Raw genomic sequence first — 115,172 nt, forward strand, 5'->3', positions numbered from 1 at the left:
TGTCTTTTTGTGGTAAATTAGATTTTCCTGAGTAGTCCAAGATCAAAGGCAAGACGAGGGATTAAGATTTATTTTCTTGTGTGAGTCATAGCCTGGATCACCAAACACAGAGTTCTCTAAATGTTTTCAGTGGTGATGACACTACTGAGACAAGATTATAGAGTTCTGTGTGATGTTTAATTAAAACTTTTCATCTGATCAAGGGCACTGTCACTGTTGGTGACAATGTAAATTACCCATCACCCAGCAATTCTGCTTCTGGGAATTTATCCTAAGGAACTAACAAAAAATGTGGGATAAGATTTTGCTACAAGGTTATTCACTAGGCTGCTCTTTAAAAGACCAAAAATTTAGAAATAACCTGAATTCCCAAAGGGGGGAGGGATTAGTTAAACAAAGATAATACCATCATGTAATGGAATACTATGTTCCATGCTGCCGTAAATATAAACACTATATATATGTATACACACACACATACACATACACATATTTATATTTTATGCTTTGACGCAAGGTAAAAGGAATCTGTGGTATCCCAGGGTTTGGGTAGATGCGATTACGAGTAATTTGTGTTCTTTTCGCTTGCTGTTTCCTTACGAGCATGAACTGCTTTTTGTTTTGTTTTGTTTTGTTTTGTGGCCGTACCACATGGCATGTGGGACCCTAGTTCCTCGACAAGGGATCGAACCCACAACCCCTGCATTGGAAGTTCAGAGTCTTAACCACTGGACATCCAGGGAAGTCCGAGCATGAACTGCTTTTATAGCATAGAAAAAATAATTAAAGAAACTTCACTGGAGGGAGTCCCATTGCTCATGCATAAGGTGGTCCTAATTTCCCTCTTTTTCGAGCTTCAGCTCATGGAGCAGTTTGGTCCAGTAGACACTTACCCAGCTTCAGTGGAATATGCCAAGCACTGCAAACTTCTGAGGACACAAAGATGAAGAGGGGCTATGGTCCCTGCCCTTGCAGGACTCCTCTCAAGTGGGGACACATACACCTCAACAGAAACTCATCAGCAATCTCAAGGAAGTCTAGGATTTGAAGCACAACTGGGCCTCCCGGAGACCAGATATTATGTTAAAGTGCTTTGAAAGGCAGCACTATAGTAATGTGGGCTCTCAAATACTTCCCATAAGCGGGACCAACTCACAAGAGAAGCTAACTGTCCTCAAGAGAACTGATACACAGGGCGTGTAGCATGTGAGGAAATGGTTGCACACCCTCTTTATGCAGGCACACATAGGTAGAATCTGAGTAATGCTGCAGCCATCCTTCCGGAAGCAACACCCCTCTGATATAATAATAATAACCTTTTCCTCCTATAGAAGAATACCATAAGATACTATATTAAAGGAAGACATTTCACTTTCCTTTGACACTAGACAGCTTAGGTCTTTTTATGGTCTGAGTTTCAAGTGTGATTTTTAACTGCAATTGCATGTCTCCCCCTAGTGTTCATCCACATTATTGCACCCTGTTGTAACGGTGAGGAAACGGTGAGGATAGGGTGGAGGTAGGTCTGGGTCCCTCAACTTCCCAGAAGGAAAAAATAAGTGTATCGGACGTGGGATAGAACCGTCAAAAGCACTCAAATAACCGCCACTTCAATTGCAAAACATAAGCCATGGCTCTATATTTTCTGTAACCACATAAAATTTGCTAGTTTTTGGTTGGGATAATAATAACAAATAATATTTATTGTACACTTCCCATGTGCGAGGCACAATGCTAAGTGCATTGCATATATTAACCCATTTAGTCCTCATAATAATCCTAAGGGCAAGAACAAGTTGTCACTCTGAGCTCGTGCAGTGTCTTGAATTCAAGGGAGGGGACGGACATAAGATGTCCCGTCAAAACAAAGCGAAGGGGCACATGATATACAGAGCAAGGACACTGGAGTGAAAAACCACATGCAGAAGGCGTGGTCAGCGCTCCATACTGTTGTTTAATTGTTAATAATGTCTGGGTGGTGTGCTTTCAGTTTACCCTCAAAAGTAAACCATCTTTTTTTCTTTTAGCAGCTTTATTGAGATATAATTCACATCCCATATAATTCTCCCACATAAAGGGTACAATTCAATGGCTTTTAGTAAGTTCACAGAGACGTGCAACACCATAATTAATTTTAGATCATTTCCATCACTCCTTAAAGAAACCACATACGCACAGGCAGTCACTCCCCATTTCCCCAAACCCTACTGATCCTAGACGACCACTGATCTACTAACGATCTCTATACATTTGTCTATTTAGCCTATGCTACATTTCATAAAGATGGAATCACACAACACATGGTCCTCTGTGACTGGCTTCTTTCACTGGGCATGTTTTCAAGGTTCATCCATGTTGTAGCATGTGTAAGTACTGTATTTCTTTATATTGCTGAATAATATTCCATTGTATAGATATGCCACATTTTAGTTACCCATTTATCAGTTTATGAACACTTAGGTTGTTTCCACTTTTTGACTATTATGAATAGTCAAAAATATATTATGAATAATGTTGATATGAACATTCATGTACAAGTTTTTATGTGAACATATGTTTTCATTTCTCTTGGGCATATACCTAGGAGTGGAATTTCTGGGTCATATGGTGACTCCGCGTTTAACATATCAAGGAACTGCCAGACTGCTTTCCAAAGTGGCCGCACCGTTTTTCATTCCCGTAAGTGCATCTGAGAGTTCGATTTCTGCGTATTCTTCCCAACACATGTCTTTTTTTTTTTTTTTTTTTTTTTTTTTTTTTAGCGGTATGCGGGCCTCTCACTGCTGTGGCCTCTCCCATTGCGGAGCACAGGCTCCGGACACGCAGGCTCAGCGGCCATGGCTCACGGGCCCGGCCGCTCCGCGGCATGTGGGATCTTCCCGGACCGGGGCACGAAGCCGTATCCCCTGCATCGGCAGGCGGACTCTCAACCACTGCGGCACCAGGGAAGCCCAAGAAGTCATTTTTTTTAAAGGGTTTTAAGTTGGGGAGCAGGTGCTAGAACTGGATAGGACAGGATTTCCAATGATGGCTCTGGCTGAAATTTGAAGAATGCAAAGAGGGGCTGTAAACAGACCTTTCAGGAAGCAATTTTGACTATTCCAGGCCAGAGAGAAAGGTAACTTAAGTCTAGGGCTGGAAACAGTAGAGAGACGTGAGAGATAATTAGGAGAAATGTTAAAGAAACTTGGTGAATAATTAGATGGGGGGGCTAGGAAGTGGAACAGTCAAGGATGACTCTGCAGTTGGATAGAAGATGGAGCCATAGACTTGATCATGGAAACCCCAGGGAGGGAGCAGGTTGGGGATGAGAAAGATCATGAGTTCATTGCTGAGAAGCTGAAGTTAGGTGCCCAGGAAACACCAGGTGGAGAGGTGATTAGGCAGTCTGCTATGATAAAGTTTAGAACTCAGAGGAAAGAGCCAAGCTAGAGGTACCCATGTGGGATACTCAGGGTGTTGATGGTAAATGTGGCCTTCAGTGGAGATGAGCTTTTTTTTTTTTTTTATAAATTTATTTACTTATTTATTTATTGGCTGCATTGGGTCTTCTTTGCTGCACGCGGGCTTTCTCTAGTTGCGACGAGCAGGGCTACTCTTCATTGCGGTGCACGGGCTTCTCATTGCGGTGGCTTCTCTTGTTGCGGAGCACGGGATCTAGATGTCCGAGCTTCAGTAGTTGTGACACTCGGGCTCAGTAGTTGCGGCTTGCAGGCTTAGGTGCTCCATGGCCTGTGGGATCTTCCCAGACCAGGGCTCGAACCCATGTCCTCTGCATTGGCAGGCAGATTCTTAACCACTATGCTACCAGGGAAGCCCAAGATGAGCTTTTTAAGGGTAAAGGTATAGAATTAGAAGAGAAGGGAGCCCAGGGATGAGGGAGCTCATGTATTACTGCAATATTTAAAGGTCATACAGGAAGAGGATTTGCCAGCAGAAGAGGGAGGCTGTGGAGAGAGTAAACCGGTAGGATGAGAAATGGGAAAGTTATTCAAGTCAAGAGATAAGACAGTTTCAAGGAGATAGTGATCAACAATATTGGAAACCACCGAGGTGTATAACATGACATGCATTGAATTTAGCTACAGAGGTCATTGCTGACCTCAGCAAGATCTAACATGGCTGGGCAGTAGGGGCTGAAGCCAGGCTGGAGTGAGGTGAGGGGTGTGTGGGAGGTGAGGAAACAGAGATGATGCAAGTAGGCAAATCCTTCAAGAACTATGGAGGTAAAGAGCAGAAGAGGGGGAGTAGCTGGAAGGAGATGTGAGGTCAAGGGAGAGTTGAATTTAAGATGGTAAGATGAGGCATATTTAAATGTGAACGAGAAGAATCCATCCTACTGGTAGAGATGGGAAGATGAAGATACAGAAAGGCAACAAAGCTGAGTGACAGCCCAAGTGGTCTGGCTTCTAGAGCTAGACCAATTGGGTTCAATCTGGCTTCTCCATTTGCTGCCTGTGTGGCTTGGATCAGGGTATTTGGCCTCTTTATGCCTCAGTTTTCTCATCTGTAAAATGGAGAGAAAATGGAACTTCCATTGGGAGTGTTAAATAAAAGCATATACGGGAAGAGCTGAGGTTTGGATTGAGTTACTTTGCCAATGCAGGATTCCAAAGCCACATTGACTCTTTTCACCCCTCACCTGAGCTTTGCCATTAGAGACACCCATTTGCTCCCTTTTAATTCTTCACAGCACCTACCATATAATTCCTGACTCAAAGAGGATGTTGGCGATGGTAAACTATTTCTACAATTAAAATAAAGTGCCTGGGACGTCCCTGGTGGTCCAATGGCTAAGACTCTGCTCTCCCAATGCAGTGGGCCCGGGTTCGATCCCTGCTCAGGGAACTAGATCCCACCTGCCGCAACGAAGATCCCACACGTGGCAATGAAGATCCTGCATGCCGCAACTAAGACCCGGTGCAGCCAAATAAATAAATAAATAAATATTTTTAAAAATAAATAAATAAAATGCCAAGGGAAGGGGGAAGGATAAATTGGGAGATTGGGATTGACATATACACATTACTATATATAAAATAGATAGCTAATAAGAAACCTGCTGTATAGCACAGGGAACTCTGCTCAATACTCTGTAATGACCTATATGTGAATAGAATCATAAAAAGAGTGGTGGACTTCCCTGGTGGTCCAGTGGATAATACTCCACATTGCCAATGCAGGGGGCCCGGGTTCGGCCCCTGGTCGGGGAACTAGATCCCGCATGCATGCCGCAACTAAGAGTCCACATGCCACAACTAAGAAGTCTGCCACAACTAAGAACCAGCACAGCCAAAATAAATAAATAATAACTATTTTTTAAAATTTAAAAAATAAATAAGAGTGGATATATGTATAACTGAATCACTTTGCTGTACAGCAGAAACTAACACAACATTGTAAATCAACTATACTCCAATAAAAGTTAATTTTAAAAAAAGTACCAACAGAATGTGAACGTGTGCTTACCAAAAGTCATAAACTAGAAAGTTCACAGCAGCGTGACTCATAATAGCCTCAAATTGGAAGGTACCTCAAAATCCATCCACAGAATAATCAGTAAACAAACTGGTATATGCAGACAAAGAATACTTACAGCAATGAGAATATACAATCCACAACTACACACAGTGATAAAAAGGAAAGGAGCCAGATACAAAAGAGTATATGTTATGTGATTCTACTTATATAAAGGACAAAACTAATCAATACTGTTAGATATCAAGACAGGGATTCCCCTTGGGGGTGAGTAGTGACTGGAAGTAGCGGAGGGCTGGACAAAAGGGGCGTTTCCTGGGGAGGTCACGAATATGTACTTTAATAATAATTTTTAAAAGAACATTCTATAAAGGACATATATATTTGGAAAAAATACTTCTTAATACTTCCCACAGCCATCTTTCAAGTTCAAGTTCCTTTATCAGGTTAGTGAAGTAAGTACATACATTCTGAGATGCAAAGCAGCAACAGGTTTTTGCATTGTTCCTACAAAGGCAATAACCCCAGACTCTAAGAAAGGTGTTTAAGAGGCACCGCTTTTCAGAGGAAAAGACTCTTGAGTCTTTTCAGGATTTGAGGTCTTCCATTCAGTTAAGACATTTGAATAGGTAGCTTTAAAGAAAGCACCTTCCTGATTCAGCCTGGGTATCCAAAAAACCTCAGCCCCAGGGAGAGTCACTTGGTCAGCCCAGGCAGTGTTTGAAACAGCATCTAACGGCCAAGAAACTGTTCTGACCTTCTCTACAATGTGCTCGCCCAGAAAACTAGTGGGTTGACAGTTACTTCTCCGCATGATATCTAAATGCCTGAATGTTTCAGATACACTGTTGGGTGGTGGCCATAGTCCTACCTGACCTCCTGCATAGGTCTCTTGACTTTTTCTCTCCATTCCGGGTTTTTGCCTGGATTTCTGACAGAATGACTGCAGTAATCTAGCTCTGAAACTAACATAAGGATCTTTACCAAATTTTCTTTCAAACTGTACCTCCAGCTTGTTTCCACCATATTAGATTTGCGAAAGTGAGAACTGCCCTGGGTGAGCCGCGTGCTGCTTGGGATTTGACCTGAATGGTGGCCTCCTCCCTGGCCTTGCTTCCCACACTTCTTATTCTCTTCATACTTGGGATCCTTCCCATTTTCCCAGTTGTGCCCCCTAATGTCCCGCTCAGGGTCAACTGTCATACTGCAGGGTTAAAGATCACCCTTCTCTCTTTTCCCCACCTGCGTGCTAAATGCCATTTGGAATTTGAAATAAAACCACCCAAAGCTCAGCCAAGTGGTGGAAATCAATAATAAAAAATGAAGCCGGTAAATAGATTCCATCCGTTCCATCCAGTCTTTGGTAATTTCCTCAGGAAACAATTATTTTCAAATTGATCTGTCCTTGTTTTCAATTCCATTTTTTTTTTTTTTTGGCCACGCTGCCAGGCCCGGCAGTGAAAGCGCTGAGTCCTAACCACTGGACTGCCAGGGAATTCCCTCAATTCCATTCTATAAATAGTATACAGAAACTCAGGTCCCTCCGTTAGTAAATAGAATCTTTCCTAATTTTTTTTAAAGAGGAGGAAGCAACTAAATAAATCACTCTGTGGCGACCTAGGTGGGTGGGATGGAGGGGGGGATGGGAGGGAGGTCCAAGAGGGAGGGGATACAGGTATACATATAGCTGATTGACTTCATTATACAGCAGAAGCTAACACAACATTGTAAAGCAACTTTATTCCAATAAAAAATAAATATATCATGTTTCATTTTGTCCTGAAGAACCGAGACCTATATTCATAAAATTCTCATTGAAATATAAATAAAAAGCTGCAAAAATAATATGCTGCACGTATCTTAGTGAAGTTAACACACAGTGAAATCTGCTTATCAGAGATGGTTCAAGTGAAGAGCTCTAAGTGGCTTTCCAGGATATTCTATTGGAATTAGCAGGGAGAGAGACTGGGAATTAGGAAGTCAAAAGTAAAATGGTTATGCTCGTCTATGTTAAGGAGTTTACCTAGTCTAGACTGAATAATCCCGTCCATAATACCATGGTGAAGGATTCCAGAACTTTACAACTGAAAACGTAGTGCTCAATTATATTATTACTGTTATACACACCCCTTTTTGTCAACTCTCAGAAACAAAGCCGGTCTAAGCTAGTCCTGCCCAAGATGCGGTGTTCTCAAAGTTTGATCCCTGGACCAGTACCATCAACATCAGATAATTGTTAGAAATGAAAATTCGCAGATCTACCCCAGACTCACAGAATCAAAACTCTGGGGAGGCACTAACAAGCAACCTATATTTTAAAAAGCCTTTTAGACAATTCTGACGCATGCTCAAATCTGACAACTGCCACTCGAATTCATCCTCCCTAACACACAGAGACATCAAGTGCCCTTAATTTTTTTTACTTTTTTAAATTTTTTGTGGTACGCGGGCCTCTCACTGTCATGGCCTCTCCCGTTGCGGAGCACAGGCTCCGGACGCGCAGGCTCAGTGGCCATGGCTCACGGGCCCAGCCACTCTGCGGCACGTGGGATCTTCCCGGACCGGGGCACGAACCTGTGTCCCCTGCATCGGTAGGCGGACCCTCAACCACTGCGCCACCAGGGAAGCCCAGGTGCCCTTATTTTTGTGTGAAGTCATACTGGTGTCTCTCCTCCTTGTCCCATTAGCCCATCCTGGGTATGAGATGTCATTCTTCCTCTCTTATCCAGGACCCATGACAGAGACTATGAATTGTTCAGGATCCATTCCACTCTTCTCTCTCCTACTAATACAAGTGGGAAACTACATATCTAACCCTCTCTTGACTCTAGATATGGCTCTGCAAATAATTAGTTTGGACCAAGAGTATATGAATGAAAGTGATGCATGCGACCTCCAGATTATATCTTTAAAAAACAAGCAAACCTGGTTGCCTTCCTCTTCTTTTTCCCCTCCTCCCCAACTGGAATGCTAATATGATATTTGGCTACGATGATGAGGACGACATTGCTTTGGGGCAGCAACAGGACAGACATAACCTGGGTCCTTAGATACTCCTCGATCAGAGCTGCCTCAAGAACCTAACCTACCTTCTTCTGAAGTATTATGGGAGAGAGAAATAAATGCAATGTGACATTGTTTGAACTACTGTATTTCTCTTTGTCATAACCTAGCCTGTACTTTCTTTAGAGGGCAGAGCTTCCTTCCTAGTTATAATCCTATTTCCTTTCCTAAGGCTGAGATTTCATGCATTTGTCCCCATAAACCCACCTTTTATATATGTTCCCATCCAAAACAAGTTGCCACTTTACATAAAGGACTTCTACTTCCACTACTGATGGGCTAGGTAATTTGGACCAACTTGCCCACTGAGGACCTCTACGAAAGCCAGGTGCAATTAATTTTAAAAATCTACTTACAGGCATTGAAGAGCTAGCAAGGCAGGTAAAATAAACTAAGAAAATGGAGAAGGGGGAAATCCAGAGATGCATTTGGACTTGCTACTTTCCTGGGTACTTGCCAATTCTAGATGAGGCAACTGAGAGGCCAAGCAAGATTTTTGACAGCCTTAAATGGGCTAAGGGAATTAAAAAAAAAAAAAAAAAGAGTCTAAGCCCACCAAGTCTGGGAGAGAGTGCAGGTAACCCCACACTTGAGACTGGGACACTGAAGGCTGCATTCTAAGCACAGGTTGAAGTGGAAATAGATTAACCCTTGTAGGGATGCAATCTAGCATTAAAGCATGGCAATCACTGAAATTGGATTAAGGTGATCCTGCATTACGAGCTCCTCTAGGTTCCTTCCTACAGCAAATGTAGGATTCTGGATATGGGAGCTCTCAGACATAGGCGCAAACATAACTATGCCTACAATGTTAAAGGAGACAAAAGACGGGCTTCCCTAGTGGCGCAGTTGTTGAGAGTCCGCCTGCCGATGCAGGGGACGTGGGTTCGTGTCCCGGTCCGGGAAGATCCCACATGCCGCGGAGCAGCTGGGCCTGTGAGCCATGGCCGCTGAGCCTGCGCATCCGGAGCCTGTGCTCCGCGAAGGAAGAGGCTGCAACAGTGAGAGGCCTGTGTACCGCAAAGAGACAAAAGACAAGTCTGAAAATTTCAATTCAAAAATATTAAAATATGAAGGACAGAGAAGATTTTTTAATGTATATTCTATATTCCATATAATTTCCCAGTTGAAATTCTAGAATTAGGAAACCATGTGCCAACCCCCGATTATGGCGAGAGGTTTTGAGAGACCCTCCTCATGGAAATCCCATGAAATGGGTTCTCCACAAGGAAGGAGTAGAGAGAAGAAATCTCACTGTCCACCAGAAGGCTTTATAACCAAAAGTACCAGATGGAGAGCAGACAGATCGTGAAATTAAACCAAGGGAAACGTGAAATTTCATAATGTTTCCATATCAAACTCATCCCTAGTATAAAACTTCAGCTATCAGATTTTCCTCTCTGCTCAAGCCATGTTCTTTTCCTATACAAACCCCTGCTTTTTCTTTTGTCTCCGGAAGCCCAGACACTGTCTGTTTGCAACTTTTCTGTTCTGCATTCGAAACCTAAGGTCCCACAACTTTTCTACTGCGCCATCCAGTGAGATTTGGAAGGAGCTTCTGGGTCAGCAAATGCGATGACGGGACAGACCAGAACAAGGCCCTAGGCACTGCCCTCAAAGACCTGAGGTTATTTCTTTGCATCTGGAAACAAGCAGAACACATTTCTGCTTCCTCCTCCATCCCCTTCTCCCCAACTTCTCTCTGCTGCCCACACCCACCGCTCACCCCGGCTTCCACCAGTGCCCACAGCAGGTGAAAGGGGAGCAGAGAGCTTCCCAGCTGCTGCGAGGCCTCCCATACTGAGCCATGTTTGGGCATGATTCCTCTCACCTCCTGAGGGAAAGGCAACCCCACAGGGCTATGGCTGAGAGGGAAGGGGACTTTAGTCCTCCAGGCCACAAGTTGGGGACATCATGAAAGCTCCTCAGCATGATCATGGGTATGTACTTACTTTTCAGAATAACTCGGGTAATACTGTAAATACACATGTGTTGCAAAATATCTATATACAGGTATACATAGAGCTGAAGTTAAAGGACTTCTTCACTCTCCCACCCCACCCCATTCATTCCTGCTTCTTAGAGGAATTTGTTTTTAACATTAAAACAAAAAGCCAGCCCTCTCCTGTATGTATGTGTATGCGTGTGTGTTTATCTCCATCTGTATCTAGGGTGCTGCCTGCCGTACCTGAGGGGCATCACACGTGTGTTTGTTCCTTTCTTTAGAGAAGTTTCAGCTACTGAACTCTCTAGGCTAGAAGAGAAAATCACTTTTAACTCCGTCATCTATCGCCATATAACAAACCATCCCCAAACGTAACGACTTTAAAAACAAACCAGGACACTCACCATTTTACTTCGTTTACAGTTCTGGAGTTCAGCTGTGCGGTCCTGACCTAGGCCAGCTGGTTCCTCCCTGTGGTCAGCTGGTGGGTAGGCTGGAATGCCCATTCACAGGCAGCTGGCTGGCCGGCTGACTGGTGGAGGCAGGGCCCACAGCTGCAATAGCTGGGCCGGGCCCCAGCAGCCTAGCCCAGGCTTCAGCATATGGAGATTTCCGGGTTCCCAGCAACAGAAACAGGCAAGCCTCCCAAGGCAGGAGTGCTTTTGTACTTCTGCTTACGTCACGTGTGCTAATGCTCCATTGGCCACAGCAAATCACATGACCAGAACCAACTTCAAAGAGTGGAGAAATGGACTCCACCTGTTGAGGGGAGAAGCCTCAAAGTTACAGCTACATTACAGAGGAGGGGAGGGAAGGAATTTGTAGCCACCTATTCAAGACCAGACTCCCTAAGGGCATATGTAGGGCAGCTGGGAATTCCTAGGGATGTCTCTCTGAGATGTTATTTCACCTGGTCAGAAGGGCAAGAAGTTCAGTGTCTAGGGGAAAGGCACACCTCCTTTTCAGATTCTTCGTGCTCTGAGTGTTTAAGGGAAAACTCCTCCCTCAAGGGCAGAACCTGGGAGAGAAGGCAGACAGTGGTTCTGGGTCTGAGAGGGGTGGGTACTGGGGCCTGGTCTGGGGCAGCTATGATGGGAACCGAATGCGATAAGAGCTGTAAGTTTGTGAACCCAAGCGAGGGGCACTCAGCAACCAGGATGTGGCTTATCCTCTCTGGAAAACTCAGGGCAGCAGCCTGCGTGGTTGAGATCGTGCCAGCCGGGCAGGTAAGGGCTTAAGTGATTAACTTGGAAAAGACAGTGAGTGTGATCGCTTTCACACCAAGTTTATGGAGAGGCTTATATTAATTATACATATTTTCGTTAACGTTTAGTCACTAAAACTTGTCCTAATGTGTTTACTTCACGAAATTTGTCAAGCTGTACACTTATAATTTATACACTTTTCTGCATGTGTATTTTATTTTTTCTTTCAATAATTTTATTTTTTTTTACATTTTTATTGGAGTACAGTTGCTTTACAAGGTTTTGTTAGTTTCTACAGTACAGCGAAGTGAAACAGCTATACGTATACATATATCCCCTCTTTTTTGGATTTCCTTCCCATTTAGGTCAACCCAGAACACTGCGCAGAGATCCCTGTGCTATACAGTAGGTTCTCATTAGTTATCTATTTTATACATAGTATCAATAGTGTTTATATGTCAATCCCAATATCCCAATTCGTCCCACCTCCCCCCTTTCCCCCTTGGTATCCATACGTTTGCTCTCTACGACTGTAGACTGCATGTGTATTTTAACTAAAAGTTTGCATTTTTAAAAATTGCCCCAGGTTGATCATAAAAGTGCCAAGGACATGAAGTTTTTCTGGTTTTGTGAAAATAGCATTGCCCTGGGAACCAGGTGACTTGAGTTTTAGTTCCCATGCAGCCACTAACTAGTTTTGGGCTAAGATAAACCATCAAGTATCTTTGAGTCAGAGTTGTTCACCTGTGAGGTTAGGGGTTATTTTAAATTATACCTAAAACCCATTTACTTTTATGTGATCCATCTACTTTTATTAAGTATCTACTAGGCCCTCTGAACACAGTGGAGGACAAAATAGATACATTTCCTGCCCTGGTGGGACTTAGAAACTAGTAAGTGCAAATAGACAAATACACAAGCAGAAATGCCTGTGATCTGTGCAATCTCTGAAGGGAGTAGCATCAGGGGCGATGGGGGAGGGGGGCACCTCCTGGAAACCCTGAAAGACGAGTAGGTGTTAGCCAGGTGAGGCAAGGGGAAGAGCACACAGGAGTAGAAACACATGCTGCAAGCCCTGAGGGGAGAGGCACACGGTGGATTCAAGGACTGCAAAGACATCAATAGGACCTGAACACAGGAGTGGGTAAGAGTTTAATGAGACATCACTGGAGAAATAGGGCCACAGCTTATTAAATCAGCCCCCAACCAAACCCTGGCTGCCCTGTTCACTGATACCATCATTGGTGGGACAAGGTGAACATAGAAACACGACCGAGACTCCTGAGACACCCTCAGAGGGCCTCTCCTGAACCAACAGGCTGTACACCTTACCCTCCTCATTAAAGCTGCACTAGGAAATAAAGCAAGATTTTTAACCCCATGGCCAGCTACTCTCGGATGTCCAAGGCCTGGTGGATTGTCAGCACTTACTGGAATGTAAGGATGAAAATAAAAACTATAATCCAGAAAATAGAGTAAAGAGCAAACCTGTGCATATCTCCCTGCTCACAGATGTTGCACCTCTACGCTCTTCCCACATGTAACATTCCTATAGGGTCAGCCATCATTTATTCAGTTACTCATTTGCTAAAAAATTCCAGACAGTAGGGAGCTAACGAGTGGAGGAGAATCCGATTTGGCAAGGAATTTCCAATCAATCTGCCGCTTCCTTCTCAGGCTATAAATACACTTGGGTATTTATCATCTATGCCTATTTAAATCTCTCTCTTCTTAACCTTCTCACTTATTTTTTGGATCCATGACAAGCTTTGAAAGGGGCCTCCACATGGCTGCCTCTGGCCACAAACTTTAATTTCATTCTCATTGCCAGACAATGAACACCCTAAAATGTGAATAGATAATGCAATATGTACAGTGTGCCAGGAGCTGTTCTAACTTATTATGTATATCAACTCATTGAACCCTCGTGAGCAGCCTATAAACCAGTTTCAAAGAATATTAGTGCCCACTTCATGCGCTTGTCAGGAAGATTAAAATATTATTTTCATTTTGCAGATGTGGAGACTGAGGCATTGAGAAGTCAGGTATCTTAGCCAGGTAGTGCAGCTGGTCAGTTTGGAGGCCAGGATTTAAACCCATGTCGTCTTGCTCCTCCAATCCATGTCCTTAATCATGTCACTGTTGTCCTTCTCAATAACACCACCTGCTAGGTGCTTGGATGCAGTGACAGAGTCCTCTGGGAAGACCACAGTTGAGTTCCAGGAGAGGAATCAGAGACTGCAAGGAGGAAGGTGGCTTTGAGCAGGTTGTGGCCGCCATGAAAATAAACACTTGTACCCTTGCTTTCTCCCAGCCCACATCCTGATTCCCATTCTGCTGAGTACTCTGGAAACAAACAAACTTGCCTCTCCTCAAACAAGCCACTTCCCTTAAGTAGAAGTGGCCAGCTGAGTTGCATGACTTTTAGGATCCCTTCCAGCATCAAAATGCTTTTATTGCCCAGAAAAGGGTTGGGTAATTTTTCAATCCATTTATCTTAATTGTATCTTGACATCTCCACCCATACTTCCCTGCGCTGGCCCCCTTTCCTACCCTGGGAGAGCTGGAATACTTTTGAATGGGTTTCACTCTCCTCTCCAAACACCCACATTTTCCCCTTCCTTCCAAAGCAGCTCAAATGTCCTCTCATCTGTGTTGACTGCTCCAATAGCCTGCAAGAGCTCTTCTTCCAACAATATTCTGTGTGTTTTCTCTGACTCCCTGAAGTGCACGGCAATTTTGTGCCTCTCACCTGCCGTGTTCTGTCCCAGTGCCTGAGAGCTTGCCGGACCCTTGCCCCATGCTCAGGTACTGCTGGCAGGTAGTGAGGGCAGGACACACTTCTCCTACTCACTCATGGCCCAGCACTCAGCAGAGAGCTGGCTCATAGTACTCAATAAATATTAGTTTGATCTGATAATCATAAAATATTGCTTAGTGATTCTCGACACTTAACTTTTCACTTTCTGCTTCTTTGAAAGCCCTATAATCGTCTCCACATACATCTTAGGGGTAAGTATTATTATTCCCAATTTACTCCCAGGGAAACTGAGGCTGGACAATGAAGGGTTATTTAGCAGAGATTATACAAGGGGACTTCTAGGCCTAACCCTGGTCACTTAATGTAAGGACCAATCCAGACCCTTTTCACAACATCCGGATGTCCTCAGCCACACAGAATCTCAGCTGGCATCCTTTACTTAGAGCTGAAGTCAAACAGCAAGAACAGAATCCCTCCCACCAGGAACCCTTCTCAGTCTTAACAGGCTTTTCAAAAGAAGCTGAACTGGACGGTGAAGTCATAGCTTCCAGTCTGAGTAGTAGGTAAACAGATGTCCATTATATTATTCTGTATACTTTTTTTGTGTGTATACAAATATCTTACACAAATTTTAGCAAGTATGAAGCCAAGCAGGATGCTGCGGGACCCTCCCAGGTACAAAAGTTCTTCCGTGTCCCCTGTTTCTTGTTTGTAGAAGAAGGCTTTAGTCTCCTAGGAGCCTCCCCTGAGTCACAAAAGCCTGGTTCAAGAATTAATGATTGAAAGGATGTAGACATGTAGTGACAAAAAGAGGAATTAGACCTAGAGAACTAGTGACAATTTAAACAGGAAATCGGGACTTCCCTGGTGGTGCAGTGGTTAAGAATCTGCCTGTCAATGCAGGGGACACAGATTTGATCCCTGGTCTGGGAAGATCCCACAAGCCATGGAGCAACTAAGCCCGTGCGCCACAACTACTGAGCCGGCGCTCTAGGGCCTGAGTGCCACAGCTACTGAGCCCTCATGCTGCAACTACTGAAGCCCACATGCCTAGAGCCTGTGCTCCTCAACAAGAGAAGCCACCACAATGAGAAGCCCGCGCACCGCAACGAAGAGTAGCCCCCGCTCGCCACAACTAGAGAAAGCCCGCGCGCAGCAACGAAGACCCAGCGCAGCCAAAATTAAATAAATAAATAAACAGGAACTCAGCCAAAGAGCAGTCACAGAATCTTTAGTTCTCCCTGAAGGACACAGATAACAATATCTGAGACACATTCCTGAGTTGTTTTGCATATACTATAACCACCAAAAGAGGGAAAAAGCTAACTGCATGATGACCAGACTGTAGTCATAATATAAGCTGCTCCGTTCTGAGCAGTACTGAACCTATGGCTAGCACCATTCCAGGGACTGGCCTCAAGAAAATGGCAACACACCGATCCTGGAGCTGAAGATTTACTGTGCCTAAAACAATCAAGATGACGCTGACCAGGCCACCGCATGGCCAGTTTCAAGGTGATGGTCAGAGCTGACTGCGCTGCCCTGCACATAGCCCCCGCCTGCACATCCTTGGAGCTTTCCTTTAAAGGCTCTTGCACTCTGATCTGGCCATTGGGGGATGGTTTGGGGGACACTAGTTCGCCACCTCCCCAGGTTGCCAGCTTCCTGAACAAAGCCCCTTTCTTTTTCCACCTACCCTTGCTTCTTGACCATTGACTTTTGAGCAATGAGCAGCCAAACCCGAGCTGGTTTCTGGCTCCGGGGGTAACAAGTACAATGAGCTGAAAACAAAGCCCCAGAAAGACGCAGGAGATGCCTTGGTGGCCAGATGCCTCAAGCTTTTTCCATCTCCTGGATGGATGGATGAAACAAGCATCAATCAGGCCCTGGACTAGAGCAAGGCACTCACCTCGGTCGCAAAATGTAAGTGGCATCAAAAATCTCACTAATCAAGATAAACAATACTTAAGGCAGTGTTTTAAAAAGCCAAGCCAACAAACTACGACCAAGGACCAGTGCCAGCTTTTGTAAATAAAGTTTCATCGTAAGCTCCAGCAAGCATCCAAACGCCGGCATCAGCACTACCAAGAGGCCTTACGGGTGCCCATAGCTAGTAGCCACGCCCCCTCCCCCAGTCCAAAAAAAAAAAGACTGGCTCCCCAATATTTTATAATAAAATTAAATGGAGTATGGTCTACAAAAATATTGAAATCATTATGTTGTACACTAGAAACTACTATAATATGTAAGTCGACCATACCTCCATTTTTTAAATTTTAAAAAATTTTGAAAGGGCTTCCCTGGTGGCGCAGCGGTTGGGAGTCCTGCCGATGCAGGGGACGAGGGTTCGTGCCCGGGTCCGGGAGGATCCCACATGCCGTGGAGCGGCTGGGCCCATAAGCCATGACCTCTGAGCCTGCGTGTCCGGAGCCTGTGCTCCGCAACGGGAGAGGCCGCGACAGTGAGAGGCCCGCGTACCGCAAAAAAAAAAAAAAAAAAAAAAAAATTTTGAAAGAATGGCTCCAAAGGAGCTGAGAGAGATTGGAAAGGAAGATCAGTTCACGGCAGGCCGCTAGGGTTCTCCGAGACTCCGGAGAGCAGGTGCGAAAGGAGCTTTCAGTGGTCCTAGTTCCCCATGGTCGCTCCGTGCCTCTCCGCCCATCCCCCCGCAGCGCCAGTCCTCCGGGCTGAAGGGTCCTGCGACTTTAATCTCCAGACTCGGGGGCCGCGCGGCCGGCCGTTGCCCAGGGAGACGGACGCACAGGAGGCCTCGCGCGCCCCAGGCCTGGACCCGCCGGTGTCCCCTGCGCTGGCCGCGATCCCGCTTCCCGCCCGCCGCGGCCAACATGCACTCGCATCACAGCTTCAGAAAGCCCGAGGAGGAGTACGAGGAGGACGCGGCGGCGGCGGACCAGGATGGGGGGTTCAGCGAGGAGTACTTATGGAAGCTTTTGGCCTTCGGAGATGGCAATGAGGAAGAATGGAAAGCCTTTCGTCCCCGCTTAGCCAGCGTAGTCAGCCCCAGCCTGAGCCCGACGCCGACGCTCAGCCGAACGCCGAGCCTGAAGTGGAGCCAGACGCCGGTGGCCAGCGAGAGTGCACCCTCCAGCACCTCCTTCTCAAAAAGTACCGCTCCCCGGCCCGCCCAACCCGTTCCTCGAAGGCTTCCCTGTCCCTAGGGGAGAGCAGGTCCAACTCCTCTAGAGCCTCTGTCTACCCGGCAGTCTGTTTCCAAATACACACAAGACTTCACACACACCCTTATCTCAGTCCCTCAAGACACTGAAATCTTGACTGAGCGGTTGTGATGGTCCACAGTTGAGCCTCGTCAAACTGGAAACAGACAGTGCTGTACGGAGTGCTCATTATATAACACTTGGTGCATTCAGTGACCGCGTCCTCTTACATTCATTCTCTCCCCCCGCCGCCCCCCTCAAACACGAGCGCGCGCGCGCGCGCACACACACACACACACACACATACACACACGCGCGCGCGCGCCCCACTCTTGAAGAAGAAGTAGTGCTTTAAGGGCGCTCTGCTACTGAAACAGCCCAGCCAAAAATAATTCACTTTTGTGCTTAACTTCCTGGACTGAAACCACTCAAGCCACTTCCTTAAAAAGAGAGGCACGGCAGTTACTTACAGTAGATTTGTCCATCTCCCAGCATTGACATTTTGGTCAGGATCATTCTTTGCTGGGGCCGCGTGGGTTGAGGGCAGTTGGATGGACTACACATTACAGGATGTTTAGCAGCATCCCTGGCCTCCACTTCTGACCATGCCAGTTAGCCCCTACCGGGCTTTGTGACAATCAAAAATGTCTTTAAACGTTGCTAAATGTTTCCTGGGGGGCAAAATTGTCCTTTTGAGAGCCACTGATTTAAAGGGAATGGCTAAATCGTTTAATGTTTCATTCAACAGGTTTTCCTAAAATACTTCAGACATTTAAAAAAGACGTGTCTGAAACGAATTTAGATAGGTAAGAAATTGTTTTCAGTGTTCTATATTATTATTTTTTGAAGCTGATTTTGTTTACTTTTGGAATAAACATGTCAGGAAGTAGAGTAAAATCATCCAGGGCATTTACAACCAATTTATTCAAAAAGGTGTTTTTTAATCTACACTGTTAGACACTTTGGAGGAGATAGATAGGGTCCCTGCCCATCACCGGCTTATTATCTACCTGTAGAGATGACATGTCTACTTACTAATATAGCATGAAATCATAAATGTCATGTGCACAACAGTAAGTGCTATGAGGCTTTAGGACATAAGTCTCTATTGGCTAAATTTAGGAGTGATCAGGGACACCTGTGGTGGAGAGTGGAAAGTACGGTTTCTTTTTCTTGTTGTTATTGCTATTAGCCTCCAAGCACTTCTAACTATAATAGGAAGACACCAGAGAAACACATTTGGAACATCTTTATCAGTCTCCCCTGAAACCTCACACCAAACATGGGTCCACAATCTCACATTACTGTTCACCTAAGTTTTGCTTTTATAAGCAAATTTCCATTTTTAAGCAGAAAGAGAATTGTTCTGCCCCATTAATATGTTTTTATTTATCCAAGTCAACATTTTAATAAAAGATAATATATGTACATGGTTAAAACATTAAAGTAGACGAAGCTATAAAATTTTCAATTTCTGTACCCTTCTCTGCTCCCACTTCCACTCCCCGGAGTTAACATATTGTTAACAGTTTGTTTTGTTTCCAGTATAATTTAAATAGCATATGTTCATTCCTTGATTTATTAAGTTTTGACATAGCTACTGACTTCCCACCATGAAAGCTGAGGAACGTAACACACTGCTTCCCTCCTCTCCATTTTCAGTAGTTAGATTATTTTTATATTTTCTAACCTTTAGGACTTTAAAGTATTTAAACCTCTACTTCTTGATTTATCAATTTCAGTAACTATTAACTCTATTTTGAAAAATTAATACCTTAATGCACTTCTACTTCCTTCTCTCTCTCCTCTCACCCTTTTCTCTCCCAGTTAACAAATTATGTAACAGATTTTATTAAAATATATAATATATAGTCCTATAAAGTCATATTACTTTACCAAGTTTTATAGTGTTTGCATATTTTGTAATTATAATTAGCTCTTAGTGCTTTGGGTACAAGTTGATTCTAAAAATTGAAGACCAATAACCAATACTCACAATTTCCTGCTAAGAACCCAATGATGTGACTGCATTCATGCACAAGAAAATGAAATCCTATGTCTGTAAAACTTGGCTCCTAAAAGAAGAACTTCTCAACTCTCAGTTGTTTTTAGTTGTCTTCAATTTTTCTGAGTTGGGCTCAACGGCCATACTTTCTTGTTTTCCATATTGTTTTCTTTCTTTTATTCCTTTTCTTTTTGCTGGAGAAACTCCCCAGGTAATTATTTCATATTGATCTCATGCACAGTCAAATTTCTGAGTTCTCGCCTGTCTTGAAATTTCTTCCTTTTGCCCTCATACTTTATTAATAATATAACCTGGAATAAAAGAATAGGTTTAAAACCATTTCCCCTCAGAGCTCCGAAGACATTGCTTCATTGCCTTCTAGTATCCAGTATTGCTCATCAGTCTGACTTTCAAACCCTTCTAATATTTATTTCCTCCCCTTCATTTTCTCTATTCTTTCCTTTGGAACTGCTATTAGCTGGCTGTTGGACTTCTTGGATATCTTCAAGATTCTTGGTGTTTACATGCTACAATGCAGCCTTTGTACAGAATTTTTTATTGGGGGATTCATATAATTTCCAAGAACCGATTCTTACTCTCTGAAGAGGTGTGTGTGTGTGTGTGTGTGTGTGTGTGTGTGTGTGTGTGTGTGTTTAAATCTCTTTGAGGGTACTGTTATAAAATACTAAAGTTCTCCTTTGTTCTTTGTATTTCTTCTTTTTTCTTTCAAGATCACTTGTTCTGTTTGTTTTTCTTGGTCCTTCTATCCCATGCTATGGATTGTCCTTAAGTGACTGGTAATCCTTGGTTATCCAATTGTATTTATCAATGAATGACTGATAGGTAGCTGAAACTAGGATAGGAGTCCTGCAGCCAAGTAGTTCTGTTTCCTGACTGGGCTGGCAGGGGAAGGTTGACTGTGAGTCCTGCGTGGGTGGGTAGGGCAGTCACAGCCAGCTTCCTGTGGGGTGTCGGCAGGGAGCAGGCAAGGTGGGTAAGCCCACTATTACTAGTTATGATAAGGACACTTTACTGTGTGGCTGGAGTTCCTCATGCATTTCTTTCATGGGACTCTCCCTTCCTCCTCTTTCACCCAAGCCTGTTGGGTAGGTCCTGAGTAACTCATCTTGCACTCTGCTTCTCTTTCAGACCTAAAACTTCCCCAGGCAGGCTTTTTAGAAACCAGTTCTTTGGGCTTCATCTGGAAATGAACACAACTGCTGCCAACTGCCCTGTGTAAGAGGAGAGGAAGGGGTCTGACTGGCCAGCTGTTCCATGTTCACTCCTTGAACTACCCTGATGGCCATCTCCAGCCCCCTCCCCTGTGCATTTGGTCGAGTCTGGGCTAGGAGCTTCTCAGGAGTTCCCTTTGGAAGAACTTTACTTATGTCTCTTATCTTGAGCTGTGGCGGTCTCTGCTCTAGTTTTCCATCAACCTGAGGCCATTTATTTTCTTCCTTTCAAGGACTTCTTCAATATTACTTGGCTACTGATGACACCGCTCTTGCTTGTTTTCCAGGGCTATTGCTTGTTTGTGGGTTTGAAGTGTTTGTTAGTTCAATAAGATCTTGGAAGGAAGGGGAGAATTGCGTGTTCAGGTGCCATCTTGACCTGGACTTTCTATCATATGGGAACTTATCTTTCCTAAATCAAATTCTTAATTTCTCCTCATAAATCTTCCTAAGAAGATGCTTCTTCTGTACTTCAAAGCATTCTCTGGTGAATTTGGTGAGATTGTGTTTTTAAGGAAATCTGTCCTTAAAAGAAACAGAAATGCAACCAATATTGGCTCAGTTTCTACTTTTAATTGCCCTATTACTATTCTGGGGCAAACTTTAGGAGGCAGATGAATCTGGAGAAACACAGGTTTTGGAGCCAAATAGGTCTGGGCCCCATCTGCCTCGGCCATGTTTGATTTTGAGAGGGCCCCACAGAGCCTCGATTTCCTTGCCTATAGAAAAGGAATACTACCTGCTGTATAGCACAGGGGACTCTACTCAATACTCTGTAATGGCCTATATGGGGAAAGAATCTAAAAAAAAAAAAGTGGAAATATGTATATATATAACTGATTGACTTTGTTGTACACCTGAAACTAACACAACATTGTAGATCAACTATACTCCAATAAAAATTTTTTAAAAAAAGGACAGGGTATACCAATTCCTACCTTGATTGGTTTTTGTAAAGATAAATGAAGTAATGTAAGTAAAGCAACTACTATGTATCTACTACAACACAGTAAGTTCTCAGGAAATGTTAATTTTGTTCTTATCCTCCAATGTCTGCCATCTTTACACAGAATTTCAGAAACAATCTTTCATGTTGGTTCAAGGGAGGCAGAGACCTAGATGAGTTATGTATTGATTTTGTTAACTACTGTATTGGGAAAACACTGAAATGTAAAATGTTGTCTAGGGATTGCTCGTCAATGTTCCTTTACTCTTGGTCCCATAACTTTTTTCCATGGGAACTTAGACAATCAGGACTCCCCCAGACACTTGTTCAGGTGGCTTCTGCAGAGGAGTTCTCAACACACAATGTTTCAAGGAACAAAGCACCAAAAAAGGAAGGTGGAGACATAAGAGAACTGAGAAAGGTGAAAAAGTGACAATCCTAAAGTTGACTAAATTATTTGGGAAATTTTGTTTGATAATTTTAGAAGAGCCAGCAAATTATGGCAAAAAAAATTGAAATTCAAAGAGGCAAAGGAACTTGAAAAGCAATAGGTATTATTTACTTGTTACCAGTAACAGTCATTTTAGCTAGTAAAAGTCAGTAAATTCCTGCTTCCTATCATGTAACTAACTAACTGGTTAAACTGCTCGTGGAAAGAATACAGATTGCTTAATTACAACGCATTTAACTTCAGCCCTTTAAAAAGAGCTTGGATTATTTTAAGGCTATTTTTAAATGAACAACACGTTCTAATTTAAATTCAAGTAAATGTTTAAACACACATACCATCATCGCCGCCACCACCACCAACACACAGCACAGATAGAGGGGTAGTAATTTACTCCGTGAGAGAAATAATACGGTATTGGGAGCCTCCAGGATTGAGAGAGGAGTGCTTTGCAAAGAACAGATATGATGCAAGCACACTGTGCCTGACTTTACTGAAGACATAAGAACGGAAGAAAATATTTCAAAGGAAAAAGAAATCAGGATCTTCTAAGAACATCTGTTATTTGATTGTTAAATGTACTAGATTTAGAAGGACTGCTAACAACTCTATAGGTATACTGAAAACTAACATTTTGTCTAAATTTCAGGGCTGTCTATCACAACCTGTATGCAAGAATTTCAACATCAGTACAAACAGAAGAAAGTTGGCTTCAAGAATTGTCAGGCATGCAGCAGCCGAGTGAGTAGTTTGGTTTTTTAGCTTTTGCTGGGAGATGGGATTGTACACTGGAAAGGGCACTGGTGTAGATGGCCAGGAGAGCTAGGATTGAATCCCAGCCCCAAAACAAACTAACACCATGACAACTGGGCAAGTCACTTAACCTCATTGACTCTGTTTCTTTCTCTGTTGGCCTTAATAATCCTTCTGTAACAGGACTGTTATGAAGATCAAAATGAAACTCAACATTTAAACTCCTTGGCACTGAGCCTTTAATAAATGGTAGCACCTGTGTTCACATCAAGAAATAATCTGCCATCATACTTTGAAACACATCTTTATTTTTTATTATAGAAGTAACATGCGTGCCGTTTTTAAAACATCAAACCATTAAGAAAAATATAATGTAAACATTAAGTTTTTAACTTATCCCAGTATATTCCTCAGAAGTGATCGTTATGAATAGCCTTTCCTTTCAATTTTATTGTTTTATGTTATATCACTTATTCATGAGATGTTTATTGAGCACACACCAAGCGCCTGTCATAGGTCAGTTTCCTGTTCTAAGGTAACAGCAATGAATAAAGCAGACAAACCCCCTGTCTCAATGGTCTTCTATTAAAGTGTGGGAGGTGGAAGTAATAATGAGATAAATGATACACAAAGTAAGTAAATACACAATATCTTACATAATGTAAGTGCTAAGGAGGAAAATAAAGCAGGGAGAGGGATGGGAAATGTTGGGTAGATGGGTACAAGCTTACCCAGGATGCTTCTCGTCACTGAGAAGCTGAAATATTTGAGTAAAGACCTCAAGGAGGAGAGAGAGTGATAATGATCTCTGGGGGAAGAGTGTTCCAGGCACAGGGAAGAACAAGTGCTTCCTTCTAGAACAAGGAGGCAGCCAGCTTGGCTGCAGTGGGGTAAGTAAGGAGGTGAGCCCTACGGGATAAAATCAGAGAGACAATGAGGACCAAATCTTACTCAATGAGAATGAAGTGGGAAGTCACTGGAGGGTCTGCACAGAGGAGTGACACAATCTAACATAAAAATTAAAAATTTGGGCTTCCCTGGTGGCACAGTGGTTGAGAATCTGCCTGCCAACGCAGGGGACACGGGTTCGAGCCCTGGTCTGGGAAGATCCCACATGCCACGGAGCAACTAGGCCCGTGAGCCACAACTACTGAGCCTGCGCGTCTGGAGCCTGTGCTCCGCAACAAGAGAGGTGGCGATAGTGAGAGGCCCGCGTACCGCGATGAAGAGTGGCCCCCGCTCGCCGCAACTAGAGAAAGCCCTCACACAGAAACGATGACCCAACACAGCCAAAAATAAATAAATAAATAAATAATTTTAAAAATTAAAAATTAGATGTATAATTAATATTAAATATTAATATAATATTAAACCTAATATTAAAAACACGTTAATTATTCCCAAATTAATCTATATATTCAATGTAATTGTGATGAAGTTTTTCAATGGAGTTTGACAAGTTGATTCTTTGGTCTTGCTCTGCAGCGTTCAAAGATAAGTTGAGGCATTTTCCAATTTTTAAGAGTTTATTTGAGCAGATGTGGATTGGAAACAGGCAGCGCCAAAGCAGAAGTGGTTATGTCCACAGACAAGAGCTAAGGAGAGGTTTTTATAGAGAAGTCGTGGGAGCAAAGCAAGGAAATCATTTGACTAGCTATTGCTCAAGGTTGCATTACAGTAGGTCACCTACATACGAACGAGTTCCATTCCGACAGCATGTTCGTAAGTCCAATTTGTTCGAAGTCCAACGAAGTTAGCCTAGGTACCCAACTAGCACAATCAGCTATATAGTACTGTACTGTAATGGGTTTATAATACTTTTCACACAAATAATACATGAAAAACAAACAAAAAAATAAAGAAAACATTTTTAATCTCACAGCACAGTACCTTGAAAAGTACGGTAGTGCAGTACAACAGCTGGCATCCAGGGGCTGGCATCGAGTGAACAGGCAAGAAGAGTTACTGACTGGAGGAGGGAGACGAGGTGGGAGATGGTAGAGCTGAAGGATCGTCAGCGATAGGAGACGGAAAGCAAGCTACAATTTCACTCATGCCAGACATGGATGGCACAGGTTCTGGTTCCTTGCCAGATTCAGTTCTATCTACCCTCTTGAAAAAAGGATCCAGCGATGTCTGGGTAGTAGCTCTTTTTTTCTTGTCATAGATGACATGGTAGCACTGGATTGCATTCTGAACGGCTGCTGCAACCTTCGTGTACCATCCTATGCCTCAAAAGCTAACAGCGCCTCCTCAAATAAAGAAAATCCCCTTGCCATCTCCTGCGTCGTGAATCTCTTCGGTTCTTCAGTTACTTCTCCTTCCTCTTGTCTCTCTTCGTCCTTTCTCTGGGCCTCCAATTCCATCAGGTCTTCATTAGTCAGCTCCCCGTGTTGCACAGCCAACAGTACTGTACAGTAAAGTAGACAAAAGCACAACCACTTGTAGAGGATGCATGCACGTGACAATGTACGCCAGACACGTGAACTAATTTATGTGATTGGACGTGGGAACGCACGTTCATATCTTTGAAAGTTCGCAGTTTGAAGGTTCGTGTGTAGAGGACTTAACTGTATTTGGAAAAGCCCGGTTGGCTGTTTGCTATGAGCTGTTCTTAACCTTGAGGCATTAACCTTGAGGAATTGACTCTGGCTTAGGTTTCACTTTGCTTACGATTGGCTACCAAGGCATTAGAGACCCCTCATCTAATGGCTTCCTTGTTTGATTACTTTAACAGCAGGAACCTAATGTACCTTTTCAATTTTTTCATATTTTTTTGTAGGTTTTTTTAATAGAGAACTGATATGCACCTCTTATTAGTTTATTCCTAGGTGTTTTACAGTTGTCTTTTATTGATGTAATAATTGGAATCTTTTTTTTCCTATTATATTTTCTAATTGGTTATTGTCAATGTATAGGAAAACTATTGATTTCAATGCATTAATCTTGTATCTGATTCCCTTGCTGAACTTTCTTATTCTAATATTTTATCCGTTAAAAGTCCACTAGACAATTACATTTCCTGTGAATAACAGCAGTTTTATCTCTAACTTTTTTTACTTAGCAGTGTATCAGGGACATCTTTCCATGTCAGGAAATACTGATCTAATTCCTTGAAATGACTATGTAGTATTGCCTTATACACCTACAGTTACGTGACTTATGTAATACATCTGATTGTTAGATGTTGCAGGGTTGTTTGGTTTGGTTTGGTTTTGTGTTTTGACCTCTTCCCTATGACAAATAATGCCTTAATGAAAGTCTTGTTCATTCGTTTGTTTGTTTTTTAATACCTGTGCTGGTATTCCTGTTGGGCAAAATGCCCAAAACATATTCTTAAATTGTTCAGGTACTCAACATATGAAGTATGTCATTTTCTGAAGCCCATCTCTTTCTCCAGCACCAGTCCCGGCTGTACAGGGAAAATGGGTCTGCCCTCTCCCTTCACCTCTGTCTCACTGTAGGTTGTTCTGATTGGTTTTTCATCATCCCAGTCCTGTCTGCTTACCTTTCCAGATATTTACCCCAAGAGGCTCGTGTGTTGATAGATGGCTGTCTTCCCCATTTCCAGTGTCGCCCTGGAATCTGCAGAGGGAATTATTCTGGTGGTTTAGTTCACTGTCTTGAACTCGGAACCGCCCTCTCACCCCACGCCAGCACTCTTCTCCCTGAAAAATCTTTTGCAGGATAACAGTCATAAATTAGACAGAATAGTAATTTTAAAAGGCAGAACACAAAAGGGTCTGCAAACCATGATTATAATCAAATAAAATATGCATTCGTGTAACATTCTAAGACTAAAAAGAAGCAAGGAAGCATTTTTTAATGTGATTCATTAGCGGTGAGTCTTCTCTGTTTGTTACTTACTGTTGACAAAATGTTATTTGGGAAAAAAATGAAAAATAAAACACAAAAGGGCACTTATTTTTCCAAGAGGCATATTTTCTTTTCTATTAGACTTCTTTCATCCTTTGTCAGGATTGATGACAAATGTACACTCTTTTTACAGAGAAGGAAGTGCCCTCTGTAAAGAAGGAAGATGAACCTGAAAATCTAGCTTCTAAATTAAGAGGTAACTGGATGTTTGGCGTCATCCCCTCTGCTGGCAAAGGCAAACTGCCCTTAGGGAACCAGCCTTAACTTGGATGGTGTCCAACCCCTTTACAAAAGAGCTCCCCTAAGAGTATATGCAAGAAGGTGGTGAAGGTAGGGTTTCAGGGCATTTAGACAGCATGTGTGTGCGTGTGTGTGTATGTGAGTGTGTGTCATGGGCTAGGATCCTCAAACTAGAGAAAATGGAATACACTGCACAAAGTTTTCAAACATTCCTTCTAAATCTGTCTTTTTGTCTTCAGCAAAATGGGTAATTAATCCAGAAGAGCCAAAACTAAATATTTTATGTGAGCTGGAGGTAAGAAATGTTTATCAGTCCAACTAGTACACTGAACTCATGGTAAAAATCACTTATTCAATCTTCAATTTTTTTCTTTCTCCCTCTTTTTAAAATTTAGTTTGAGGAAGACTTCATAACACTTTTTGAGCCCTCTCTGAGAACACTACCCAGCATCGGGCCACCATCTATCCTCACATTCAAACAAGAGAGTTCCAATTTAGGCATTGAGTTCAAGGTAATTTTCATTTATATTTCTTTTTGCTTTTACTGTAATAAGTGGTATAAAAAGCCACATGATGATCTGCACAAAAGACAGTGAACATACTTCTACAAAAAAAAGGCAAGGAGCTCATTTACTTGGAATAGCACTTAGGGTGGCTGTATTCGTTTCCTAGGGCTGCTGGAACAAAATACCAGAAACTAGGTGGCTTACAGCGACAGAAAAGTATTGTTTCAGAGTTCTGAAGGCTGGAAGTCCAAAATCAAGGTGTCAGCAAGTCTAACCTGGAGGGGAGAGTCCCTCCTTGCCTCTTCTGAGCTTCTGGTGGTGGCCGTCATTCCTTGGCATTCCTTGGCTTGTGGCTGCATCACTCCAATCTCTGCCTTGGTTGTTCCAGCACGCTCTGTGTGTCTCTGTCCAAATGTCCCTCTTCTCCAAGGACACCAGTCATATTGGATTAGCGCCCACCCTAATGACCTCATCTTAACTTGATTACATCTGCAGAGACCCCGTTTCTAAGTCAGGCCACATTCACACGTACCAGGGGTTAGAAATTCAACAGAGCCTTTGGGGGAGCACAACTCAACCTATAACAGTGGTCATAAGGCCTGGCAGTACAGGTGAACGTTTAGCTGTATTTGATCACATTAAGTGACCAATTAATGTCTGCATTCAATGGGCAAGGGAGAGGTCACCTTAGTAATTCCAACAGGATACAAACCACCCTGCTTTGCCACAGAGGTAAGGGACTGACCGGTGGTATGATTATTTCCAAACTTGCATGGCATGGCCATGTGGAGAGAGCTGCACACTCCCCAGACTGGAATCTCCTTGATTACTTCTTTTGGGGTACACTAAAGGTACAGGCTTATTCACTGAAATAAGAGATACCAATCATGTGAGGCAGGACGGCACAGATGTGTGTGCAGGACTCGACGGGAATGCCGTGTGGATGCACCAATGTGGTTGGTGTTCATTGTCATTTTATGCAGCACGTTGAACTATGCGATTCTAATGCCTGGTAATACATTAAATACGTCACGTAACGTAATATGAGTCAACATTTACTGTTTATATTTGCCCAGGTTTCTAAATTTTATGGTCACCTTATAGACTCTCCAGGCTGAAATTCTTTCTTCAAACGTAGCACCTTCCTTTTTCTGAAGCACAAAGGCTTGTATCCAGGAAGTTCCTTGAGCTCTCTTCCCCTGACACCCAGAGATGCGCCTGAACATGAGGAAGGCCTTGGGGACTTCCTTCCACAGAGCTGTCCCTACACCGGCCCCTGGACAGGGCTGGCTCCCCCTGCATCCCTGGGCCAACCTTTCAGGTCTTCTGAGATGGGCCTGGACACTGGTCTAGTTCAGGGGCAGCAGCAGCTGGTTGGCCAGCTCTCCTCTTCAGCCACACCCTCTTGAGGTGGAAATTCCAACCCCACTCATGTCTTTTGAAGCATCTTTACTTACTTCGCCCCCAGGTGAAGGGGTGAAGGGGTGAAGGGGCCATGGGCAGAGGAGTTCACTACCGAGATGCTGGTGGCACAGTCTGTAGCTGGCCTGGCGTTGCCAAGCTCTTCCTGCCCATTCCATCATTTGGTAGCTGTCCTGGATTCGTCATCACCATCTCTCTCTTACAAGGCTTTCCTCCCTGAGTGTTCTGTTTCAGCGATGTGCAGTACTTATTATCGGGTACTTTCCATGGCCTAATTATACTGGACTGTACTCTAGGGTCCCTGGCTGCACCGGCCATCTCAGTCACCCTTTGGCCCCATGGCGGTCATTTTGCCAGGCTCGGAGAATGGTTTCCATGGCAACTACAGGTGCCCTGGTGGTTTCATGACATGCAAGTCATGATCTGGGTCTTTTCCTGGAGGCCTGTGCCGAGGCTTGGCTGCTCACATGCCAGGAGGAGCCTCTGTAGTCACAGCCATGACCTCAGATCACTAAGAGGGCCAGAGTGCATCCACCCCTCACTGAGTCACCTGCGCCCGTAACTCCCAGCCTCCTCTTGTGTTCCCTAGCCTCCCCTCCCCTCCTGGATTACTTTCACAGCACAGACAGGAGAATGTGGTGCCCCAACTGGGGCTTCCCTTCAGAAAGGACTCTAATTTATTTTAGAAAGTTGAGCATTGTAAACAGTGGCCTACACAGTAATGTCAAGACTTTTTCTTAGCTGACACTTCTTTTTAAATTTTTATTTATTTATTTATCTTTGCGGTACGCGGGCCTCTCACTGCTGTGGCCTCTCCCATTGCGGAGCACAGGTTCCGGACGCGCAGGCTCAGCGGCCATGGCTCACGGGCCCAGCCGCTCCGCGGCATGTGGGATCTTCCCGGACTGGGGCACGAACCCGTGTCCCCTGCATCAGCAGGCGGACTCTCAACCACTGTGCCACCAGGGAAGCCCTTAGCTGACACTTCTTGAAAGAGTTTATGGTATTTAAACACCTTAGACCATTTACACAAAATCAAATATGTGTTATCCTTTGTGTCCCACCATCTAGTCACACACTGTACATCCCCCTGCTCGACAAGGGACACTGATGTCAACAGTAAAATCATTTCTGCAACTTTCTTCTTACACTGAGGAGGCATCCCAAGGACCCACAGAGCTCCTGATGGGCTCAGCTGCACCCCAACGAACTGCACCAGACAGAGGCCTCCAAAACACCACTTCAGCCTCCCCAGCCCTTAAGGGCCCTTGAATAGAAATGATGTCTCATTTCTGGAATATACAGATCCTGCTGGCTTGGTGCCTTCTGATATAGGATATCAGACCCCTGAAAGTTCCCTACTAACCATCACTGGGAGCCCTCATGTTGTCTGACAGGAGTTCTCAAGCAGGTTTGTACATCCCTCATCAACCCTGTTGTCTGACTGGACATTCGCTGGCCCTGTCCAGGGCTCTGGCTCCACCTGCTCTCAGAGGCTCTGGGCCTCCTTGTGGGCATGTCTTCATTTTTTTTTTCTCCTCTCTGAAGAGAGAAGAGGAGGAGGTATCACCCACGTGTGAATTCTGTGGGAGCGATCTAAGAACATTTCTCTCCAATGTGGATCTTTCCTGTGACTACAATAGCTCTGAACTAGTAGAACATGTAAGTTCTAAAGCAGGTTCACGGAGGAAATAGTGTTACTTATAGAAACTAATTTAAGCATAAGTAGTATTTTCTCCTGCATCTTTCCAATGCATTGCCTTTCTTTTTCTTTTTTTTTTTTTTTTGGCTGCACTGCGTGGCTTGTGGGATCGTAGTTCGCTCACCAGGGATCGAACCTGGGACCCTGGCAGTGAAAGCCCAGAATCCTAACCACTGCACTGCCAGAGGATTCCCTGCATTGCCATTCTTAAGAGAGTGATGTGTTAGCCGTCAGGGCAATGCAAATCATAACCACAATGGGATACAATTTCACACCCACTAGGATGGCTATAACCCAAAAGACAGATAATAACAAGGATGTAGAGACACTGGAACCCTCATACACTGCTGAAGGGGAATAGAAAACGATGCAGCCGCTTTGGAAAACAGTCGGGCAATCCCTCAAAAAGTTAAACATACAGATACCATATAACCCGACAAACAATTCCATTCCTAAATATATACCCAAGAAAATTAACAACATACGTCCACCCAGAAACGTGTATACAAATGTTCACAGCAGCATGATTCATAACAGCCAAAAAGTGAAAATAACCCAGACATTTATCAACTGATGAAAGGGTAAATAAATGTGGGGTATCCATACAATGAAATATTATGCAGCCATAACAAGAAATGAAGTACTTATACATGCTACGACATAAATGAAAATATTATGCTAAGTGAAAGAAGCAAGTCACAAAGTACCACATGTTGTATGATTCCATTTATATGAATGGGTACAGGTTTCAGTTTCTAAAATTGATTGTTGTGATGGTTGCAAAATTCTGTGACTATATTGGGTTGGCCAAAAAGTTCATTCGGGTTTTTCCTACAATGTTATGGAAAAACCTGAGCGAATGTTTTGGCCAACCCAACACTAAAAACCATTGACTTGTACACTTTAAATGGGTGAATTGTACGATATGTGAATTATATCTCAATAAAACTGTTACCAAAAAAATGTTATGATAGATTGTTATCCAAAACCCCATTACCATTTTTTTGGGTTTTTTCCCTCCTGTAATTATCATCTAGGACTGATGAGATGAACATGAACTCTGTTTTTCAGACCTCCTGTTGTAGTTATTTCCAAAACCTGATTGACTACATCTATGAGGGAAAACAAAAAATCCAGAGCTCTAAAGCTGAATTAATCTGTATTGACCCTCATGCCGCCCACGGCAGTGAAGTCGACAGACTCAAAGCAAAGGAAAAAGCTTTGCGGAGGTAACAGTGAGCCTTTGATATTGAAACTCAGATAGGCCCACTTAGTTAGAGAGTTTTTTGTAAAATGAACCTCATTTTCTCAAAATAGATAATTTTGAAGATGCATTCCCAGTGAAGAAACAAAAATTGGCCAAAGCAAACCTATTGCAATTCCTGGTGGACACTGTAAGGGTCAGAAGATTTCAGAAACTCAGTGAACTCACTGACTTAGAGTAGAAATTTGCCAATCCCAAATTCTCAGGGCAATTCAGAATTCCTATATTGGAGAAATCTGTCCACTAAATATAGTAGAAACACACGCACACTGATTAAATGACTTGATTCACAAGTCATAACAGATAAAAATAACAAGGAATAGCGTTTAAACAGTAAAAATTTATAGTATACTGTTTTAAACTTCCAACATGTTTCAGACTTATGCATCATATTTTTTGATTTTGTAGAAAACAGGAGCGACGAATGGCCAAACACTATGCAATATTAACAAAAGAACAGACTACTTTCTCTGAAGAAGGTAAGTTCCTTAACACTGATGTTATAGATCAGAAAGCTCATATGTTTGACCAAGAGCAAAAATTGACGTATTCTAAAAATAACATTTAAATTTTCCATTTTGGTCAATACATCAGTCAAAATGGCTCAGAAAATCCCGCTTTTCCGTCATCTGGCTTTTGAAGTTTTTAGTCTTCAGCTCACTGTTGTTATTGATTGAAATAAATTAGCAACATCTATAGAGCACTTTACAGATAGCTAGAAAGAGCTTTTGAGTTCATTGTCTCTCATTTTATCAAACATACATTCCATTTTGTTTCAAGCTAGGATATGGAAAATCTGTCAAAAATAAATCAGATTCCTTTCTTATAGGCAGGCCCCATCGGTCAGCTGGCCAGTATAGCTGTAGTACTGGTACGACTGAAGGGGCACCGATTTTAGAATCAGAAGTTCTGGATTTATGTCCTTGCTTTTCTCCTCATAGGCTGCCCAATTGGGGATAAATTATTTAATATTTCTGAGCATCAGGCTCCTCCTCTATGACTCAGAGCCATTGAAAAGATACTTAGAGAAGATTTTTTTTTTCAACGAAACCCCTAGTATAAAATTCCTTGGTATTCAACTGTTTTCTACTAAACCTAAGGCCAGAAAATTCCACGTAATGAAAATCATCATTATTTTTCTTTCAACCAAATGAGAATTTCTCATTTTTTTAAACAAAAGAAGGAGGTCCTCATTTTTCTTCCATTAAAAAAATGTCCAATGAATCAATGCATCCGTAACAGAGTTTGCAATTTCATTTTAGAAGAGAGGTTTTGGAAAGTTTTAAACATCATATATGTATTTCATGTGATTCTTTTCCCATTAGATGCAAAGCAATTTAAAACAATTTCTTATCAACTTTCCATGGATATTCCAGAAGTAGAGTCAGCTAAGGAAGAACTAACTGATTATCAACTAGACAAAAGAAATATATCCATTGTTTGTTGTGATTCTAGGATAGCATGTGGAAAGGTAATTAGCTTGTAATTTTTTTTATTTGCTACTCTTTAAAAATCAGTTTTACCTAAAATTATAAAAGCTGTCATGATGAATATGGCAGCGTGGCTACATGACACATTTAACTATTTGTCAAAAAGAATTGGTATGGACTTGGCCTTTTAACTTATACTAGACTTTATAACAATGCTTTACATATGTTTTATGAGGGGGTATTTTGGTTAAAGCCTTTTTACTTTAAAATGTGATCAGTGTATAGTAAGGAACATTTGGAACCCTTTAGAAAACTAAAAAGAATGGGAGAAAATCATCAGAAGTCTCACGCACATCCCCCAAACCATTATTAATATTTCAATATTATCTAGATCTGCACTGCCCAATACGGTAACAAATACTCCACATGGATATCCAAATTTAAAATAATTAAAATTAAATAACTTATTTAAAATAATTTAAATTAAATAAGTAAATAAAATGTAATTCTTCAGTCATGCTAGCCACATTTCAAGTGTTAAATAGCTGTGTGTGACTAAAGGCAACCATATTGCAGGGCAGATATAGAAAACTTTTATGGTCACTACAAGTTCTATTAGACAGCACTGTTCTAGAGTTTTTAAGCATAAGTTTCTGTTAAAACACTTGTAATTATATTACACATGTAATTTTTATCCTTTTAACTTAATTATCAACAATTTTTCCATGATATTACGTAGCTTACATTAACATCATTTTAATATCTATGTGCCTTTTCATATAGTTTAACCATTGCTTTCAATATCTTTGTGTATAAATTTACACTATACTAAATATAGTTCCCCAGAATAGATCCCTAGAAATTAAACTCCTGAGACCAGTTTTGTTTCTCCTGGGTGACATAGAATTTAAGGCATGGCAGTGAACTGAGGTTCTGACAGAATCAAATCCAAATCCTGTCTGAAGGAAGGTCGCTTATCTAGCCCTGAAATCACTCCTACAAATTATCTTTCAAGTTCAATTACCAGCACACAGTGAAAAATAATTAAGAACACAAGGAAACTCAACACCACAATTGAAAACTCAGAGGATTAGTATCAATAAGAGAAGATCTACAAAGACTTCGAAAACTGAAGTAATCTAACTATGTTTATGAAAACAAAAGATCAGCTTGAAGATATATGGAGGGAACAGAAAACTATACAATTGAAAAGAAAAAAATGAACTTTAGAAATGAAAAATACAAAAACTGAAATTAAAAACTTAAAAGATGAGAGTTAAATGCAGGTTAGACCCAACTAAAGAAAGAACTAATGACCTGAAAGAAAGGTTAAAAGAAAACTATCAAAATTTACCCCAAAATTTACATGGGGGCAAAAAAAGGTAAGGAATACAGAAAAGTGTGTATAATATGAAAATAGAATGAAGGGTCTAAAATGTATTTGTTCAGAATCCCAGAAGGAGAGGAAAAAGATAATCAGGCAGAGGCAGTATCTGAAGAGAGAATGGATAATTTTCCAAAACTGATAAAAGAGACCTATTCACAGATTTAAGAATCCCAAGCAGGATGAATTAAAAAAATAAAATAAAGTAAAATAAAAATAAATCCTAGACACAGTATAGTGAAACTGCACAAAGACAAAAAGAAAATCTAAAGATTAGCAGAGAAAAAGAAGTCTGTTTACATTTAAAAGAGAACAGTTAGAAATCAGATAAACTCCCAACAGCAACAATGGAAGCCAGTATAATGTCTTCTGTGTGCTGAAAGAAAATAACAGTCAGTCTAGAAGCCTATACCCAGTTAAAATATCTTTCATTAAAATATGCCCCCAAAAGACATGGTCTGGCAAAACAGAGTTTGTCACTAGTAGCCTCTGACTAAAAGGAATTCTAAAGAATGTTCTTTGTGTAGTTGGATAGTATGAGATTCAAGAAAGATGAAGAGCAAAGAAAAGCGTTCATGGGATATATGTATAAAACTAAAAGTTGACTGATAAAACAATAATAATAATAATGGCTCAAGGACTTTCAAGAAACAGTATAGAGTAAAAATACTTGAAAAAATAGTACATGATTTGGCAAGAAAGCTAAATGCAATTATAGTGTTATAAAAGTCCTTGGTTTGGGAGAAGGGCAAACATAGTTTAAACTCAGACTTTGATAAATTAAGTTTGCTTGCTGAAATTTCTGGGGTAGCCAGAAAAATAACAAGTAGAGAGTATAACTTCCAAGCTATCAGAGGCGGAGCAAAAAAATTAGAATAATTCACTTTAAGTGCCCCCCAAAAGATAAGAAAGGATAAGGGAAAAGAAAAACACATAACAGAGGACAAATAGAACACGTCAAGGAATGTCAGTGGTTATATGTAAATAGAGTAAATGCTTCAGTTAATAAACAAAGAGTGTCTGACAACTTTTTAAAGGAAAAATTCCAACCATATACTGATTACAAGAGACTATATCTAAAATATAAGGATAGGGGCTTCCCTGGTGGCACAGTGGTTGAGAATCCACCTGCCAGCACAGGGAACACGGGTTTGATCCCTGGTCTGGGAAGATCCCACATGACGTGGAGCAACTAAGCCCATGCACCACAATTACTGAGCCTGTGCTCTAGAGCCCACGAGGCACAACTACTGAGCCCGTGTGCTGCAACTACTGAAGCCTGTGCGCCTAAAGCCCGTGCTCCACAAGAGAAGCCGCCGCAATGAGAAGCCCACGCACCGCAACGAAGAGTAGCCCCTGCTCGCTGAAACTAGAGAAAGCCTGTGAGCAGCAACAAAGACCCAACACAGCCAAAAGTAAAATAAATAAAATAAAAGGATACAAAAAGATTAAATATAAATAAACAAAAATGATGTATCATGAAAATATTAAAGAACATCAGTGAGATAGAGGACCACTTCACAGTGACAGAAGTTTTAATCCACCAGGAAGGTATAATGTTACAAAATATGTTTCCCCTATTAACATAGCCTCAAAAAATATAAAGCAAAATTTCACGGAAGTAAAAGGGAAAAAATTTTAATCCATAATCATAATGGGATACTTTAGCCTGCTTCTCTCAATAATTGAGAGGACTATTAGACCAAAAAAAAAAAAAGCAGTAATAAGATAGAATATTTGAACAACCCATTTAACAAATTTGACCTAATATTCATGGATTGGAAGAGTATTTAAAATATGACATTCTTCCCAAATTGATCTATAGATCCAATGCAACTGTAATTCAAATTCTAACAAGGTTGTATATTTGCATGTGCAGGGGGAAGGAAGGTCTTGACAAGTTGATGCTAAGATTTACATGGAAATATAAAGAACCTAGAAGAGCCAAGACTTTCTTGAAGAAGAAGTCTGGGAGGGAGGGGAACACGCTCTATCAGATACTGAGATCTATTACAAAATATAGTAATTAAGACAGTGTAGTGTTGGGGCAGGATAAACAAATAAATCTATGATACAGAATAGTTCAGAATCGGATTTATGCACACACAGACTTCTGATCTATGCCAGCAGTGGCACTGCACAGTAATGGAGAAAGGAAAATCTTTCCAATACATACTGCTGGGACAATTGGATATCCATATTTTTTTATGAAATTGGAATCATATCTCACATCATATAAAAATCAGTTCCAGTGGATTAAAGACCTAAATGTGAAATGCAAAACTACAATGATTTTTTTTTTTAACAGGAGACTAGCTTTATTACTTAAGGTTAGGGAAAGATTTACTAACCAATTTTAAAAAAGCAGTATCCATAAAGTAGTTGATAAATTAAACTTAAAATTTGGGGGACTTCCCTGGTGGCGCAGTGGTTAAGACTCTGCGCTCCCAATGCACGGGGCCCGGATTCGATCCCAGGTCAGGGAACTAGATCCCACATGCACACCACAACTAAGAGTTTGCATGCCACAACTAAGGAGCCAGTGAGCTGCAACTAAGGAGCAGGTGAGCCAGAACTAAGGAGCCCACCGGCTGCAACTAAGACCTGGTGCAACCAAATAAATAAATAAAATATTTTAAAAAATTAAAATTTGGAAGACAAGCCAAGAAGGGAGATATTTTGCAGCACATATGATATACAAAGGGCTTTTATCCTAAATGTATAAAGAACTTCTATAAATCCACATGAAAAAAAAGTCTACCTAATAGAAAAATGAACTTAAAAAACTTGACCACTTCTCCAAGGAGAAAATTCAAATAATCAATAAACATATGAAAAGGTGTTCAACCTCATTAGTAACCTGGGAGAGGAAAATTGAAACCACAATTAGAGATCAGTACATACGTATAATATTGGCCAAAAAAAAAAATTTGTGAAGTCTGATACTACTGAGTGTTGGAAAGGATATAGAGTAACAGTCCCTATTATTTGCCTCTAGTGTGAATGCAAATTGGTACAACTTGAAAATCATTTTGTCAGTACCTTGTAAAGTGGGAGACAGGCATATCTTGGGGTTCAGCAATTCTACCTCTGGGTATAAGATCTGAGAGTAACTGGGTACCAGCATACATGCAAAAGACGGTTCAGAGTATCATTGTTTATGAGCCAAAAACTGGAAACAACCGAGATATCCATTAACAATAGAATGGATAAGTAAATAATGATGAAGTCATACAATACAATCCTACACACAAATGGAAGTAATTGGACTACAATTACACACTGGGAAGTGTATGAATCTTACAAACATAATGTTGACTAAAAGAAACAAAGTATTAAAAATTCATAATGTTCGATTCCATTTATGTAAAATTCAAAATGGGAAAAATTAAACTATATTGTTTAGAGATTACAGAACACTGACTTTGGGGTAGCACAGAGGGAACTTCCAGAGTATCGGCATTGTTCTATATCTTGACCCAGATGGTGATAACATGGGTGTTCACATTATAATTACTCATTAACAAAATAGCATATTTTAGTGCTTATCTGAATGTATTTTATATTTCATAAAAGTGAAAAGTGTATTATCTTTCAAAATAAATGGCAACATTTACATGAAAATTTAGATTGTTTAGCCCTAGGAATTCTTGTATGCATTTTATTACAATTCAAGATTAGGAAGAAACAGAATTCAACTGAAGCTTTAGTTCATTTTAAAACATTGTTGGGGGCTTCCCTGGTGGCACACTGGTTAAGAATCCGCCTGCCAATGCAGGGGACACGGGTTCGAGCCCTGGTTCGGGAAGATCCCACATGCCACGTAGCAACTAAGCCTGTGCGCCACAACTACTATACCTGCGCTCTAGAGTCCGCGAGCCACAACTACTGAAGCCCACGTGCCTAGAGCCCGTGCTCCGCAACAAGAGAAGCCACTGCAATGAGAAGCACACGCACTGCAACGAAGAGTAACCCCCGCTCGCCACAACTAGAGAAAGCCCGCCCGCAGCAATGAAGACCCAATGCAGCCAAAATAAGTTAATTTTTTAAAAAAGACATGTCTATAAAAAATAAAAAAATAAAACATTGTTGGCTACAAATTCATTCCCCTATTGAGTATTACATAGAAAGTAAAATAGTTAAGCTTAGAGGTACAACAAGGAATATCTCTTTGTATTTCTTTCTTCATCTTCCCATATTCCACTAGTGTTTTTCTCAAATGAACTTCAAGAGCAACCTTGAAAAGACACCAGATGCTGCAGCTTACACTGGAGTGTAAAGTCAGTTTATTGAAGTATAATTTATTGTAAAACTCACCTTCTTATATGTACAGCTCCATTAATTTTGACAGTTATGTAATCACCACTACAACCAGGACACAGAATATCTCCACTGTGCTAGGGCTGGGTTGTTTTTTTTTTAATCTTCTTTTGTTTTTATAACAATATGCATATAAAGTAAAAGTAGATAAATAAAAAATAAACCTGATTGAAAAATTGGCATAAGACCTGAATAGGCATTCTTTTAAAGAAGACATACAGATGGCCAATATCATTAATCATCAGGGAAATGCAAATTAAAACCACAATGAGAGATCACCTCACACCTGTCAGAATGGCTGTCATCCAAAAGAACACAAATAACAAATGTTGACAAGGATGTGGAGAAAAGGGAACCCTTGTGCACCGTTAGTGGGAATGTACATTGGTGTAGCCACTGTAGAAAACAGTATGGAGGTTCCTAAAAAACTAAAAATAGAACTACTGTATGACCCAGCAATTCCACTCTTGGGTGTATAACTGAAAAAAAATGAAAACACTAATTCGAAAAGATACACGCACTCCAATGTTCATAGCAGCATTTTTTACAGTAGCCAAGATATGGAAGCAACCTAAGTGTCCATCAACAGATAGATAAAGAAGATGTGGTGTGTGTGTGTGTATATATATATATATATATATATATATATATATACACACATATATAACACACATACACACATATGTATATGGGAATACTACTCAGCCATAAAAAAGAATGAAATTTTGCCATTTGCAACAACATGGATGGAGGGTATTTGGCTAAGTGAAATAAGTCGGAGAAAGACAAATACTGCATTATATCATTTATATGTAGAATCTAAAAGAAAACAAACTAATGAATATAACAAAAAAGAAAACAGACCCACAGACATGGAGAACAAACTACTATTTTCTAGTGGGGAGAGGGAAGTGGGGAGGGGCAAGATAGGGGTAGGGGTTTAAGAGGTACAAACTGCTATGTATAAGATAGATAAGCTACAAGGATATATTGTACAGCACAGAGAATATAGCCAATATTTTATAATAACTATAAATGAAGTATAACCTTTAAAAATTGTGACTCACTATGTTGTTCGCCTGAAACTTACATAACATTGCACATCAACTATACTTCAATTAAAAAAATACCTACCATATAAGTTCTTTTAAAGTGTTTGCTGTTATGATGATGACGATTACTTAAAATATCATTCTGACTGAAGCCTGAGCACTCTCTTCTATCTTGTTCTATTGAATAAAAATTGTTTTTAATTTTTTAAAAAAGACAAAAAACAGAAAACACTCTTCAGATAAGTAATGTCAGATTCCTGCCAGAAAGGTTTAATCAGGTTATGTGCAGGGGTTAGGGACAATCTTTAATGATTCCTAAGGATTGTTCCCTGTTGCTGATTCAGGATCAAAAATTTAAGTTAAGAAATGGTTTGTGTGAGTGTCTAGCAAGCAAAGAATGTCTGTTATCATCATGTAACTGTGCTTTTGTTTTCTACGGTGTATAGATCATGACAAATGAGCTCTTTGAAAAGCACTACAAACATGGGAGCAAGTTTCTGACTTCATTTCCAGACGGGACAACACAAATATTGTATCCTTTCTTTCAACAACTTATTTTCGTTAGCTTTATTTCTTCACAAAAAGAAAAAGAAAAAATGATTGAAAAATATGAAGAAAAAATAGTTATTACCAAATTCTACCATCCAGAGCAAAGCTGTTAACATCTTTTTATACATCTTGCCTTACTTTTTTCCTATGAGTAATTATATAATTCTTTAAAAATTAATTCTTCAACTATTTATATTTTGTAACTTGCACCCTTTACATAATATTATACAATAAATATTATACAATAAATACTCATAAATGTTATGAGTATATAATATGCAATAAATATAGAGATACAACACCATCTTTATAAGCACATGGCATTGCATCACAGTGATGTACTGTAATTCCTTTCATCTATCCCCTATCACTAATCAAAGGTGTTTTTACAATTTTTGGCTGTTTTATACAACAGCTACATGAACAGCTTTGTGCATACCTCGCTGCACACTTATCACTTACTTCCTTGAATTAAATACCTAGGGATAGAAATTCTGGGTAAGAAATTATGGGCATTTTAAAGGTTTAATAGATTTTGCCCCCCAGAAAATGTGTACCAGTTTACACATCCATGAGCAGCATGTTATTTTTTAATACAAAAATTCAATATCCATTTTATGGAACACTCAGTTATTGAGTGTTCAAGTTATTGATCACTTGAATTCTGCCTGATGATCAGACCATTTGCTATTTTGACGCAAAGGCCATTTAATATCTCAAGGAAAGTAAAACGAAACTATGAAATGAGAAGGACCTTTTGGTGAACTAAGGGCCTCATTTTGTAGGAGAAAGTCATTTTTAGTCATAGTTGCCTAAATGTTTAGTCAAACCCCACTAAGAAACCAGAAAAATGGCTTTCATGGCATAGGAAGTGTGATGAAGTTTTAGTTCCCTAGGCCCTTTGAGAAAGAGTGTAGGTTTTTTGTTTTAATTATATCAAAAAATTTTAAATAACTTCCCCAGCTTGTATCATTCGTTATCATTTCCTGCCCTGGCTTTAATTCGTTTTCACTCCTTTGAAGGCTATGGCTGATTTTCAAAATGATTCAGAATCAATTTTGTGTTTAATTCACCTCTGGACTTCCGATCAGCTGAGATAGGACTGAATATTAACAGTTAGTGAATTATCCTCAGTATATTTTATACTTTTTGATGCTATTGTAAGTGGAATTATTTTAATTTCATTTTCAAAATGTTCACTGCTAGTGTATAGAAATACAACTTATTTTTATATATTGATCTTTTAGCCTACAACCCTACTGAACTCTTTTGTTAGTTGTAACATTATTTTGTGGATTCCTTAGGATTTTCTATATACAAGAACATGTTATCTGCAAATAGAGATAGTTTTACTTCTTCCATTTCCAATCTGAATGTCTTCATTTCTTTTTCTTTCACAAAATTTTCCTGACTGGAACCTCCAGCGTGAGGTTGAACAGCAGTGGAAAGAGTGAACATTTTTGTTTAGTTCCTGATCTTAGGGGGAAAACACCTAGTCTTTAATCATTAAGTATGATGTTAGCTCTGGGGTTTTGTTAGATATTCTTTGTCAGGTTGAGGAGGCTCCCTTCTATTCCTAGTTCATTGAATCATTTACCATGAAAGGTATTGGATTTTGTCAGATGCTTTTTCTTCATCTATTGAGATGATCATCTGTTTTTTGCTCTTTATTCTATCAATATAGTATGTTTCATTAATTTATTTTAGATGGTAAACCAACCTTGCATTCCTGGGATAAACTCCACTTTGTCGTGGTACATAATCCTTTTAATATGTTGCTAGATTCCATTTGCTGGTATTTTTTGTTGAGGATTTTTGTGTCTCATAAATATATTTTGATCCACATAAAAAGCATGAAATTATCTTGTAATAACCCTCCCATTTTCAGAATGCTTTATAGTTTCAAAGGGCTCTCTTATAAATTGAATTTATTCCCAGTATGAAGACCATTAGCATAACTCAAATGACCTTATCCGATCTCAGCTACCCATCTGGAAACCTAGCCATCATCCGAGTGCCCAATAAGATAAATGGCTTCACTTGCATAGTCCAAGAAGACATGCCCACTAACCCTGCAATCCTGGCAGTGCTAGATTCTTCGGGTCGAAGTTCCTGCTATCATCCCAACGGAAATGTCTGGTAGGCTTCTATGTTCCTCCTGCTGTCATTTTGTTTCTCAGGTTTTGTGAAATTTTATTTTTCCTTTTATTTTTTCAACTTTATTGAGATATAATTGACATATACTGTGTAAGTTAAAAGTGTACAGCGTGTCGATTTGATACACTTATATGGTGCAAAATGATTACCTCTATAGCATTAGCTAACACAGGCAACATGTCACATAATTACCATTTATTTTTTGTGTTGAGAACATTTAAGATATACTCTCTTAGCAACTTTCAAGTTTATAATACAGTGTTAACTATGATCACTATGCTATACATTAGATCCCCAGATCTTATTCATCTTATAACTAGAAGGACAAAAATAGCTTTAAGAAGATTTATTTATATTAGTGGTCTTTAGACAGTAATGTTCAACTCAGATAAATTTTTGATTTATGTCATTCCATATGCTGCTTAGTGGAAAAATCCCAGGCAACTACATAAAACAAAGCTCATCATATTTTTTTCTATAAACAGAAAGAAAATATAAACTATACAATTTTAATATTAGAAAAACATCTCTAAATAAATTGTATGGCCATCCTAGGGATCTGAGATATGAACCCAGGCAGTCTCTCTAGATGCTATGCCCTGATAATGTTATCCTGGCTTCATCTATGGAAATAATTCGCAATGGACAGCTGCCATACTGTGTTGTTACTGTTTGAGATATATCCCTAACAAGTAGGCTTCCCATAGCCACAACCAACAATAATATACAAACAAAATCTCTAGAGAAATGAAGGTCCTAATGCCTTCGATCTACTAACTTACACACTCTGTGATTTCATATTATTTCATTTAGTCTGAGAAAGTGAAATTTGGGTTCTAACTTCAAATACAATTTAATCTTTTGAAGCTTTTCAGAAAGAGATATTCTCTCCCTTTAACTTATTTACAGGTATAACAATCTTATCTTGAGACACTCTGCCAATAATTGACAGAAATTTGAACACTCTGCCAGTACTTGAGAAAGTTAGGACACAGGGAGATATTTGTACTTTTAGTTCAAAGCAGTAGTCAATCCATTACCTCCAAGTCTATTGGAGACTTTCTGCTTATCCTTCGGGGTTCAGTAGCAGCTCTGCATCACATCTGGTGGGGCACTATATCAACTGTCACCAGATATTCACTGGCTTCTAGGATTTCTCCCTTTACCAGTAAAGACCTCCCAGCCACCGACTGAACTCCTGGGCCCACTGACATGACTCCTTGACACTCTCATAGCCCCTCTCGCTGCTTCTTGTGTAGCAAGCCCACCTCCCCTGCGGGACTGAAGTCCCTTGAAGGCACACCCTGCACCTTTGCCACTACATAACATTTATCTGTACATGGCATAGACTCAAAGAAAGTTTATTAAATAAACAATTTATCTAGATAATTTTAGCCAAATGTTATTTTCACCCACGTACCAAGATAAAACTAAATCTCCCTCCTCCCAGATACAAAGATAATCACCTCAATTTCTCAGTTGTACTTTTGTTATCAGATTACTGCCACTCATCAAAGCTGGGAAAATACAATGTGAGTTATCTTACTCTAGGGAGCCCTCCTGGCCAATTCATCTGGTTTAAAAAAAATAATTTATTATCAAATTAAGCCAGCTAAGTACCCAGAACTCTACCTATCCTCTCTCCTGGAGAAAGAGATGGTGACCCCAGATGGAAGAAAGTGAGAGGGTATGCAAAGGAGCTCATAGAGTAGGACGGCAGTCACTAGTGCCACTAGATCTCAGGTTGTGCAGGGCTACATCTGTAGGTAATGTGGTAAAATGTGGCATTAACAACTCTAAGAGATTGGGGAGGCCCTGCTGGCCTCAGTTCCCCCTTCTGCTCCATTACCAAACTCTTCTAAACCACAGTGATCTCAGAGATGATCCCTGAGCCTCTCCTGCCCACACTGGCCCTGATGAGAGGCCTCCTAGAAGGACTCCTGGCCCCAGTTGCTGGGCACTGTTAGGAAACAGGTCTCTGTACTGAGGCCAATTTGGCCTTTCCCAGAACTTACACTCACTGATCTTCATTTTGACACAGGGAAAATCTAAGTACGAGTCTTCTCCCCTCTTCCATGTAGAGCCTGCTCTCCTGTATTTCTTCTTATCCAAACTAACCTTCTGTGCTCCCTCTTCATCCTCCCCAGCACATCATTTTCCAGATCCCTTTACCATCCCGGTTCCAGCCTTTGGACCCATTTTGGTTTATTACTACATCTTAAACCATACCCAGTACTTCAAACTAGTATAGAATTCGGTCACAGTATTATTGCTCCTAAGATTACCTGAGGTTTTCCACTATTCATATGCTATTGGCTAGTATAAACTGCTATTCCCTTTGGTTAGCAAGTGAGCAGGCTAATTCAAGGTTGAATTATAATGTAACTGTTTATTTTTAATTTCCTTTCTGCCCAGGGTATACATCAATATCTTGGGCGGTCAATGTTCAGATCAAGCTGGCAACAGAGTAAGGGCTTGGAATTGGTCAAGTTCCGTCACTTCCTCACCCTTCGTTTCATTTAAACCTGTCTTTCTGGCTTTGAACCGTTATGTTGGAATCCGCATCTTAGAACAAGACAAGATTTCAATCACTTTTCTAGCAATGGGCCAACAGGCAAGAATCAGTGTTGGAACCAAAGTGAAGGTAGGTACATTTTTATAAACAGTTGAAAGCATTTAGAATAATAAGAGTAAAGCAATGTTTGTTAGTGTTATTACTGATAGATTATAGTTGTGTGTAATCCACTGTGCACTACTGTGAATTCTGGAGTTCAATGAAAAAACATATAGTGAAAGTTTCGTATGGAATTGAGACAACCTTACTGTTTTTTCTTCCTCAGAAATTCCTTTTAGTTCAGACTTGATTCCAAATAACATTTACTGAGTGTTTACTCTCTGACTGAGGTAGTGCAGCTTTGGGGGTTTGGTTTTGGGACTTTGTATTGGGTTTGCTTTTCTCTGTGCTCTAGCAGAAAGCACCTGGCTGAGTCAGGAGACCTGGGTTCTGACCATGTTCAAGACCCAGCACGAGCCCCATCTCCTTGGAAACACTTCCCAGATCTCCTAGCCCTTTGTCCAATCAGGGTCGAAAATGTCCTTCTCTGGGTTGTCCGTGTACTCACCTCTGTCCCTGCACTTGCTGAACCATGTGCCTTACTTGCCTTCATGGCTGTCTTTCCTACTGGATGGTGAGCTCCTGCAGGACAGAATCTGTCTTACTGATTCCTTTATCCTGCCCGGGGCATGGCCCAGAGTACACTCTCAGTGACCAGAAATGCTGCACAACGGTTAAGAACACAGACTTCGGGTTACAGAGACGTAGTTTCAAACCTCAGCTCTGCCACTTAGCTAAGTGGCTGAACTTGAATTTCAGTTCCCTCCTCTACAAAATGGGGATAATGATTCCTCTCTTACAGATTGCTGTGAAGATTCAATGAGAATGCAAAGTACTTAGCATGGTGCTTGGAACTGACTAAGTACTTAGCAAATGATAGCTCAGTAGAGATGTAGAGTTTGTCAGTTATACCTCAGTAAAGCTGAAATATATATAGGCATGTAGAGAAAGATATAAATAGAGATCTATGTCACATATAGAGCATATATAGTATGTGACTTTGAATAAGTCCCCTAAACTCTGAGGACCTTGTTTCATCAATTATTCAAGGAAGAGATTGTTCCAAACTTCAAAGATATCTTCATCTTCTAAAAAGTCTATACGTTTAATCGAGTGGAAATATGACTACAGGATTCCACACAGGCAGGGATATTTCATAAACACCAAACAAAAAGGAGACTTCAGATTCAGCCAACATGGAGCAAGGGTCTACAATGTGCTAAGCACTATTTGAGCTACTTCCAGTCAGTCTAGCTACTGCAGTCAGCTGTCAGGCTGCAAACAAGCTTCTTCCTTGGTTAGAAATTTACAAGACAGTCTTTTTTTGGTTCATTACATTCATGGTAAATATGCATTTTTACCAAAAATGTCAAAAATGCTCTCTCTCTTTCTCCTCACCTCCCTCCTTCGAAATGAATTTTAATCAGAAAAGAGAGTTGGTGCAAAAGAAAGAATTTGATGTTAAAAATGACTGCTTTTCTCATCATCCTCATGAACACCCTTTCATTTTTTTAAAATTCCAAAAGTGATATGTGGATACATTCTCATATTTGAAGATTCAAATAATATAGAAATATAGAGAGTAAAAAAATGAGATACCCCCCTTCATCCTTTCTTCTATTCTAATTCTCTTCCCAAAGGTAATCACCACTGAAAATTTGGTGTGTACTTCTCTTTCCTATGTACTTATAAATTATTCACATACATCTTTTTAAAATAAAAATTGGATCAGACTACACTGATTGTATTATTAGGCTTGCTCTATTTGTTTTTGTTTTCCATTTAACATGTGTTACAGATCCTTTCATGTCTACATATCCAAGCATATTTGTCTATTCTGTTGCTACGTAATATTTCATATGTACTATAGTTAATTTATGTTGAATCTAATGTCTTCTCAGTGGCATTGGGCACAGTTGCTCACTTCCTCCTCCTAGAAGAATTTCCTCCCTTGCTTCCAGGACCTACTCTCCCTTGATTTTACTTCTACCTCAAGGGCTACTCCTCATTTTTCTTTGCCTATTTTCTTCACCCCCGCCTTTTTCTAAATATTGAGGGGCTCCAGGGCTTGTCGTTGGGCTCATCTTTTCTCTAGCTATACTCACTCCCTAGGTGATCCCATCAGTTTTCTGTCCTGAAATACCATCTGCTTGCTGATGACCCCTCCATTTATCTCCACGTGGATCTCCCAGGAACTCTAAACTTGCAGATCTGATTCCAACCCTCCATCTCCATCTGGTGTCTAAAGGGCATTAGAAACTTCACAGAGCAAAATGACATTTGAAAGCGTGCTCTACCTTGGGTCTTCTCCATCTTAGGAAATGGCAACTGCTTTCTTTCAGTTGCTCAGACCCAAAACTTCGGGGTTGCTACCCTCCTCTCTGTTTCACAACCCCACACCTTTCATCTGCAAGTCCTATAAACTCTACCGCCAACATATCTCCAGACTCTAACACTCCTGGCATCCTTCAAGACTACCACCCTCATCTGCCTCATGTACCTAATCCATCTCTTGTTTAAATTATTACAGTAGCCTCCTCCTAAGTCTCCCTGCTTCCGGTCTTCCCAAAGTCAATTCTGCCATGATAGTGGAGGTGATATTTTGAAAACAAAAGTCTGGTCAAAACTGGAGACTTCTAACCTTACTCAGAGTAAAAGCCAAGATCCTATAACTGCAATACTGTATGTGATCTGGACTTCCTTCTATTAACATTCCCTCTGTAGTCCTCTTTTCCTACCCACTCTGTTTCAGCCACCCTGGCCTTTTTGCTGTTGCTAGACAATAGTGGAGGTGATATTTTGAAAACAAAAGTCTGGTCAAAACTGGAGACCTCTAACCTTACTCAGAGTAAAAGCCAAGATCCTATAACTGCAATACTGTATGTGATCTGGACTTCCTTCTATTAACATTCCCTCTGTAGTCCTCTTTTCCTACCCACTCTGTTTCAGCCACCCTGGCCTTTTTGCTGTTGCTAGACAATAGTGGAGGTGATATTTTGAAAACAAAAGTCTGGTCAAAACTGGAGACCTCTAACCTTACTCAGAGTAAAAGCCAAGATCCTATAACTGCAATACTGTATGTGATCTGGACTTCCTTCTATTAACATTCCCTCTGTAGTCCTCTTTTCCTACCCACTCTGTTTCAGCCACCCTGGCCTTTTTGCTATTGCTAGACAATACCAGGCATGTCGCTGCCACAGGGCTTTTGCACTCGCTATTCACTCAACTTAAAATATTCCTCCCCCATTTAGCACATAGCTGCTGCACTTCCCTCAGGTTTCTGCTCTCGGAGTCCTTTCCTGACCACCCCGTGTAAACTCGCACGACCCCCACCCCTACCCTGGCCCTCTGAGTGCCCCTTTGGGCATATATATATGCCACAGGTTCTAATATGTAGGGCTCCCATTTTCTTTCACCTCTTTCACCTTTATGATTTGTATTCTGATTTCCTCAACTCAGTAGTTATTGAATTTTCAAATAGAGTTCTTAAATTTGCTATCTTTTTCTTATTAACTTCTAAAATGGTCAAGGAATATGGCTTGCATTTTTTCCCTGCTGTTTAAAATGTACTGATATTTTCTTGGTGGTTGATGACATAACTTAGGACTGTTCCATGTATATTTGACCCCCCCAAAAGGTTTACTAGCACAAAACTGTGTATGTCTAAATGTTCTATTTACACTTCTCTCTATATCCTTTTCTTTTTATTATGGTTCATTTATTTCTGAGAGATGTATGAATGTCTCCCAATATGACTGAATTAGTACATTTTTCCTACAATTTCTATCAGGTTTTGCTTTATCTGTCTTGAAGCTCTATGGTTAGGAAATTAAAGGTGTTGACAGTCTTCATGGTGAGTTATACTTTTCACCCCTGGGCCACCTCACTTATTTGCCTTTCATCTGTACCCATTACATGACTCAGCATATCACTGAGGGTTTTTGTTTCTATTTTGACAAAAAATTTTAATGTCATCAATATGTATTATTCCCAGTTTCCCTCTTAATGGTCTTTGCCTTAAATGCTACTTCATATGATGTTAAATTGCTACACCTGCTTTCTTTTAGTTTGCACCGGCTTCATACATCTTTTTTTCATCCTTTGATTTGCAACCTTTTTATGTAGTTTTGAGTTAGATGTGTCCCTGCAAACACATCTAACTTTTGTTGCTTTCCTCAACCTAACAGACTTGATCTTTTAATACGTTATATTTTAATGGTTATTCTAAAATTAACGTATCTTTTTTTCTATATGCATAGAACTAAGTTCCAAATCCTCTAGTTATTTTCCTTGACAATTCTCCCAAATCCCTCAGAAAATATTAACTATACACACACACACACACACACACACACACACATATATATGTATATATATATTCTAAGGTCTGTTTCCCTGAATATTAGCATCTCTGACAGGTAAATCTGGTGTCTCTCATTGAGAAGCCCTGTTTTCCTGCATGTTCTCCTTACCGAAGTGTCCTTCTGCTAACTGTGGAGGAGTGGCATGTGCTGCTGAGGGGTGGAAGGCGAGCTCCAGCGCCAGGCTTCCAGCCTCAGCCTGTGGGCACCGCGGCTCAACACAAAGGGGAGGCCAGGGGACCATGGCAATATTTACCTCAAGGCCTCTCCTCCTCCCATTGCTGTTGACTTTGACCTCAGAACGTGTGTGTTTGGGATTAGTGGTTCCATCTGGTCATTTATCTCTCTACGGATGTGGTCCCAGCTGCTTCTTGATTTTCAGGAATTCCTTAAGATTATTCCTGCTGATAAAAAAAATTTTCCTATTTCCTATTGATTTACTCTCTGAAAATGTTTTCTGCCATTTTATGGGATTTGGGATCGAAGGAAAACTAAAAATGGAGATCCATCCTCATTACTCAGGCATCTCATCCTCCTTCCCCCCTCCCTCCCTCCTTCTTCCCTTCCTCCTTCCTCCCTTCCAAAGGGGGGAGGGATAAAAATGCAGGAAGATGCTGCCAGTTCTCACGTCTCTAGCAGGTAAGAGGTCACTCAGCTTTGCAGGAGGTAGTAGGTGGGCTTGCATTTAGCCCCGCCCCGCCCCGCCCCGCCGAGGCTATGCAGCCCTCCTGCGCTGCCTCAGAAGCCGCAGCTGGGAAACACCTCAGGCGAGGCTGCCCTAACAGACACTTGACCTTCCCGCAGCTGCGAGGAGACAGCATCAGCCTGAATCACTCAAGGCCGTAAGGAAGTGGGGAGGGTGGAGGGCAAGGAGGGTCGTGTGGAAGGGCCTCCTGGAGATTGGGGCGCGCTTTAGAAGGAAAGGTGCCTTAGTCATCCCGGCTCCTTCTGGAAAGCCCAGCTCAGGGCTTTCCCAGCCTCTAGGCCCGCACCCACCACGCTCTCCGCACTGGGCGTGTCCCAGGGACGGGGTGCCTGCAGCATCTCTGTGCTTCCCCCAGCAGATGCCGGTAAATGACTTGAATACATTGTAAGCATTTGAAAGAAAGTATCCCATTTCTATGTGGTCTGGCCTGCTGTAGTCTCTCATATCTCCAGAGCACCTCAACTCATTCCTGTTCGGACTAGAATTAACACCACTGCCCCTATTTATAGATAATTAGACTCAAGAGGGAATCCAGCCCCAGATTAGTGTCACCTCTCGCCTCCTCCCACCTCCTGCTTCAGCAGTCACCATTTCCACCCTGGACTCTGAGCTTCCCTTCTCTCTTTCCTGAAAAGCTACCAAACCCTAAAGAGATTCCAGCACTCCGACACCTGAACGGGGACGACCTTCTTCTGCTGGCCAGTTTAATAAAGATCCGACGCCTGTTTCATAAACTGGAAGGATGTGTGAATTTCCCCTCCAGCCAGGTTTGGGAAAAATTAAAGCAACCTTCCTACCTTTCTTCACTTTCTCTAAAACTAATTGCCCTTTGTCACAATTCTGGTATGAAGCAAGATACAATAACAACAATAGCAGCTTTGATAAATGAAAAGATTTAACGACAGTGATGGTGCTTTCCTTTGTTTTCTTGAGTTTCTCCGGAAGGGGGTGTCGGAGATTTCAAGAAGTGTATAAAACGACTAGGAAATACCAAGGAATGTGCTTTATTACAAATTTAGAGCACATCCAGAGTCATCACTGGTTTGCATTCTTGGTGGGAAAACTAACAACTCACTCTGAGGACAGCAGAGAACAAGCAAGTCTGCCAAAGTGCCCCTATCAGCCAGAGTTCCATCAGGAAAACCGAAAGCAGGGAGGGAGCAGGTGCTTCCACAACCTTCCCCTTCCTAAAGGCTGGGAAAGTGAAGGTCAAGGAACTGCCCTTAGGTCTCTGGGGAAATGAGGTAATCTCAGGAAGCCAAGAAGCCAACAGCACCAAGGAAGAGCTGCAGCCTCACATCCCCGCCGGTGCAAGACAAACAGCTACCCCCCTCCCCAAGTCCACCCTCCTGCCAGAGGTGAAGGATGGCTGCTGCTTCTCTCCCGCCTCCCACACCTCAGGCAGCTGCTTCCCCCTGGGGAAACATAATGGTTCCCACCGGCAAAGGGTTATGGAACAGTATGTATCTCCCCTTCTGAGGGGAGGGAGGAGAGATGTTGCTGGATCTGCAATGATGGCCCAGCACAGCATCCTCTGCTCAGTGATGAAGATGCTTCAGAGCAGAAAGCAGAGTTTAGAGTCGGATGTGGAGAACCCTAAAGACTGGACCGCCCAACCCTGCCCTCTCCTGAACTTCTGTGACTTCTCAGTTCCCTATTCTTTGGGAGAGGGAGGAATGTAGTTGGAGGGGCCATTCCTTATAGTGAATAACGCATTTGGTGCTAAGGTGTAGCAAGAGAGATTAAGCCTATCCACCGGTGATTGATCAGTTAGCGTGAGGTACTAAATCATACTGTTTTCCTACTAAAAGCCCGCTGAGGAAGCATGGGGAGGAGAAGGAAGGGACAGGAAGAGTGGAAGGATGCTGTGTCCCAGGGAGGGCTGAGTGCTGGGCAGCACGAAGCAGGTGAGCTACTGGGAGACTAGGGGCTGGTCTTGGTATTAATCCATTCACCACCTTTTTGTTTAAAGCTGCCTTTAACAAATTTACGGTTACCAAAGGGGGAAGCGGGTGGGGGAGGGATGAATTAGGAGTTTGGAATTAGTAGATACAAACTACTATGTACAAAACAGATAAACAACAGGGCCCCACTGTATAGCACAGGGAACTATATTCAATATCCTGTAATAAACCATAATGGAAAATATGAAAAAGAAAATATGTATGTATAACCGAATCACTTTGCTATACACCAGAAACTAACACAACATTGTGAATCAACTATACTTCAATTTAAAATAAAAATTTTTTTAAAGCTGCCTTTAGGGGACTTGTCTGGTGTCACAGGGTTAAGAATCTGCCTTCCAATGCAGGGGACACGGGTTCGATCCCTGGTCAGGAACTAGATTCCACATGCATGCCACAACTAAGGGACCCACAGGCCGCAACTAAGGAGCACGTGCCACCAACTAAAGGAGCCAGAGAGCCACAACTAAGGAGCCCACCTGCTGCAACTAAGACCAGGCGCAACCAAAATTTAAAAATTAAAATAGAAAAAAAAAATTTTTAAAGCTGCCTTTGGGCTTCCCTGGTGGTGCAGTGGTTGGGAGTCCGCCTGCCAATGCAGGGGACACGGGTTGGAGCCCTGGTCCGGGAGGATCCCACATGCCGCGGAGCAACTAAGCCCGCGTGCCACAACTATTGAAGCCTGTGCGCCTGGAGCCCGTGCTCCGCAACAGGAGAGGCCACCGCCATGAGAGGCCCATGCACCACGGTGAAGAGTGGCCCACGCTCGCCCCAACCAGAGAAAGCCCGTGCACAGCAATGAAGACCCAGTGCAGCCAAAAATAAAATAATTTTTTTTTAAAAAGCTGCTTTTAATTATCTTACTTTTTAGGAACTGTGTCAACACTGAGAATTCAATTTTCTTATTTTTTCATTTCCATTCTTGCTAATCTCCACTGCTTTCTGAAAAAGAGGTTCCGAGGCTTACGTCTTGATCAATGCTAAATGTCTCTTTCTCTTTCTTATTTTTGCCTTTTGCCTCTTCCTTTTCACTGATAAGTGAAATTTTATTTTCTATAAAGTGAGACAGAAATATTGAGCTAATATGTTTCAATATAGCTCTGAAAAATAGCATATAACAGTATAACATGTAACAATCACAACAAAGCCTTAACTGGATCTGTTTTTGTACATCATTAAACACTATTTTTGGGTGTGCTGAGCCCTAGTGGATACTGAATAAGGCCTTGATTAACTGGAGATTGGCAGGATAATGAGACAACATCTTTCAACAATTTTGCTTCATGTTTAATAATAAAATGTTATTTAATTATTTAAAATAATGTATGTGTAATAAAGCAATTTATGCTGCTTCTTTAAAATGTATTAAAAATGAAAATGTTTACATCTACTCCTAGCTATCTTTCACGGTCATATTTCAAGGCAACTGTATTTACTGAAGGGACTGAGTTGTTAAAAATAACAATAATGATAAATTTTATTTTGAGTATCTATGTATACCAAAAGTGCATTGGGATATGCCACAGATTTTATTTATCATTGTCCATTTTTCCACTTCTCTGTTTCAGGTAATCTTGGTTTTGAATAATCTATTCTGTTAATTCATGGGGTGTTTTTTTTTTTTCTCATTTTTCACAATAAAAACCTCTTCAAAAAATTAATCTCGTCTAGGAAACCATAAACAAAACAAAAAGACAACCTACTGACTGGGAGAAAATATTTGCAAATGATGTGCCTAACAAGTGCTTAATTTCCAAAATATACAAACAGCTCATGCAGTTCAATATCAAAAAAACAAACAACCCAATCAAAAAATGGGCAGAAGACCTAAAGAGACATTTCTCCAAAGATGATATACATTGCCAACAAACACATGAAAGGATGCTCAACATCATTAATCATTAGAGAAATGCAAATCAAAACTACAATGAGGTGTCACCTCACACGGGTCACAAATAGTAAGTCCACAAATAATAAATGCTGCTGAAGAGGGTGTGGCGAAAAGGGAACCCTCTTACACTGTTGGTGGGAATGCAAATTGGTGCAGCCACTATGGAGGACAGTATGGAGGTTCTTTAAAAAACGAAAAATAGAGTTACCATATGATCCAACAATCCCACTCCTGGGCATGTATCTGCAAAAGACAAAAACTCTAACTTGAAAAGATAAATGCACCTCAGTGTTCACAGCAGCACTATTTACAATAGCCCAAGACATGGAAGCAACCTAAGTGTCCATCAACAGGTGAATGGATAAAGAGGATGTGGTACACATATACAATGGAATATTACTCGTCCATAAAAAAGAATGAAGTAATGCCATTTGCAGCAATGTGTATGGACCTAGAGATTATCATACTAAGTAAAGTAAGTCAGACAGAGAAAGACAAATATCATATGGTATCACTTATATGTGGGATCTAAAAAATAGTACAAATGAGCTTATTTACAAAACAGAAACAAACTCACAGACATAGAAAATAAACTTATGATTACCAAAGGGAAAGGGGATGGAGGGATTAACAGAAACACACTACCATATAAAAAAATAAACAAGGATTTACTGAATAGCACAAGGAACTATATTCAGTATCTTGTAATAACCTATAATGGAAAAGAATTTTTAAAAAGTATACACTTAAATATATAGATATGTATAACCGAATCACTTTGTACCTGAAACTTAACACAATATTGTAAATCAACTATACTTCAATGAAAGAAAAATTAAACTCTTCTAGCCATACACCTGAAAACTAACACAATACACCTGCAATTAACACAATATTGTAAATCAACTATATTTCAATAAAAGAAAAAAAATTAAACTCTTCTAGCCATAAAGTTGTCATATAGTAATATTGCATAAATTGAGGGAGAAGAAAACACTCTAAATGTGTAGGTTTTTCCAGATGTAAATTTCAAAAGAATTATTGATATACTTAAAGCTTAAAGTAGGACTACAAATCCTTGTCTCCATTTATTCCTGATCTCAGGATTTTCACTTTTTTATTTTGTTCATGCATATTTTACATTTTATGTGTACCATTTTGAACAGATAAAATGATCATCTTTGAGAAGATACATATATGCACTTCAATGTAACTGATAAGAAATGAAAACTTTCTGCTTCAGGTAAAGCTGGCAGCAAAGCATGTCAGCAAAGCCTTGGAGAACTGAGACGTAAGAGCACATCCAGTGTATGGGCCTCTGCGCAGTTCTAATAGTGTGTGAGCAATATACACCAAAGTGAGTTTCATTGGTAGCTATTCCTGCTAATAAAAGTCATACCAGGGAATTCCCTGGAGGTCCAGTGGTTGCAACTCCACGCTTTCACTGCCTAGAGGTCTGATAATAAATAAAATTAATTTTAAAAAATAGATTATAGACATAGGTCACATAGACTAAAAATTAACAGGAACTGGAGGCTGATATCAGAGTGAATGATTTAATTATTGCTATGACATAAGCTATATTGATAAGTACTGACAACAGCAAAAGTATCTTTGTACTATACAGACATATTTGTCTTTCACGGACAGAGAATGGATAGAAAATGCCGTGCACATACAAAACACATCCACGTAATTTCCATAAGCACACTTTTTTTTTTGCAGAGTTTATTAGTTATCAGTCCTAATACAGATGAAGTTGTGAAGTATGAATCAACTTCTGCTTCATTAAACTACAAAGAAAAGGTTTAAAATAAATTACCTTCTAGTGAATGGTCCTTGGCCCTCCAGAAGGAAACGAAGCAATCCATCTAGAGCAGTGATCTTCACTTTTCCCTTCTCAAGCCCTTAAAAAAATTTTTTTAATGCATGTTCTCCCTTGTACATTTTTCAGTTGACATCTATAATGATTCATCACAAGTTTAAGCAATTGCAAAGAATCTAATTTCCAATGTATTATAAATCTTAACATTTTGAAATAAAACATTACTTTCTGAAATGAATCCAGTGGAATCTAAATACCATAGCAATATGATACCCGTCATTATCCATTAAAAATATATGATTTTTTAAAATTTTTATTTATTTTTTTGGCTGCATTGGGTCTTCGTTGCTGCGTGCAGGCTTTCTCTAGTTGCGGCAAGCAGAGGCTACTCTTCGTTGCGATGCACGGGCTTCTCATTGAGGTGGCCTCTCTTGTTGCACAGCACAGGCTCTAGGCGTGTGGGCTTCAGTAGTTGTGGCAGGTGGGCTCGGTAGTTGTGGCTCGGGGGGCTCTAGAACGCAGGCTCAGTAGTTGTGGCGCTCGGGCTTAGTTGCTCCGCAGCATGTGGAATCTTCCTGGACCAGGGCTCAAACCCGTGTCCCCTGCATTGGCAGGCTAATTCTTAACCACTGCGCCACCAGGGAAGTCCCTGAACTAACTCTTCTTAACATCATGCTTTTTTTTTTCTTTTTGAACTTACACTTTCACCCTACTTCCTTCAAAGAAGTTTATTGGACTGTGATATATTTTTATGCTTGAAGATCTACTACTGATCATCTGCTCATACTTCTTGACTACAAAAGTATTTTATTTTATTTTAAAAAATTTTAAACTTCACTTCTTATGATCTTAAGGCTGTGTTCAAAAAAATTATTTTGATTGAGTTAACATTACCATTACTGGTAGCACATAATTGATCAAAACAACATGACAAATTTTAATTGAAAGTAAAATTTTAGTGGAAATTTATGACTCACCCTTTTAAAATTTGATTTAAAGCAAAGAACTGCAAACCCCTTGACAGTGATCTTCAAACTGGCGGCTGTCAATTAATACACAGGCCCCAACCACTAGGACCTAAGGTGACAAAAGAAAATTCTTCCTCCCAACAGTGTTTGTGCGTTTATGTGTAGTAGTATCTGTTTCGTGACCAAGAACCATCTCCATTTTGCACCTCATATGGTGGGGAAACTGGACAAAGCATATTTGGGGTGTCAATTCTACCCTGGATATTCAGCTAAAGCTGATCCCCTGGGGAATCCTTCACCCCTGGGTGTCCTCATATCCCCAGTTTAAAGATCACTATTCTCACCATTTCAGTATATATTTAAAACTTTTCACGTAAGTGGAAAAACCACAACATACATATAAAATATACATATATTTTATATTTATATATACACATACACATATTTTATATTTATACACACACAGACACACACACACCTCAGATGGCTGGCTCCACCATCTGATTCTAAATTTAAGTTGGTCTAGGATGGAGATGGGCTTCAGTAGTTTTTTAAAGCTCCCCAGCTGATTCTAAAGTGCAGCTGAGGCTGATAATGACTGGATTAGGGCTAAAAGAAGGAGGAAAAAAAATTCCCTAAAAGCATCATAATCAGTGCAGACTCCTGCCTGCACTCAGCAGGGCCTGCTTTTTTTTTGTTTGTTTTTTCCTTTTGTACTGGAAGGAAAAACCATCACCTCCACCATGAAGAACTCTGGGACACGGTATTGTCTGGGAACTCGGGGACAGGGAAAGGGTTCTTCCCTGTAAAGCATACTGTCTCATGCAGAGATCAAACTGACAGTATTCAGACTCAAAGGAAACGTGTTTTTTTTTAAAACCAAATTTTTACAAGAAATTCAATGCATCCATTTTAAGTGTAGTGTCCTTATCTTCTGTATGGAGGGCTTCCTCTTCCTCTATAGGCAATGTGTCTTGTTTTCCTCCGGCTGCTTTATAAGGTTTTTCTCTTTATTATTGGTTTTCAGCAGATAGGAAAACAACAGAAAAAAAATCAATAAACCAAAAGTTTTTTCTTTGAAAATATCAACAAAATTGACAAGCCTTTAGACCGGCCAAGGGAAAAAAGAGAAAAGACTCAAATTACCTAAAACAGGAACAAAAGAGGAGACATGAAACTTACAGATATGAAAAGGATTATAAGCGAATACTATGGACTATACTAACAAAATAAATAAAATGCACAAATTCCCAGGAATACACAAAATACTGAAACTGATATAAGAAGAAATGGAAAATATGACTTGGCCTATAAGATATAAAATTAGTAATTTTTAAATTTCCACAAAGAAAAGCTGAGGCCCAGATGGCTTCACTAGTGAATTTTACCAAACATCCAGAAAAGAAATGATATAAATTCTTCACAAATTGTTCTGAAAAACAGAAGAGGAGCAGACACCTCCCAACACATTCTATGAGGCCAGTATTACCCTGATACCAAATCAAAGATAGCACAAGAAAAGAAACTAAAGATCTATATTGCTTATGAATATTGATGCAAAAACTCTCAATAAATACTAGCAAACCAAATCTAGTAACATATAAATAAGATTATATACACCACACCACGGCCACATGAAATTTATCCCAGGAATATGAGGTTGGTTTAACATCTGGAAATCAGACGGCTTGAAGATGGCGGAAGAGTAAGACGCGGAGATCGCCTTCCTCCCCACGGATACACCAGAAATACATGTACACGTGGAACAACTCCTACAGAACACCTACTGAAGGCTAGCAGAAGATCTCAGACCTCCCAAAAGGCAAGAAACTCCCCACGTACCTGGGTAGGGCAAAAGAAAAAAAGAAAAAACAGAGACAAAAGAATAAGGACGGCACCTGCACCAGTGGGAGGGAGCTGTGAAGGAGGAAAAGTTTCCACACACTAGGAAGCCCCTTCGCGGGCGGAGACTGCGGGAGGCGGAGGGGGGAGCTTCGGAACCGTGGAGGAGTGCACAGCGACAGGTGCGGAGGGCAAAGCGGGGAGATTCCCGCACAGAGGATCGGTGCCGACCGGCACTCACCAGCCCGGGAGGCTTGTCTGCTCACCCGCCGGGGCGGGCGGGGCTGCGAGCTGAGACTCGGGTTTCGGTTTTGGACAGAGCGCAGGGAGAGGACTGGGGTTGGCGGCGTGAACATAGCCTGAAGGGATTAGTGCACCACGGCTAGCCGGCAGAGAGTCCGGGGAAAAGTCTGCACCTGCCGAAGAGGCAAGAGACTTTTTCTTCCCTCTGTTTCCTGGTGCGCGAGAAGAGGGGTTTAAGAGCGCTGCTTAAAGGAACTCCAGAGACGGGTGCGAGCCGCGGCTAAAAGCGCGAACCCCAGAGACGGGCGCGAGCCGCGGCTAAAAGCGCGGACCCCAGAGACGGGCGCGAGCCGCGGCTAAAAGCACGGACCCCAGAGACGGGCGCGAGCCGCGGCTAAAAGCGCGGACCCCAGAGACGGGCGGGAGACGCTAAGGCTGCTGCTGCCGCCACCAAGGGGCCTGTGTGCGAGCACAGGTCACTCTCCACACCCCTCTTCCACGGAGCCTGTGCAGCCCGCCACTGCCAAGTTCCCGGGATCCAGGGACAACTTCCCCGGGAGAACGCGCGGCGGGCCTCAGGCTGGAGCAACGTCACGCCGCCTCTGACGCCGCAGGCCCGCCCCGCACGCAGTGCCCCTCCCCCCCCCCCCCCCCCCCCGGCCTGAGTGAGCCGGAGCCCCCGAATCAGCGGCTCCTTTAACCCCGTCCTGTCTGAGCAAAGGGCAGACGCCCTCCAGCGACCTACACGCAGAGGCAGGGCCAAGTCCAAAGCTGAGCTCCTGTGAGCTGTGATAACAGGGAGGAGAGGGGGAAATTTCTCCCAGCAGCCTCAGAAGCGGCGGATTAAAGCTCCACAATCAACTTGATATACCCTGCATCTGTGGAATACCTGAATAGACAAGGAATGATCCCAAATTGAAGAGGTGGACTTTAGGAGCGAGATCTATGATTTTTTTCCCTTTTCCTCTTTTTGTGAATGTGTACGTGTATGCTTCTGTGTGAGATCTTGTCTGTATACTCTTGCTTCCACCATTTGTCCTAGGGCTCTATCCGACCATGGTTTTTTTAAAAATTTTTTTCTTAATACTTTTAATTGTAATAGCTTTATTATACTTTACCTTCGTTCTTTCTTTCTTTCCTTCCTTCCTTCCCTCCTTTAGACAACGAATCACCCCAAATTGAGGAGGTGGCCTCTGAGAGTAAGATTTATGATTTTTCCCCCTTTACCTCTTTTTGTGAGGGTGTATGTGTATGCTTCTGTGTAAGATTTTCTCTGTATAGCTTTGCTTCCAACATTCGTCCTAAGGTTCTATCCGTCTTTTTTTTTTAATATTTTTTAATTCAATAACTATATTATACTTTATTTTATTTTTACTGTATCTTCTTTCTTTCTGTCTTTTATCCTTCTTTCCCTCCTTCCTTCCTTCCTCCCTCCCTCCCTCCTTTCTTTCCTTCTTTGCTTCTTTCTTCCTTCCTTCCTTTCCTCCTTTCCTTCTTTCTTTCCTCATACTTCTACTAATTCTCTCTACTTTTTCTCCCTTTTACTCTGAGCCGTGTGGATGAAAGGCTCTTGGTGCTCCAGCCAGGAGTCAGGGCTCTGCCTCAGGTAGGAGAGCCAACTTCAGGTCACTGGTCAACAAGAGACCTCCCAGCTCCACATAATCTTAAACAGCGGAAATCTCCCAGAGACCTCCATCTTAACACCAGCACCCAGCTTCACTCAACGACCAGCAAGCCACAGTGCTGGACAACCTATGCCAAACAACTAGCAAAACAGGAACACAACCCCACCCATTAGCAGAGAGGCGGCCTAAAATCATAATAAGGAAACAGACACCCCAAAACACACCACCAGACGTGAACCTGCCCACCAGAGAGACAAGATCCAGCCTCATCCACCACAACACAGGCACTAGTCCCCTCCACCAGGAAGCCTACACAACCCACTAAAACAACCTGAGCCACTGGAGACAGACATCAAAAACAACGGAAACTACGAACTGCAGCCTGCAAAAAGGAGACACCAAACACAGTAAGATAAGCAAAATGAGAAGACAGAAAAACACACAGCAGATGAAGGAGCAAGATAAAAATGCACCAGACCTAACAAATGAAGAGGAAATAGGCAGACTACCTGAAAAAGAATTCAGAATAATGATAGTAAGGATGATCCGAAATCTTGGAAATAGAATGGACAAAATGCAAGAAACAGTTAACAAGGACCTAGATGAAACAAGCAACGATGAACAACACAATAAATGAAATTAAAAATACTCTAAAAAAAAAAATACTCTAGAAGGGATCAATAGCAGAATAACTGAGGCAGAAGAACGGATACGTGACCTGGAAGATAAAATAGTGGAAATAACTACTGCAGAGCAGAATAAAGAAAAAAGAATGAAAAGAACTGAGGACAGTCTCAGAGACCTCTGGGACAACATTAAACGCACCAACATTCGAATTATAGGGGTTCCAGAAGAAGAAGAGAAAAAGAAAGGGACTGAGAAAATATTTGAAGAGATTATAGTTGAAAACTTCCCTAATATGGGAAAGGAAATAGTTAATCAAGTCCAGGAAGCACAGAGAGTCCCATACAGTATAAATCCAAGGAGAAATACACCAAGACACATATTAATCAAACTGTCAAAAATTAAATACACAGAAAGCATATTAAAAGCAGCAAGGGAAAAACAACAAATAACACACAAGGGAATCCCCATAAGGTTAACAGCTGATCTCTCAGCAGAAACCCTACAAGCCAGAAGGGAGTGGCAGGACATACTGAAAGTGATGAAGGAGAAAAACCTGCAACCAAGACTACTCTACCCAGCAAGGATCTCATTCAGATTTGATGGAGAAATTAAAACCTTTACAGACAAGCAAAAGCTGAGAGAGTTCAGCACCACCAAACCAGCTTTACAACAAATGCTAAAGGAACTTCTCTAGACAAGAAAGACAAGAGAAGGAAAAGACCTATAATAACGAACCCAAAACAATTTAGAAAATAGGAATAGGAACATACATATCGATAATTACCTTAAATGTAAATGGACTAAATGCTCCCACCAAAAGACACAGATTGGCTGAATGGATACAAAAACAAGACCCTTATATATGCTGTCTACAAGAGACCCACTTCAGACCTAGAGACACATACAGACTGAAAGTAAGGGGATGGAAAAAGATGTTCCATGCAAATGGAAACCAAAAGAAAGCTGGAGTAGCAATTCTCATATCAGACAAAATAGACTTTAAAATAAGGACTATTAAAAGAGACAAAGAAGGACACTACATAATGATCAAGGGATCGATCCAAGAAGAAGATATAACAATTGTAAATATTTATGCACCCAGCATAGGAGCACCTCAATACATAAGGCAAATACTAACAGCCATAAAAGGGGAGATTGACAGTAACACATTCATAGTAGGGGACTTTAACATCCCACTTTCACCCATGGACAGATCATCCAAAATGAAAATAAATAAGGAAACACAAGCTTTAAATGATACATTAAACAAGATGGACTTAATTGATATTTATAGGACACTCCATCCAAAAACAACAGAATACACATTTTTCTCAAGTGCTCATGGAACATTCTCCAGGATAGATCATATCTTGGGTCACAAATCAAGCCTTGGTAAATTTAAGAAAATTGAAATTGTATCAAGTATCTTTTCTGACCACAACACCATGAGACTAGATATCAATTACAGGAAAAGATCTGTAAAAAATACAAACACATGGATGCTAAACAATACACTACTTAAGAATGAAGTGATCACTGAAGAAATCAAAGAGGAAATAAAAAAATACCTAGAAACGAATGACAGTGGAGACACAACGACCCAAAACCTATGGGATGCAGCAAAAGCAGCTCTAAGAGGGAAGTTTATAGCAATACAACCCCACGTTAAGAAGCAGGAAACATCTCGAATAAACAACCTAACCTTGCACCTCAAGCAATTAGAGAAAGAAGAACAAAAAAAAACCCCAAAGCTAGCAGAAGGAAAGAAATCATAAAAATCAGATCAGAAATAAATGAAAAAGAAATGAAGGAAACGATAGCAAAGATCAATAAAACTAAAAGCTGGTTCTTTGAGAAGTTAAACAAAATAGATAAACCACTAGCCAGACTCATCAAGAAAAAAAGGGAGAAGACTCAAATCAATAGAACTAGAAATGAAAAAGGAGAAGTAACAACTGACACTGCAGAAATAAAAAAATCATGAGAGATTACTACAAGCAACTCTATGCCAATAAAATGGACAATCTGGAAGAAATGGACAAATTCTTAGAAATGCACAACCTGCCAAGACTGAATCAGGAAGAAATAGAAAATATGAACAGACCAATCACAAGCACTGAAATTGAAACTGTGATTAAAAATCTTCCAACAAACAAAAGCCCAGGACCAGATGGCTTCACAGGTGAATTCTATCAAACGTTTAGAGAAGAGCTACCACCTGTCCCTCTCAAACTCTTCCAAAATATAGCAGATGGAGGAACACTCCCAAATTCCTTCTACGAGGCCACCATCACCTTGATACCAAAACCAGACAAGGATGTCACAAAGAAAGAAAACTACAGGCCAATATCACTGATGAACACAGATGCAAAAATCCTCAACAAAATACTAGCAAACAGAATCATCAATGGATCATCATTAAAAGGATCATTAAAAGGATCATCATCATCATCATTAAAAGGATCATACACCATGATCAAGTGGGGTTTATTCCAGGAATGCAAGGATTCTTCAATATACGCAAATCTATCAATGTGATAAACCATATTAACAAATTGAAGGAGAAAAACCATATGATCATCTCAATAGATGCAGAGAAAGCTTTCGACAAAATTCAACACCCATTTATGATAAAAACCCTGCAGAAAGTAGGCATAGAGGGAACTTTCCTCAACATAATAAAGGCCATATATGACAAGCCCACAGCAAACATCATCCTCAATGGTGAAAAACTGAAAGCATTTCCACTAAGATCAGGAACAAGACAAGGTTGCCCACTCTCACCACTCTTATTCAACATAGTTTTGGAAGTTTTAGCCACAGCAATCAGAGAAGAAAAGGAAATAAAAGGAATCCAAATCGGAAAAGAAGAAGTAAAGCTGTCACTGCTTGCAGATGACATGATACTATACATAGAGAATCCTAAAGATGCTACCAGAAAACTACTAGAGCTAATCAATGAATTTGGTAAAGTAGCAGGATACAAAATTAATGCACAGAAATCTCTGGCATTCCTATATACTAATGATGAAAAATCTGAAAGTGAAATCAAGAAAACACTCCCATTTACCATTGCAACGAAAAGAATAAAATATCTAGGAATAAACCTACCTAAGGAGACAAAAGACCTGTATGCAGAAAATTATAAGACACTGATGAAAGAAATTAAAGATGATACAAATAGATGGAGAGATATACCATGTTCTTGGATGGGAAGAATCAACATTGTGAAAATGACTCTACTACCCAAAGCAATCTACAGATTCAATGCAATCCCTATCAAACTACCACTGGCATTTTTCACAGAACTAGAACAAAAAATTTCGCAATTTGTATGGAAACACAAAAGACCCCGAATAGCCAAAGCAATCTTGAGAACGAAAAAAGGAGCTGGAGGAATCAGGCTCCCTGACTTCAGACTATACTACAAAGCTACAGTAATCAAGACAGTATGGTACTGGCACAAAAACAGAAATATAGATCAATGGAACAGGATAGAAAGCCCAGAGATAAACCCACGCACATATGGACACCTTATCTTTGATAAAGGTGACAGGAATGTACAGTGGAGAAAGGACAGCCTCTTCAATAAATGGTGCTGGGAAAACTGGACAGGTACATGTAAAAGTATGAGATTAGATCACTCCCTAACACCACACACAAAAATAAGCTCAAAATGGATTAAAGACCTAAATGTAAGGCCAGAGACTATCAAACCCTTAGAGGAAAACATAGGCAGAACACTCTATGACATAAATCACAGCAAGATCCTTTCTGACCCACCTCCTAGAGTAATGGAAATAAAAACAAAAATAAACAAATGGGACCTAATGAAACTTCAAAGCTTTTGCGCAGCAAAGGAAACCATAAACAAGACCAAAAGACAACCCTCAGAATGGGAGAAAATATTTGCAAATGAAGCAACTGACAAAGGATTAATCTCCAAAATTTACAAGCAGCTCATGCAGCTCAATAAAAAAAACAAACAACCCAATCCAAAAATGGGCAGAAGACCTAAATAGACATTTCTCCAAAGAACATATACAGAATGCCAACAAACACATGAAAGAATGCTCAACATCATTAATCATTAGAGAAATGCAAATCAAAACTACAATGAGATATCATCTCACACCAGTCAGAATGGCCATCATCAAAAAATCTAGAAACAATAAATGCTGGAGAGGGTGTGGAGAAAAGGGAACACTCTTGCACTGCTGGTGGGAATGTGAATTGGTTCAGCCACTATGGAGAACAGTATGGAGGTTCCTTAAAAAACTACAAATAGAATTACCATATGACCCAGCAATCCCACTACTGGGCATATACCCTGAGAAAACCAAAATTCAAAAAGAGTCATGTACCAAAATGTTCATTGCAGCTCTATTTACAATAGCCTGGAGATGGAAACAACCTAAATGCCCATCATCGGATGAATGGATAAAGATGTGGCACATATATACAATGGAATATTACTCAGCCTTAAAAAGAAACGAAATTGAGCTATTTGTAATGAGATGGATAGACCGAGAGTCTGTCATACAGAGTGAAGTAAGTCAGAAAGAAAAAGACAAATACCATATGCTAACACATATATATGGAATTTAAGAAAAAAAAATGTCATGAAGAACCTAGGGGTAAGACAGGAATAAAGACGTAGACCTACTGGAGAACGGACTTGAGGATATGGGGAGGGGAAAGGGTGGGCTTTGACAGGGCGAGAGAGAGTCATGGACATATACACACTAACAAACGTAGTAAGGTAGATAGCTAGTGGGAAGCAGCCGCATGGCACAGGGATATTAGCTCGGTGCTTTGTGACAGCCTGGAGGGGTGGGATAGGGAGAGTGGGAGGGAGGGAGACGCAAGAGGGGAGACATATGGGAACATATGTATATGTATAACTGATTCACTTTGTTATAAAGCAGAAACTAACGCACCATTGTAAAGCAATTATACCCCAATAAAGATGTTAAAAAAAAAATCTGGAAATCAATTAATATAATAGACAATAGTGTAGAATAAGGGGGGAGGGAGTGACATGATTAAATAAATGCAGAAAAAGCAGGGAACTTCCTCACCCTGATAAAGGACATCTATAAAAACTTCACAGCTTTAAGTAACATCATACTTAATGGTGAAAGACTGGATGCTTTCCACCAAAATCAAGAACATGCAAGATGTCTGCTCTGGCCACTCCTGCTTATCACTGTACGAGAGGTTCTCATCAGGACAAGAGAAAGAAATAAAAGGCATCCAGATCTGAAAGAAAAGAAGTAAAACTATCTCTATTTGCAGATGGAATGATTTTATACATAGAAAACCCTAAGTAATCCACACACACACGCAAATATTAGAACCAATAAACGAGTTCAACAAAGCTACAGAATACAGGATTAATGTACAAAAATAAATTGTATTTCTACACACTAGCAATGAGCATTCTAAGAATGAAATTAAGAAAACAATTCCATTTATGATACCATCAATAAAATATCTGGGTACAATTTTAACAAAAGAATTCAAGACCTGTACACTGAAAACTACAGAAACATTGTTGAAAAAAGTTAAAGACCTAAATAAATGGAATGACACCCATGTTCTCAGATCAGAAGACTTGATATTGTTAAGATGACAATACTCTTCAAACTGATTTAACATAATCTACAGATTAACAATCTCTATCAGAATCCTTGCTAGTTTCTTTGCAGAAACTGACAAGTTGATCCTAAAGCTCATATGGAAATGCCAAGGGACCCAGAATAGCCCAAACATCTTGAAAAGGAAGAACAAAGTTGGAAGACTCCTCAAACCCTATTTCAAAACATACTATAAAGCTACAGTAATCAAGATAGTGCCCTAATGGTATAAGGCTAGACAATGGAATAGAATTGAGAATGGTCAATGGATTTTGACAAGGTGACAACACAATTCAATGAGGAACAATAGTCTTTTCAGCAAATGTATTCCACATGCAAAAACTGAACTTGGAACCCTCCTTAAACCCTATACAAAAATAATGCAAAATGGATCAAAGACCCAACTGTAAGAACTAAAACTATAAAACTCTTACAAAAAAAATAGGCATAAATCTTGATGACCTTGAAGTAGGCAATGGTTTTTCAGATATGATGCCAAAAGCAAAAGTAACAACAAAAAAAGATAAATTGAACTTCACCAATATTAAAAATTTTTGTGCTTCGAAGGACACCATTAAGTAAGAAAGACAACCCAAGAAAAAAAGAAAAGCTGCAAATCATATATCTGATAGAAGTCTAGCATGCAGAATATATAAACAACTCATAACTTAATGAGTAACAACCCAATTAAAAATGGGCAAAAGATGTGAATAGACATTTCTTCAAGTAAGATATACAATGGCCAATAAGCACATGAAAATATGCTCAACATCATTAGTTATCAAAATTTCAGATAAAACCACAATGAAATACCACTTCAGACACTAGGATGGCTATAATCAAAAAGATAAAATAACAAGTGTTGGTGAAGATGTAGATAGATTGGAACACTGCTGGTGAGAATGTAAACTGGTGTAGCCACTTTGGATTTTTCTCTTTCTTCAGTTTACTTTCTTTTGCTATGTCTTCAAGTTCATTGATCTTTTTCATCAGTGTCTAATCTTCTTTTAAGCCCCTCCAGGGAATTATTCATTTAAGATATTGTATGGTTTCATTGCTAGAAGTTCCATTTGGTCCCATTTCTGTATCTCCAATTCCTCTTATCATTGTATTCATGTTTCTCTTTAAATATCTGAGCATATGTATAAAACCTATTTTAAAATCTTTGTCTGCTAATCCTATCGTTAGTCATTTCTGGGTGCTTTCTATTTATTGGTTTTTCTGCTGACTATGGTTCACATTTTCCAGCTTCTTTCTATGTACAGTAAATTTTTAATGGATTAACACTGCAAATTCTGCATTAGGGAGTGTTGAATTTTGTGAAATCCTTCAAAAGGTGTTAAGACTGTTCAGTGAGGCAGCTTGGTTACTTTTGGATCATGCTGAACCTTTCAAGGCTTGTTATTAAATTCATGATTGTGAGTTTAAGATAATCTTTACTCTGGGCAGTTTAGCCCTACTGCCAAGATGTGACCCTTCTGAGGTCTCTACTGAATGCCCTAAATGTACAACTCTCCATTCTAGCAGCTCAGAACATGAATGTTTCCCAGCCTTTTTGAGCTCAGGTAATTGTTCAGCTTGCCAACTCCCCATTCTTTGCCCAGCCTTATGAAGTTTCAGCAATACACTCAATGAAACTCCTATGGAGACTTTTGTGGCCGTTTCCTTTTTTTTTTTTTTTTTTTGGTGGTACGCGGGCCTCTCACTGCTGTGGCCTCCCCCATTGCGGAGCACAGGCTCCAGACGCGCAGGCTCAGCAGCCATGGCTCACGGGCCCAGCCGCTCCGCAGCATGTGGGATCTTCCCAGACCGGGGCACGAACCCGTGTCCCCTGCATCGGCAGGCGGACTCTCAACCACTGCGCCACCAGGGAAGCCCTTGTGGCCGTTTCTTTGCATAGCTCCTTCTTCTATGGCTGTCTGCCCTACAAATTCTAGCCCCCTCCATGAATTCCAATCTGCCTCAACTTAGTAACATGACTGTGCTTTGATGAGGATCCCCCTTCTCTGCATCTTAGCCTGGAAAGTGCCTTTGTTATGAACTGAATTGTCTTCCCCCAAAATTCATATGTTGAAGCCCTAATGCTCACTGTGACTATACATCAGAGATAGGGCTTTCAGGGAGGGTAAAGTTAAAGAAACTCATAAATGTAGAGGCCCAATCCTATAGGCTTGGTGTCCTTATAATAGACAACAGATCTCTCTCTCCACTATGTCTTGAGGACATAGTGAGAAGACAGCTACCTACAAGCCTCACCAGAAACCAACCCTGATAGCACCTTGTTTATTTCTTTCTCGTCTCCAGAACTGTGAGAACATAAATTCCTGTTGCTCAAGCCACCCAGTCTGTGGGATTTGGTTATGGCAGCCCGAGCTAAGATAGCCTCCCAAGCGAAAACCTGAAAGTGGTGGTTGTATGTGGTTCATTGCTATTTTCCTTTCTCTTGAGGATCAGAGTCCTGCACTGCCTGGTGTCCAATTTCTGAAAGTAGTTGTTTCACAAATTTCATCTACTTCTAGTTATCTATTCAGGAAGGTTAGTTAGGTCTCAGTTACTCCATCAGGGCCAGAAGCACGAATGCCCTTGCAACATGTTTATCTGTTAACTCAATGATTTTCAGAAATTTCAAGATGGAGAGGTACAACCCCATCATGAGTGACCCTTGAGAAATCTTCAGTCACTGCCCACTATTCTCCAGAGAAAAACAAGTGTATTATGCCATCGTGACTGCTGAGGGAGTGGGGATCCTATATATATCTGGCAGCTCAGTATAGGCTAACCAAGATTTCAGCAAGACAAGACTTTTAGGTCCTACTCATATTTGTAGTAACATGGAGTTCTCATTCAGTCCAAGAAAATAATCAGTTTAATATCCATCATACAGCTTTCCTTACAGTAAGAAAAATTAATCCCCTACAGAAATATCTACCTGTGTCCTTCCTGAAATCAATATTCACAAGACATACAGAGTACTTCCCCTGGAGACTGAAGCCAAGATTATGCCCTGGACTGGATCACAAAGGGCAAAGATGGACTCTCAAAAAAACACAATAGGGTTGTTTGGCCTGAGGTGACCCAGTACTGGAGGCTACAGGCTCCTTGGTGCGGCTAATGGCGGACTCCGGGAGGGCTCATGCCAAGGAGTACTTCCCAGAACTGCTATCAGTGTCCTTGTCCTCACCGTGAGGCACAGCCAACTCCCGCCTCTTCAGGAGGCCCTGCAACACTAGCAGATCACTGGTTCTCAAACTCTGTCTAGCGTGCATCAGAAACCCCAGGAGGACATGTGAAAACATAGATGACTGGGTTCCAGCCCCAGAGTTCCTGATTCAGAAAAGAGTTTGAGACCATGTAAAAATCCTCTTCCCCCAGAGACGGGCATGAGACGATAAGGGTGCTGCTGCCACCACCAAGAAGCCTGTGTGCGAGCACAGCTCACTATCCACACCTACGCTCCGGGGAGCCCGGTGCAGCCCACCACCGCCAGGGTCCCGTGACCTAGGGACAACTTCCCCGGGAGAACGCACGGTGCGCCTCAGGCTGGTTCAACGTCACGCCGCCTCTGACGCCACAGGCTCGCCCCGCACTCCGTGGCCCTCCCGCCGCCACCACCACCGTCCCCCCGCCGGCCTCAGTGAGCCACAGCCCCTGAGTCAGCTGCTCCTTTAACCCCGTACTGTCTGAACGAAGAACAGACGCCCTCAGGCTACCTACACGCAGAGGCGGGGCCAAATCCAAAGCTGAGCCCGGGGAGCTGTGCGAACAAAGAAGAGAAAGGGAAATTTCTCCCAGCAGCCTCAGGAGCAGCGGATGAAATCTCCACAATCAACTTGATGTACCCTCCATCAACTTGATGTACACCCTCCAACTTGATGTACCCTCCATCTGAATAGACAATGAAATCATCCCAAATTGAGGAGGTGGACGTTGGGAGCAAGATATATTATTTTTTCCCCTTTTCCTCTTTTTGTGAGTGTTTATGTGTATGCTTCTCCGTGAGATTTTGTCTGTATAGCTTTGCTTTCACCATTTGTCCTAGGGTTCTAACCCCCCGGGTTTTTTTTCTTTTACTTAAAAAAATTTTTTTTTCTTAATAATTATTTCTTACTTTTTATTGTAATAACTTTATCTTACTTAATTTTATTTTATCCTCTTTCTTTCTATTTTATCTCCCTTTTATTCTGAGCCGTGTGGAGGACAGGCTCTTGGTGCTCCAGCCAGGAGTCACTGCTGTGCCTCTGAGGTGGGAGAGCCAATTTCAGGACACTGTCCACAAGACACCTCCGAGCTCCAAGTAATATCAAACGGCCCAGAGATCTCCATCTCAACGCCAAGACCCAGCTTCACTCAACGACCACCAAGCTACACTGCTGGACACTCTATGCCAAAGAACTAGCAAGACAGGAACACAGCCCCATCCATTAGCAGAGAGGCTGCCTAAAATCATAACAAGACTACAGACACCCCAAAACACACCACCAGTCATGGACCTGCCCACCAGAAAGACAAGGTCCAGCCTCATCCACCTGAACACAGGCACTAGTCCCCTCCACCAGGAAACCTACACAACCCACCGAACCAACCTTAGCCACTGAGGACAGACACCAAAAACAATGGGAACTACGAACCTGCAGCCTGCAAAAAGGAGACCCCAAACACAGTAAGATAAGCAAAATGAGAAGACAGAAAAACACACAGCAGATGAAGGAGCAAGATAAAAATGCACCAGACCTAACAAATGAAGAGGAAATAGGCAGTCTACCTGAAAAAGAATTCAGAATAATGAAAGTAAAGATGATCCAAAATCTTGGAAACAGAATAGACAAAATGCAAGAAACATTTAACAAGGACCTAGAAGAACTAAAGAGGAAACAAACAATGATGAACAACACAATAAATGAAATTAAAAATGCTCTAGAAGGGATCAATAGCAGAATAACTGAGGCAGAAGAACGGATAAGTGACCTGGAAGATAAAATAGTGGAAATAACTACTGCAGAGCAGAATAAAGAAAAAAGAATGAAAAGAACTGAGGACAGTCTCAGAGACCTCTGGGACAACATTAAATGCACCAACATGCGAATTATAGGGGTCCCAGAAGAAGAAGAGAAAAAGAAAGGGACTGAGAAAATATTTGAAGAGATTATAGTTGAAACTTCCCTAATATGGGAAAGGAAATAGTTAATCAAGTCCAGGAAGCACAGAGAGTCCCATACAGGATAAATACAAGGAGAAACACGCCAAGACATGTATTAATCAAACTATCAAAAATTAAATACAAAGAAAACATATTAAAAGCAGCAAGGGAAAAACAACAAATAACACACAAGGGAATCCCCATAAGGTTAACAGCTGATCTTTCAGCACAAACTCTGCAAGCCAGAAGGGAGTGGCAGGACATATTTAAAGTGATGAAGGAGAAAAACCTGCAACCAAGATTACTCTACCCAGCAAAGATCTCATTCAGATTTGATGGAGAAATTTAAACCTTTACAGACAAGCAAAAGCTGAGAGAGTTCAGCACCACCAAACCAGCTTTACAACAAATGCTAGAGGAACTTCTCTAGGCAAGAAACACAAGAGAAGGAAAAGACCTACAATAACAAACCCAAAACAATTAAGAAAATGGTAAAGGGAACATACATATCGATAACTACCTTAAATGTAAATGGATAAATGCTCCCACCAAAAGACACAGACTGGCTGAATGGATACAAAAACAAGACCCGGGGCTTCCCTGGTGACCCAGGGGTTGAGAGTCTGCCTGCTGATGCAGGGGACATGGGTTCGTGCTCCAGTCCAGGAAGATCCCAACATGCCGTGGAGTGGCTGGGCCCGTGAGCCATGGCCAGTGAGCCGGCGCCTCCAGAGCCTGTGCTCCTCAACGGGAGAGGCCAGAACAGTGAGAGGCCCACGTATCGCAAAAAAAAAAAAAAAAAACAGACCCGTATATATGCTGTCTACAAGAGACCCACGTCAGACCTAGGGACACATATAGACTGAAAGTGAGAGGAAGGAAAAAGATATTCCGTGCAAACGGACATCAAAAGAAAGCTGGAGTAGCAATTCTCATATCAGACAAAATAGACTTTACAATAAAGACTATTACAAGAGACAAAGAAGGACACTACATAATGATCAAGGGATTGATTCAAGAATAAGAAATAACAATTGTTAATATTTATGCAACCCACATAAGAGCACCTCAATACATAAGGCAAATACTAACAGCCATAAAAGGGGAAATCGACAGTAACACGATCATAGTAGGGGACTTTAACATCCCACTTTCACCAATGGACAGATCATCCAGAATGAAAATCAATAAGGAAACACAAGCTTTAAATGATACATTAAACAAGATGGACTTAATTGATATTTATAGGACATTCCATCCAAAAACAACAGAATACACATTTTTCTCAAGTGCTCATGGAACGCTCTCCAGGATAGATCATATCTTGGGTCACAAATCTAGACTTGGTAAATTTAAGAAAATTGAAATCGTATGAAGTATGTCTTCCAACCACAAAGCTATGAGACTAGATATCAATTACAGGAAAAGATCTGTAAGAAACACAATCACATGGAGGCTAAACAATACAGTACTTAGTAACGAAGTGATCACTGAAGAAATCAAAGAAGAAATCAGAAAATACCTAGAAACAAATGACAATGGAGACACGACGACCCAAAAACCTATGGGATGCAGCAAAAGCAGTTCTAAGACGGAAGTTTATAGCAATACAATCCTACCTTAAGAAACAGGAAACATCTCAAATAAACAACTTAACCTTGCACCTAAAGCAATTAGAGAAAGAACAAAAAAACTCAAATTTAGCAGAAGGAAAGAAATCATAAAGATCAGATCAGAAATAAATGAAAAGGAAACGATAGCAAAGATCAATAAAACTAAAAGCTGGTTCTTTGAGAAGATAAACAAAATTGATAAACCATTAGCCAGACTCATCAAGAAAAAAAGGAAGAAGACTCAAATCAATAGAATTAGAAATGAAAAAGGGGAAACTGACACTGCAGAAATACAAAAGATCATGAGAGATTACTACAAGCAACTCTATGCCAATAAAATGGACAATCTGGAAGAAATGGATAAATTCTCAGAAATGCACAACTGCTGAGACTGAACCAGGAAAAAACAGAAAATATGAACAGACCAATCACAAGCACTGAAATTGAAACTGTGATTAAAAATCTTCCAACAAACAAAAGCCCAGGACCAGATGGCTTCACAGGCGAATTCTATCAAACATTTAGAGAAGAGCTAACACCTATCATTCTCAAACTCTTCCAAAATACAGCAGAGGGAGGAACACTCCCAAACTCATTCTACAAGGCCACCATCACCCTGATACCAAAACCAGACAAAGATGTCACAAAGAAAGAAAACTACAGGCCATCTATGATGAACATAGATGCAAAACTCCTCAACAAAATACTAGCAAACAGAAGCCAACAGCACATTAAAAGGATCATACACCATGATCAAGTGGGATTTATTCCAGGAATGCAAGGATTCTTCAATATATGCAAATCAATCAACATGATACACCATATTAACAAACTGAAGGAGAAAAAACATATGATCATCTCAATAGATGCAGAGAAAGCTTGACAAAATTCAACACCCATTTATGATAAAAGCCCTGCAGAAAGTAGGCACAGAGGGAACTTTCGTCAACATAATAAAGGCCATATATGACAAACCCACAGCGAACATCGTCCTCAATGGTGAAAAACTGAAACCATTTCTACTAAGATCAGGAACAAGACAAGGTTGCCCACCCTCACCACTCTTATTCAACATAGTTTTGGAAGTTCTAGCCACAGCAATCAGAGAAGAAAAAGAAATAAAAGGAATCCAAATCAGAAAAGAACAAGTAAAGCTGTCGCTGTTTGCAGATGACATGATACTACTCATAGAGAATCCTAAAAATGTTACCAGAAAACTACTAGAGCTAATCAATGAATTTGGTAAAGGATACAAAATTAATGCACAGAAATCTCCGGCATTCTTATACACTAATGATGAAAAATCTGAAAGTGAAATTAAGAAAACACTCCCATTTACCGCTGCAAGAAAAAGAATAAAATATCTAGGAATAAACCAACCTAAGGAGACAAAAGACCTGTATGCAGAAAATTATAAGACACTGATGAGAGAAATTAAAGATGATACAAATAGACTGAGAGATATACCATGTTCTTGGATTGGAAGAATCAACATTGTGAAAATGACTCTACTACCCAAAGCAATCTACAGATTCAATGCAATCCCTATCAAACTACCACTGGCATTTTTCACAGAAACAGAACAAAAAATTTCACAATTTGTATGGAAACACAAAAGACCCCGAATAGCCAAAGCAATCTTGAGAACAAAAAAATGGAGCTGGAGGAATCAGGCTCCCTGACTTCAGACTATACTACAAAGCTACAGTAATCAAGACAGTATGGTACTGGCACAAAAAAAGAAATATAGATCAATGGAACAGGATAGAAAGCCCAGAGATAAACCCACGCACATATGGACACCTTATCTTTGATAAAGGTGGCAGGAATGTACAGTGGAGAAAGGACAGCCTCTTCAATAAATGGTGCTGGGAAAACTGGACAGGTACATGTAAAAGTATGAGATTAGATCACTCCCTAACACCATACACAAAAATAAGCTCAAAATGGATTAAAGACCTAAATGTAAGGCCAGAAACTATCAAACTCTTAGAGGAAAACATAGGCAGAACACTCTATGACATAAATCACAGCAAGATCCTTTCTGACCCACCTCCTAGAGTAATGGAAATAAAAACAAAAATAAACAAATGGGACCTAATGAAACTTCAAAGCTTTTGCACAGCAAAGGAAACCATAAACAAGACCAAAAGACAACCCTCAGAATGGGAGAAAATATTTGCAAATGAAGCAACTGACAAAGGATTAATCTCCAAAATTTACAAGCAGCTCATGCAGCTCAATAACAAAAAAACAAACAACGCAATCCAAAAATGGGCAGAAGACCTAAATAGACATTTCTCCAAAGAAGATATACAGAATGCCAACAAACCCATGAAAGAATGCTCAACATCATTAATCATTAGAGAAATGCAAATCAAAACTACAATGAGATATCATCTCACACCAGTCAGAATGGCCATCATCAAAAAATCTAAAAACAATAAATGCTGGAGAGGGTGTGGAGAAAAGGGAACACTCTTGCACTGCTGGTGGGAATGTGAATTGGTTCAGCCACTATGGAGAACAGTATGGAGGTTCCTTAAAAAACTACAAATAGAATTACCATATGACCCAGCAATCCCACTACTGAGCATATACCCTGAGAAAACCAAAATTCAAAAAGAGTCATGTACCAAAATGTTCATTGCAGCTCTATTTACAATAGCCCGGAGATGGAAACAACCTAAGTGCCCATCATCGGATGAATGGATAAAGAAGATGTGGCACATATATACAATGCAATATTACTCAGTCTTAAAAAGAAACGAAATTGAGTTATTTGTAATGAGATGGATAGACCTAGAGTCTGTCATACAGAGTGAAGTAAGTCAGAAAGAAAAAGACAAATACCGTATGCTAACACATATATATGGAATTTAAGAAAAAAAAAATGTCATGAAGAACCTAGGGGTAAGACAGGAATAAAGACGCAGACCTACTGGAGAACGGACTTGAGGATATGGGGAGGGGGAAGGGTGAGCTTTGACAGGGCAAGAGAGAGTCATGGACATACACACACTAACAAACGTAGTAAGGTAGATAGCTAGTGGGAAGCAGCCGCATGGCACAGGGGTATTAGCTCGGTGCTTTGTGACAGCCTGGAGGGGTGGGATAGGGAGAGTGGGAGGGAGGGAGACGCAAGAGAGAGGACATATGGGAACATATGTATATATGTAACTGATTCACTTTGTTATAGAGCAGAAACTAACACACCATTGTAAAGCAATTGTACCCCAATAAAGATGTTAAAAACAAAAAAAGTCTTTTATGTTTTTTTTAGATGTTGGGGGTAGGAGTTTATTAATTTATTTATTTTTGCTGTGTTGGGTCTTCGTTTCTGTGCGAGGGCTTTCTCTAGTTGCGGCAAGCAGGGGCCACTCTTCATCTCAGTGCACGGGCCTCTCACTGTCGCAGCCTCTCTTGTTGCGGAGCACAGGCTCCAGACGCGCAGGCTCAGTAGTTGTGGCTCACGGGCCCAGTTGCTCCGCGGCATGTGGGATCCTCCCAGACCAGGGCTCGAATCCGTGTCCCCTGCATTAGCAGGCAGATTCTCAACCACTGCGCCACCAGGGAAGCCCCACTAGACACTTTAATTACAGTGAATTTCATGCTCTCAGGACAAAAAGGGAGGCTCCTTAGTCAATAAGCAGAAAATAGATACAAAGAGATATTTAAATGATACCCAAGAGTTAAAAGTTAAATTTTAAACATGAGTCTTTAGATTTAAGGAGGGTAATTCTAAGGGAATGTAAATTTTATCATGAACCCAAACCTTAAAGTAAAAGAAAACTCCCGAATATAAAGGGACTATGACCACAGAAGCTGACACTTATTTTTAATTGAATAAATCAGTGTGTGTGTGTGTGTGTGTGTGTGCGCGCGAGGATGCCAGAATAATATTTTTGTTACAGCCTCTGCCTCCCCTCCACTCCAGCCCTCCATATCCTCTCTACAGCCAAATTACCTCAAAACCCAGATCTGATCCTACTACTCATGTACACAAAAACCCTCCCCGGCTATCATCCATAGAATGCAGCCCAATTCCTCAGCTCTCAGTGCCCTCAATCATCTTTCCCCAACCTACCTTTCCAGCCTATTTCCCACCTCATCACCCACCCCTCTTTCACCCACCCCCTCCGAGACACTTCTCCTCTATGGTCCTTCCCTTACAGGAATTATCACAAAGACCCTGTGCCTCTGTGCTCTTTTCCATCTCTAAAATGCTCTTTGTTCCTCTGTGCCTTCCCAACCCCCCTCCCCCATCTATCAAAAATTCTATATTTAAGGGCTTAGAGCCACTGCCCCACCCTCTGCTTCTGTAGCCCGCTTTGTTAGGCTTCTTTTACGAGGTCTTATTATGTTGTGCTGTGTTTAACTAAACTATAAGCTTGAATGCAGCAATTGTATTAGACGTCTTCACAACTGTTATCCTCCACATTACCTTGCACAAAGAAACCCCTCAAAACATGCAGAGCTTCCCTGGTGGCGCAGTGGTTAAGAATCACCTGCCAATGCAGGGCACACGGGTTCGAGCCCTGGTCCGGGAAGATCCCACATGCCGCAGAGCAACTAAGCCCGTGCACCGCAACAACTGAGCCTGCACTCTAGAGCCCGCGAGACACAACTGCTGGAGCCCATGTGCCACAACTACTGAAGCCCGCACCCCTGAGCCTGTGCTCTGCCACGAGAAGCCACTGCAGTGAGAAGCCCACGCACCGCAAGGAAGAGTAGCCCCCACTCACAACTGGAGAAAGCCCACACACAGCAACGAAGACCCAACGCAGCCATAAATAAATAAATAAATTTATATATATATATATATATATATATAAAAACATGCTTGTAAGAAGCTAAATGGAAACATTATTCTGAAGTTGGAATATTCCAAGAACACGACTGACTTTCAAGTTGTGGATCTGCTTGTCCCTCGGTACAGACTCCAAAGCTATTTTTCCCCCTCAGTCAGCCTAAGGATAGGTGGAAGCCTGGAGAATTTAAACATAGGTTATTTTAATCGTTGGAAGCCACTGCTGGACTCTACCAGTCTGGAATGTTAATCATCTTTTACCATCCAACTCATTAATACAAATGTCTCAAGGGGAAAAAATATTCCTACACCAATGCCACTTTTTTTAAGTTATTTATTTCAAAGTTGCTTCTGATCATGTAGCTTCACTTTCCCACACAAGTTCCAAGAAAATAGGAACTTCCCTAGGAAACACTGTGAAGTCTCTTCTTTATGCACCCTTCTGTGCCCTGCTCTGACCCACTACCAACCTCAAGCCCTCAAAGTTCTTCTCTCCATTCCCTAATCAAAAACAGGATTTAATAAGAGCCATTTCTCTTTGTTGGCCTGTTACATTTGACGGTTCTTTCCCACAAAAATATGTCACCTTCAATTTAGCTTTTTATTTCATTACTGGAATGAAAGGCTTCCTCTGTTGAAGTAATTTGAAATTTAAATATGGAAAAACTACTCAGGGGGGCAAAGGAGACCCTTTGAAACCACATCAGGCCTCCTTAATAGCAAATCCTTTCAGGCCTGGCTAGAAAAGAGCTGCCCTCTCCCACCCCCGCCCCCGGAGGCTGATGAGTTTTTCCACCCTCCTTCCCCTCCAGGTCCCAGCTAAAGGCTATGTATGGTTCCCAGGCTCCATTCCAGGACCCTCTCTGCATGAGCATGTGTTGGTCCACTGGTCTCTGTCTCTCAGTCTTTTTCTTCTCCTTTCCCACCACCCTCCTCCAACTCTCCTAACCCAGAGTTCTCAACAGCTGCCCTACTAACATTTTGGACCAGATTATCCTTTGTTGTAGCAAGCTGTCTTGGACACTGTGGGATGTTTCACAACATCTCTGGCTCTACCAGCTACATGCCAGGAGCAACACACCCTACGCTCCCAGGAGTAACAGTCAAAAATGTCTCATCACCACGTAGAGAATGGACTTGAGGACACGGGGAGTAAGAAGGGTAAACCGGGACGAAGTGAGAGAGTAACACTGACATATATACACTACCGAATGTAAAATAGCTAGCTAGTGGGAAGCAGCTGCATAGCACAGGGTGATCAGCTCGGTGCTTTGCGACCACCTAGGAGGGTGGGATAGGGAGGGTGGGAGGGGAGACACAAGAGGGAGGGGATATGGGGATATATGTATATGTATAGCTGAATCACTTTGTTATACAGCAGAAACTAACCCACCATCATAAAACAATTATACTCCAATAAAGATGTTTAAAAAAAAATAATAAAGCAAATAAAACAGAGGCTTAAAAAAAAAAAAGTCTCATCACCAGTGTCCACTAGAGGGTAAAACCCCCAGCTGCGAACCACTGCCTTAACCAAATCCATTCATTCATCCATCCATCCACTCATTCATAGGTAACATTTATAAAAGCACCATTTTAGCCTTCCTCAAGACTTCCAGAGGCTTATGTTATCAGCATGTCTGTCATTACTTTACTCTAGACAGTATTTAGTTTTTTGGTATTGTAACTCTATTTAACACTTTAAAACTCACAGTTATGCTTCTCACATTATCTTCCCACATGCATCTTCTGGATACAAATTTCCTGGAACACATCCTCTTCAGTTATTGTAATAAGTCCTAAGTGCAAAGCTTTAGTGCAGATTATATATAAACTTTATGTACATTTAAAGAAAATGACTATAATGTAGATCACTCCATGTTTCTTAAGATGGTGTGTACAAACATGCACACTCACACACCCACACCAAGAAAAATAAGCAATGGAGCAGGGATTACACAGTCTCAGGAGAAACGGTTTCCTGGAATATGAATTTTGCTTGAAGATTTAGGGAGTTATTAATACAATAAAACAAAATTTTTATGTTAAAAGCAACATGAACAATTTGGAGCGAATTTCTTGCATGAATTTTAAAATAAGTATTTGGCAAAATTGTATTTTGCAAAGGATCACATCAAGCCGTAGCCCCAGGCAGACCTGTGCTTCAGCAAAAAAGTTGAGAAGCCCTACTTTAGTGGAACTTGCCTTCTCTTCTTCTGGGGTACCCTGCACTGTGTCGTCTTTTATTTTCAGTTTAGTTGAAGTGAAAAATTCCACACCATAGCTAAAGTAAAAGTAAATAAACAGTTGTGAAGTGAAACTGAGATTAAATTTTTAAGTTTGCTTTGTTACTGGTCTCTTCTCTTCCCACCAGGAGTAATTTCTGACGAAGCTCTCTCTGCTTTTCTACTCCTTCCCCAAGCCCCACCAACAGTATAGGGTTTTGTTTTCCTTTCATTTTAGCATTGCCACAAGCTATAGAAATCAGGGCAAGATACTTAACTCCTAGTCTTTTCTTTAGAATTCTGAAGTAAATCTCAAAATCTTTTGTAACACTAAATTTCCATGGCTCTGAATAATATAGAATTTTACTAGCAGAATCACACTGATTAACTTACCTATTGTTTAAATACATTATATATTTTAATACCTTTAAAATAGTCTCATCATGAGAGCCTATGGACTATTAAAAGATGAAATGCAGCCGCATTTTCTAATACATTAAAAAATATATATTTAGAAGGAAATGTCATCAGTACACTTCCCTGCAAACAGACCTGCTCTTAGCAACTCAAGAATAAACAAGAACAGTAATTGTCTTTTCCTCTAGTAAGAGTTGCTAGTACACAGTCATGAGTATAGCCAGTGGCCCCAGGGAGTACTGGTAGCAACCTGCCTGCCAGGTTCTAACACTTTACTAACCAAGCCAAGCGACCCAGTGCTGGCTCCTGATAATTCCCAGATAGCTAAGCACTTGGTCTCAGCAGCTTATAACCACAAAGCCATAAACTTGTCTTAAACAGTTATGATCCTGAATAGGAAGGAGGTTGGGTAGAGGGAGTAAAGTCAATAATTAGAGAAAAGGAAGAACTAACATGACAAAATTATTCGTGGATATCAAGTGAGGAACAGAATCCAAAGATACGAATGTAACCCCAAGTTACACCAAAGTGCTTTCTAGGACTTTATCAATGTTCTCATTCCTCTCCCATCCTCCCCAGCCCCCCACAATCCTCTCCCCAATTATGGTGGAGGCTCATGGAGAAATGAGGCCAACTTAACCTTGGATTTTTCAGTTAAGTGAAAGTAAATCCTTTATTTTTGGGGGGCTTAATTAAGTTCAGATTGGATTTCCCCAGTGATATAAAGAATTCTATTATGGTTACTAAAATAAAACTAAAAGTATGCATTTTCCCTACTGAGAACAGTAAAAATTTAAATAATTTGTTTGACGTGAAAATCAAGATCAGTTGTCATTATAAAGATTAATGCAGGCATGTTGCCCACTTTGAGAAAACCTGGCAATTCAAATCAGTTATTTTATACTCAAAGATTTAACATTTCCTTTTAAAATACCCACTCCAAAAGTTTTAACATACTAACCCAACAAAGGATAACAAATATGTTGCACTGATACAACAGATTAATTGGGACAATTAAGTCCTCAATTTGTTTGCTTGGAAACAATCTCCCTCTCATCTCATTCTGTTTCTTCTTTTGGGTTCTCATTTTACTGAATTTCTTGTTGTTAAGTCATTCCATAAATGTGAAGCAAATATGCAAAATTTTCTTCTATTCCACGACCTGTATTTCCTTCCAGAGTGTCCTGGGTCTTTTGCACTCTGACCTGTGATGGTGCAGTGCTCCTCAGTGTGGACCTCAAACTGACAGCATCAGCATTATCTGGAAGCTGGGCTAAAGTGCAAATTATACGGACCCCTCTCAGACCAAATGAATCAGAATCTCCAGGGATGGGATCCAGTAGTTTATCCTAATGATTCTTAGGCACACTAAACTTTTAAAACCACTACTGTTACACGTTTGCCTAGATATCATGTTGTTTCTTTTTATTTTGCTCATGCTTAACAAAGGCAACAGAAGACATTCTACAAGCCTTGACAAAGAATGGGTGACTTAACACTCTTCCCACTGTACATGAGACCAATTTCAATTTTTCTTCAAGATACAGTTCAGATCTGGGTCTGCTTCTATTTGCTTTTTTAAGCCTAGGGAAAAGGAGCCTGGGACTGTGAGGGAAAAGGCTCAGCTGGATTTAAGAAAAATATCTGAACTTTTGCTTTCTCTTCTGAGATTGTTAAACTGTCTATATCAGTCAAGAGAAGTCCTCATCTTATTTCTATCCAGATTTTGGGAGGCTAGTATGACTTTTCTCAGGGATTCTGGAGGTTGGGGGTAAAGGAGATCAGTAATGTAAACTGCTCCTCTTTGCTCCACCCCAGCACAGAACACACCACAGAACTGTTGAAATTTCAGGTAACAATGAAGCACACAAAACTGGACCATAAGGCTCAAGAAGTAGTTTAAGGTCCCAGAGTGGTAATACTGGGAGTGCCAGACTGGGAGGGGGAGAGGGGGGTGGAGCACTGGTTGGGTTAAGAAACCATTAGAAAACATTACTTGATGACAACAATTTTTACAACATAAAATTTCCTAAATACAGTTATCATATAAAGTGCTCTAGCACAGATTCAGTTCCAGAAAGGAGGGGTTCCTTTCATATCAGCTTAATAAAAGTTTATTTTCACAATGCTTTAAAGCCCCCAGACTCTGCAATTCCTGTTTCTCTCAAAAAAGATTTTTTAAAGTCTTAGTATGAAATATTAAATCATGCTTTAAAATTCTGTAGGCTATTTCTTTTTCATCTAAATTAGTTAAAATCATGACAATAAAATGCCAACCAATCAAGGTCCCCAGCTAATGACATTCAAAATAAGAATCATCATTAGGATCCTGTTATGTTTTGATAGTGGTAAAGGGTGATCAACTGCCGCCATTGATCTTAGTGCCGTTAAGTTAATAACGCATTTATATTCTGAAAGCATATGTGTCTTGCACATTTTGATGCTGAGGTATAAAGCCATGTTTTGCCAACATTTTTATATTAATCTAACATGTAATCTCTTCCACAATAGCAACTATGGTAAAAACCCCAATAACAGTAGCCAACCTGCTGTCATGTTCTATGGTCTTGCAATTAACAGAGTACATAAACATTTATAAACTACACAACCACACCAATTTGTAAGCAACTATGTAATAAATTTTGAAATGTTAGGAATATAATAAAGCCACATTCTAAATAGCTTTCTAACTTTCCGTTTTTTCATGTTTTTTTTTACATTCACACTTCCCACTAATTTTTTCACTAGACTACATTAAATCTTAGATTTAAATATGGCCAAACATAAAATAATATTGAAATGGGTGTGAACAAAATAGTTGAGTTTTATCAATGACCTAGCCACTTAAAGCTATTCTCCAAAGGATAAGTTATTCACCCAAGGCAAACATGGAAAAAATTAGAATTAAATCTTAAATTCTTCATGGTTGGCCTGTCAGATACATGGGAATATCCAAGACAAGTTTGGAAGGTCTAAATGTCAAAAGGTTAACTGTCACTGGTGGAATGTCTGTCACTGAAGAAAGACCCTACACACACTCAGCAGTGTGTTCAACTTGCAGAAGGAAGTTTGGGCTGGTACAAATCAAGTTAACAAAGTTTTAAGCCCTAGTCAAAGATAACAAAATGTTATTACACCTGAATAACAATCTCTAAGTAACCTCTAGCTTAAATTGTATAGACTCTTGCTACTGTACGATCTTAGGTTAACAGTTCTGCAGCCTTAATTAAAAGGATAAGGCATTTAATCAATTTTCTGCAGTGAATTATTAGGCTAACTTCTTTTCAGCTAGAGACTACAGTATGTTCCACCTTGAGGCTGTCACAATCATGATAATTACCAGACATGCATTTCAACAAATATTCACTGACAAATGAAGTATAAGATTGTGCTAAGTGTTTGGTGGACTCAACATTGAATTATCTCATTACTTTTCCATAAATCCCTTTACTTCCACTAACAAATCTAGACCTACCACTTTTATTCCTACAGGGAAAATGAAGTATGTTATGACTGTTGCTATATGACTATTTTTCTATATTATGGTCCTATTTCTGCTAAATTACTCTTATAGTCTTTATCAATTTAAGCTTTAAAAAAAAAACTACCTTTTAGAACTCTGGAAAGGTATTAAATTCACTGAATAAAAAACCTTTCAATTTTGTCCCTCAAATATAATAAAATTCTGATATGATGTTAGACAAGTAAAATTATTAGACAAGTGATCTCCATTTACCTAATATTAATGTTGTAAAGAGGTTCAACCAACCTTTCTTTAGTGAGGCAAGTTTCAATTATCCTAAAAATGGTAAATGACCTATTATTTGTGTGTGAATCTAAAGTGTGTCCCATAGGAAATTCTCTGTGAGTCAAAAACAAAACTTTGCAGACAACTGTTAAATATAATGTTAACAGGTACGCTGGGCAATAAACTCAAGTTTTTTATTTAACTTACATCTGCTTAGTTTTTTATTGAGTTAAGTATAAAGGCCCAGTTAATCAACTCATTAAATTGGTCAAGGCAGGACACTTGAACTACATTAACAGGATTTAAAAAGTGGTTGGTCTTTTAGTAGTTCTCTGGTAATCACACACACACACACACACATACACAAATTGGTAGAGTACTCTGGATATAGGATTTCCCCCCATAATCTTATATAATGTGCTGTTCACAATCCGCAGTATTTTGAAAACTATATAAATTGGACATGACCAAATTAGAGATGTCTGATAAACTCTTATAAAGTATTTGGGAACTACAGCTCTAGTCCCAAAAGGATCAATTTTAAACTATAAAAAAGGAAAATTCATATAAAATCACAACAGACTTAACAGACATCTTTGAAAAAAAAAATCAAATTGCAACTCAATTTTCTACTTTTTCAAATATGACCGAAAAAAAAGAAGTGCAAGTAGTAACGTCTGCATTTTTTTAAAAAACTATTAACCGAGTGGACTTGGGGAAGAAAAAAAAAACTATACAGTATTATTGCACTCCACGAATGTGCAGAATTCCAAAATGTGCCAGCACTGAAAAACTGCCTTGCATTGAGGTTTTCCAAGAGGTACAACGAGCCTGCCAAGAAAGCATCTGGTCTGTACTAACAGCTTGCTGTCTTCAGTACAGGCCTTCATAATGTCAGTCACGCTGCTCTTGCAAAACTCCCTTAATGTCTGAAAGACACACAGAAAAAATATTTTGTTTCAAAATTCACTCTGTAAAATCCACTCACTGATCAGAAAAGAACTGAGTACATCTCTGTTAAACAAAATTAACTAACTTTCACCTCTCTATGTTCACCCACATTTGCTTATAAATTTTCTATCTTGAGCATGTGAAAAGAATTTGCATAGTTTTAGGAACTAGTTATTTGAAGGTAAGGGGAGGGTATATATGTACAATGTATGTACAGTATATGAATTCTGGCCATTAGAAGTTCACAAGTCTAAAAAAAGATGTTACAGGCCCAATTACTAAGCCTTAAACATAAAATTAATAGTACAACCTTACTTTATTTTAGCAGATCCAAACTCTCTTGGTCATTTATAAATTTTAATGAAGAAGACAACCATCTGTTAAACCTTAAGTTGGAAACTCAATTGACAATATATGCAATATCTAATATTATATATATCTATATATATTATGCTAATATATGAAATATCTTGCTGATTCATGACAATTAACTGATACCTATACATAGTTACTGTATTTTTAAACTACTTACAGAAGAGTTTTCAGTGCTGATAGGTGGGGCTATGATCGATGGTGTGGGATTGAATCCATATGCACATTGAGCTTCATTTCATTGTCAAGAATTTGAACAAGCTGTTGCATGGATGGAAGGTGACCAGATTCCAGCTTAGACCACACAGGTACATCTATAAAAATAAATGGTACCACCCCTTCCACATTAAAGATGATTCTATAATAGACATTCATTCTATAAACATGTATTGTCTAAGCACACAGCTGGAGATAGAATTCAGCTTCTTGCTTTCATGGAGTTTACATTCTAGTAGGGGAAATATAAAAAGAACTATATAAATAGCTACAAAATCACATTTGTATACTAAAAATCAAAACTAGAAGATGCTATGAGAGGGATATATGAGAAGCTGGGAAGGAGCCTTTGTACTTACTATCATTAAAAGAGAGAGATTATTAAAATTGGGAGATATTATTAAACGTGAAAGCTGAAATATAGAAGAGTGGTACAAGGGAGGCTGGAAAGGTTGGCAGGGATTAGATCAGGGATCAAGAAACTATAAAGTAAGCATTTTCAGCTCAAGAAGATGCATAGTCTGTCCCAGCTACGTAACATTCATTGTAGCCTGAAAGCAGATAAATGAATGGGCATGGCTGTGTTCCAATAAAACTTTATTTACCAAGCAGGTAGCAGAGGACATGGTCCACAGGGCTATGGTTTGCCCATGCCCAGGCTACATCATTCAGGGCCTTTTGTCCATGTTAAATGTTCTGGTCTTTATCTTGAGAACAAAATAAGGCCATTTAATAAACTTGAGGGAGTGAAGCAAGAAGATGAAATGTGCATTAAAAAAATTTTCTTTTAAATGACTCAAGTGTTGGAGCAGGTGTCAGCAAATTTTTCTGTAAGAAGCCAGATAGTATATATTTTAGGCTTTACATACCGAGAGGCAAAATCAAGGATACCATATAGGTACTTATAAAACCAGGGAGATATATTTCCACAAATTTTTCAATGATGAAACTCAAAACTCTAGGTATGAATACTGAAGTCTGAATGTCATATAATTTCCACATCACAAAGTATTTTTAATTTTTTTAGCCATTAAAAAATATAAGAGGGAATTCCCTGGCGGTCCAGTGGTTAGGACTTGGTGCTTTCACTGCTGGAGCCCAGGTTCAATCCCTGGTCGGGGAACTAAGATCAAGAAAGCTGCGTGGCTTGGCCAAAAAAAAAAAGTAAGAGCCACCAAGCAAGATGGATGTACCTAGAGATTATCGTACTAAGTGAAGTAAGCCAGACAGAGAAAGACAAATATCATATGATATCGCTTATATGTGGAATCTTAAAAAATAAAGACACAAATGAACTTATTTCCAAAACAGAAAGAGACTCACAGACACAGAAAACAAACTTATGGTTACCAAAGGGGAAAGGGGGGTGGGAAGAAGAATAAATTAGGAGGCTGAGATTAACATATACATACTGCTTTCTATAAAATAAATAACCAACAAGGACCTACTATATACAGCACAGGGAACTATACTCAATATTATGTAATAACCTATAAGGGAAAAGAACCTGAAAAGAATGTGAATCACTGTGCTGTATACCTGAAACCTACATGATATTATAAATAAACTATACTTGAATTAAAAAAAATTAATATAAAGAAATTTTAAAATTGTAAAGCCACTGTTAGCTCATAGGCCATATTTGCCAACCTCTGGTTTAGAGAATATGTTAGAGGATAGCAAGATAATTGTGGCTTGGATTAGGGTGGTTATCAATGAAGATAAATAGAAGATTTTTGAAAACTGTAAAAAGTAGAATTGAGAAAAATTGGTAATCCATTAGATATGGAGAGTAAGGGAGAAACCTAGGATGTTATCCTAGGTTTCTGACATGGGCAACTGGGTAGAATGATAATGGTGCCCTTAAATAAGTGAGAAATGTCAGGGAAGGAGCAAACTGGAGTATAAAAGAATTGCAGGAGCTGAGGTAATCAACAGTTTGGGAGTAGGTAATGTTCAGGATTCCTGGCTATAACACCTAGAAGAGAGGTCTAGAGCTCTCCAGAGCTATACATTTAAGGGTCATCATACAGATGTTATTCTAAAGCCATGGGAGTAGGTGAGGACCATGTAAAGAGATAATTTAGCATATTATGAAAAATGGAAAAGCCTGATGCTTATTATAAATCATTTAACATTTATCACAGAATGCAAACTATTCAGAACCTACCATTCAAAGTTATCTCAAATGCACCTGTTGACATACACTGGTTCTCAATCATGTTGCTCAAGAAAAAGACCATCATACATGCATAGACCTAAAAGAAAATACAATTAAGTACAATAGGTAAACTCATTTTCAAATCAAAACAACATCACAAATTAAGTAAGCTTTTAAATCGTCTCATTTTTATTTGGTAATTGCTCTTTTTAAATCTACTTTAAGTTTCTATACAAATTATTACTGCTACTCCATATATTCAGATAGTGTACACAGAAAATTGCAACATTAATTCACAGCTCTATACATTCTGAAGAAATTACGTTATTCCTAATGTAAAGATAAAACTTCTAGAAATCTCATAATGGCCTTAATAAGTTAAACAAAAGACTACCAGCATAAGAAGGGTTCATTTTAGAATTTTTATAATATAATGTATGAACTCACAAAAGACTAGTGATGCAACTAGTCAGCAACTCCCTGTATTCAACACAACCTGTCCGTGTTCCAAACAAATCATTTTAAGTCAAACTAAAAAAAAGTTGGTTAGAAAGCACTAGCATATTAAGTTACATTCATTCACCTTTTGAAGGCAAATCTATACTGTCCCAAAAGATCAGAGGCTCCTGTTGAACAGAAAAGTTTCAATTTAACAAAATCACCTAAAAGCAGGATGTAGTGAGGATGTCAATTCACAGCCAGCTGTTTCAGAAAAATAAATCAAAATGCCTATAGCAGATGAGAAGGAGATTTCCCCTAACCCCACTTGAGCTAGGTGGGCTTTGATTTCACAGAAGTTATCCTAGCATTTGGGCACAAAGTCTACTTTCATGAGAACAATACACAAGTCAAGTGTCACGAAAGCTACAGCCTTCAAGTATCCTCTTCCACAGTAGATTGACAATGTTATAAGCCTAAAGAAGTAAAATGCACTAAAGACAATTTAGAATCAACAGAATGAACAAATATAGCACGAAACATTATCAGTAAGTACTTAATTTCTAATTCTTAATCCTATGTAAATCAATATTTTGTTAATAACAGAGTAGAGACACATCTGAATTAGAGGTAGCACCTAAGGATGTTTATGTTAAGAAGCCTTGCCTGTGACTGGAAATAAGTGATTCCCTAAGAAAAAGAAGTACAGCTATGTTAGGAGTTGGCTAAAGGTAGTCTCAGCCTAGAACTAAAGGATAAGACCAGAGGACTCCAAAAGAGAATACTTATTAGAAGGAAACCTAAGTAATCTCATTCAAGAGAGAAATTATTCCCATTTCTCACAGCAGAAAGGTACACCCTCCAGAAAAGATGGTTTTAAGTAAAACAGATGAGAGATCTGGAAAGAGTATATGATGCAGCAAGACCCTACCAAAGAATAAAATAAACAGCACAAGATTCTTATGTATATTTATATTAATTGTTTCAGGTAATCTGCTTTAGGTTACCCATGAACAGAAAAGTCAAAGAACAAATAATAAAAACAGAGAATTCTGATAAGAATAAATTGGTGGAAATCTCATTTTTAACATGAATAAACCTATTAATACCCATATTAGTTGGTATAAAAGGCCTACATCATGTATATATTATGTTTTGCTGTATGATTTGGCCCAACTTATATAATCAAAATCAAAAGCAGGTATTAAATTATTTTGTGCCCAGGTTCTACTAAAGTAACACCTCTCTGTCCTTCAAATAATAAAAAGGTAAGACCTAATCATTCTTAATGTATAAATATGGAGACTAAGGCTAAAGGAGGTTAAGTGCTTTGCCCAGAAATAAAAAGTGGTTTAAGTTGAAATAGCAAAAAGTACTTAAAAAAAAAAAAAAGAAAGAAAGAAAGAAGAAGAAGAATCCATTAAAATATCTCACTGACAACTAAGAACCTACAGCTACCAAAGCTATTACATTACATACCTTGTTTTCTTGGCCCCACTGCCAGATGCTAGGCGCTTGCATGCCAAAGAAAGCAAAAGGATCCTTGCCAACAATTATTAAGCCTATTAACACTAGCTTGAAGACTGACAGGAAAGATGCTATGTGTCTATTAAAAGAAAAGAAGGAAATTCATCAGAAGCTGCAATTTCGCATCTACTTCAAAATTTCTTTAACTCAAGTCTATGTGTATAGACATTTTCTAAACACCAAATCTAAATTGCCAGTTACACTAGGAAAAAACTAGTAACTAAATTTTATTGTGCAGTTTTAAAACAAAAATGTTTAACATCTTTTGAATCAATCAAAAAGTAATTTATAAAACTATAGAGCACTGGCCTTTAAAAATACTATTTTAACAGTACAGAATTTTGTACCACTGACTTTCTATAAAAATGTAGGAGTTCTTGGGCTCCCCTGGTGGCGCAGTGGTTGAGAGTCTGCCTGCCGACGCAGGGGACACGGGTTCGTGCCCTGGTCTGGGAAGATCCCACATGCCGCGGAGCGGCTGGGCCCGTGAGCCATGGCCATTGAGCCTGCGCATCCGGAGCCTGTGCTCCGCAACGGGAGAGGCCACAACAGTGAGAGGCCCACATACTGCAAAAAAAAAAAAAAAAAAAAAATTGTAGGAGTTCTTGATCTATGGCCACAATAAAAATTACATAAGAAAACACATCTTTAGAAGGGTTGCCATCTCTGAAATGATCTTCCTCTATTCCTTGTTACAGAAAAATTCTTCCATATTTGGATCAAATAAACTTGCCATTTATAAAACTGTTCTCTGTAAATTATAACCAACTAAGAAATTATAATAACCAAGGAAAGTTAATTGAACCAATTCACAAAAGTTTATTTACAAATGTGAAAGAATTCACTTAAAAAACTCGTTTATAAACTACAGAAATTTACTTACCTATATATTGGTTGAGGGAGGTAATTCTCTCCTTCAATGCGGATGTCCGGGTACCGCTGGCTAATAACCCGCATGTACTCCTCAAACACCCGCCTATAACCTCAGGAAACACTGCAGAAAAATGAAAGTGCTTCCAATTAGGTCGTTTAGAATATGACTAGATTTATTTTGTAGTTATACAAAGCCTAAAAATTATTACCAAGATTAAATATGTTTCTCAAGAACAGTCACAAACTAATAATGATTGATGCTGGATACATGAACTTTTTTCATAGATTTCACATATTTAAGTTATCTTCCCTTCAAGTAAATCCTTCTATTAGAACATTAAACTTTATAGATCTGGGTTACTGTTGGAGAGGAACAAATACCTATTCAGAGAATCCACCATATTCTGAGCTCTCAAATCATTTTGCCTTTTTTTCTGTTGTTGTTGTTGGTATCAACAACTGTATAAACACTGAAATGAAAACAACTCTTATTTATCTGAAATAGGGACTTTCAAAATTTGGGCACAGGAAGCTTAAAAAAATACCAAGGCACGAGACATGACACCCTGTTTCTTATTCCCACTCTACCCTTAACTAGGCAAACATGCCTGCTCAATCACAATAAAAGAAACTTGAAAAATTCTTAGAAAAAAAAAATTCTTAGATCCTTTCTGACTCTAAGATTTGATTCTATTTTGCAAAGGAAAACAAAGATTGGGAAGATACTTTTCAGCAATATGACAGTAATCTATGTCATTACTCCAGAAATTAAGTCAACAGCATCCCATCACCTTCATTAAAATCTCTGAAAAACTAGGCTATGGATATATGATATTTGTTGCCCCAGCAAGAAAAGGGAGATATGCCACCAGAATGAATATACAGGGGGAAAAAAGTACACTGAAAACTTTAGTAAGACATTAATGAAAGAAACTGAAGACACAAATAAATGAAAACATATCTCATGTTCGTGAATCAGAAGAATTTATATTTTTAAAATGTCTATACTACCCAAAGCAATTTACAGATTCAATGCAATCCATATCAAAATTGCAATGACATTATTCACAGAAATAGAACAAACAACCTAAAATGTGTATAAAACCAGAAAAGACCCCAAACAGCCAAAGCAATCTTGAGAAAGAACAAAGCTGGAGGCACCATGCTTCCTTATTTCAAACTATATTACAAAGTTACAGTAATCAAAACAGTATGTATGGTAGTTGCATAAAGACAGAAACACAGATCAATTAGACAGAAACCAGAAATAAACCCACACATACATGGTCAATTAATTTTTAACAAAGAAGCCAAGAATATACAATGGGAAAAGGATAGTCTCTTTAATAAATGGTGTTGGGAAAAGTGGACATGCAAAGAATGAAACTGGACCACTATCTTACACCACACACAAAAATCAACCCAAAACAGTTTAAACATTTGAACAGAAGACCTGAAACCATAAAACTCCTAGAAGAAAACATAGGGAGTAAGCTCCTTGACACTGGTCCTGACAATGATTTTTTTTTGGCCTTGACACCACAAGCAAAGGCATCAAAAGCAAAAAATAAACAAGTGGGACTATGACAAACTAAAAAGCTTCTGCACATCAAAGGAAACCATCAACAAAATGAAATGAAGGGCAACCTACACAATGAGAGAAAATACTTGCAAATATAACCTCTGATAAGGGGTTACTATCTAAAACATATAAGAAACTCATACAACTCAATAGCCAAAAAATTAATAACCTAATTAAAAAATGGGAAAAGGCGGGGCTTCCCTGGTGGCGCAGTGGTTGAGAGTCCGCCTGCCGATGCAGGGGACACGGGTTCGTGCCCCGGTCCGGAAAGATCCCACATGCCGCGGAGCGGTTGGGCCCGTGAGCCATGGCCGCTGAGCCTGTGCGTCCAGAGCCTGTGCTCTGCAACGGGAGAGGCCACAACAGTGAGAGGCCCGCGTACCGCAAAAAAAAAAAAAAAAAAAAAAAAAGGGAAAAGGGGGGGAATTCCCTGGTGGTGCAATGGTTAGGACTCAGTGCTTTCAACTGCAGGGGCCTGGGTACAATCCCTGGTTGGGGAACTAAGATCCTGCAAGCTGGGTGCATCCAAAAAAAAATAAAGGCAAGGAAAGCTGAATAGACATTTTCACAAAGATGACATACAAATGGCCAACAGGTAGATGAAAAGGTGCTCAACATCCCTAATCAACAGTGAAATGCGAATCAAAACCACAATGAATTATCATCTCATACCTGTTACGATGTCTATCATTAAAAACACAATATAAAGCAATGAAGGTACCACTTGGTAGGAGGGAGCAGAATCAGTAAGATAGTAGGGTGAAACCCGAGATGCCAACTTTGTCAATCATACGATCATCAAGGAAAAAAATACCACAATCATTAAGGAAAAAAATATCGACCACCACCACGACCAACTCAAGGGATCAGCAACAAGTTTAAATCTGATAGGGAGAACCAGTCCAAATATTAGTAGATCTCAATGTAAGAAAACTCACTTTTCAAAAAAAAAAAAGAGAGAAATTCACCACTCTTTCTTTACAAGTAATACTTCTTTTACATTTAGAATGAAAATTTCACACAAGATTAAGTCCCTAAAAAGTATGAAATTTTTGCAAAGGGAGACAAGTCTCTATTAACTAAATACTTAAAATAACTTAATCTCCAGACACCTTATCTTTCCTAAACATTCACCTTATCCAACATTTTATTATTACTGTTGTCAGATTCACAACTGCTTTCTATATAAGAAAATTTTAATGTTGCTTTTGTTTTGAAGATACTACCAAAAAAAATGTAAAGCACTTATATGCCTAACTACCTTGAAACCAAGAAATGCCACCTGATTTCAATGCCTAAGTTTGCATCGGTGTTTACAATGGAGTTGATGATCTAAAATGACAGTAGATAACTTTTAATGCATTAATTGAGAGCTGGAGACTTACTTGAGTTGAAATTTCCTTTTTTATAGATGAAGGGGAAAAAATTGAAACCCAGAGAGATCAAGTGACTTCAGATATGGTCCCTGCCCTTAGTCAGGGCTGAGACCAGAACACAGACTTTGTGATTTGAGATCCTAGGCCCTTTCCATTAAACCTCAATAAAAGTTAGATGATGTAAGAGCTAACCTTCCCTGTGTCCACAAAGCCACAATCAAGTACCCATAAAATAGCAGATATCTCTTGAGGTTCTTCCATGATGAAGATATAGATTCTCCCTCTGGGTGAACTAAGCCTGTGGACCCCAACAGTCCTCACATTTGCTCTGGGACTTCCAACCCTTCGTAAAGGAAAGTATAGTCTATATGCAGGCCACACTTTAGGTCAGAGTCCTCCTAGTCACCCAGTTTTCTGGCTATTATGCTCAGAAGCCTAACTCTATCCTTGGTTCTTCAGGTCTCAACTCCTCAGTTAAGTCACAAATCTTTGTACCAAATTTCAAACAGAATCAATCCATAATCTTGAAATATAAAAAGGACTTTAAACCTTGTAACTTTCTTCAAATTTCCAGTTATAAAATGATAAAGTCGTGGGGATATATAATGTACAGCATGGTGACTGTAATTAATAATACTGTATTTCATATTTGAAAGTAGCTAGGAGAGCAGATCTTGAAAGTTCTCATCACAAGAAAAAAATTAATGTAACTGTATGGTGATGGACATTAACTGGACTTATCGTGGTGATCGTTTTGCAATATATACAAATATCAAGTCACTACATTGTACACCTGAAACTAATGTGTTATACCTCAAAACAAACTGTACATTTCTTATTTCTGAAAAATGAAGTAGTTTACAAGACTGACACAACCTATTTTTAGGCAAGTTTACTTATGCATTAGTAAACTTTCCTCCCTATATTTGCTTTGAGACTTGTGAAGAAAAAACAAGTAACTTTTTCCCTATGTAATAATTTTCCCCAGATGTTCAAATTGTTTTGAAATAGCCATCTCTACTGCTGACAGATGTTTTCCAAAATAAAACATACCTACTGTTTAACAAGGTGGGCAAAATGTTAAATTAAAGGCACACATGGTAAGGAGCCAGTAATCATTCCACCTCTACCACCACACCCAGTTCTTTCAACTTTTCACTCTTTCTGGGTCAGTGAGTAAAACTATACAACTCAGAGTATACCTTCAACGAATAAATATGTAAACATGCTAAAAATATGTTGTAGCTGCTGCCTATTTCTTCTGCCCCTGGACCAAAGGCCCTTAAGTAAATTAAACTGTGAAAAGAAATCTTAATTTAAGTCCTAATCACCTTGCAAATCTCCTTCTTGCAATACAAAAATATCTTACTATATGGAGTCAACTTTTGCAGTTGTTTAATTTAAAATATTTTACACAATACTTTTCTAAGATTAATTTTCTAAAAGAAAGAACTTGCATACAAATTAGATCATCTTTCTGTTATGAACAGAAAGGAAATTTAAGCAATTTGTCCATGTTATTTCAAATAGATTCTGTGCTTTTTTAAGTCCATCAAGTTTCAGTCTCCTAATCCATGGTGCCAACCATCCCACTTTTCCTTTTCTATACTAACATCTGCCCCTAACTGTAGTCAAATGCCTACTTATATCAACTTGAGTCTGTCACAAACCCCAACCTCTCCTATCTCCTTATTAAAGGAAAACGGGGCAAAATCTCAGATATTTACTGTTATGAAGTAAATACTTGTGATTTCTATTTTTCGCATCTCTTGAACTCACCTTCCCCTTTTATTTACGATAACCTCCCCTCCAATTATCCTCCCACCCACACATAGGATTGGATCATGTTTATACAATAACACCCAACCCCTTGCCAATATCTAATGTTCCAGAAATGCAAGCCTGTCATGAAGGCTTGAGTTTCCTCCCTAAAAATGAAGAACTGGAATTTTAAAAAGTAACTATCTCCAGACAGGTAAACATTTAATCAGAGCTGTTGTAGGGTAGAGGAGAGTGGTAGTCTTTCAAAAGTACTGAGGAGGACTTCCCTGGTGGCACAGTGGTGGAGAACCCGCCTGCCAATGCAGGGGACACAGGTTCTATCCCTGGCCCGGGAAGATCCTACATGCCGCAGAGCAACTAAGCCCATGTACAACTACTGAGCCCACGAGCTCTACAGCCCGTGTGCCACAAGAGAAGCCACTGCAATGAGAAGCCCACAAACCTCAATGAAGGATAGCCCTCCGCGTGCCACAACTAGAGAGAGCCCATGTGCAGCAATGAAGACCCAGCACAGCCATAAATAAATAAATTTTTTAAATAGTTAAAAAAAAAAAAAAAAAAAAAAGACTGAGGAGATAAATCAATCTTCAAAGAGAAAAAGAAAAACGAAATATATTTTACTGAGAAGAATACAGATGTGAGCCAGAGCAAGAGTGTATGAAGTCCTCTCAGACCTTTCAGTTTTCTATTTCAGGCCATCTTCAGGCACTGATGCATTCCTGCCTTTGGATTCTATACTATTCTTTTAGTAGTTTTAAACAGATTTCCAAATATGTTGTTTAAAGCAGTTCAAAACTGGTTTCTCTACTTGCATTCTAAGAATGTCAACTAATATTTCTCCCATGGTGTATGCAGAAAATCAGGAAGGTATTTTTACCATGCTTTCTAATTGTCAACAGCATTGACCAATGCAATGAACACTGGGTTTTTAGAGGTAATCTTTACTTCTCCTTGCTCTGTTTAGTAGAAGCACTAATAGACATTTGTCTGGTGCATTACCTGCTCTAAGTGTTTTAAGCAATGAAATCTGAACAAGGGGCTCTATAAACCATACAAGAAACAAGATATTCAGGAGTGAACAGACTAACCTTATAAACGCTTTTTTAAAAAATTACAAACAAGAGTGCTCACACAATGTTCACAGCAGCACTATTTACAACAGCCAAGGCATGGAAGCAACGTAAACGTTCATCAACAGATGAATGGATAAAGAAGATGTGGTACATATATATGGTGGAATATTACTCAGCCATAAAAAAGAATGAAATAATTCCATTTGCAGCAACATGGATGGACCTAGAGATTATCATACTAAGTGAATGAGCCAGACAAAGACAAATAGCATATATCGCTTATATGTGGAATCTAAAGAAGATACAAATGAACTTATGTACAAAACAGAAACAGACCCACAGACATAGAAAACAAACTTATGGTTACCGCAGGGGTGGGGGAGGGATAAATTAGGAACTTGGGATTAACAAATACCCACTACTATATATAAAATAGATAAAAGACAAGGACCTACTGTATAGCACAGGGAACTATATTCAATATCTTGTAATAACCTATAATGGAAAAGAATCTGAAAAACTAACTGAATCACCTTGCTGTACACCTGAAACACTAAATCAACTATACTACACTTCAATAAAAAAAAAAAGGACTTTGAATGAAGTCCTTTGAATGAAGATCAAAATGTACATCAGAACTTGCTCAGCCTTTTGTTTTGTTTTAATTGCGGTGTAGTTGTTTTACAATGTTGTGTTAGTTTCTGCTGTACAAGGAAGTGAATCAGCTATATGTATACATATGTCCCCTCCCTCTTGGACCTCCCTCCCGCCCCACCCCACCTGCCGTTCTACCCCTCTAGGTAATCACAGAGCACCAAGCTGAGCTCCCTGCGCTTATACAGCAGGTTGGCACTAGCTATGTTTTACACATGGTAGTGTATATATGTCAATCCCAATCTCCCACTTCATTCTCCCCCTCCCCCTTGTCCACACATTTGTTCTCTACATCTGTCTCTATTCCTGCCCTGCAAATAGGTTCATCTGTACCGCTTTTTAAAGTTTCATATAAATGCATTAGCATACGATATTTGTTTTTCTCTTTCTGACTTACTTCACTCTGTATCACAGACCCTAGCGTTTACAGCACTAAACAGGTATGAGCTTATCAGGTTTAAGAACTGTATTATATGAAATCAAGTGATTTCCCTTCCAGCTGCCTCACTCTAGGAGCACCGCAGTGGCCACCACAGTAAAAACGCATACGAATACAAAATATGCCTAACATGGCTTCTAAGATTCCAGGCTTCCTGGGACTTCCCTGCCGCTCCAGTGGTTAAGACTCTGCGTTACCACTGCAGGGAGCTCGGTTCGATCCCTGGTCAGGGAACTAAGATTCCACATACCATGTGGTACGGCCAAAATTAAAAAAAAAAAAAAAAATTTCAGGCTTCCTTAGAGTTTTTTCCAAAGATTTGATAAACCTAAAATTCAATTAATGATCTGTTTTTATTCTCTTCCTTCTTTGTGTCTTATTCTTGCGATCACTAGTTTCTAGTTTTCCTATACCTTTGGCATAACATTTCAGGAAAATTTTGCTGCAGACTATTCCACAAAGAATTTATAAATTGTGGGCTTCCCTGGTGGCGCAGTGGTTGAGAGTCCGCCTGCCGATGCAGGGGACACGGGTTCGTGCCCCGGTCCGGGAAGATCCCACATGCCGCAGAGCGGCTGGGCCCATGAGCCATGGCCGCTGAGCCTGCACGTCCAGAGCCTGTGCTCCGCAACGGGAGAGGCCACAACGGTGAGAGGTCCGCGTACCGGGAAAAAAAAAAAAAAAAGAATTTATAAATTGTGTAAGTTCCTCAGCTCTTTGTGGAATTTTATCTCTTTACTCTGGAAAGCATTTCTCATCAACAGATTTATAAGGTATGGCAGCCACTCAGTAAAAGTGACTTGATAAAAGCATTCAATAAATGGTGACTTACCCGCATTTTGCAGGAATTTTTGTCTCATCTTAAAATATTTCATACATAACTTGATGCTTCTGTTAGAGGAAACACTGACTGAAACCGCCCGCCCTGGCCAGGCAAAGACAGTAACAATGTGCATGACTTATTTTATGACAGGAGATCCTTGTCAGGAACACGAACTAACAAGCCACCACCAAAGGGAAGAATTCGGGAAAGGTCAAAAAGAGAGAGGAGGGGCTTCCCTGGTGGCTCAGTGGTGGAGAGTCCGCCTGCCGATGCAGGGGACGCGGGTTCGTGCCCCGGTCCGGGAAGATCCCACGTGCCGCGGAGCGGCTGGGCCCGTGAGCCATGGCCGCTGAGCCTGCGCATGCTGAGCCTGCGCATCCGGAGCCTGTGCTCCGCAACAGGAGAGGACACAACAGTGAGAGGCCCACGTACTGCAAAAAAAAAAAGAGAGAGAGAGAGAGGAGATGCCACATGTCCACCTCCCAGAATCCTCCTCGCTGGAATCCATCTTGGCTGAGCAGTTGCACGCGCCACCAGGAAGGACCCTGAGTCTGAATGACTGGCCAGAGACAACCCAGAAACTAACCCATCACCATAAAACCCGAGACTGCGAGTCACGTGGCAGAGCAGTCCTCCTGAATTCCCTTACCCTCCTGCTCTACGCCCAGGCGCCCCTTCCAAATAAAGTCTCTTGCTTTGTCAGCATGTGTGTCTCCTCGGACAATTCATTCCCAAGTGTTAGACAAGAGCCCACTCTCAGGAAGGGGTCCCCCTTCCTACAACACTTTTATTCTTTTCAATACATTTTTTAAAATTGAGATATAATTCACACACCATAAAATTCATGCTCGGTGCATTTTTATCATTTGTTAGAGAGACTGATAAAAAAATATATTGTGTTCTATGCTAATTCAATGGCAAAACTGGATATGTCTCTTGTTTGCTTTCCTGCTTTCCTGTTTGTCTTATACTTTTACCTGTTGGTTGTAGACTGACTTCAGACATGAGAATAAACTCGATTAAAAAACCCAGGGATCTAAGAAAGAAAACCACCAACAGGATAAGCAGTAAGGGTGTGTTGGCCAATAAGAGCAGCAGGAAGATGACTGACAATAACACAATGAATTCTGGAAGTTTAGCCCCATCAGCAGAGATGGAGGCCAGGTCGAGAAGGTTACTGAGTGAAGAGTATGTTCAAAACTGAAGTTTTACATGTGTCACATTCTATGCCTAAAAGCTACCAAACCAGAGGTCAACCAAGTAGAAATCCACCTGAAAGGAACAGTATCAGAAAACACTGATCTATACTCCAGTTAAGAATTTTTAAAGGGAAGTGAGGAGGGAGAAAATAGGTTATGTCAGAACCAAACACAGTGGACTACCACGAGATTGTACTCACTTTTTCAATAAATATTGCCTGATGACAGGTACTGTTTTAGGCTCTAAAGATATACGGCAGCAAGCAAAACAGACAAAAATCTATGCCTTTCTGATGCTGGCAACATTCTAATGAAGAAGAGAGAGTAAGCTGTAACAGTCTAATGGAGAAGATACAGTTCATCAATTCATAATATCCGAAGCTGTTTCCCTTGTCTTGCTTGAGAAACAGGAACGAAAAAACAAAACAAAACACCCGAGGGACTATGGAAAAAGTGTCACAAATTGAAAGAGCAAAAACATCAAACAAGATTCAAAACAAGAACCGACACCCAAAAATATTCTGCAAGAAGCAGAAAAGGATGATAAAAGAGGTAAGGAAGGACTGTAAGAAACCTCAAAACCAAAAGCAGAATTTAAAAAAATATTTTAAGGCCCTGAAGAAGAAAATTGATGGGTGGGAAACTGAATCAGTGTTAGAAGATGAATAATAAAAAGTACAGAAGATCTGAATAGTATCATCAATAAATGGAATCCACAGATACATCAGTTTTTTCCTATAGAAAACACCCTGAGAGACCACAGAATATTTACAACAATTGACCATCTATGTTAGGTCACAAAGAAAGCCTAATAAGTAGGTGGATGAAGAATGTCACCAACTATCAGTAAACAAAGGATGCTGCAACCATCAAGCCACTGCAGACACCCCCAGCTGTGCACCCTGAGGAGATTCAGGATGGAAAAAGACTCTTGCATCTTCCCATACACAGAAAAGCACTAAATTCATTAACTTGAGATGTCTGGTTTTCTTTAATTAACAGTAATCTTTTGATGTTCCGATAACCTGGAGGTTTTTTTTTTTTTAAACTCCTATATATTCTGGCTCCTCCCTTCTTCAGAATAGTCCCTCAAAGTTGAGAGGCTGTTTCCTGGGCCTAAGGCCTCAGTATGTCCGCGGAATAAAACATAACAGCAAATGTCACATTCTCTAATTACAGTGCAATAAACTAAAGAATTTTAAAAACCCAACCCACTTTAAGATCTTCTGGTAGGAATATTAACTAGTTTAATTATGTCAAAATTTTAAATGGGATACCCATTAACGTAATCATAATATTTTACTTCTATGGATTTAGTTTATGGAAATAATTGGACAAGCACACATGATATCTGAGGACAGTCATCTTAACAAAGTAATTTTATGAAAAATTAGGACCAACATTGTAAGGTCGGATCTTAACAAACGGCACCGCGAAACAGAGGAAAGCTTCAAGTGAGCTTTATTAGGGAGCGCTCCCGGGCGAGGTTCACTGGTCCGAGAGAAAGGGGCCAGAGAAGTCGCACCCGGGCGAGGGTTGGGCAAGATTTTATAGGGGAAGAAGGGAAAGGGGTGTGGTGAATCTGGGAGGGCGCAGGGTATTCCTTATTTGGTGGTCTTTTCGGGTATCCTGGGGGACAGTTAGTCCCGCCCCTCGAAAGGCGGGAAGGCTGGGCCGGGTGCAAAGTCCCCAGGTCAGTTCCTGGAACTGGGTGGTCCGGAATGTCTCCAGGGCAGTTTCTGGAACTGGGTGGTCCGGAGAATTTCAGTCTGATGCAACCTGTGAATCTGATTGTGTTCCCCTGCCTCGGGCCAGTTGGCCTTACAAACATAAATATTAAACAAACAGATTCAGTGACTTAAATAAATTAAAGAATACCCATCTTATGGAGTACTGTGCCTGTTGATACAGAACAGTATCTGCCGATATGAAAAGATAAGTGATGAGGGGAAGGCAAATTTCAAAAAAAGCATACAACTATAAACTCACTAATATAAAATTATATAGCATTATGTTTCTGCGCGAAGAGTCGGCTTGAAGGAGGTTCTTCAAAATGTTATTAAAGAGTTACAAGGATATTTCACTTTCTTCCATATACTTTTTTAAAAATTATTTTTACAGTTAACATGTTATTTTCACAGTGAAACCGAGAAGGATCCTGTGGGGCTCCAGGGCATGGAAGCCTTTTTGTCCCCCATTTCTTACAGGCAAGACTCCAGCCTCCATGAACAGTTGCTAATCAAGGGAGGAGCAGCCAAGAAACCACCTGAGGGAAGATTAAAGGGACCAGAGAAGCTCATCAAGATTAAGAGACCCTGCACACACCCTAACCTTGTCCGCGACCCCACCCTTGAATTATTGCTGTAAGACTCCTCAAATCCTCCTGGGTTGGGACACATAGCTTTTCAAGGCAGGAGCCCGCTGTGTTCCCCTTTCCCTGGCAAAGCAATAAAGCTATCCTTTTCTACTTCACCCAAAACTTTGTCTCCGAGATTCGATTCCGCACCAGTGTACAGAGAAGCTGAGCTTTCGGCAACAACAGCCAGAGAGCTATTTTCACTTTTTTAAGCTGAAAGTCAGTAAGTAAAGGTTTCAAAGGTTTATTTACTGCAGGTCTTATTACAACATTAAAGACAATACAAATAATAAGTTACGATAATGAGCACTTGATAAATGGCAGTAGCAGGTACACTGTGCTAGGTGTTTTTAACTGATTAGCTGACTCCAGCTCTCCTCATTTCCTGTCTCCTCCTCCCCCTCTATGCTGAGTCAGGCTTCATTTGCATGTGTTCTTCTTTTAGCTAGTAAAGCTCATTCTCTGTATCTCCTGGTGGAGTTCCCCATACCCTTGCAAAATTTCATTTCCTCCTCTGCAAAGCCTTCCAACTCTCCCTGAATAAGTAATCCTTCTTCTCTCTGGGTTTTTAAGACTTCTTTTAGAACACTCAGAACAGAGTGGTTTACTGTTATATTGTTTACATGTCTGTCTCTCCCACCAGACAACTGGTCTTCAAATGTTACTGTGAAAAACAAATTCGTTATCTTCCTAAAAATTGGACAAAACAGGAAAACAAGTGGCATGAAAAAGGGGACATTAAAAACAAGGGCCTGGGCTTCCCTGGTGGTGCAGTAGTTGAGAGTCCGCCTGCGTCCGTGCCCGGTCCGGGAAGATCACACATGCCGCGGAGCGGCTGGGGACCCATGGCCGCTGAGCCTGCGCGTCCGGAGCCGCAACAGGAGGAGGCCCGCGTACCACAAAAATAAAACAAAAAAAAACAAGGGCTTGATAACACAACACTGTAAATCAACTATACTCCAATAAAAATTAAAACAAACAAAACAAGGGCTTGATTATGAGCACTTCGTGCTAAAATCTGTGACCAAGATTTCTTCCTTATCACTCCCAAGCTACACCCCAATCAAGATAAAGTATGTGAAAACATGATTTTCCTTTTTGAAAAGCAGGGACAGTGACAAAAATCAAATGAACCAGAGGACTCCAACTACACTCTTAAGTGACAAAGATGGAAATGAAACATACATGCATGCTTTTACTTTTTTCCTTCAAGCTTCTTTACAGTATCTAATAATAGAATATTAGAGGTAACTGGAATGCAACCAACACCCTTATTTTACAGATGAACAAGTTGAGAGCTAGAGATTAAATATTTCCCCAAAGTCATTCAGAAGATAAAACGCAGATCAAGTTAAGAACTAGGCCTCCAAACTGCTAGTCCAGTAAATGCTCACCTTCCCAGTACCTATACCATTCAAAATCTACGAGGTTATTTATGAGATTTCCAAATAATATATTAAATTTGATCTCTACCACTTACCTTAATGGCAAACTGTAAGGAAACAATGTTCCCATTTTCTGTAAGAGAAGATAAAACCTTAAACCATTCATATTTTACTTACATCTAAAAGCTTTGAACTAAGGTACTTCATTCATTATTAAGAAGAAACAACTATTTTGTGCACGGTATTCAGTTAGCTCCTGAGCTATTTATTGCTTAAAATGGTAAAAAACAAAAAACAGGGCTTCCCTGGTGGCGCAGTGGTTGAGAGTCCGCCTGCCAATGCAGGGGACACGGGTTCGTGTTCCGGTCCGGGAAGATCCCACATGCCATGCTGTGGACTGGCTGGGCCCGTGAGCCATGGCCGCTGAGCCCGCGCTCCGCAGCGGGAGAGGCCACAACAGTGAGAGGCCGTACCGCAAAAAACAAACAAACAAAACTGGTGACTAAATTCTATGTAACTTCAAAATTCTAACATAGTGGCAAGTGCAGCAGCCACCATTTTATTTGTTCTCTAGAGCACTCTGTACTACTCTACAACCTGAATCAACTTATCTTATTACTCCTTTACTTCACTGTTTCCAAGTAGTACTTTCTTCCTATTTAGCATCTTTTCAAAAACCAAGATTTATCTTATAACCATTAGTGTGTCACAGTTTAAATGGCCACAGTTTTTTCCTTCTGAGCGGTATACAGAATAATGGTGTATCTTACAACCTATCATATTGTAGGTTTGGAGAAATATAATAACTGTTATTTAAATTTTTAGTTTCAGTTACTGTGACTATTTTGGGGAGATGAAAATTTCTTTGTAGGATTTTCCCCTGGCTGCTGTGTTTTTAGTTTTAAAAACTCAGCAACAAAGCAAAACAAACTTATGGTTACCAAACAGGATAGGGGTGGGGGGAATAAATTAAGAGTTTAGGATTATCATATAAACACTACTATATATAAAACAGGTAAACAACAGGGACCTACTATATAGCACAGGAAACTACACTTAACATCTTGTAATAACCTATAATGGAAACGAATCTGAAAAAATATATATATACTATATATACTTACATATATCTATAAGTAAAAATATATACTATATATATTTATATATATAGTATATCTATAACAATCGCTTTGCTGTACACTTGAAATTAACACAACATTGTAACCTATGCAAATTTTTTTAAATTCAGGATTCATCCCCTTCAGTTCCCCCTCCCAATGCCCTGCAAAAACAACCCATAAAAATTGTCTTCTTTGTTTATCACTACAGTGAATGGCACAGCATCGCTCCAGAACTCAGGAGTCACCTGTGACACCTCTCATTGCATGCCACCTCTCCGGCACCTCAAATACTGTAATCACCAAGAACTGCTAAATTTATCGGCAAAAAAATCTCTTAAACCTGTCCCTTTACTCCTACCACCACCCTTCTATTTCAAGCTCCATTGTCTCTTGCCTGGGCAACTCCAAGAGTCCCCTAAAATGGTCTCCCCACATCTATTTTTGTGTTCCTTGCAATGTCTTTTCCACAATGATACTTACTGGTTTTTCCTTAACATAGCCATCCAGACCTTCCAGGGTCTGTGCTACCTTCTCTTTGATCTTTAAGGTCAGCAGCCTTGGCCTCAAGAAATTATGTTCCCTTCTTGGATTGGAAGAATCAATATTGTAAAGATGACTATACTACCCAAAGCAACCTACAGATTCAATGCAATCCCTATCAAATTACCAACGGCATTTTTTACAGAACTAGAACAAAAAGTCTTAAAATTTGTACGGAGACACAAAAGACCCCGAATAGCCAAAGCAGTCATGAGGGGAAAAAAACGGAGCTGTAGGAATCGGGCTCCCTGACTTCAGACTATACTACAAAGGTACAGTAATCAAGACAATATGGTACTGGCACAAAAACAGAAATATAGATCAATGGAACAGGATAGAAAGCCCAGAGATAAACCCACATGGTCAACTAATCTATGACAAAGGAGGTAAGGACATACAGTGGAGAAAAGGCAGTCTCTTTAATAACTGGTGCTGGGAAAACTGGACAGCTACATGTGAAAGAATGAAGTTAGAACACTCCGTAACACCACACACAAAAATAAACTCAAAATGGATTAGAGACCTAAATGTAAGACTGGACACTATAAACCTCTTAGAGGAAAACCTAGGAAGAACACCCTTCAACATAAATCACAGCAAGATCTTTTTTGATCCACCTCCTAGAGTAATGGGAAAAAACCCAAAAATAAACAAATGGGACCTAATGAAACTTAAAAGCCTTTACAAAGCAAAGGAAACTACAAACAAGACGAAAAGACAACCCTGAGAATGGGAGAAAGTATTTGCAAACAAATCAACGGACAAAGGATTAATCTCCAAAATACATAAACAGCTGATGCAGTTCAATATTAAAAAAACAAACAACCCAATCCAAAAATGGGCAGAAGACCTAAATAGACATGTCTCCAAAGAAGACATACAGATGGCCAAGAAGCACATGAAAAGCTGCTCAGCATCACTAATTATTAAAGAAATGCAAATCAAAACTACAATGCGGTATCACCTCACACCAGTTAGAATGGGCATCATCAGAAAATTTACAAACAAATGCTGGAGAGGGTGTGGAGAAAAGGGAACCCTCTTGCACTGTTGGTGGGAATGTAAATTGATACAGCCACTGTGGAGAACAGTATGGAGGGTCCTCAAAAACTAAAAATAGAATTACCATATGACCCAGCAATCCCACTACTGGGCATATACCCAGAGAAAACCATAATTCAAAAAGACACATGCACCCCAATGTTCACTGCAGCACTATTTACAACAGCCAGGTCATGGAAGCAACCTAAATGCCCATCGACAGATGAATAAATAAAGAAGATGTGGTACATATATACAATGGAATATTACTCAGCCATAAAAGGGAACGAAATTGGGTCATTTGTAGAGACATGGATGGATCTAGAGACTGTCATACAGAGTGAAGTCAGTCAGAAAGAGAAAAACAAATATCGTATATTAATGCATATATGTGGAACCCAGAAAAATAGTACAGATGAACCAGTGTGCAGGGCAGAAATAGAAACACAGATGTAGAGAACAAACATATGGACACCAATGGGGGAAAGTGGCCGGGGGGTGGGGGTGGGGGTGTGATGAATTGGGAGATTGGGATTGACATGTATACACTAATATGTATAAAATGGATAACTAATAAGAACCTGCTATATAAAAAAATAAAATTCAGAAAAAAAGTACAATTGATATAATAGCAAAAAAAAAAAAATTATGTTCTCTCCTACTGTAAGGTCACTGAACGTGCTATTTCCATTGCCCAACAGTGCTCTCTAAATACATTTTATCCTTCAAGCCTCAGTTCAAAGTTCATTTTCTCCTGGAAACCTTCCCTGACCCTGTGACTAGGTCTCTTTCATATCATATTAATCTCCTACAGCAATTAACACAACTGTAATTTTATGTGTTGTCCATGGATTAACGACTGCCTTCTACTCTTGCCTTTAACATCTATGAGAGCACTGAACGGAATTCCCAGCACCAAGCAAAGCACCTTCACACAGTCGGTGCACAAATATTTGTTAAATATACAAATGCTGTCTAAGTAACTAACATGATCTCTATAACTCCCAATTTCTCAGATTTCTTCAATTCAGCATTTTACTAATCTTGATCAGTATCAACACCCAAATCAGACTTAGGCCTTTATTTTCTTGCCTCCATACCATGAAAGCAAAGGCTAAGTTGGTATAAATTTCAATTAAAATCTGTTCTTCTAGTAGTTGCTTCATTTACCTCTTAAAACTCCATTTAGAAGTTGGTTGTCCTAAAATTATAGCAGTGGATTCTTAAATTAACAAAAACTGGAAAATTCTGCTGTATTCTGCTTATGTTTTGATATATTAACTTTAACCTGCTATTCTTAGTAAATCAACTGTCAAATGTTCAAATAAGTGTTAACCATAAACAGCTGTAGATAGTAATCTCTTTAAACTCCAACAACTGATAAAATGCTGTAAATCTGATGACATGTTAATTCACATGTATGGGAGGAAAAAAGCATGCATACGAACATGCCAAACAGTACCTGTCAGAATACATTTACACAAAAAAAATCACAAGAAAGGAAAATGTGACGAGGGAACTTTATTTTAAGCTCTGATTAGAGAACTTCCTTTTTTATGTTTAATACTTAAACGTCCAAATAAGCAGTACAAATTTTTTCCCCAAATATGCAATCAATGTCATCAAACTTACCTAATTCAATTGCTCAATCAACGGATGTAATAAATCAAACGCTCAGGTACATAAAGTCAGTCTGTGCTTCTCTGTAGGCTTCCAGAGGAGCCACATTTGTCTTGTTCACCAAGGTATCTTTAGCCCTTGGCACAAGCAGGTACTGAATGAGGATTTACTGAGAAAATACATCAACACAAAATAGGAACGTTTGTTTTAAGCTATTTTGCATGCTTGATCTCTCTCCCTTCAACTCCATTTATGTGTTGGGTTATTTTTTTCTATTAGCAATTACAAAAGTGCCACAATTAACAGATGATATATTGAGCTAAAGTTAAAGAAAGAGTACTCATAATAAATATAAAATAATAAGGGACAAAAGCAATGGAAAGGAAGGTAAAAATTGTTTTCTCCTTTGTTAACATTGGTAATTAATGAAAAGTTGCATTTTATAGCACTCCGATTTCAAATGGAATTAAAAGAATTTTCACATATTTACCCTCAATTGTCTTCGCTTCCTCTCCTTTCCCAAACAAACTTGCAAAAATAAATGCCCAAGAAACTCTAACAAAAATCAGAAACCAAATATTCACTTTCCTATATACACATTAATCTCTGGGGGAAAAAGTAACAAACAAGCTAAATTTACCTGTAACGGGTATGGCATAGGGCATATTAATAGTTATTTCCCATCTACAGATTAAAAAAAAAAAGGGAAGGGTTTTTGTATGTAACATGCTCAGGATGACTGCAAAAGAAAATACTTAACAGACTTTTGTAATTCTCTACTTAAAGAAAAAAAAACGAAAGGAAACAAAAATTAAGTATCAAAAGTTTAACTGAAAAAAAAAAAGTTTAACTGAAGTACTTAGACTTTTTTAAAAGTTTAATTTGAAGGACTAAATGCCCTTCCCCCTACATTTGTTTACACATTTTCAAAACTTTATAAGGTACATTTGTTAAATTATTGTGACAAGTATTCCAATACAAGCAACTGTAAAAGAAGAGTATTTTGGAAAAGCCCAAGTGAAACCAAGACATACAAAATAGAAAAATTACATAACTTGGAAAATGCAGTCTTTTTTTTAACTACTTAAATCCAAAAGTATCACACTTAATCCTTAACAATATTTATTAGTAAGATGACTGCCACTTTCTAATGGAAAAAAATAAATATGGAGAAAAAAGTCAGAATAATCAAGCCATAACTCCCCCTTACAGTATCATATACGAAAGATGATATGATGATATATGCCAAGCACACAGTAAACACTACAGAGAGCTTTTTTTTTAATCAGAAGGAAGTTGCAAGGTTTTTAGTTTTCACTCCAAAAATACTTACCATCTTATTTTCTGAATCTCTTTAAACAGCACTTAAATTGATTTAATATTAAAGATTTGCTTAGTCTTTAAAGATAAAGCAAAAAAAATAGTTGGATAAGTAGAAAATCTAAACTTTAGTACACTTATATTAATACATGAAGTTTGAAAAAGCTGATTTTAAATGCATTATGGACAACACCAATGTTCCAAAGTATCAGGACTCTGAAGACTTACTAATCCAACCATCCTATTCTGAAATAACGTCACCTTTTGAGATACGGGATTCTAATTTCCACAACTTTACAATTTTGTTTTTAATCTGAGCCTTTCAAACCGTCCCCAACACCACTTACCTTATCCCATGCATTACTGCTCTGCTTCTAATACCAAACTAGGTAACCACAAAATCACTTACAGAACATTGTCGAAAAATGCCGGGTGTGGGGGGAAAAGGGTTGTTTTTTCTATTTCTCTGAATGCCCAAGAGATTTAAAAGGCAGAACTCACGGGAGTAAGGGGAGTGGGGGAGAAGATGCAGTTGTCTGGGAGCGAAAGGTTGTCAGAAGAGCAACGTGCTCCTTTACAAAAACACTTTAGAAATTGCAAACGGAGAATCAGCCTCCCCGTCCAAGCTTATCAGCTGTCAGAATCCCTACGCTCTCACCCAACAGTCACCCCGGCGGATCCTGGAGAAAAAGGCGTCTGTCCCTCGCGGGTCTCCTTCAACGACCCGAGGTGACCTTCGCCTAGCGGGGCAGCGAGGCCGCCTGGCGTACCCCGCGAAAGCCGAGAGGAAGTTAATCGGGAAACAAACGCTGCAGCTCCTCCGCCGACCCTGCGCCGACTCATGCCCGCCGACTCATGCCCACCTCCGCAGGCAGCCGGGTGGCCATGGAGTGACGCCGCCGACCCGTCCTCCGTACTGACAAGTGTCCCCGCGTCTTCGCCTTTCAGTATTTAACCTTCTCGTGCCCTCCTTCCCCACGCCCTCCATTATAGGAACCAAAAAAGAAGTGAGCGGTTGTGTCTGGAGGCAAAGAAGGCGGCCTGGCCATCCCCGGGAAGAGCCCCGGAGAAGGTAGGCAGCGGAAGGCTGCTGGCACCGTTCTTCCGGGACAGGGAAGGTTCAGCTCTCTAGGCCGCAAAGCCGCGGCCTCGCGTAGTGAGAGGCGCCGAGCGAAGGGGCGGCGGGGCGCCGGCGCACATACTCACCAAATCTGGAACTTGAGCAGCGGCCCCGTGGCGTACTGCATCTTTAATCTCTTGCCAGGCACGCCACCCAGGTTGGCCGAGGCATCGCTCCGGACCACCGCTGACGCCGCCACCAGGAGAAGTAGCAGAAACCTCATCTTAAACGAGCAAACCACTTCGGCCGTCCTCAGACTCACACTGCAGCCGACCCAAGGTAGAGCCGGAGCCGCGAGCTGCTCCCCACCGCGCAGGCGCGATCCGCCAAGGTCGTGAGGGAAGCTGGAATGCGCCTGCGTATCCCGGCCCCTGCGCGCGCTCTGGGAGGGAGAGCTGACCTGTTTCACGGTCCTGACCCACCATCTTGGATGTGCGCGGAGACTCTTGGGATGGAGTGAGATAGGTAGAGAACAAACAGCAGCTGATGGGATAGTAGAGGAGCCTGCTAATTAAAGCTTCTGGCACACCTGGGTTCTACATAAAATTTCATGTAGTTCAGACTTTTATCTCCCCGAGACACTTAGGAACACCTGTTTAACAGCCTTGATTCAGGTGTGGGAGATAAGAGAAAGCCCCCGCCTTCCAAACCGGAATGCTTCACTCTTTCTGTGTGCATGCTATGGCCTTTTCTTTGAACTTGGAATATTGCGCTCTCCTAAAGGAGTCTTTTTTAAAAAGACCTTTGGAAAACTTCGACATATACAAGAACAGAATAATTACCTAACTCATTAACGACCTTTAACAATTACTGGTATTTTGGCAATAGTACAGCTCTAACCACTTCTCCCCCAATGAAGCAAATACCAGACATATCACTTCATCTATGGATTTTTAAGCATGTATCTCTAAAACATAACTTTTCTTTGGAGAGAAGAAAACTGACCACAATACCATTATCCCACCTTGAAAAATAAATTATTGCTTAATACCAAAATATCCAGTGTTCAAATTTCTCCTATCTTAAAGAATATTTATTTATTTTTATTGTTAATTTGTTCAAATTGTTACGGAACCAAACTTGGGTCTGCTCACCTGTGGGCAGTAAACCAATTTACTGACACTGGACTGTAGTGAAGGAAAATGCAGCATTTACTGTAAAGGCGCCAATACAAGGAGGATGGGTGGCTTGTGCTCTAAAACCCTGAAACCCCTGGTGGTTTTGCCTATAAAAGTCTTTATAGGCAAAATTTGGCGTGAAGGATGCAGGGTGTGCAGCTTTCTTCTGGTTGGTTGGTGGTGAGGTGCTCAGCTTGAAGTTACCATCCTCCACCAGGGTAGGGGCTTTAGTTCCAGCAGAAGAACTCAAAGATATTGTTATGTATATTCCCAGGGCTGCACTATTGTTTCTTGACTGCTCCTCCCTTGTTTCTGTCCCTTCCCTGATTAGCAACAGTTTGAATCTGCCCTTTGGAACTCAGGGAAGATCAAGGAGTCTGAATGAAGCCTATTTGCTACAAACAAGAAACCAGAGACACAGAAAGGATTTGTACCCAGGAGAGCCCCACAGGGGCCCCACAGTTCCATTTCAAAATCAGGACGAAAATAAAAAGTAATCCTTTGCCATTGGTTGATATGTCTTTTAGATCCCACCAAACAAAGCCTTTAAGGTCAAGATTACACCAGGAATTGAAAAAGTTTCATGTATTATTCATTGCAGCAAAGGGAACACACACCACAGGGAATCAAGGGGAGTCTCAGTAAGAGGGTGTTAGGAAGATTATTATAGCATCTGGGCTTTGGATGATTTGGGAAGAGTATTGGGAGTGCCAATGGAAAATTTGGTCATATTTTTTAAATAAAGCCTCAGAGTGAATAAACATCAACATTTTGGATTATTTAGCCCAGGTATTGCAGTTATGAAATACATCAGGTATGAATTCAAGAAATAGTTGAATAGGAAGTTCTCAATAAGTGTGTATGCCCATAGTTTCTCATATCCAATAGTTTGAATGAAGCACATGATCAAAAATTGTTTCCTAATTTAAGGATGCAGTGAAAGTCTGAAAACAGTTCACAATATTTGATTTCAACTCAAAGTGACTAAAACAAGTCTTATATATCTTAGTGAGATAGGAAGGGGGCAGGGCACAACCTTTAAAAGAATGACATAGCTGTTGAGGACATGACATAAAACTGGTTAGAACCAACTAGGTCCAAGATCGTGGATGAGTAGACTTCCACTAGACCTTGAGCCTCAGTATATGCTCATCTACTGACAAACTCTGAGTACAGCAAGGTTGCTGGATATAAGCTCATTTTACAAAAATCAATAATTATCTTTCACCAACAACTTAAAAATGTATTTTTAAAAAAATGTATCCTTTACCAATACTTCCTAGAATAAATCTAAAATGAAATGTGCAAAACTTTTATAAAGAAAAATATAAACCTTTCTACTTACTCTTCAAGGCCAATTCACTGTTTGTTCAGTGAAGTCTATCTTCAGCCCTTCCTGCACTATGCCCCTGAGGCACTCAGCACTGACCTCCTACCTAGTCATTATATAACACTGTAATCGGTTATTACTATGTCAGACTCTTCTGCTTTTAGCTGAGACTGGCAAGGTTAAGGACTGTCATTCTTCCTTGTAGTCCAGGTGACCATGGACTTCTTGAAATAACAATGAGAATAAAATGAGAACAAATAATATCAGCTACTATCTATCGAGTGCCTACTATATACAAGGTGCTATTAAGGGCTTTACCTATATTATCTTTATTTATTAATTAATTACTTACACAGAGCAAATAATGTTTGAATGTGTGCATGTCATGGATGGTTAAGATTTTAAACAGTGAAGAAGAAAAGAGAACGTAAACAAAAGCCAGGAGAGGGGTCGTTGCAGGACTGCTGTGCTAGAGGGGGGTTCCACTAGGGGATGAATGGGAAACCAGATTGGGAATGTAGGTGGGGCAGATTGTGGAAGTCCTTGAATGCCAGGCTAAGCAGTTTAAATTTTTTTCCTGTAGAAAATGGGAGCTATTGAAGATTGGCAGCATTATCAAAGCACTGTCTTAGGAAGACCGATGTAATAACTGTGTGCATAGTGATTGAAGTAAGAAGTGTCTAAAGGTAGGAACTCAGATACAACAGGAAGTAGTTAATGCAGAACAATCATTATAAACCACTTTGACATAGCACAAAGCCAGGGCACAAGGAATAACTAGACTTGCTGGGTTCTTGAGGAACGACTTCTTAAAGAAGATCACTATAGGGTAAGAAAATATTTCAACTGGGAACAATAAGATGTGCAAAAGTAGACAAGTGGAAAATCTCATTAAGCCTAGAAGGTTTCCACTGCTGGGGCTCAGACGTGTGTGGTGTGGCTGGCAGGTAGACGCATGTGTATGTGGGTTAGGGTGGGGGGACATGGAATGAATCCTTCTGGGAAACAATGCATTTTATGAGAAGGAACCAAACAACAAGAGCCCAGGCAGCGACAGAGCACAGGTCTTTGGGGGAAAGATGATTCCAAATCCAGCATAAGGACTGTTGCTCAGATTGTATCCCCATCCCAGCCCAACTCAATTCAAAAAAAGTGACAAGTCTAAAAGCCTAAAAATGCAGCACAACATTGGAACCCCAGAAGCACAACTTTTAACAACTCTCCCCCAAAAGAATATAATGTAAAGGGAAGAGAGACATTCTCCATCTTATCCAGGGACACAAGCTATGGCATGATGAAGCTCTAGCATATCAGGCTTATGATATGCTAAATATGCCCAGATGTTGAAAGAGACCCCAGGGCCCAGTGGAGCAACCTCAGGTGCCAGCAGAGGGTGGGGTATGCAGCAGTGCAGATGTAGCAGTTATCAGAAAGAAGTATGGTGCAATTAGGGGCAGTGGCAACACCCGATAAGAGTGAATTCATTTACTGAATATAAATCAGACATCCCCTGGAGCCTCCCAGACATACTTGGAAGTGGGGCAGGGGTGACAGGCATTAAATGGATTTGCATGTAGGACCAA

At 40.2% G+C, this 115,172-nt stretch overlaps 2 protein-coding genes and 1 long non-coding RNA gene across 4 annotated transcripts; 1 reads left to right on the forward strand and 2 right to left on the reverse strand.

The window, feature by feature from the left end:
* Positions 1-13,617: 13,617 nt before the first annotated feature.
* Positions 13,618-59,972, reverse strand: LOC149749412 (uncharacterized). The gene is made up of 3 exons (XR_016393117.1): positions 40,291-59,972; positions 26,521-26,689; positions 13,618-25,422 (listed from the first exon to the last, which is right to left on the reverse strand). It is a non-coding gene; the product is annotated as an uncharacterized LOC149749412 (long non-coding RNA).
* ERICH6 (glutamate rich 6) lies at positions 16,941-51,754 on the forward strand. Its single transcript, XM_022582752.3, has 14 exons — positions 16,941-17,578; positions 18,377-18,434; positions 22,909-23,000; positions 27,022-27,084; positions 27,368-27,423; positions 27,524-27,640; positions 30,605-30,718; positions 31,830-31,987; positions 32,431-32,501; positions 33,348-33,493; positions 40,655-40,740; positions 42,741-42,896; positions 45,330-45,558; positions 51,231-51,754. Exons 1-14 carry the CDS (start codon positions 17,299-17,301, stop codon positions 51,492-51,494), a joined length of 1,890 nt encoding a protein of 629 aa, XP_022438460.3. The 5' UTR covers positions 16,941-17,298; the 3' UTR covers positions 51,495-51,754.
* A 20,107-nt stretch (positions 59,973-80,079) lies between the features above and the next one.
* Positions 80,080-111,423, reverse strand: SELENOT (selenoprotein T). 2 transcript variants are annotated; one of them, XM_089911017.1, is made up of 6 exons: positions 111,228-111,423; positions 91,721-91,831; positions 90,790-90,916; positions 88,882-88,969; positions 86,656-86,809; positions 80,080-81,066 (listed from the first exon to the last, which is right to left on the reverse strand). In XM_089911017.1, exons 1-5 carry the CDS (start codon positions 111,362-111,364, stop codon positions 86,685-86,687), a joined length of 588 nt encoding a protein of 195 aa, XP_089767143.1. In that variant the 5' UTR covers positions 111,365-111,423; the 3' UTR covers positions 80,080-81,066; positions 86,656-86,684. The 2 variants fall into 2 exon arrangements, with proteins under 2 accessions (XP_089767143.1, XP_022438456.1); XM_022582748.2 differs by lacking the exon at positions 80,080-81,066 and adding an exon at positions 85,346-86,101 and having other exon boundaries at positions 111,228-111,419.
* Between the last annotated feature and the right edge of the window lie 3,749 nt (positions 111,424-115,172).

This window comes from Delphinapterus leucas, chromosome 4 (assembly GCF_059928025.1).
Source record: "Delphinapterus leucas isolate spDelLeu-1000000601 "Yukka" chromosome 4, BTC_Dleu_Yukka2, whole genome shotgun sequence".
Taxonomy (NCBI): domain Eukaryota; kingdom Metazoa; phylum Chordata; class Mammalia; order Artiodactyla; family Monodontidae; genus Delphinapterus; species Delphinapterus leucas.

Coding starts and splice junctions, on each gene's coding strand:
- ERICH6 (XM_022582752.3), top strand. CDS start 17,299: ATGCACTCGCATCACAGCTTCAGAAAGCCCGAGGAGGAGTACGAGGAG. Junction 27,085..27,367: donor TCTAGCTTCTAAATTAAGAG/GTAACTGGATGT, acceptor TTTTGTCTTCAG/CAAAATGGGTAATTAATCCA. Junction 30,719..31,829: donor GCTCTGAACTAGTAGAACAT/GTAAGTTCTAAA, acceptor TCTGTTTTTCAG/ACCTCCTGTTGTAGTTATTT.